The sequence below is a fragment of the Trematomus bernacchii genome, unplaced genomic scaffold (genome assembly GCF_902827165.1).
Source record: "Trematomus bernacchii unplaced genomic scaffold, fTreBer1.1, whole genome shotgun sequence".
Taxonomy (NCBI): Eukaryota; Metazoa; Chordata; class Actinopteri; order Perciformes; family Nototheniidae; genus Trematomus; species Trematomus bernacchii.
Window position 1 is genome coordinate 329,260 of NW_022987531.1, and position 115,934 is coordinate 445,193.

General features: G+C 43.0%; 1 protein-coding gene across 1 annotated transcript; it reads left to right on the forward strand.

Annotated features, from left to right (window-relative positions):
• Positions 1 to 4,146: 4,146 nt before the first annotated feature.
• Positions 4,147 to 96,413, forward strand: birc6 (baculoviral IAP repeat containing 6). The gene is given in 74 exon segments (XM_034122347.1): positions 4,147 to 4,357; positions 7,733 to 7,914; positions 8,768 to 8,905; positions 10,393 to 10,586; positions 10,776 to 10,887; positions 11,425 to 11,507; positions 13,143 to 13,368; positions 13,501 to 13,661; positions 13,867 to 13,925; positions 14,110 to 15,765; positions 17,329 to 17,478; positions 17,626 to 17,851; positions 18,004 to 18,164; positions 18,394 to 18,525; positions 18,785 to 18,916; positions 19,056 to 19,222; positions 19,394 to 19,527; positions 19,726 to 19,887; positions 19,989 to 20,120; positions 20,604 to 20,701; positions 20,774 to 20,921; positions 21,140 to 21,273; positions 21,653 to 21,799; positions 22,067 to 22,254; positions 23,291 to 23,590; positions 24,849 to 24,948; positions 25,049 to 25,263; positions 25,380 to 25,588; positions 25,896 to 26,248; positions 26,470 to 26,689; positions 27,460 to 27,596; positions 27,750 to 27,887; positions 28,241 to 28,368; positions 28,492 to 28,623; positions 29,529 to 29,744; positions 29,830 to 30,013; positions 30,881 to 31,054; positions 31,501 to 31,634; positions 32,592 to 32,745; positions 32,831 to 32,947; positions 33,101 to 33,261; positions 34,729 to 34,855; positions 34,957 to 35,067; positions 35,567 to 35,825; positions 35,940 to 36,511; positions 37,111 to 37,286; positions 37,378 to 37,474; positions 37,565 to 37,759; positions 37,877 to 37,935; positions 37,937 to 38,078; positions 38,243 to 38,522; positions 38,604 to 38,860; positions 39,561 to 39,669; positions 39,960 to 40,196; positions 41,823 to 42,702; positions 42,983 to 43,126; positions 43,254 to 43,383; positions 46,244 to 46,375; positions 46,807 to 46,968; positions 47,094 to 47,267; positions 49,758 to 49,957; positions 50,730 to 51,063; positions 52,183 to 52,400; positions 53,732 to 53,896; positions 54,217 to 54,388; positions 73,428 to 73,650; positions 74,480 to 74,625; positions 76,706 to 76,816; positions 78,877 to 79,094; positions 84,081 to 84,242; positions 86,331 to 86,408; positions 88,705 to 88,893; positions 94,085 to 94,219; positions 95,230 to 96,413. Coding segments are annotated over 74 exon segments (14,967 nt in total). The 3' UTR covers positions 95,398 to 96,413.
• The last annotated feature ends 19,521 nt before the right edge of the window (positions 96,414 to 115,934 follow it).

Genomic DNA, 115,934 nt, shown 5'->3' on the forward strand with positions numbered 1-115,934 from the left:
ATATATAATAATGAAATGAAACAAGAGAATTATGATACTGTAGAAACATAAGCAGTATCAAATTGATTCAAAGGAGTTTACACTTATTTAACCCCACCCCTTCTCCCAAAAACTAAATTAACAGTTTTCTTTTAACAAAATATACATCTAAATGTATGTCTACATACAATATACATTTACAATTATAAATAGATTATATAATTATTACTACAATATATATATATATATTTATGTTGTATGTCAAATTTGATAAGACAAATATAAAAGACTATCTTTTTACATCTGACATACAAAATACATTTGTTATTAAAAATCAAAAACATATTAACAACAACTTGTTGTTAATAATAATAATAATGTAATTTCAGTAAGAAAAACATATTTTCATGCATTTTTAGATGGTTAATAACAAGCATTACAATGTCTAAAGAGACTCGCAGTGTATGAGACTCAATACTCGCTGGTTGTACTTTTGCGGTCATCCAATCCGCTAGGTGGCGATGTTGCAAAACAACTAGGGTCCTGAGAGTGTGGTCCTGAGAGTGTGGTCCTGAGAGTGCAGCCTCCGAGGCTGCAGCTTCATACTATTGACTAGGAGGGAGGTGAACCAGCTGGCCACGCGGTGCATAGACAACAATCTCTTCCTTAACGTGGGGAAAACAAAGGAGATTGTTGTTCACTTCAGGAGAAACGACACCCAACCCACTGACCATCGGTGGTGCTGCTGTGGAGCAGGTGAGCAGTACCAAATTCCTGGGGGTGAACATCATTGAGGATCTCTCCTGGAGCATCAACACCACGTCACTCGCCAAGAAAGCCCAGCAGTGCCTCTACTTCGTCCGCAAACTGAAGAGAGCAGGAGCCCCCCCATATACCACCTCTCCCATCTGCCCTCAATTGACTTGGATTTTCCCACCACACACAAACACACAGGCACGCACGCACGCACGCACGCACGCGATAACATGTACACCATGACAACAGCTACAGTGCAGTTAATACTGTCACCCCCAACAGTCCTATTAACCCAGAGTTTAGGCTGTCTCACAAGCGGCAACACAACTACAGTCCTGTTGGGGGCTCTGTGAGGCTTGCTGCATGCTAACATGCTCACAATGACTATGCTAACATGCTAACTAAAAGGCAGCTTTGGTGTTGAACATTATAATAACATGCTAACATCAGCTCATTATTATGATTGTTTCCAAATTATTTTGGTACCTGTGTTATTAATAACGGTTGCATACTTAGCAATTTTTTTCCTCACTTTACCTGCACTATCTGCTGTTATAATAATGTACATTTTCCCGTTGCGGGATAAATAAAGGATTTCTGATTCTGATAGCCCTTAACAAAAAGAACAGCTGTGGTTGATGGGAATGTCATTAGTCAAGCAGGTATTTTGATATAAACCAATATTGTACAATATTTACTTAAAGTTGTTATATGAAAAAGTCACCAGATCATCAAAGTTATTACAATTGTTCCTGAAGAGCACATGATATTGTTTACTACATCTAATGAGATCCACTAAACACTCAAGTTATTCCCAAACAATGTCATTATCCACCAAATGATTGTTTTTAATTACCTTTATTCGTTGTAAAATGGTCTTCACAGTACAGAGCACAACTGTACAGGCTGCGGTCATAGAAAGGAGAGCTTTAGTACAATGCTTTGTATGCAAAGCATGTTCTGATTGGAGGTTCTATAAAGCTGGATTTTAGGGGTCAAAAAGTAGTGGAGTGAACTTTGGGTAACTTCCACTAAATGTGAAATCAAAATAGCATGTGTGTGTATCCTCTGACTACGATATACATGTCTGTTCTATAAATTAAATGTCCTGTGTTCTCCTTTAAAGTGGACCTATCATGCTATATTTGAATAATATAGTGTAGGACCATACCTATATAAGGCATATTTATACTTTTTTTTTTTTTTAAATACCGAACAGATCATGCATTTTAGCCATGCCTCATTTTGCTCAATTTGACATTTTTTAGCTCTTTAGTTGCAAGGGCAGATTCAGTGAGAACAGCACCATCTACAGGCCTGGCATATGTACTACAGCGTCTCCAGCGCTTTCGAACGGCAATGGCCGTGGCCAGAGATGGGGTCGTTACTACAAAAAAGTAATATATTACATATTACATATTACTTTAAAAAAAAGTAATATATTACACTACTTCGTTGCTCTCTACATAAAGTAACTTGTTACTTTACTCGTTACTTTACTCGCAGGGCCGGCCCGCCCCTCCCTACAGGCAGATCACGCAGACTGCTAAAGTTTGAAATGTTCTCTTTAGTTCAGTTTCCATTGTCGCATAAGACTGATCCAGATAGCTCTGACTATGGCTGTCCTCTGTCTCCTGCTATCTGTATTTTGCGCAGCATATCTCTGAACGATGCGATGGTGATTCCACTGTGCAAATGGGCACATTGTCCATCTCTGCTTTGGTTACCGGTAATTGTTGCTGCTTCGGAGTCGTCGGCGGCGCACTCACAACATCCTCACTCTGGGTTCGGGGGTCCTTAGCTATTAGCTTCACCTTAGCATGTGTTCTTTGCAGGTGTTTGTTGAGGTTTGACGTGGTGTTTGCAGCAGTGTATAACAGCTTCTGGCCTGGACACAGTTTGCACCTCACCGTCACATTCCTGTCTATTCTTCGGACGAACTCAAAATAATGGGCATACCTCCACCCCTCGAAAGTTATCGCTGACTCAGCCATGTTTATGCAGCACTGCACGTGGAGATGTGGACGTGCAAGTCGCGCAGATTACGTACATATAAACCTGCGGCGGAAACCCCTCTTGTCTGTCAGTGTGATTATTAAAGTAACGAAGTAACGCGTGTCGGGGCAATGTTAGTAACTGTAGTGTGATTACTGAATTATAAAAGTAACGCGTTACACTACTCCGTTACCGACAAAAGTAATATTATTACAGTAACGCGTTACTTTGTAGCGCTTTACACCCAACTCTGGCCGTGGCTGTCTCCTCTTGATTGGTGGAGTTGGCCCAATAGTCGTAGCGCCACTGTCCTGACGTCAGGACAGTGTTCAAATCTGGATCAGTTTTGATCAGATCTGTTGCAGCCCCTTTTTTAGAGATTTGGGTATGGAGGAAAATAGAGAGGGTTGTGTTTTCTGACACTTGGTGAGTTCCCTGGAACACCGGGGCGGGGACACATATTCATGTATAAAAGACGTACAAAAGTGCATTTTGCATGATAGGTCCCCTTTAAAGAAACTTCAGCACATGTATAGTATCTTTCGGTTTCATAAATGTGTGTCCTGCACCAATCAGAATATTACATCCTCCACCATTGAGTGTAGCAGGCAAAACCTATTCATTTTTATTTAAAAAATACGTTGCTGTTTAGTCTTATGGATAAATCATGGTGTTCAAAAACATAATTTATCACTTTTTCCCGGCTCTATTTTCTTATTTATATCTTTAAAATTAGTGTTTACAAGTGTAAAAGTTCCACTTTTAAAGATAGAAATAAGAAATAAAACTCGGTCTGGCTCTTATATGAAGTTTTAATTAAACTGTGTGTTAAGTAATTGTTTGTGTTCTATAATTGGACTGCATCAGTTCTGCATTTACATTAAAAGAAACATGGCTACTTGTTTTTCACGGTTGTTCACATATGTCTTAAATGATATGATGAATTGGAAATGGGGGACCCTGATGTAAACAAGACGAAAGTCTTTCTCTGGTCTGCATCCCCTTAACAATTGTATGTTTTGAGCTGTACTGTACTGTACCCAATATACAAGCTGTTAATAAACTTTTCAATCAATCAATCAATCAGTTCATTGCAGAGCTATTATTTTGATGGTCTTATTATGTATTCCAGCCGCTGTTCTCGTGTTCACTTGGTGTTATCGCGGGAAGTGGCGAAGAGATACGCTAGCTCCGTTTACCTATCGTGTAACTGACAGAAAGCCTAGCCTGGAGTTCCTCAGCGCTGATGGTGAATAGCCACTGCTGCGGTAACGGGCGGAGGAGAAGAAGCCGCAGAAGGAGTCAGCAGTGGCAGAGGAGTAATAGTACGCAGATAGTCTTATAAAATTACCAGTATTATTGTATCGTCGGATCATTACAAACGCCAGAAAGGAAGGGAAGGGGAAATAAGGAAAGATGGCGGCCGCGGCCTCGCCGGGCTCCGGCTCGTCCACCTCTTCAGACTGGATTGTACTGAGAGACGGTTGCCTGCGTTGCGACGAGGAGGGCCTGCGAAGCCTTTCCTACCACCCGGCCCTCAACGCTATCCTGGCCGTCACCAGCCGCGGCAGCATTAAAGTCATAGACGGCACTTCGGGGGCCATTCTCCAGGCTTCAGCGTTGCACGGTAAGCATCCGAGTCCTCTGTCAGCCCTGACACCAACAGTGTGAGAAACCAGCCTCTGGTTGTCAACACACACTAACGCTAAACACGACACAGGCTAGCGCTAGCTGTTCCTAGTAGTGTTCTTTGGGCCTAGTTACATTATTTGTACAGGATTCCTTTTGGTTTTGGTTTTACATCGTCTTTGGACGTTGAGTGGTTTATCTTCAAATGTACAGTAGTGTTTCTCCAGCGTCTGTGCTTGCTCCTGTTTACCACCGTTATGTCATATACCATGCAAGCTAATAGCTAGCTGGTTAACATAGCACAGCGCTAGTTAGCTGGGCAACCTTTCCTGACAGTTCCTGTCATTCTAGTGGTCAGTCACGATATGTCGTTATATTGACACTTCATGTCGAGGCACTAATGTAGCAAACCTAATGTTAGCTAGTTTAAGGTAGTAACGTTACATCATGGATATGGGAGTTACTGTGACAGCCACTAAGCTAGCAAGCGGCACTTTAGCTGCTTAACTCCACAGCCTATGGTGTTAACTGTCAGTCATTTGAAAGCATCGGTCTGATGCGGAAAGTAAGCTTTTCTTGATGTTGCAGTTTTCTGTAATAAGAGGTGGAAGAAATACTCAGATCTTATACTTAAGTAAAAGTAGAAGTACCAGAGTTTAGGAATACTCTGTTACAAGTAAAACTTCTGCAATCAAAATTGTACTCAAGTAAAAGTAGAAAAGTATTAGCATCAAAATATACTTAAAGGACCCAAAGGTAAAAGTATACATTATGCAGATCAGCCAATTTCAGAATAATTCATATCATATGTTTTGATTATAACATGAGATTATAACATGATTATATCATGAAAGTGTTATCAAAGCTGGTAAAGGTGCAGCTAGTTTGAATGACTTTGTATACTGCAGGGTAGCTTGTGAATTTACTCCAGGTGGAACTAAAGTCTGATTTAAGACTTGATTATATTTCAGATCATTCATCCAGATCTGTAAAGGTACTAAATAAATGTATTAGAGTAAAATTAAACAATTTACCTCTGATTGTAGTGGGGTAGAAGTACTAAGTAGCAAAACAATTGAAATCCTCAAATAAAGTAAGTCCCTCAAAATTCTACTTAAGTACAGTACTTGAGTAAATGTACTTGGCTACTTTACACCACTGGGTGGAATTAAGCAATATTTGCTTGCTATGCTTGTTTGGCTAATTCAGTCAAACAACCAGCCTCACACTTGTCTTGTTTGTTTTGCACATCTGTGTGCACAGTACAGTCACAATGTTACTGACATGTACATAACATTCAAAGTTTCCAAATTCCTTTCAAAAGCTGTGCTCCACACCCACCTGCTAACTGCAATGCTGATCACAGTCCTCTGCTCTGTTTACACATCATAACATGGGGCAAAGCGCTTTTCTTTTAAAAGCTTGAGAGAATTTCTTGAACACATGGTTTGGGTGTTTACAATTGTTAACATCATAAATTGTGCGAAGATGCGGATGGATGTCAGTATTTATAGAAAAGCCTTCACCCTGCCTTTATATCGTTGAACAAAATTAAGATTGTTGGTTAGTACCTTTTTCCATATGAAGTGTTTACTGTGATTAAGAACCCATAGCTCAGTCAGTATTCAAGTTGTTGTGAATGAGGCTGTTGACTGTAAACAGTATTGCCACACACAGTTTCTCACATAAATACTGCTTGATTGTAGAACTGTGATAGTTTGTACTGCCCATTGTGTTTGATGGTCGCACCTATTGGAGGATTGGGTCATATGCCTTTCGAGATGTAGCATATCTCCGTTTGACGGAGTTACTATGATAATGATGATGATGATAATAGTAATCATCATAATAATAATAATAATAATAATAATAATAATAATAAGAACATGCCTTTTCTCACTTTTCAAAACAAAGTAACAGTCTTATAAGCAACCAACTGCACCCAACCTTTTCTCTAAACATGATAGTCTGTCATGTCTGCAGTGGTTATCTGTCTGTTCTGTGTGTCAGCCCTGGGTGTAACTTCCCCCCCCCCCCCCCCCCCCTCTGACCCAATGTCAGCTGGGATACAGCCCCATGCAACCCTGTGAAAGCACAAGTCGTTACAAATGTATGACTTTTCTGCAAACAGCTAATATTGATACAAATATTGCTCCAGTGTAAGCTGTTTATATTGTACATAAAAGTGACACTGTACATGCAATACTGAGCTGTTGGATAATCAATTTACTTTAAATTGACTTGAATCTCAATATATTTACTGCACCGGCTCCTGGTTTCCAGGTCCGGACTGATGTTGCGTCTGTCACCATCAGATGTCTGTCGATCGGGGTGATAGATGGTTGATCCCAGTTGAACCCGAATGCATGGTTATGTCACTTCTAGATGTCTGGTTTCTGGTGTTGTCACATCCATTACTAGAGGATGACAAAACCAGAGATGGAATGGAAAGATCCTGACACAATGTTTGGGTGTTTCAATGCTGATTTCCATATTTGTCACATTTTACATTTTATAAGAAACAACAACATTATGATCAATGCCCCTCACTGCATTTCTGCTTACCATTATAATATTTACAAATCCTATTTTGCTTCAATTGTTTTTGACTTCTGTGAATTCACCAAGGACTGGATACTTACCTTAAGGTGCCCAGTATTTTGGCACTTAGTTGCATTACAATATTGTAAAGGTAACTCCGAGTCTTCAGTATAGCGAAGTGTGTTTTGCCTGAAAAGCTTGAAACTGACCCCTTGAATGCTTGAAAAGTGCTTACATTTTAATTTGTAAAAGGTGTAGGAAGCCTGTAGATTGTATGTGAATTATATACGCTTAGATATAAATGCCTACATTTTCAAAGATACTCTTCTCGTTGTTTAATAATAATAATGCTGTTTTTTTGTTTGTTAGGCTGCTGGTTGTTTTGTCAAGCTTTCAAACATTACCCATCCTCCAAACAACCCAACCCTCTTTGTGTCAATCACCAACCATTTCAATAGACTACACAAAAGGGAGATACCTTAAGTTGTTGTCAGGGCAATTCAATTGAAGACTAAGTACATTTCTATAAACACAACTCATATTGTGTAAAACCACAAAGCAAAGTATGGTATAATATGGTAAATAAATATCTGTTTTCAATTCCACAGTAGAAATAAGAAAATGACCATGAAAAGGTTTGGCTTTCATTTGTTTGGCTCAAGATGGTAGAGCATACATGGCGAATAACGGACGTTTCCCTGTATTATTATCTCAAAGTACAATCGACCAAAGATACATGTAACCGTATTTCAGGTAGATATTTAGCCTTAATTCCAGCCTCCCTTCCTTCACACCCCCTGACACTGTCTGATATCTTCTGTTCCTCTCACAGCTAAACCTGGTGGCCGTGTCAGGTGTCAGTACTTTCCTGCAGTGGACAAGGTGCTTTTTGTGGACGACTATGCAGTGGGATGCAGGAAGGACCTGAATGGCATCCTGCTCCTGGACACAGCTCTGCAGCCTCCTGTGGCAAAGCCGGAAGACATAGTCCAGCTGGAGCTGCCGGTCACAGAGGTGAAGGACCACTGTTCAGAGATACTGCGCCTCATATTCACACCAGTTTTGTTTGTGCCCTTTAAAGATGTGTGTCCTTAACTCTTTCATTCCTCCCTCAGTATATAAGCCCTTGGTCGCGTTAAACCGCTCATTGTTATTACTACTGCAGTGCCTGTTTGGGTCTTTCTCTGGTTTTGAAGTGAATAATTTATTGCCTCAACTAAGTCAAAGCCCCCTGAACAGTGGATGCCCCAGGTGGTGTTGTTCCTTGGAGCAAGCAGGAACATTCATTGTTTATGTTAATTGCTAACAGCTAACACAAACTATGTTGTTCTAAATAAAAGTCAAACATTTGACTATGTTGGCAGAATGTGTGTTAAACATCACACTTATTGATGTTTAAAGACCTGATGTCACAACCTGTATATTCAAATTGTTTTAGATACTACACAAGGCACATTTACACAAGCCATGTTTTGTCATTGGTGCAACATTTGGCAGGGAATAAACTCTGGTGCTGATGCTTACAGAGGCCTTGCATAGGCCATTTAAGGATGTGTTGCCACAATTGCTGGTGGAAAAATACCATCTGCTGAAACACAGGAGCACTCATCTGCTATTATATCTTACTATTCAACTGCATCTCAACAGCTGTACCTAAACAATTTAATTATTTAAGGTACAAATGATCTGACACTTTTCTGTGGGGCCACTTGTTAGGTTAATTGGTTCTGAATGTGTCTACAGTGACATGTGACTGAAATCATATAATCATGCAATAAATGTCTCAACAACCCATGAAATCCTTTATTTGTTATGAAGATGGTACCAATACCTGACTCTGACTGTGTGTGTGTTTGTCTGTTTTTAGGCCCAGCAGATGCTGTCAGCCTGTCAGGAAAAGATTGACGTGTCTAACACAGAGGGCTATGAACTCTTTATCACCCTGCTCAAAGAAGGCCTGAAGAATACCTCACACGAGACGGCAGCCAATCACAAAGTGGCCAAGGTAAGTCTGAAACCTTTCAAAAGGTGACATTTTTTTTACATCTTGTATAAATAGATGCTTACTTTCCATGCTAATATCAACACATTAGGGTTATGTCATTTAGCTGTTAGTGACACCTTAAAGTCACGCACGTGTTTCAGTATGGGATGTTTTAGAAGATCATGTGAGAGGAGTCAGTGAAGGAAGACTAATGATCCTCCCACTCAGGCCACTCAGCGTACTGCAGAGTAATTCATTCCACTTGTTCCACTGCCTCTGCTTTCTGGGTCCCTATTGCTCTTACTTCTCTTACTGCCTTTGGGCAATAGAAGAGCTGCATTCATTGTAGGTTAGGTTCCTTAGGGTGGACACAATAACATGAACACTTGTATAATGTATTGCCATCCAATGCAATAGCCTTAAATGAATATGTGCTCTGTAAAGCTAACATTTAATTATTGTTAACACTGAGCTGTTGATTAAACCGATATTATGTTATGGTGTTGGATTACATTATCTTTGACCGATTCCTTGCTTTTAGATTTAAGTATATAGGTAAAAGTACAAAATACCTGTAAGTACGTTCTAGGATACAAATGGAATTCACACAATTTCTTTCAAACCGAGGTGTAATTGTTTTTTCTCACAGCCAGTTTAAACACAGCCGTGTTGGCACAGCTAGTTTTCTCTCCCACATATTGATAGAATAACAAGCTATGACTAGGGCCAGAATCTTGCTAAAGCTAAGTATTAAGTCATGTCAGGACTCTCTGACTGGGGGTCCCTCTTTAATTGTGTAGATTACCTTATCAAACAAAACCATGCTACATGCTAAAGTCAAATTGAAGCAAACCAATCTAATAAAGTTAGCAGTGAATACATGGCCTTCTCTAGTCACAGTTGGCTACTGGGATGTAAACACCAGCACATCAAGGTAGCACTTTAAACCTATTGGTTTCAATAATAGTCTAATGTTCTGAAGGAGAGATAACACATTAAACTTACAAAATACAAAATGTAGTGGCAGTTTATTTCTATGTCGTGTTACCAGATCAATATTATTTGTCTTCCTTGTGTATCCAGTACAGTGTGTGTACATGTCTAGCCTGGTGGAGCCCAAACACGGGCTGTGTGTGTTTTGGTACAGCAAAGGACAATGTGACTTGGCTTGTGCAAAATAAGGAGGAAATAACCATATTTACAAAGATAACCTTATTCAATTGTTTTCTGGACCTGATTTTCTATTAACACAATTCAATGTAAACAGCAACATCCTTTCTCAAGTGTCATTGCTTACGTGACTGTTTCCTAAAGAACTTAAGAATGTGTTTACTTCTTTGAGCTCTAATGGTAACACTAGTCATCATGTACTCAAATATACCTGCACCAGTGTCTGCTTGACTGTAAATTCACACCATGATGATATAGCTAGCTCCTAGTGATCTGCTTTTTCTTTTACTGGCATTAAATCCATCTCTCCTCTCTCTGATGTTTGGCTTCTCTTTCAGTGGGCGACAGTGACCCTCCAGCTTCCCCACCACGTGCTGAAGCTGGTGGCCAGTGCCATTGTCAATGAGCTCAAGAAGATAAACCAGAACGTAGCTGCCTTGTCTGTGGCCTCATCCATCATGGACAGGCTCTCCTACCTCTTATCAAGCGCCAGGCCTGAGCTTGGTGTGGGCCCCGGGCGCTCTGTAGATAGGTGAGCAAGCAGGAAATAGTGATTTTTCTTCCTCCAAAAATCAAACAACTTTTGTAGCATCACTCTGTAATCTATGATACACAACACGCATATGACTGATTGTAAACAGTCCACTACAAAACAGGAACTGTGATACATTCCACACCTACACACGTAATACTGAACGTGTTCCTGATGTGTTCTCTGCAGGTCTTTGATGTACAGTGAGGCCAACAGGAGGGAGACTTTTACATCGTGGCCCCATGCTGGGTACAGGTGGGCTCAGCCTGATCCAATGGCACAAGCAGGGTTTTACCACCAGGTAGGTTCTGACAGAGGAGCACAGCAGTCTGTAGCTTTACATCGGTTCACTCATATGCACATTCAAATCATTTGCATGCAGTCGAGGGGATTTTTGACAGCTTTTGAATGCTGTACACAACAATAGATGTGAACTCTTGGTAGATAGCTCATCTCATGGTCCCTTTCAAAGTAAGCATTGTATGTATTATAACAGTCTCTGTGCACCAAGTCTTCCTTACTTAAAAGCACACTGCTCCACCTCTGAACATCTACATGGTGTGTAAGGGCCTTTACCGGAGTTTTCTGCTGTTTTATCCGCCAGGAGGATGTACTGTTAGCACTGTTAGCTTAATAGCAAACTGTTGAGCAATTTTTTCCTAAAAATCAGGATGTTGCAGCCTTGCATTGTGCATGCTTCACCAAATTGGTCCAGTGCAGACATTTATTAATCATTACTATTTCTTGTAATATCAGTGCTGTTTATGCTTGCTGTGTATTTAAACCTGTCGTTGAAATGCGGCTGTGTAAGTGTTTGTCCCACCCTGTCTTTCCATAGCCTGCCTCAACAGGAGATGACAGAGCCATGTGTTTCACCTGCAGTGTGTGTCTGGTCTGTTGGGAACCTACAGATGAGCCCTGGTGAGTTAACTTGAATACAAATGCATTTATTTACAGGGTTCCCGCGGGGTCTTAAAAAGTCTTAAAAAGTCTTAAATTTGATAATCTGAATTTAAGGCCTTAAAAAGGTCTTAAATATGACAAAAAAAATAAGAAAGGTCTTAAATATGATTTAGAAGGTCTTAAAAATGATGGGATTTGAAAGGTACTTCTGTGTTGCGATCGCGTCTAAAATGTGTTTTGGGGGACTTGTCCGGGCTGCAAAGTAACCAGTACGGTAAGAGCCTTTCAGTTCCCCCCAACAATTTGTATTGAAATAAATCAACATGGAACCAGTAATCACTAACTTTGTTTCCCCCGGCCCCTTAACGGAGAACACCCAGCTAGTAACCTAGCAACCAAGCTTCAGCTAGCGGCAGTCAGAAACTCATGTCTCTTCGAATCTACTTACAAATAAATTTGGGGAAGTGTAAGTTCAACCGTATTTGGTTGGAAAACATCGAATTTAGTGCTTGGTTGAAACCAGTGGAGGGGAACGTGTTTGAAGCCCGCTGCACCTTTTGCAAAAGAAATTGGCGTTTGTTTGGCTAATATAGCGTTAGCTAGTGCAGCGTTAGCTAGTGCAGCAGCTCCCGCAACAACACCGTTGGACCTCCGGGCGACGTTTGGGTCTTCGACGTCAACCCTAAAAGCGGAGATGCTGTAGTGTGTGTATACGCTAAATACCGTAGCTAAACACCAATCATACAACAGCAACGATGAAAGATTGTAGCCAAGGCAGCAGAGCTCTGAATATAGCTCTTGTTACTCTCTCTCTCACACACACACACACACACACACACACACACACACACACACACACGCTGCTCGATTATGGCAAAAATCATAATCACGATTATTGTGGTCAATAATTGATATCACGATTATTAAATAAGATTATTCATTGACTTTGAAAACATCCATTTATTGAACTTTAAAACAAATAATAATTTGAACAGTATCTTTTTAACTGTTGATTACCCTGAACGTATAATTCAACTGAAAAACCAATACAAAAATAAATTAAATAAATGATATATTTAAATAAATAATATCAAAATAATAAATACCAATAAACAAGATCAACAAATATTTTGGAGCGCACTTCCACAAGCTACTAAACATATATAAATATGATAAATAAAAATAAATTAGACTAAAATTAATTAGATCAAATATGTTGTAGTGCACTGACACAACCTAGCAAAGCTAAATAATAGTTTTTTTCGATTATGTTGTTTTTGTAATTGTGGCAGGCCACGATTAAGGCGATTCAAATACGATTAATTGCACAGCCCTAACACACACACAAGCACACACATACACACTTTTTGGCTAACACAGTTCTGTACTGTTATGCTGTTATGTTCAGTCATTGTTCTTATGTTGAACATGAATACATTTGATTTGTAAGTAATTATGGGACGTATTTCTTCTTTCATAGCCATTTTCCTTCATACTTTCTTGCCGTGAAATAGGTCTTAAATTCTATTCGAAGTGGTCTTAAAAAGGTCTTAAAAAGTCTTAAATTTGAGTTGGCGAAACCTGCAGGAACCCTGTATTTAGCTACGAGCTATAACATATGAATGAAGACCAACATTTCTCTGCTATCCCCAGGTCTGAACACGAGCGACATTCTCCCAATTGTCCCTTTGTGAAGGGCGAGCACACACAGAATGTGCCACTGTCAGTGACACTGGCCACCAGCCCTGCCCAATTTCCCAACAGCCCCGACAGTTCGGACAAGATCGCCTGCTATGGCTTCGGCAGCTGTCCACAGTTTCTGGCTGCTGCCACCAAGAGGGGCAAGATCTGCATCTGGGACGTCTCTAAAATGATGAGGGTCAGAACATCTAAATGTTAAAGCATCAAACTGTCTCATATGCGTTGTGTTTCACTTTCAATGATATCGGTGGCAGCCTGTAAATGTTGGTATGGGCCCAGAATCAAGAGTGTGTCTTTGTGGGCTGAACAGGTGCACTTGAAGTTTGACATCAATCCATACGACCCAGCCATCCTGAGGCAGCTGATTCTGTGCGGGGGGGCGGAGCAACAAAGCGAGTCTCGCAGACCAACCCTGGCCTGGCTGGAGGAGTCCTCCACCTACTCAGACCTGCCCAAGCTAGAGGGAGACAGGTAAAGACAGATTTCCAGCTAGATCATTTAGGATAATACCACCTTGTACAGAGTTGAAGTACTATCCTCAAAACAAACAACAACAACAACAGAAGTGTGGATGACTGAAAAGACTCAAGCACTCAGTTCTTGTTTCTTTGATGGAATCTTGTGTTTGTGTTTTATCATGTTAGTCATGTATTTGTAATCACTTCTTAATTTGCAGTGATGACCAGTTGGAGGATTCAGACAGCGATGAGCATTCCCGATCAGAGTCATTAACCGGTATGAAGACATGAATTACCACTTTTTCTAAGTGCTGGTGGTGTTTCAGAAATTAGGATGCACAATATCAAAAGCAATGTAGATACTGGATGTCAACTTTATTTCAATATTTTTGTTTAAAAAACAAATGTATCCAACCTATTATCAGGAACATGACAGACCTCTCCTCTTGTTTTTATTCCAGGCCAGCAGTCCCAGTGGGAGAGCATGGATGTGAGCCTGGGGGTGACGTCGCTGAGTGTGCTGCAGCAGCCGGAGAAGCTCCAGTGGGAGGTGGTGGCCAGTGTGCTGGAGGACACGGTTAAGGACCTGGAGGAATTGGGTGCCAACCCCTCACTAAACCAAGCCAAGGCCCACAGCCAGGCCAAAGCAAAGGACAAGGTGGCTGACTACCACAACATTCCCTTCCCCTGCCTGCTGGCCGGAGGCCTGCTCAGCTACCGGCCAGCATCCTGCACCCCCATGGCTGGACCCCCGCCCACAGCCCCAGCTTCAACTCGCAGGACCACAGATGGTCCGCTAAGGACTCACGGCCCTGAGCCCTTTCACCCTGGGCCTCTCCAGGACCCTATGGAGATAGAGACCTGTAACCCCCAGATTGCGGCCCAGGAGCAGGGCTTCTCTAACCTCGTAGGTTCCCAACCCCCCAGCCCCTCGTCTCTGCCGGCTGTTCGCAGGACTATACCTGTGCTGCTGCTGTACAGCATCAGAGAGGTGGATGACAAGTCCTCAGGGCAGGTGTTTGCTCAAATGAACAATCTAATGAGCAAGGGGCTCCACGAGGAGGGCTTCACTGTGCCACAGATTATAGAGATGGAGTTTGACACACACGAGCAGCTTCTTCTTCAGGATCCTCCTATCACTTACATTCAGCAGTTTGCTGATGCAGCAACTAATCTGGCAGGGTTGGATGGTCACATGGACAAATGGAGCACGCTGGCTGCAGCTACGGCCTCCGCCCCCCCTCGGCCAGGAGCACTTGTGCAGTGCTTGAGGCTTCCCAAACAGCTGGAAGAGGAGAACCTTTATGTGGACTCGATCACGCCCTGCTGGGACGGTGTGCACCTCCTGGTGGGCCTGCAGCCATGTGGCACAGAGTCTCTGAGTGCTACAAACCAGGTGGAGGCTCTCAACAACCTGAACCGCCTGCACTCTGCACTCTGCAGCCAGCGCAAAGGAGACAGTCTACACTCAGTGGCCAATGGGGTGGAAGGCCACCACTCAGGGGGCTCACCGCCTCAGACCCCCCTCATTCTCCCCCCAGGAGACCAGCCGCAGCAGCAACAGAGGTCCCCAAGTAGTGGGAACGGCGGCTATCTTGCACTCTACAAGCTCAACTACTCCACCCGTATCGTCACCTTGGATGAGGAACCGGTGAAGGTGCAGCAGATCTGGGACCCTTGTGATGCCATCACCTCCCTCATACTGCTGCCTCCTGATGTGCTCGACAGCAGGGAGGACGACAATGAAGAGGCTCCTGAGGAGGCTCTGGCCTCAGGGTCCAAAAAGGGCTCCTCTGGGTTTGGAATGGCCCCTGCAGGCTCTGGTGGCTCTGCTGGTACTGGGACTGCATGTGGTGCAGCAACAACCAGCAGCACTGTCACCGGCCCCTCCACCTCTGGCATGAGCCACAAAGAGTGCAAGCGGGTGGAGGTGGCGGGCCTGGGCCACCTGGTGGTGACCACACGGGCTGGATATATAATGATACTGGACCTGTCTACGTTGGAGGTCCTGGCCAAGGTTGAGCCGCCTAAGAAGGAGGGGTCTGCAGAGGAGACGGACCCCTTTGTCTCAGTGACCTATTGCTCGGGGACTGACCGCCTTTGTGCCTGCACCAAAGGTTAGTGTTTCATTCCTGAGCCTGTTTCTCTGTCGACTGCAGTTCTGCTGACTGCTGGGACAGATGGGCTGCGATTGGGTTTAATGAATTGGGTTTTCAAAGTAGGTCTTACTTTTTTTCAGCAGCATATTATTGAAGATGTGTGGCTCTAGTGAGGTATTCTGAGAGCCTGATGTGTTGGTTGGATTGAGTCAAATTGAACTAAAGTGTGCATGCTCTGTGGTAATGATGGAACATCTCATCCAGTGCAACAGTGTGGTTCATTGAAGTATTTTTCATACTTTTTGATCAAAAGTGAAGCTATGTGGCACACGGGAAGAATATATACAAAGCATTGATACACAATACTTGTTAGTTTTTTAGGGTGTTTTTCTCATTCAAATGAACTATAACTTTTATATTAGCTGCAACATGATACACAATTGAGGTGCCTTAAAGCCTTAGATGTGTTTTCAAATTGATTATTTTAGTCCATGAGAGCATAGTGATATATATATACCTCACTGGTGTATATTTAAGCAATAGCTCACGACAGGCCGTGGTATATGCTCATTATATCACAGCTAAGGGGCGTGGTTCGGCCCGACGCGAATATATATAATATATATATATAATATATATATATATATATATATATATATATATATATTATATATTAGTAGGAGTGACTAACAATTTTGCCAAGGTTTACTTCATATACTGTAATAGTAGCATAATGCAGACTAGGGCAGCCTATCCCGCGTGTGGCGTGCATGTGTAGAGCGAGCAAGAGAGACGTTTTTGGAAGTTAACGGGAGTAGCAGCAGTACAACAAAGTAACAACTATAAACAACAGCCTCCCAAGAACATTGAATGCTGGATTTCATTTAGCGATCCTGCAGACAGCCGATACACAGGGCGGAAGTCCTGCAGCATGCGCCCCCCCTGCAGCAGCAGCTCCTCACAAAGGAGAGGGCAGCCCCCCCCCCCCACCACAGTCACAGTTCTAATCCTTCAAAAATGATGCCCGGACTTCAGATCTTTTCCGTCAGATTTAAAAACAACGATGCTAACGAGACTTCTCCCAGTCACCGCGAAAAACATAAACATCGGAGCATTTCACCTTGTTTACCGATCTGCCGATGGTGGTAAACAGGGTTAGCATCGGCCGATGTCTCATCGATGTATCGGTGCAACCCTAATATACAGTATATATTTATAGTATACTCAGCTGTAAACTCATCTTCCCAGTTAACGTCTCTGTCAGAAATATCAAACATTTAAAAAAGAAAATTCAGAAAACCTTTTCAATAATGTTTTTATGTTCTGAGTTTTGTGAACTCAGCAAGCGCATTGTTCCTGTTCTGTGAATTTGTCCTAAAAACTATTCTTCTACTTTCATCAGCAAGTTTAATGTCCAGCCTGGCTTTATATATGTTTTCTCAACACTTTTGTTAACTCAAGAGGTTTAGCACCTGCAGGTGATTCCTTTGTATACTGTCAAGATCAATACACTGAAGTAAGAGTTAAAAGTGCAGTGAAGTCATTTGTAGGTTTTCATTTTGTTTCGTATCTCGTTTGAAGGTGGAGAACTTCATTTCCTTCAAATTGGAGGTGTGTGTGACGATCTAGATGATGGAGACATGTTTATTGATGGCCCCCTTTCTAAAGGGGCTGAACTGCTGCTTGAGGGGGCCAAGCCCTCCTCCAACCCCTCTAGCCCTGGAATAACAGGTGAACCACACACACACACACACACACACACACACACAGTAGCTGTCCACTTCAGAGTTCAGGGCCTGATTGTCAATTACAAACATTTCACTGGTAAATTCTTTGCCCTTCTGTGATGCTGTAACTGCTGAACTGTCCTATTTGAAGGAGTGGACCTCCTTGTTGACCAGCCGCTGTCCACGGAGAGCCTGATGTCACTGGTGGAGCTGACACGCTTCGAGACGTTGATCCCCCGCTTCTCAGCCACTGTGCCGCCATGTTGGTCGGAGGTGCAGCAAGAGCAGCAGCAGCGGCGCCACCCCCAGCACCTCCACCAGCAGCACCACGGAGATGCAGCCCAACACACACGCACCTGGAAGCTTCAGAGCGACAGGTAGCGTCAACTTTTTTTAAACTGTATGACTGCAGTCACTTTAATAAGTGTCCCAGTTAAATGGCTAAGGGCTCCTCCTCTAATAAGTCATCTTCAGTGCTTAAGTTGAATATCTGAGCAGTCGCAGTCGGTGACCTGTGTTGTCTTTGCAGCTCCAGCTGGGACGAGCATGTGTTTGAGCTGGTGCTGCCCAAGGCCTGCATGGTGGGTCACGTGGACTTCAAGTTTCTCCTGAATGCCAACATCATCAACATTCCTCAGATCCAGGTCACCTTACTGAAGAACAAAGCACCCGGGCTGGGCAAAGTCAGCGGTAAGGACACTGCCTTGAGATGGTATCTTTTTTGTCAAGTATTTAGTACAGTGACGATACTGAATGCATACCTGCAGGTTGGTAGATTGTTCTTTGCAACTGTTTTGATCCAGGTGCTTAAAGATGTTTTGTGTTGTTTTTCATTACAATATCCGCTAAAAGGAATTGTGGCCTATTGAATATGGATCCTCTCTTTGTGTCTGATTCTCGCCTCTGATGTCTGTAACAGAGACGGCGGTGGACAGACAGATCTCCTTCCCCCTCTCCAGCGTCCTCCACGCTAACGGCGAGAGGAACGGACAGCCTCTGCTGCATGACTTCACAGAGGACATCCAGTTCATGGACATTGAGGAGACATCAGGTAAAAAATAACACCATTTTTGCTTTATTTCAGATTCAGAAATGTTGCTGTCTCTAATTTTCTAAAAAGACGGTAACAAACATGAGTATAAAGGTTGGCATTTAGTGTTTAAGCGCTTTGAGTGGTTGGTCAACTGGAAAGGCACTATTCCAAAATAAATAAAAGTCTTTTTAGGGCTGAAGGTTGTTGTTTAACATTGTGAAAGTCTTAATGTGTGTATTACCCGCCCTAAATATAGCGGTTCATGTGTTTGCTGCAGGTTCCATGCTGTGTCCATTCCTGGAGGACCACAAGGAGGACATCCTGTGTGGTCCAGTGTGGCTGGCCAGTGGGCTGGACCTCTCTGGCCATGCAGGCATGCTCAGTCTCACCAGCCCCAAGCTGGTCAAAGGTAACTACACTCACAAGTACACGTTCTGTGAGGGCATCATGACCTGATCACAGCCTGACCCTCAGGGGTTTTCTGCTCGGGAAGATGCTATTCAGTTGTTAGTGCGTCCGTGTTTTCTAAGCTGTATTGTTCTCTGAAGGCATGGCGGGAGGCAAGTACCGCTCCTTCCTGGTTCACATTAAAGCGGTGAGTGACCGGGGCATGGAGGAGAGCCCCCGACCCGTGGTGAGGATGCCCTGTGCCAAGCCCCAGGGCACCAAAGCGCACTCACTGTCCACCCTGCTGCAGCGGGCTCAGGCCTCCAAGGTACACATCACTGCTTCCAGTTTTCTCAGGATAGGTTCATATTTGGATTACTCCCATGCAAATATAAATGTAAATAATGTTTTTATTGATGTAGTAGTTTCTCATATCCTTACCTTTCCGAAAAAGTTAACACACTCACATTAATGTATTTGTTTGTGTGTGTGATTGTAGGAGAAGGTGTCTGCAGTGAAAAGCGAGAGCTCAGCGCCCTCGAAGAAAGTGGAAAACATGCGAGGCTGTGACCTGCTGCAGGAGGTCTCAGTCACAATCAGAAAGTTTAAAAAGACGTCAATGCCCAAAGAAAGGTCAGATCACTGTGAAACATTATGTTCTGTTAGCACTGTCAAAATGTTGTTGTAATAAATATCTAACATTGCAGAAGTAAATTGAACAGTAAGTGTACTAACACACATTCCATCAGATGACAGTGACTTCTTGGTATACCTGTTTCTGCTGTTCCTGTTGCAGAAGTAAACTTATGTTTGTCCTTCTCTGCTCCTCAGGGTCCAACGCTGTGCTATGCTGCAGTTCCCAGACTTCCACGAGAAGCTGCTGGACGCGCTGTGTAGACGCACAGAAGTCAGCCCAGCCAATGAGCACGCTCAGAGCCTCATCCTCGACATCCTGTGCTGGCTGGCTGGGGTGTTCTCTAACGGACCTTGCAGGTAGGACTAAAATAACACCACATTCATCTATGACATCTCGTTCACACGTTACCTCCACTTTGACATTTTACAGACAATAATAATATATTCTTTGGCTTCAGTTTAAGGGAAGGAAAAGAGGGCCTGCTGGCAAAATCCCGGACGCGGCTAACAGATATTGTACGGATGTGTTTCTTCGAAGCTGGCCGGAGCATAGCGCACAAATGTGCCCGCTTTCTTGCGCTTTGTATAAGGTAAGACGCATGGATGATTTCAGTGGCCATCTGAACTGCCCAGTGAAACTGAGGGGATTATATACATTCAATATAACACTTACTCACTCAAAACACATTGTCTACAGATCAATTGCATAACAGGAAAGCACACGTACTGAATATTCATAAGCAGAACACGTATCCCTGGGGAATATTTGTTTTGTTTGCTGTGTTGCGAAATAAATGTTGAATTCACCCCGAGAGCACCTGAACCTGGATTTATGAAGTGAGCAGTGACGTAATATAGGTTCAGGAACTTTTCATCAAATGATCTGGGGGGGGGGGGCACTGGAAAGAAAAGCATAACACATTATTATGGCTATCCCTTCTGCTTTATGTCAACGTTTATCTGGTTCCTATAGTGGAAAATGCCAATATGATGGAGTATTTGTACTCTATTTATGTTTTTGGGTTTATACGGACATAATAATAAACATGCTGTTTTATTTTTCCCTGCTGTAGCAATGGGAAAGGTGACCAAAGTCAGCAGGGTTTTGGAGTCAGTCTTCTGAATGCAATGCTAGACAATATGCCTTATCTGCCTGCATCAGCTACTGGTGGTAAGTAACTGAACAACAACTCCGATCATCATCCCCCAGCATTCAGTGCCTGACCCCTCTGTCCTGTCTCAGGATCCGTGTTCTGGTACTTCGTGCTGCTGAACTACGTGAAGGAGGAGGACCTGGCAGGCTGCAGCACCGCCTGCGCCTCTCTGCTCACCACCATCTCTCGACAGCTGCAGGACCGCCTCACCCCCCTGGAGGCTCTGCTGCAGACCAGGTACTGCAACTACTCCAAGAGTTTCTTACAGCCTCTGCAGGCTTGTGAGGCACAAATACCATTCTATTACTTAACTTATTTATGTAATAATAGGAAGATACAAGTATTTCCAACTACTGCTGAAGTGAAGCCACTGTCTCATCCGCTTTGTTCTTAATTCCTCGATGTATCTACCCATCACAAGCGTCACTCTCCCCCCTCCTGTCCTCCTCCTGCAGGTACGGCCTGTACAGCTCTCCCTTCGACCCGGTGCTGTTTGACCTGGAGGTCAGCGGCTCCTCCTGTAGGAACGCCTTCAACAGCAGCATCGGAGTCCAGTCAGATGAGATCGACCTCTCTGACATCCTGTCAGGTATCAGCTTTTCACACGGTATTCTGACTAACGATGAAGTTACATCAGACGGTAAACAATGTATATGAAATAAGATTACTTTAAATAGATTGAAATTCTCCAATACATTTTGTTTAATAGAAGGGGATCATGTGTAAAGATGGCTCCAGTCTTTGTTATTCTGATAAGGATGTATACACCCTTTAATTGAAACTTTAAGTCATTTAAATGGTATACTGACTCTTTCTGTATCTCACAACATTTCTCCTTTAAATTCTTAGGGTCTTGATTCATTAAAAAATCATTCCAAAATTGAGGAAAACTGGATAGAGTTGAATTTGAGTTTTCTCCTGAAGCTCGGTGTGTTCCTGAATGTTTGGTTTGGTGTTGTGTTGTGCAGGGAATGGAAAGGTGAGCAGCTGTTCAGCAGCAGAAGGCAGCTTCACAGCACTAACAGGACTCCTGGAGGTGGAGCCTTTGCACTTTAGTTGTATCTCTACTAGTGACGGCACACGGGTGGAGCGAGACGACGCCAGCCTGTTCACCGGTAAATAGATGTCTTTGGCCCCTGATCACAGAGCTCACACAGTTGAAAAAGTTTCTTCAATGCCTAATATTAACTGTTATTTTTAAGGGCTAGGAATATGCTGGAATTAGAATAAACTCTTAGAAAAGCTCCCTTTAACACAATCTTGTGTATACTCAATTACTTGTGGTTTTAAATGTTGTATTATTTTTTTAAATAATTGTCCACTTGATAAGCTGTTGGAACACTTAAGTGGTCATCTCCTGATCTCTTACTCTTTACCCCCAGTGAGTACGTTTGGCGTGACGCCTGCGGTGGGAGGCCTGTCGTCAGGAACGGTTGGAGAAGCTTCTACAGCGCTGAGCTCTGCAGCACAGGTGGCGCTACAGTCACTGTCCCACGCCATGGTGTCAGCGGAGCAGCAGCTGCAGGTGCTGCAGGAGAAACAGCAGCAGCTGCTCAAGCTGCAGCAGCAGGTACACACCCACACGCACGCACACGCGCATGTACGCACAAACGCACATCATTTCACTTAGCAGCATAGCATAGGTGGTACAGTAAAACTGGAACAAATATTTAGACATAGCAGTACTATGTTACTTTTAACAGCATTTTTTCTAACTGCAGGCACCTAATGACAACACATTTAATGTCATTTTCAGGAATTTTGATTTTCTTGAATTGTTTTAATTTCTTTTTAGTAATTCTGCTGTTACGATACCAGCTACTAGTTAGTTATGGCACATTTCCACTGCAGGGCCTCGCACGGCTTAGTACGGTATAGTTAGGCCTTGGTAGGCCCGGCTCACTTTATGCTGCGTTTCCATTACAGTTTAGGAACTGGGGCAGTAACTATAGTAACGCAGTGTAGGCGGAGCCGTGACGTCATCTTCAATGCGAAACACAAAACCAACATCAGCCGTTAGCACTCAGAGCTCACAGCTCCTCCTATATGTTCAGAAACTAGACAAAAGTTAAACAAGTACAAACCACAGACTGCCTGTGTCATGGTGAATACAGTCGCTGCTTTATTTATGTCTGTATAGGCCGTTGTTGTGAGTGTGGACGGTCGGAGCATATACTGCGTTAGCTTAGCCAATCTCCATTTAGAAAACACGCATTTTAAAAGGTTTTTCGCCTGCCGTCTGTCTGCAGACTTGTCAAAGCATTAATTCATGGTTTTTACTAACCGGTATCAGTATGTTGTTACTTCGGCATCATTTTGAAATTACAATTAAATCACGGTCAAATATGTTCATCTTGTTGTAGTTGTAGCCCCCTTGCCAGCGATTCTCTCTCTAGTCTAGCATACTCAGCCCAATTGTTGGCCCGGAAAGAACCTCGATTTTGGAGAGCCAGAAAAACTGTGAAACAGTACCCGTTAGCCGGAACTACCCCTAGTGGAAACGCAACAAAAAACGGGCCGAGTTTGGCACGGCGCACTTAAACCGTGGTATGCGCTGCAGTGGAAATGCGCCATTAGTAACCCCTCTGTGTCTGTGCTGCGAACAGAAGGCCAAGCTGGAGGCCAAGCTGCATCAGACCACCTCTGCAGCCGCCTCTGCCTCCGGCGTGGGGTTCATCCACATCCCTAACCCTTCTAACCCTCCTCTGCCCCCGGGCTTCTTCATCAACCCCTGCCCGCCCACACCAAAAACGACGCCCCTCTTCATGACCCCTCCTCTCACGCCGCCCAACGAGGCGGTGTCAGCGGCCTTCAGCGCTGAACTGGCTCACCTGTTCCCCGGTTCCATGATGGACCCCGGGCCCGTCAACCTGGCCGCGCACAAGAACACACAGAAAGCCAAGCCGGTTAGTTCATGCAGCTTCATGCTGCTTAGTTAGTGACAGCTGCCTTTCATACAGGGCTGCCTCATAAGCCTCAGTTCTTTTTTAGCAGCAACTAAAAACTACCCAGTACACAAATGCCTTCTCAGTTTCATTCTCCTTTTCACTAGACACACAAGGAAGCCAAATAAATTATTAAATAACCCGTTAAACAATAATATTTGAGGGAGATTTACAGTACAATGTATAATAATTAATCATTCCCTTTATTCATCCAGGCGTCCAAATATACTCTCATAGGTTTGCAGACAGATACACAGTGATGAAATGGGTTCCAAAACTTCTAATTCATTCCTAAATGTATTTTTGTTGCTGATCATATCAGCTAGGGATGCTCCGATCGATCGGCCGTCGATCATTATCGACCAATATTCACTCTCGGCCGATCGATAGGTGCTCTCTATAAAGGCCGATCGTGAGAGCCGATCACATGACGTAAAATACATGACACTTTTCTCTGTGCGCGGCAAAACAAGCTCGCCAAAATGGCTTCACCAGTCTGGCAGTATTTTAAGGTGTCCGAAAAAGACAATAAAATAGGTGAGCGGAGCAAAACACACACTAAGAGTTAGACCTAACACACTTAGCTATTTGATCTACCTCTGGAACAAGCTAAACTAGTTATAAATATGTTTATTCTTCACTGTCGGGTCACTCATTACTGGATCAGTGAGCTACATGAGACGATACTGACAGGCTGTCAGAAGAGAGGGAGAGAGGGAGAGGGAGAGAGAGCGCTTCCGCTTCCAATGTAAACTTGAAAAATGTACTTCATTTGAATGTAATAATTATGTTGGTTGTTTGTGGAAGCCATCATGTATTGAAAAATCAATCTGAACTGTTCGATCCGTTACGATTATAAACTGAAGCAATATAAAAATGAGCCCCATTAACTGAGTTTTAAACATCACTTTAAATGGAAGATCCCCATAGCCCCCACCCACCCGATGATCGGATCGGCTATCGGCCGATACTGATTCCGGCGATCGCCCCCAAAATTCCCGATCGGAGCCTCCCTAATATCAGCTATTCGTTCCATACTAAACATATAAAAAGATTCATAGTTCAACATGTGTAAATATATATAATGCTTTTTTGAATGTATGCCTGAATTAAAACTGACACTTTTGTCAAACCCATAATCTAGCAATCAGATAACAGGGCATCGAGAGAGATTTATCTTCTTTTTCTTTTGTTAAATACGGTTTTGTTTTTGCCGCAGAGCCCCATGGGAAGTGGTCTAGCTCTGGCCATCTCCCAGGCGTCTCACTTCCTGCAGCCTCCTCCACACCAGTCCATCATCATAGAGAGGATGCACTCTGGTATGTCGTGGATAAGTGGTGTGTTGGAATCAAACGTATACAATCTTTAAACCCTCAGTACAATTATTCCAAAGTTAACTTCCGGTGTCCTTTCTCCTAGGAGCTCGTCGCTTTGTGACGCTGGACTTTGGTCGTCCGGTGCTGTTGACTGACGCTCTGATCCCGACCTGCGCCGACCTGGCCTCTCTGTCCATCGACATCTGGACGCTGGGGGAGGAGGTGGACGGGCGCAGACTGGTGGTGGCCACCGACATCAGCACCCACTCGCTCATTCTGCACGACCTGCTGCCCCCACCTGTCTGCAGGTTCATGAAGGTGTGTATTTTGCTTTGGATTGACACATGATGGCTAACTTTAATGTTGTTAGTTTTTCTTGCTTTTGTTTGTTTACCATAAGTATGCCTTCTCCTTGTTTGCTTTCTAAACTCCAGATCACTGTGATCGGGCGCTACGGCAGCACCAATGCTCGGGCTAAGATCCCGCTGGGCTTTTACTATGGACACACGTACATCCTGCCCTGGGAGAGTGAGCTGAAGTTGATGCACGATCCTCTGCGGGGAGAGAGCGAGGCCGTCTGTCAGCCAGATGTTGATCAGCATCTGGCCATGATGGTGGCGCTGCAGGAGGACATCCAGTGCAGGTAAGCATGGGAGTAAAGTATTTTACTTTTTTATTATCAAATCACACCTAAGGAGCAAACCAACAATGTTATAATCCTCATTACTTTCTGACTCCTACTACTGTCCATGACCTTTGACTCCAAGCCCATTGGTTAATACTGAAGCTAAAAAACAGCTCACTCGTATAACCTAGAATAAGTTTATTTTTTTTAAACAGCTGGACTGCAATTTTTTGCAAATATTAGTCACACAGGAAGATATTTGCAGAGGTTGGGGACAATTTTTTGAGATGAATTAATTCACATTCAATTAACAACTGTTTTCCAGATACAACCTAGCTTGCCATCGGCTGGAGACGCTTCTGCAGAACATCGACCTGCCGCCTCTCAACAGTGCTAACAATGCTCAGTACTTCTTACGGAAGCCAGACAAGGTGGTGGAGGAGGACCAGCGTGTGTTCTCCGCCTACCAGGACTGCATCCAGCTGCAGCTGCAGCTCAACCTGGCTCACCACGCAGTGCAGCGGCTGCGCGTCTCCCTGGGGGCCAGCCGCAGGTCGCTCCCCACAGCCGGGGCCCCAGAGGTCCAGGAGCTGGTCCACAACTCCTCCACAGAGCAGCTGAGGACCATCATCCGCTACCTGCTGGACACACTGCTCAGCCTGCTGCACTCCAACAACGGTGAACAAGCGTGATCAAAACAAATCTTATTTGTTTCTTTATATTTACTTGTATATACAGTAGACCAATGACACACACATCCCAGACAGGGGCACAAATGCTTGCATTTTTTCCTCCCAGACTTTTACCAGTAGAATATGGACATTTATGTATGGATACATGTATGGACAGCATCATACTTGTATTCACACCTGATTGATTCGTGCCTCTGTATATTCCAGGCCACTCTGTGCCCTCAGTGCTGCAGAGTACCTTCCATGCCCAGGCCTGTGAGGAGCTCTTCAAACACCTCTGCATCAGTGGGACGCCTAAGATCCGTCTCCACGCTGGCCTGCTGCTGGTTCAGCTGTGTGGAGGAGAGCGCTGGTGGGGCCAGTTCCTCTCCAACGTCCTGCAGGAGCTCTACAACTCTGAGCAGCTGCTCATCTTCCCTCAGGACAGGTGGGGACATCAGATTGCTTCCATCAACCACAAATCCTGAACTGATTCTTCCCCCAGTGCTTTTTAACTTCATCACATTGAGGATTATCATTCTCAGTGTAAAAGTCAAAAAAGCTGGCAAGCATGTCGGACTATTGTTTTTTTTTATGTATTTGTGAGAAAAAAGCTTGAACTTTAAAGCGCAGTTTATAGGAGCCTGAGCCATTGTTGCTAACTTCAGAACTAACCTGATCATCTCTCTCTTTCTCTGGGTGTGTCTCTTTCTATCTCTCTCTTTAAATGAATATTGAAACAATTGAGACTTTTCATGCTGTACCTGTAGCTCTATAGCTCGAGCTGCTGGCATCTCTTTTAATCCCATCAACAATCAGAATAAAAACACTTTCAGTTTATTTCAATCTCAATGAAACGCTTTGTTAGTGAGGAAACAGCTCTGTCAACCTGGAAACAATCTCTTCCACTGTACATCCGTCTGTCTGTACTGCCTCTGCCTTATCCTCTTGCTTATCTTCTTGCTACGTATTATGTACGTTTCTTTTTTGTATTACTTTTGTATTAGCATTTCCAGTATTGTATGCCTCTATGTAGCATGTTTTTACTGATTGTATTTACTTAAAAATAGCCTCTTGGCTTACTCTAGCATTTACAGAAATACACTAATTAACTACAAATAAATCAACCAATAGAACTTGTTCTCCTAAATACATGTCTCAAATGACCCTGTTTGAAGTTCACCAATGCAGTATTTTCCTTGTCTTGTTTGACCCCAGGGTGTTCATGCTGCTGTCCTGCATTGGCCAAAGATCCCTGAGTAACAGTGGAGTGTTGGAGGGGCTCCTGAACCTGCTGGACAGCCTGCTGTCTCCCCTGCAGCAGCCACAGGCCTCCGCCCAGCGCAGGACCGAGGGTACAGCCAGCCTCACTGTGGCACCGTTACACATTTATGTTTGATGGAGCAAAAATGACACATAGAGTTTAATGTCATTTTGAATGTTTACACATTTCAGCAGATTCTATATTGGAAAGTGTGACAAAGAGTGTGTGTTTGTGTGTGTTTCAGGTGTTTTGGATATCCCCATGATCAGCTGGGTAGTGATGTTGGTCTCCAGACTGCTGGACTATGTAGCCAGTATAGAAGATGAGGCTGCAGGGGGTAAGAAGCACCTTGGAGGGAAAGAACGAGAGAGATCTTTTACAGGTATAGAAACTACACAATTTTCCCTCACTTTTTTTTCTAACCTATGATTATATATTTTATTTCACTAAAGGACTTCACTATTTAAAGTCAAGAATCTAAATAAAAAATGTAATAGGCATTTTTGACAAATATCTATTAAATATGGACACTTCACAAATGAACCACACGCATTATGATCTGTTAAAGTGGAACATTCAACATGGATCTCTGAATGATCTTTTTACTAACAGGAAAGAAAGCTTGTTAGACTTTCATAGAATACACTAAATCTCTTTTCTGCCCTCTTAAAAACATTTGATTGAAATCTGTCCCAACCCCAGTGATCTGATGAGTGCTGTTGCTCTGTCCTCCAGGTATTCAGTGGAGCTTCATCAACAACAGCCTTCAGTCTCAGAACTCCGGCAGGGCAGCTAAAGGCAACAGCAGCCTGGACCGACTTTACTCACGCAAGATCCGCAAACAGCTCGTCCACCACAAGCAGGTAAATGTGTCTCATCTTCACCATCAAATATGCTCTTTAAAAAGTCAGTGTGATAAATGAATATGTGCTTACGACTCGAATAGGTTTACAATGCTCCTATTTATCATGCCCTTTTTATTGCAGCAGTTAAATCTATTGAAAGCAAAACAGAAGGCTTTGGTGGAGCAGATTGAGAAGGAGAAGATCCAGAGCAACAAAGGCTCCTCCTACAAACTGCTGGTGGAACAGGCCAAGCTCAAACAGGCCACATCCAAGGTGAGCAGCTCAGCTTCTGCATGTGCAGTAAGCAGCACCAGCACTGTGTGGGGTCAGAGGGTACCTCTAAAGAGGATCCACGTTGTGTAATAAGTTGTCTCCATGTTTGAATGGTATGAAGACATTTGTATAAATTATAATATTAAAGATTGTTGTTTTGTGAGATGAAGATAATGCACAGACCTGTCAGCGGTATTAACTACAGAGCTACAGATGAAGTCTTCCACTTATTATGCTAAGATAAATACATTTACTGAGGGAACATCACGATGTAGCTCCTCTAACACAGTACATGTCTAATAATTGGATGTTTGCCCTGCCTCTCTCTTCCTTTTAAATGTATTTGATCTTAACATCGGCAGTATTACAGAACATGACATATTTGACAGGTGAAATAGATGACAACATCAACAATGTACAGACGTAGTGCATAATGAAAGTATTAATAGCGTAATCAAAATAATAAAACATCTATTGTCCCCACAGAGTCCTGATGTTGTTTTCTGTAAGCAATCAGCTCCTTCATAGGCTGTAAAGGGAATCCATACTTAAAGACACGGCTCCTCTCTTAAATATAGAGAGCTTCAAGGGGCATACACCACTTATCCACATGTCACAGTGGGGGGTTCCTCCAACACCCACTTTAATAAAATGAACCTCATGGCACAGAAGAGGAAGATTTGAATTGAGTTTGAGTAATACTTGGGGGATTATCTATGCCTAAAATGCACAATACAGTTGTTTACTGTCCTACCAATTCTGTCATTGATTTCTTTTAGACCCTCTTTCTAGAGTGTTATGATATACACACATTCTGATAAACAGTGAAGATATGAGCCTTATGTTATTTTGCATTGTTACAAAACTGATGAATCTGGGTTCATTTTATTGCGTCTCTCTTCCAGCACTTTAAAGACCTGATCCGTCTGCGGCGGACGGCCGAGTGGCCCCGCTCCACGTTGGACACGGAGTCCAGCACAGCCAAAGAAGCCCCAGAAGTAGAGCCCCTGCCCTTCACCCTGTCCCATGAGCGCTGCATCTCTGTGGTGCAGAAGCTGGCCCTCTTCCTCCTCTCCATGGACTTCACCTGCCACGCCGACCTGCTGCTGTTTGTCTGCAAGGTATCCATCGGACCCTCATGCATGGACTTGTTCAATTCCATAATCTGTATATACACATAAATAAGTACTTTTCTTACCCCCTCAGGTCCTTGCTCGAATAGCCAATGCCACAAGACCCACGATCCACCTGTGTGAGGTGGTGTCTGAGCAGCAGCTGGAGCGCCTGCTGCTCCTGCTTGTGGGAACAGACTTCAACCGGGGGGACATCTCCTGGGGGGGCGCCTGGGCGCAGTATTCCCTCACATGCATGCTACAGGACATCCTAGCAGGTGTGTTTGGGTTGCTTTAAGTCTGGTGTGACATATTTAGTGACTTGATTAATGAAAGAGTGTAAGATAAAACATGTCTCCTTCATCCTGTCTCCTGTACAATGGGATATTTAGGGAGTAAGGCCACTTTACCTGATCCTTTACATTTAGTTTGTTGAATTGGTGTTTTAATGTGAATATTTATCATTTGGTTTAGTAATTTTACACATTTTGTTTCGATTTTTATTAGCCATGCTAGTTCTAAGGATATGTTCTGTCGCTCTGTAATTTAAAAAAGAAATATCTGAACTGATGGGATGCATTTCCATCAAAGTATTAAACATAGTCGAGTCCCCTTGAGCATACTTTTGAATCCTTTTGAATCCTTAGACTATTATTATAGCACCATGATCAAGTGAAATAGTTCAGCAAATACTAAATAAATTACACCAAATGTTTAACCTACACACAAAATACCTCGGTAACAACTTTTAGATTGTTTTCCCTAGACTGCTGTGAATACATTTGAATAACTTTGGATGGCTAAGCTTTTCATCTAGAGGCATCAACGAGTCAAAATGATCATTTTTCATCCTTTGGTTTTTGACCAAATACCTGCAAAACTAAATACAGTCCTGTAAGCTTTACTTTTCCTGTTTAGTGCCGATTAGTTAGCATGCTAACACACTAAACTCGGGTGGGAAACATGGTAAACATTCAGTGATAACATTGTCATTTTTAGAATGTTAGCATTTCAATGTTAGCATTTAGCTTAAAGCACGGTACAACCCAGCATGGTGCTTTGATTCTCACCCAAAAACAATATCCCTAATCTTGTGCGTTTTCCTCAGAGCTGTGTGTCATTAAGTGTACACGTTGTTGTCCCAGGTGAGTTGCTGTCTCCGGGCTCTCTGGATGGCATGGATGATGGTGCATGCGGCGAAGAGGCCGGGGCTTCTTCCTCCTCAGCGGGGGTGGATTCGGACGACTGCCTCCCCCAGCCGGCCCCCATCCCCCTGGTAGAGAGCATTGATGAGGCCCTGGTGCCTGATATCATTGCAGGTACTACAGGGGCATCCTCAATATTCCAAAGTGCGTGGGTAGACCCGTCCACACTAAACACGCACACACACACACACACACACGCACGTACGCGCACACGCACACATAAATGTTGATACCAACACTTTGTATCATCACAATATAAAGTATTTATTTGTTAAATATTTTTTATAATTGCATTTCACAGTTTTTTTTACAGTATCGTTCAATGTGTTTTAATTATTGTAGTTCTGTCTTTTGGAATGGGAGTCAAACATGTAGTCAGCCATTTTGGCCAATTTGTCATTAAAGTTATTATGACCAGTGTTATTTCAGAGGAGTAGAGGAGATGATGGCTCGATCGGCATTAAAATTGCCCAGTAACGTGCTCAAGAAAGTTTCTCTTGCCTGTTTGTTTTCCTAGTGTGCTTGCTTGGCAATATTAAGGCTGTTTTTATTATCCAAAGGTGCTCCACCTCTGTCCTCTTTGGAAAAAGATAAAGACATAGACTTTGACTTGCTACAAGACCTGATGGATGTTGATATTGATCCTTTAGATATTGATTTGGAAAAAGATCCACTCGCGGCCAAGGTGTTTAAGGTATGTGTGACTTCCTATTCTTCCCTTTTTTCTCTCGCTGTTTACTTGTTTATCACTTGGTATTGGCTTGTGTATTGATGTTATTACGTTTACAGTTAGTAAATGCCAGTTAGTATTATTGCAGCATTTACAGTTCCACCTAGCTAATGCAGTGTTGGAGAAACTGAGAGTGCAGATGTTAAGACTAAGTCCTTGCTTAATATGAAAGAGTAAAAATAGAATATTGCAATATTGTCTCATGAGTACAGGAAACAGTTTTGCAACACGTTAAGAATGAAGTTGTTAATGATCAGAATGTATCAGGGAAAAAAGATAAATGCATAATTAGACCAGCAATGCCCCTAGATTTAGAGTTAATTGTGAATAGTTCAACTTAAGTTAGGTTAACTTTTTTAGAAGATTTAGCTTGATATTATGTGATTTTCACAAGTAAATGTGTATTATTAGAACAGTTTCAATATCATGAAATGTTCATTTAAATACATTAGTGTTAAAAGGTGCAACGAATCGGAATGAAAGGTGTTTGTTCAGTCAGTTTTTTGTCAGGACATTTGTTATCAGCCTAAATTGTTTTATACATTTGTTAACTAAAAGATTGAAACATTTGACAGTGGTGAGTTCTACGTTTGACTATTTATCAGACAAAAATCATAGATAGATAAACATTTGAGTATGCTTGATGATGGCCCCTAATGTTACTGTCCAAATTCAACAAGTTGAATGAGCAGTTTGTTAGTTAAGTAAACTGAAGGATCAGTGAATATAAACGTTGTGAGGGTGTTCTTGAAAAGATAAAGGGAAGTGATTTATTTGTTTTCAAGCTGCACATTTAGAATGAATTGAACCAAGTGTAGCATAACATATTTTACTTTCAGTAACTAAATGTGCATTTTGTGATTTGAATGTTAATGTAGAAGACTTTTTTTATTTTGCCCTCGTCCTCACATCTGTCCTCAGCCTATAAGCAGCACCTGGTATGACTACTGGGGCGCTGACTATGGCACGTACGGGTACAACCCGTACATCGGTGGGGTTGGTATCCCAGTGTCCAAGCCTCCAGTCGCTGTTGAGAAGCCGGGGTCACAGAGTCTGTCAGTGTCCGTGTCGCAGGGTGAGTAGAGGCTCATTTCAGCACTAGTCTTGTCCTCTCTAAATCCACTTTGTGATGTGTTTGACCTTTGGCCCCTGTGTCACAGCACTGGATGCCCGGCTAGAGGTGGGCCTAGAGCAGCAGGCTGAACTGATGCTCAAAATGATGGCAACCCTACAGGCCGACTCTATTCTACAGGCCCTCTCCTCCAGCTCCTCCACAGGTAACCTCACAACATCACAAACAGAAGCCCATTTTATTTAAATAACAATTGCTGTTCAATAGTTGAACATAAGTGCTCAACAACCCACAACAGTTTTTTGTAGCAGTCTGTGTATCGCTGCTATAAGATTAACTTGTGTGTGTGTTTTTTCAGTGAGCCAGGCCTCCAATGGGACTGATGACTCCCTGCTGAGGGCCCTGCATGGGGGGGGCTCTCCTCCAGCCAGCAGCCTGATGATCCAGCCCTCGTCCATCCCCATGTTGAGCGGCTGCTTCAACAAGCTCTTCTCCATGCTGCAGGTCCACCATGTACAGGTCAGCACTAGGGATGGGTGCCGAGCCCCGGTATTAAAGGGGCCCCGGGGCTGAATTATTAAAGACCGTGGTACCGTTAAGCTCCTACGTTATCGGTCTTTTTATCGGTACTGGAGACATTTAAAAGATATGTCATATGTATTATTGCTACACAAACATTATATTGCAATTTTAGTTTCGCCAACTCCGTTTCTAATATGCAAAAAGACTGCAAAATGAGTCTGATGTATTTTCGATCTCTCTCCCCCGCCTGCTTGCGAGGGGGCGGGGCAGTTTACACACACGCGGCTGCTACACACACACACACACACACACACACACACACACACACACACACACACACACACACACACGGCAGAGAGAACTAAGCGCTAAGGTGTGGTAAACTTTACCCGTCTCGATGTGGACAATGCTCGTTGCCAAAAGTGCAATAAGAGTTTACCATGTCAGGGCGGTAACACGAGCAATTTGTCTAAACATCTTGCAAAAGTGCACCACGTTCAGACGGAGAAATGCACCGGGTTCGACTGTCTTTCTAGTAGCTCTGTAGCCCCATCCACGAGTAACGTTTCCACGTCAGGTGTTATGTATCCTTAATCTTCCTCCAGAAGAACCGTTAGGCCTTTTGTAGCATACCTGTATGCCCCACCTGTGTTGCTCTGTACCGCTGTATTTATGCAGTAAATACTTGTTTTTTTACAGTTCTATAAGTTCACATTATTTACAATTAATTTACCTTTTCTTTTCTTCAAAAGAACCGATAAGAGTACCGTTAAAGGACCGGATCGATAAGCGGCATCGATAACAGTAGTAGGCCATACCCATCCCTAGTCAGCACACACAACAGATGGGAAACAGATTCCCTGACTGATATCAGTCTTCAGTGTGGAAACCTTTAGTCGACATGGTTAGGTATTTCTCATTTTATTTTTAATCAGTTCCATGGGGACTCGGCAACTCCAGAACTTTAACTCCAGAGCTATGCCGTGTAGTTTTGGCTTTGTGTCCTGTTGCTGTCTTACGACAAAGGCTTTGTTTCCCAAGTAACGTCTGTCTTGCAGACGGCAGCAGGTCCAGGTAACAACAGAACTAACTTTAGTATCTGATAATCTGGGTTTGAAGCAGAAGTTAACGAGGCGCCAGTTGGCATCTAACGTATAGACCGGTGCAATAACACTGTTTTTTCATGTAAAGTATTCAGCTTTTTAGCTCAATGTCGTTATGAGGTTTTACTGCAAATCAGTAAAACCTCATCACGCTGTGCTGTCGTCCGCTCCCCAACAATCATCCTCAGTTTTGGAAGAATATGAAAATTCACAAGCTTCTCTCAGCTTAGTGAGGATTTGATGAAGATAACATTGCACAGTCGGTCTAAAAACACTGGATATGTTTCCTGGATACATACATGTTAGTTTCCCCAAATTCTGGGTCATTTTTTAAATAAATAATTGCTTTCTTCTCTCTCAGCTGGAGTCCCTGCTGCAGCTGTGGTTAACACTCAGTCTCAACACATGTTCCACTGGCACTGAAGAGAGCGGATCAGACATCTTCATGTTCAACGCCAGCCGAGTGCCCACCATCCCACTCAACCAGGGTCAGGACTCCTTCTAAACCCCTGAGAGGGAATTAAGTCCCTTTTTTACATTCACTATTTGTTTTATTCTTATTTCATAAATGTTTTTTGTGCGTTTCCAGCATCCATTAGCAGTTTCCTGACAGTGCTGGCGTGGTACCCCAACACCTCCCTGAGAACGTGGTGTCTGGTGCTGCACTCTCTCACCCTGATGACTAACATGCCAGCCTGCGGTCAGTACTCCACTCTCACTGAATCTTCTCAGAGCTCAGATAGTCACACTTTCATTCTTTCTCTCAAAGAGTGATGCATATTGAATTATGCTACACCAAAAGCAAAGGTCTCCTAAAGCAAGGACGACACATTTATCTAAGTCAATATTATTATTATGCCCCAAGTTTGTGTCATTCTTTTTCAAACAGCTGGCTGTTCTTGTTGGTTGTTTCCTTTTTTAAATGTTAAACAGTTTTCGACATTCACATTTTGAATGTAAGAGCATCCTTGAATCTACCATCAGGGTCATTGGATGATGCCCTCAACAAACTCAAAAAGGACCACAATGTTTATTCCTTAATAAAATCATTCGAAATCACCAGCTGTTTGAGTGATAAGAACTTAATTTACCTGTGAAACATGCTCAGCAGTACACAACTTCTTTCACTTACAATTTGAATTATTATTAACAGTATTGTCAGTGGTCTGGTGTTAAATAAGTTCTGTTTGGACTTCCAGGCTCCAGCAGTGGGATGAGCTCTCAGGAAAGCACCGCCCAGCAGATGGTGTCTGACCCCACCCTGGTTCATGTCCTTGTGCGCTTCCTGTCTGGCAGCAGCACCAACGGGACGAGCCAGCACAGCTCTCAGGTGGGACCCACCGCCACCCAGGCCATGCATGAGTTCCTGAGCCGCCTGCAGGTCCACCTGTCCTCCACCAGCCCGCAGATGTTCAGCGAGTTCCTGCTCAAACTCATGCACATCCTGTCTACAGAGAGGTATGCTTTCCCTAACAATAATGATTGCAATTATTGAATGTTACAGCACAGTCAGTTTCAGCACATGCTTTATGAATGGTCTTTGTGAACTAATGGCTCCTCCCGACCCTGCAGGGGTCCGTTCCAGTCCGGCCAGGGTCCACTGGACGCCCAGGTGAAGCTGCTGGAGTTTACTCTCGAACAAAACTTTGAGGTGGTGTCAGTGGCTACAATCTCCTCCGTCATTGAGTCCATCACATTCCTGGTACACCACTACATCACCTGCGCAGACAAACTGGTGTCCCGCAGCGGCTCCGACAGCTCTGTGGGGGCTCGGGCTTGTTTTGGTGGTTTGTTTGCCAACATCATCCGGCCAGGAGACGCCAAGGCTGTGTGCGGAGAGACGACACGAGACCAGCTGATGTTCGACCTCCTCAAGCTGGTCAACGTGCTGGTGCAGCTGCCTCTGTCCGGGGACAGAGAGTTCAGCGGACGACTGCCGCCGGCCGGCAGCGAGGCGGCTGACAGCAGCGTGTCGGACGAGGAGAAGGTCTGTGGCAGCAAAGAGAGCGTGGCTGGTGGCTCAGCGTTCAGCCAGGGGCCCCCTGCAGGGGTGGCCGACCTGGTGCTAGCCAATCAGCAGATCATGAGCCAGATCCTGTCCGCACTGGGCCAGTGCAACAGCAGCGCCATGGCCATGATCATAGGTGAGACCCATCACAGGCACTTCCTGTGCTCTACCAACAGTTTCAGTAACAAGTTTCACCTTGTTATTTTTATTTTACTCCTCGTTTTTTTTTTCATTTACAGCTTTTAGCAGCCTGAGACAGATTTTTTAAATCTGAGTTGGTAGAGAGTGAATATTAGATTTGCATCAGGTGGACTTGACTAAAATATGACTGTTTCCAAAAAAAGAAATTGCTGCAAAAATTGAAATGTGCCTCAAATTGAATGAGGAGAAGGTATTTAGCCTATTCAACATTTGACAAACATTTAAGGGATACTGATAAATAGTCAACAAACTGACTCAGCAATGCCAGTCATACATAAGTACTTGTGAAGTAAAACATTTACCACCATATATAAGCTACTGGTCAGAGCAGAGTTGTAGCGTTTATTGAATTAAACAGTACTGTTTTTAATTGCTTTGGAATTCAACGAAATCATTTGTTATTGATAATAACATTTCACTTGTGAGTGAATTGTTCCCCTAACCAACCAGAGAACAAGAGAAAAACGTGTATATCAGGAGGGTATATATATCTACTGCTACTACAAGCTGACACTTTCTGTCTCTGTTCCTCAGGAGCCAGCGGCCTCCACCTGACCAAACATGAGAACTTTCACGGTGGCCTCGACGCTATCTCTGTGGGTGACGGCCTCTTCACCATCCTCACCACCCTCAGCAAGAGGGCCACCTCAGTGCAGGTCATGTTGCAGCCCATCCTCACTTACATGGCCTGTGGATACATGGGCAGACAGGTGAGCAGCAGCCTGTTTGGACTCTGATTACTTGATATTAAAACACGTCTTGGAAACCAATGCCAACGTTTTTTTTTTCTACATTTTGTAGGGGTCTCTCTCCACCTGTCAGCTGTCGGAACCTCTCTTGTGGTTCATCCTCCGAGTGTTGGATACCAGCGAGGCTCTCAAGGCCTTCCATGACATGGGTTTGTACACACCACTTCTAAACCAGCCTTTTACTCAAAGTTTGGAAAAACCGATTGAACATGAAGTGTTACTTTCTTGTGTTTTATCAGGTGGTGTGCAGTTGATCTGTAACAACATGGTGACCAGCACCCGGGCCATTGTGAACACAGCACGCAGCATGGTGTCCACCATCATGAAGTTCTTAGACTCAGGTCCTGGGAAGTCAGCGGACGGCAACCTCAAAGCCAGAGTGATGACATCAGAGCCGGACAACGCTGAGGGACTCCACAACTTTGCTCCCTTGGGTGCTTTGACATCCTCCTCAATCTCTTACATTCAGTGGGACAGTATTTTACAGTAAAATACCCTAAAACCTTGCCAACATTTTTCTAATTTTCTATGATCCCTTTGTCCCTGCCCAGGCACCATCACATCCAGCAGCCCCACAGCGCAGCCAGCAGAGGTCCTCCTCCAAGCCACGCCCCCCCCACCGGCGAGCCCGCTCGGCAGCCTGGTCCTACATCTTCCTGCCGGAGGAGGCTTGGTGTGACCTCACCATCCACCTTCCTGCTGCTGTGCTGCTGAAAGAGCTCCACATCCAGCCACACCTTGCCTCTCTGGCCAGTGAGTAGCACCCAGTTTAACAGTGACAGTACATTTGAAAAAACGTAATGTGGAGTTTTTGGGATCATTTGTTTTAATCACTATTTTTGCAACCATCATTCACTTTTCCATCTCACTTAAATTCTAACTCAAATGTCATGTTCTGCTGTGTTCCCTTCAACCAGCCTGCCCGTCATCCGTCTCCGTGGAGATCAGTGCTGATGGGGTCAACATGTTGCCGCTCTCCACGCCAGTGATCACCAGCGGCCTGACCTACATAAAGATCCAGCTGGTGAAGGCGGAGGTTGCGTCGGCGGTTTGCCTGAGGCTGCACCGGCCTCGTGATGCCAGCACGCTGGGTCTGTCTCAGATCAAACTGCTGGGCCTGACGGCGTTCGGCAACACCTCCTCTGCAACCGTCAACAACCCCTTCCTTCCTTCTGAGGACCAGGTGTCTAAAACCAGGTACCAAAAACTGATTCTGGACTGAGAGTAGATTCATGTGTATTAGATGTAGGTGTTGTAACCTTTATTTTCTTCCTACAGCATCGGGTGGCTGCGTCTTCTCCACCACTGCCTGACCCACGTCAGTGACCTGGAGGCCATGATGGCCAGTGCTGCAGCCCCCACCGCCAACCTGCTGCAGACCTGCGCCGCGCTGCTCATGTCGCCTTACTGCGGCATGCACTCTCCCAACATCGAGGCTGTGCTGGTCAAGATCGGCCTGCAGTCCACACGCATTGGACTGAAGCTCATCGACATCATGCTGAGGAACTGTGCCGCCTCCGGCACCGACCATGCCAGTGAGTCCCACACAGCTGCAACAGCTTTAACTATAGGACGCAGAACCACAAGAGCCTCCAAAACTCAAAGTTCAAATACTGAAACTCAGTCCATTTCATTTGTTTTAAAATGCTTTGGCATATTTTAGATTGCCTCACCAGGTGTTAAAAGTTTGTTGTTCTGCAAGGTCTCCTTTGAATTTGAATATCTGGTCATGCTTCATAATATCTCATTCATTTCTCAGAATTATGTAATTTGTAATAAGAGAGTTGGTGTGTTTTTGGTGCACAAATGTGAGTCCCTAACCAATCACTGGCCACACTTTAATTATTGTGTAGCTACTTGCAACAAATGACATCAAAAAATACATTTTGTATAGCCTTAGCTGCCCAAACCTGAACCTAGGTCCAACAAAAGCTTCAGGCTCTGGTAACATTTAATTGTATGCATCATTGTTTCAACTACCACCCCAAACAAACCTGTAAGCACTTCTATTGTGGCAAAGCATCTGCCAAATGAATGTAATGTATGGAGGTGAGTTAGGAAGCTGTACCATGCATATCTACAGAAAAAATGTCCACAAATGATAAAAGACCTACCATAATACTGTGCACATATTTCCTGTTGAAGGTAGCTCACAGGGGTTCAAAACTCATCTTAAAAAACCTAATCATCAGGCGATAACAACCCTTTTTTAAGTCTATGCTTCTATCGTTTCAGATTTAAACAGTCCCCTGCTGTTTGGGCGACTGAATGGCCTCTCGTCAGATTCCACCATTGACATTCTCTACCAGCTGGGCACCACACAGGACTCTGGAACCAAAGACAGGTATATCCACACCCCAATTTTACCCCAACTGTCCTTTAGACCCCCCCTGTAAGAATAACAACCAATGAGTAACACTTTTTGTCAAGGTGATATTCCAGACAGACTCACGAGGCAATAGTTAAAAGTGTCCTTACGTCCTCTTTGTCATCTTTTACTGTCACATGGTTGTGTTGGTTGAATATAAATTCCAAGATGACTCACCTCACACTGAGGGTAGGAGATGAATTGAAGATTTTAAAACCACATGAGGAGTTATTTATCCAATATAACTCTGAATCTCCACCCTTCAGGATCCAGGCTCTTCTGCAGTGGGTCCATGACTCTTCTCGGGTGGCGGCCCACAAGATGAGTAGCCCAATGGGATACACTGGCGCCGCTGCGGTCCCTTCCTCTTCTTCATCCAGAGAGTATGGTCTCCTCATGCCGTCGCCCTCCCACCTGCACTGTGTGGCAGCCATCCTGTGGCACAGCTACGAGCTGCCCGTTGACTACGACCTGCCTGCACTGCTCAACAGAGAGCTCTTTGAGTCAGTCAACACTCTTTCCCTTATCATCAACACCGCACTTTAGTCTATTTGCCAACTCATTGAGATCTATTGTGAACCCAGGAAATGTTGAGTACCCCAAAGTTTTATGTTAGAAATGAATAATACGGGTCCCCAGCACATAGAAATGCTGGATTTTAACTAGCATATGTTGGGCAATTAGCACAAGTTGCATTAATTAGCTTTAATAAGCATATGCAAACACTAGCTAAAAAATGGCTTGGACAATTTTGGTGTCGTTTTGGAGGCATAGTTAGGATGTAGAATCCATTTCTAATATTTCAGGATCTAAAATGGCAGTTTTGGGTCCCCTTAAGTTAACTTTATAATCGACCAACAATTCATAAAAACCAGCCCACCAGGAGTATGAATAGCCACTTTCTGGTTGAAATGCCATATATGCTCATTTGAAAAAGGAGCCACATCTTACGCCATTAACTTTATGTTAAAGGTCCCATGTCATGCTTTTCCGGTTATTACCCGTCCCCTTGTGTGTTATGAAGGTTTTTCGAACACAGAAAAGACGTGTCTATGCTGCCCCAGAACGCCTCGTTGGAGATTTTTCTTTTTCCATTTTTTTCTTCCTGGGTACAGTGACGTGCCCATACCCAAATGGACCAATCCGCGGAACCGTTACGTTACATCCGCGGAACACACACACACACACACACACACACACACACACACACACACACACACACACACACTCAATCTTTTCTCAGCTGCAGCTCCGCGGATTTCTCAGCCTGAGACGGCGGGACGCGGCGAGGCTGTGAGTCTGTGTGAGCACACACACAGACTCACAGCCAGGCTGCGGGTGTGTGTGTGTGTGAGCACACACACAGACTCACAGCCAGGCTGCGGGTGTGTGTGTGTGCTAGGGCTGGTTTCGGGCTGGGTTTCGCTGTGTCTCGCTGTCTCGCCGACCCCACACCAGTAATCCAGCTCACACTGTCCGCTCCTCGCAGCAGCGAGCCTCGCAACGTCCCGCCAACACGGCACCCAGACCCCACGCAGCATTCTCATCTGTTTGTCATTACTGGTGTCATTTTCTGGTTGCTAACGCCGTTGTAAATTATAATCATTGATGTTCCGCTGTAACGGTGTGGTGGACTCATCAGAACAGAGTGGGCGAGCTGACCAATCAGAGCACAGTGGGCTCACAGGGAGGGGGGGGCAGGAGCTCCAACAAGCCGTTTAGGGCAGAGAGTGAATACACATACTATACAGAGATGCTGTATGAGAAACCAATGTGATTTTGGAACATTGAACAATATAAATCTATTCTAGTAGACCTCAACAATGGAATTATGATCAGTAGAATTGGCCATGTCATGGGACCTTTAAGGACATTTTACATGTTGTTCTCATGTCAGAAAAAGCATAATTTATGAAAAATACATAGTGCTAATCTTTTTCACGTTTGTCCTAGTAACATATTTTTAACACTTCAAACATTATTCAAATATTATTCATCCTTATAAATAAATAATTTTACTTTCACATAGTATTCATACACTCTGGTACTTCTACTTTTTACAACATCTGAGTACGTCTTCCCCTTCTGATAACCATGGATTAATGACTGATGATTTCCTCTTCCTCCAGGCTGCTGTTTAACTGGTCCATGTCGTTGCCGTGCAACATCGTGCTTAAGAAGGCAGTGGACAGCCTGCTGTGCTCCATGTGTCACATCCACCCCAGCTACTTCTCCCTGCTCATGTCCTGGATGGGGATCGTCCCGGTGCCCAGCGCCAGTCACTCTCAGGCCCAGCGCCACCGCCTCTCCATGACCGACGACGGCAAGAAGCAGCACGACGCCAACACCAGCTCTGCAAGCCTTACCGACGACTCCAAGCATGCAAGACCCCCGGTCAATCTGTCGGAGTCCCAGCTCACCACGCTGGCCGCTGCCTCCCAGTCTCCGGGAGCCATAGAGCAGCTACTGGACTCGGGCTTACCGTCGCTGCTGGTCCGCAGCCTGGCCCAGTTCTGTGTGGGTCTCCTGGCCAGCGCCGACCTGCCTCTACCCGCTGCTCAGGCCGAAAGACGACACCACCATCACCACTACCACTCATCCTCCTCATCCTCCTCATCCTCCTCATCCTCACACAGTCGACCCCCTCTGGCTGCAGAACTGGTCGCTCCAGTGCTACGTTTCCTGACTGAAGTGGGCAACAGTCACGCCATGAAAGACTGGTTAGGAGGACCTGAGGTGAACCCGCTGTGGACGGCTCTTCTCTTCCTGCTGTGCCACTCCAGTGCCAGTGCCGGTGCCCACGCAGGCTGTCAGCCTCTGGGCTCTGCAGCTGCGGCCGGCGCCTCTGCATCCCAGCCCCAGGCCTCAGGCTCACGGTACTCCCTGGCGTCTTCTATGCAGGCAGGAGGGCTGACCACACAGCAGAGGACCGCTCTGGAGAACACCACCGTGGCCTTCTTTCTGCAGTGCATCTCCTGCCACCCCAACAACCAGCGGCTCATGGCTCAGGTCTGCTTTTATATTCCTCTCTGTTAAGACTAAAGATTTCACTTTGATTGACTTTTCAATTTCACACATAGATGAACTGTTGTTGCTGTAGTCAATATTTTGAGGAATTGCTTTTCAACCTAACAAAACCATAGAGCTGACTTTTAATACAAATGATAGTATTAACTATATTTTTAGAACATTCATTTCTTGTTCCTTTGTGGTTTGAATGTCAAACTGTTTTCATTTGGATATATTATTTTGTCTCTGTATTGATTTCAATCATTTTTCCTGTCTTTAGGTTCTCTGTGAGCTCTTCCAGTCTGCACCCCAGCGAGGCAACGTGCCGATCTCTGGAAACATCTCAGGCTTCATTCGAAGGCTTTTCCTGCAGCTCATGCTGGAGGACGAGAAGGTCACAGTCTTCCTACAGTCACCTTGTCCGGTGGGTAACTCACTCTGTTGTTGAAACCTAGAGAAGAATGTCTGCTATATCAGTTCTGGCTACATACAGCCTGAAAATATAATTATAACATTCAGACACAAAACCAGTCCCCTTTTTTTTTCATCAGTTATACAAAGGACGCATCAATGCCACCAGCCACATGATCCAGCATCCCATGTACGGGGCAGGACACAAGTACCGCACCCTCCATCTGCCCATCTCCACCACGCTGGCTGAGGTCCTGGACCGGGTGTCTGGTATGTTTCAACACACAACACTTACACTAGAAATCTGCCTGACAAACAAAACTCAGAACAAGATGAGTGCACTGAGCTGTGGGGATTTGTAAGCCTTGCTGCCAAAAAAATAAAAGTGTTACTGCAGGAATAAGTGGTGCGATATAGTACAACATATCAAAAGTCATGTCATACCTATCTGTTGTAACAGAAATACTGTTGTCATTCCTTCATATTTTATAAAGATATCTGATTGATTGCTGTTAAGTGTGCAAGAAACTCATAACTGCATAGATGTTCAAACTAAAAGCCTTCTGTTCAAACAGCATAATCCCTCCCTTTACTGGAGGGTTTTTATTTTAATGGCAATATAATATAGTTAAAAGCGTAACATGTCAAGTGTCATGGAAAGCAGCTGAGAATAGTACCAGAAAGATTTTGGCTCAGTGAATAAAGAGTGTGTGGAGGAGCAAGAGAGTGGATTCACTCAGAGAAGCAGAGAAGAAGTGAGCAGTTGGGTGTGAGGTGGCAGTGAATGGACAGTGTAGGTTTCAGTCCATTAACCCTGACATCCCTTGGACAATTGGCCACAATTTAGCACATTGACCATCCACAGTCCGAGACAGAGATGGAGTACTCGAGTGCCGATTTTCGGGACTCGCGACTCGACTTGGACTCGCGCACTGATTGACGCGGACACGACTCTGACTCGTGAATTCTCGCGCACAATGACTCTGACTCGTGAATTTTTAGCCCACGATGACTCTGACTCGACTCGAGCAAGTTTTGTCTCGAGTCAGATGTACTCTGTCCTGGCGTGTGCACCTGCGAGGTGAGTTCACGTACTGGGCCCCGCTATTCCAGTCTAAAGATGTCTAGAGACACACCCCGCATCGTGCTGCATGCTTTCACACATTCTGCTTCCACATTGGAAAAGAGCAGCGCAAAATGCTCTATGTGGAAACAATATTGAAGAGAAGGCTCCGTAACACATTACTCTAAGGATCGAGTTCAGACATATAGGCTGTCTTGAACACGATCATCAGAGTAACGTGATCTAATCAATAAATAAAAATTCAGCCGATAACTCGGAAGCACATGGCTACTTAACATGCAGCATGTCATTTAAACATTCACTATAATAATTGTAGCGTCCCCGGCTGAATGATGGTCAGACTCTCCAACTGATGGTATCCGTTTATTGCACACCCTTGCTTGTATACAATCATTACCAACGTAAGAGCTTGTGCCCTTATCAGCCAGGTGCTAAAAACCCAATGCAACTATTTAGTATATGTTCATTTATTCGTCATCTATCCGTCATTATACATGTGTGTTTACACTGCTCCGTTGTCCATTGACTTCCGGTAAAAGTTCCTTCAAAATAAGAGTCCCGATCTTATTACTATCAAAATAAAAGTGCAAAACGAAAACTTTACCATCAGAAAATATTGGCATACAAATATAATCACTTCTCTAAAAGGTAACTCATTTTAAACATAGTTAGACATATTAAAGGTCATTTACAATAATACAAATAATAATAATATTAATATTAGTAATAAGCTTTATATTTGTATAGCACCTATTACAAGAATTGTAGCCAAACTGGCTTCACAGCAGTTCAATAGACAGATTAGTATAACATGACAGGATAAAAGCAATGTAGAGGAGCAGCTACATTTCAACACATGTATCCACGAAGATTAATACATGAAGACTTGTGACTCGGACTTGACTTGGACTCTTCTTAGGTGACTCGGACTTGGACTCGGACTCGAACACAGGTGATGATGACTCTGACTCGACTCGGACACTCCTTGGGTGACTCGGACTTGGACTCTGACACAGCTAATGATGACTCGGACACTCCTTGGGTGACTCGGACTTGGACTCTGACACAGCTAATGATGACTCGGACACTCCTTGGGTGACTCGGACTTGGACTCTGACACAGCTAATGATGACTCGGACACTCCTTGGGTGACTCGGACTTGGACTCTGACACAGCTAATGATGACTCGGACACTCCTTGGGTGACTCGGACTTGGACTCTGACACAGCTAATGATGACTCGGACACTCCTTGGGTGACTCGGACTTGGACTCTGACACAGCTAATGATGACTCGGACACTCCTTGGGTGACTCGGACTTGGACTTAGACTCGACTCCGACTCTCCCTAGGTGACTCGGACTTGGACTTGGACTCGACTCCGACTCTCCCTAGGTGACTCGGACTTGGACTTGGACTCGACTCCGACTCTCCCTAGGTGACTCGGACTTGGACTTAGACTCGACTCCGACTCTCCCTAGGTGACTCGGACTTGGACTCGAAAAGTGGGGACTCGAGAGTGACTTGGACCCGTGAATTGGTGACTTGCCTACAACACTGGTCCGAGATATATGAGGCTTCCTGCTGCTCCATTTGTCTCTGTCATGGGAAGAGAAGAAAGGTCTGGACACATCTCTCTGTGGTTCAGCCTCAGTCAAATGGCCCTGCTGCGACATGTTTGTCATTTCATTTGATCCCAGACTCTGAGGACTGCTTTTTACTAAAGTCTTCTTTAATTAAATGCCACTTTTGATTTGTATATTTTTTATGAATATGTTTTCAGATTTGGGATTCAGCTTGTTTAACCTTCAGAAATAATTTCAATACAAATATACGTAGTTGTAACCATCTAACATCAGACAATTTGTCAACAAAACACCGCAATAGCCACATCTACTGCCTCTAAGCCACATTTTCATTGAATATTTCTTCACTGTTTTAAGCGTAACAAAATGTATTTTGTTACAATAACTAAATAAATAAAGCCCCAGTAGGACTATTTTATTAAACTAATTTGATATCATTCTATCTTCTATTTATCCAAACAGACACACCAAGCATTACAGCCAAGCTGATCAATGAGCAGAAGGAGGACAAGGAGAAGAAGAACCATGAGGAGAAGGAGAAGATGAAAGCAGACAGCGGCTTCCAGGACAACTACAGTGTGGTCGTGGCCTCAGGTACTGTTGTGTGTTTCAAATACACTCCTCTGACAACAGACCACCTCTGAGTCTTACCCCGCAGACAACATCAACATTAGATTAATAAAGGGAAATGTGTATATTATTCACCCACAAATAGAAAGCACCGAATAGATGGATGAATAGTAGAGCGTCTGCAACAATGGAAAAATATCTACGATAAGATAGGATGGTCACAGTGTGTGTCTGTGTGTGTGTGTGTGTGTGTGTGTTTTATCTGTCCTATGATCAGTTTCAGAGTCTAATAAGCACATGGCAGAGTTTTGACATGCATAATACTGGCATAATAGATAAGTTATTGGTTGCTTTAAACTTCTGTATTTTGATCAAAAATAAATATTAACGTGTATATTCGATGAAAACAAGACTCACAGTCCAGTCCTGTCTCTGTTCTCTGTGTCCGTATTCAGGCTTGAAGTCCCAGTCCAAGCGAGCTCTTTCAACCCCCCCCAGACCTCCATCCAGGAGGGGTCGCGTGATGAGTGACAAGTTGACTGCTTCGTCTGGAGTGGACCCCTCAGCCAAAACCATCAGTGTGCCCGTCTTCCACCTCTACCACAAGCTGCTTCCAGGTACTGCAAACAGGGCAGGGTTCACATGCGCACTCACATCTGATGACATTCAAGCGTTTGAGTCTGAAACTGATCATCTCATGTATTAACGACGAGTGTTTGCCTTTTCCCTGTGCTCCCCTCAGGTCAGCCCCTCCCATCTGAGATGACTCTGGCCCAGCTCCTGACTCTCCTGTACGACCGCAAACTTCCACAGGGCTACCAGTCCATCAACCTGACCGTCAAACTGGGCTCCAAGGTCATCTCCGACCCGGGCCTCTCAAAAACAGACTCCTTCAAGAGGCTGCGCACGGAGAAAGGTACCAACAACAGCTCTAATGTTTATTCAACATTCATTTATATTATTTCTGTTTCCTACCAACATTTTGCCAATCCCATGTGGGAATTCAAGGCCACACTATACAACAAATTTACTTTTGTTACTGCAATACCGATAATGTGAATAGAAAGAGGTCTAGGGGCTTACAACGCAGTCACATTCTCAACGCGTTGTGCTGCAATGAGAATCCCGTCCAGTGGCTCTCCTCCTTCATCTATACCGGATGAGTTCTATATTGTCAGGCTGCTTTAAGTCTTTGCATGTTGCTTTTTAAAAAAAATGTTTTATTAATGCAGATTTCATGTACTTAAAATGGCATTTAGAAAGATTGTGTTATACAAGGGATACTGTTCCTAGTATTTAAGCATTAGGGAATCATTTGTATAGAATTATTTGCAGCCTTTAACTCTGATTACCCTTGCTTATCAAATGAAACTGATAATAAAGGAAGGACATTTAGTGAGGAGGACAGGTTGATGCTGGGATCAAACTGCTGACCTTCCTTTAGCCAGAAGGCCACACTGCCGATCCATGGATGTGATGCCTTTAGCACTGCTTATATTTAGCCATCCAAATCTGCAGGCTCCAGGGTCAGCACGAGGTCGGATTCATTTATGACATCAAGGTCTTTTTTGATGATCTCAGCACCGGTGAATCTGCAGATCTGCTCAGGCACCTTTTGTCTGTTCACCATGTCCTGCCCACTCTCCATAGTTCACATTATGGTCTGTTTGTGATGGATGGTTGTGTAATTCAGTACCATAGATGTTCTAATTTGAAGGACAAAATGGTATGTTTTGTAAGTGTGTTTCTTTCCCCCCTCGAATGCACATGTGGAAGTCACGACGGCTCTTATGTACTGTTAAGTGTCCCATTAAGCCACACATTATGCCAGCAACCAAGAGAAATCCTTTCATTTTCTCTTCTGTTTTTTGTCATTCTTATCATATCGCCATGACTTTCAAAACTTGTAAAAAGAAAATGCATCTAAATGGAAATCCAGACCCTATCTGTGATTAAGGGATTACTCTCAACATCTGAACTGGCGGCTAGCAGCTAACAGTGCAGACAGCGCAAAAGATCAGAGCTTACAGCTAACATTTGAGAGATAACAGAGGTCACATGAGGGGAGCTGGACTGTGGGTGTTGGCTCTCAGCCATTTGAGCCCAGTTCAGTGTGGTGACCATCAGCTATGGAGTGAGACTCACATGCAAATACAGCATGGCTGGCTACCTTAGGTATCAATTCATAATGTTCAGATTCTTTCTTGATTTTACATTTCATATTCTTGTTAACATTTTTTATTATTTGCATTTTAAAACCTCTCCCGCCTTGTTAAATGTGCTTTGGCACGACTGCCTTTTAATGTAGTCATGCCAATAAAGCTTTTTTGAATTTGAGTGGGTGAGAGAGGTCCAGCAAAGTGTAGGGTAGAAAAACACATCTAGAAAGTTGTGCAGAGCGATGAGTCATCTGCCAGATTTCTCCTCTGTAAGAGATTATGAGTGGCTTTTAAGGGATGACCTATCAATAGACCAGAGTTTTATGTTATCATAAAACGGCTGTGCTTCTACAATAAACTGGTAGAGGGTAAGCATTAGTAGAGGGGGGGTGTGGTGTGTCTTGCTTTTCACCCTTTGTTTCATTTTGAGCGTCTGACTTTGTCTTCACATTATAAGTGTAAACAAGTGCATTAGGATGGTGTTTCATCTTCTGTCTTTGAATCAGCACATAGCTGATAGTCCCCCCCCCACTGCAGACATTAAGACCTGCTGATGAATGAGAGCCAGTGTTCCTCCTGCTCTCTGCTACGCTGTTGGAGCAATGGGAGTGATAGACTGATCATGTGCTTCACCACACAGCTCAACACTGAAGTCTAGAACGATTGAAATAACATATTGCAACCAGGGAAAACATTATTAAACAGACACACATTCAAACACACATACTTTATACAAAACAACAGAATAGAATAAAAGTGAAATCCCCCAAAAATGTGATAATTAAGGAAACTAGGATGATAAATGAGAGCCACTTCGAGTGAGGAAACAAAAACAAATCAGTAATTCTAATTATACATTTTTTTAAAGGATAGGCTTCAGACCAACAATACCACCATGCTAGTAAAAATGTGCACACACGTTTAAGCATATGTAAGGCTAAACCCCACTTAATGCCCTCTTTATTTTTAAGGACCATGCAATAATCGTGAAAAAAAGGAAATCCACACTTGCTTATAGCATTTAAAGGAAAACGAAATGTTTAAGTTCAACATTAAAGTTGTGTTTTATATGTAACACGTGTGAACAAATCTGACACCTTTTTCTCTTGTGTCCATACACACACATATACATCCCAGTTGTAGATATTATATATTTCATTTAGAGTAGGTTCTACATTTAATAAAGTGTCCAAAATGTGAGACAGTGCGTGAACACACAACAGGTCCTCTGTTTGCTCTCCTTGCAGTGGACCACTGTGACATGCTGAACAGCTGTCCTGAGGATGAGCCCATGACGCCAGGGGACGAAGCTCTGGACGCCGCAACGGACGAGTCTCTGCTGGAGACCAACCCCATCCAGTCCCCGCTGCAGGTCTTTGCAGGCATGGGGGGGCTGGCCCTCATCGCAGAGAGGCTGCCCATGCTCTACCCTGATGTCATTCAGCAGGTACCCTCACACAGAAATATGCTAAACAATAAAAGAACCAAGACAGTCAAGGAGGGCTTAATCTTGAACCAGTAGAGTGCGGCAGTGATGACTACCCTAGCGTAGCATCGCACGTGGTCCTTTGACACATTTTGAATTTTCTTTCGATATTTGGAATATTGTAGGAAAGAAGGTAAATGCACATTTATGATACATAAACAAGCACCTTTATGATTGTTGATGTGAAAAAGCAATCGACCAAATGAAAAGCTAACATAAGGCCATAAAGAATCTACAGTATGGTCACATGAATGCACGTCACCACCGCTAAGCTAAAGGAGGCTAATGTTAGTGTGGTGATGTTTAGTAGTCTTATTTATTCACTTATTGGCAACTGCCGTTTTTAAGAAACATAGAAGCTTCAGACATTCATGAGTGGGGTAGTTTCTGACCTATTTTTATTTCGAGAACATAACATTTAAAATATTTTAAGCTTGATTTAAATACAGATCTTCCTTTAGAGATCCAACCAAAAGAACGTTTAAAAATGAATAGACTTCAGGGCTCAATCCTGCACCACTCTATTGAAGCATGTTAAGAATAAACGCTTGAATTGTAATTTCATGAGATGAGTTTCATATTTTGTATTCACAGTATGTAGAGGGGACAGCCTCGTCTCCCTCAGCTTGAATTGGCTACATCATGACACTGCAAAGTGCTCGCCCTCCTCATTCTGCTGTCGGCATTGTCTCCCATAGCTCTCACCTTTGCTAACGTTCCACTCTGTCCCCAGGTGAGTGCCCCCGTGGTGCCCTCCGCTATGCAGGAGAAGCCCAAGGACAGCGACCAATTTGAGTGGGTGACCATCGAGCAGTCGGGCGAGCTGGTGTACGAGGCCCCCGAGTCCATCGCCGCCGAGCCCCCGCCAATCAACAAGCAGCAGACTCAGTCATCTTCCTCATCCTCAGCCTCAGTGCAGACCATGTCTCCCATCCCGGCCCACTCTCTGGCAGCGTTCGGCCTCTTCCTGCGCCTGCCAGGGTACGCAGAGGTGCTGCTGAAGGAGAGGAAGCATGCCCAGTGCCTGCTGCGCCTGGTGCTGGGGGTCACAGACGACGGAGAGGGAAGTAAGTCTGACCAATCAGCTGCCAGTACCATCAGAGTGTGCCTCACAAACAAATGGAGGTTTTCATGTCTGATTTGATTCTTACTTCTCTAGTCAGTTTAATATTCATCTCAAGATTCAAATGTTTTATTGTGATATACAAAATCTTAAGTCCCAGACTCCTCCAACAATGCAACATAATATATATAAGACATAAAACAAATAAAACAAAAATACAAATATTGCAAGAAATAACAAAATAGAAATAAAGTAGTGCAAGACTAATGCGCAAGTAATGCAGAAGAAGTGAAATATATACCTGTAAAATACAATAAGCTTCATTTAGCAGAGAATGCTTCAAGTAAATGCAGGAGTCTATTTACATGTAAACATCATAAGATAAATAAGAACAGAATGTACAAAGACGTTGATGGGTTATTGATGTCAGAGTATCTTTTCCATCTTGTTTGGTGAGAGGTCACACAGCAGTGTCAGATTTGAATCTGAATTGTACATGTTCAAAGGTTTTCTTGGCATTTCCACAGTAGCTATAGTGTAGTTATGAAAAATGTAAATTCTCCTTCAACAATGCAATATAAATAAACATAAAACAATACAAATATTGCAAAAAAGATACAGAATTAAATGAAATAGTTGAAGAGAATGTTGCAAGTGACCAATATGGAAGCAATTCAGGAAAGGTAGACTATATACATGTCAAATAGAATAAAAAACAGAATGTAAAATGTAATACTTTACAGGAATACAATAATGCTTATTGTACTACTAATAAATAAATGTGTAAAATCCAAACCGATGGATGCTTAATGTTATGAAGGCACATCACAGAGCTCAGGAGTTTAACAGTCTTATGGCCTGTGGGATAAAACTGGGTTTTTCTTTCTCACCGACGTAGTTTTCCACTCGGAAAAATACTCGATAACTATCAACGTCTTTCATTTAAACTATCTTGTTTGGTGAGACATCAGGCCGCAGCTAGACAGACACAAACAGAATATCAATAGTGTCATTATTCAGCGGAAAGACATAGGTCATTACAAATACCAAAACAATTTCATAGCAGCATCACATTGTCTTCAGATGACAAGTAAATCAATGTTCTGCTTTGGCTTCCTCTCAGGTCACATCCTCCAGTCTCCGTCCGCCAACGTGCTGCCCACGCTGCCGTTCCACGTGCTGCGGGCGCTGTTCAGCACCACCCCTCTGACCACTGATGACGGAGTCCTGCTGCGCCGCATGGCTCTGGAGATCGGAGCAATCCACCTCATCCTGGCCTGTCTGTCAGCCCTCAGCCACCACGCCCCCCGCAACCCCAACGCCAACAGCAGCGTGTCCGAGGTACGGTCACTGTTCAAAAATAATACATCTTTTCCTAGTGCTCAAAGACCCTTATGGGGGGGGGGGGGGGGGGGGGGGGGGGGGGGGGCTGCAGCGAACTCCCTGTCGCCCCAGGTCCGGAGCTCAGTCCTGATGGGCTGCAGGGGGGGGGCAGGGCCAAGGTTGTTGATGGCTTTGGATGTATTGAGTGATATCATGAAGTCAATCTGGTGTTTGAAGGGTAGCCAGTGGGGGTCGTGGAGGATAGGGGTGATGTGGACGCAGTGTCGGGTGATGTGGACGCAGTGTCGGGTGGAAGCAGACACCAGAGTTATTCACACATACCAAGCAGCAGAGTTATTCACACACAAGCCCACATACACAGACTTGAATAGGGCCAGCCATGTTCTGGAACCTGTGTAAAGAGGGTAGCAGCATGCCTAGTGTTTGTTGTTGTTTTGGTGACACCCCTCTGTGTGACAAGCCAGAGACCTGTCGCTGTGGCCGTCCCTCAGTCCCCCCAGTCCAAGAGCTTCAATAAGAGCACAAAATAAGAACATCAACTCAGAAACAAAAAATATGTTTTTCATCCATGTTGGCTCCTATATACTATATATTATTCATATAAAGCTAGAAAAACATAAGCATGCTGTGATAGCTTGTCGGGAAGAAATGTTAATCTCCTTATTTAGGTTCCTTGACGTATTACCTTTAGATATCTGAATGAAAATGTTTTCTAAGCTATCCAAGAGTCTTTCCTTTAAAGACATTCCTACATTTTTCTAATATGAGGCTGTATAGGGAAACAAACATGAAGTTGTTTGCTTGATGTACAAATGTTTTATTTTCATTATTCCATAGTGGTGTATTTGAATGTATCTGAATACACCTTTTCAGACATGTATGTCAGAAAAGGTGAGAGCCTTTTGGATTAAATGAGCCCAATTTTAGTTATGTGGGATAGTTCCTATAGTAGACATTTCTTTGTATTCCTTGAGAGCATTTTTTAAACTTGACATTGCTGTATAATTAGTCTCATGAAACTTTACAACCAAAAATGACAGACAGAGGTCAATCAAAGCGTGTATGTCTCACCCAGATGTATTGACAATAAGCGAGTGTCTGGACAGTGTCTTCTATGTGGCTAATACTGTTGACACACCCCTGAAACTAATGAGTGTTATTCAGGGGCCAGAGAATATAAACCATTTCTATTTTCCACTCCAACAATACACTGGCAAGCATTGTCCTTAAAAACAAGGGGAATGTAATACATTCTCAGAATGAGTGTTCTTAAATCCCCAACCCAGAGCCATCCGTCTAACTCTAAACATTATTGTGTGTGTTGGCAGCCACAGATGTCCAGTTGTCACGGTGGTAGCACCAGTGAGGAGCAGCAGCTGTACTGGGCTAAAGGGACTGGTTTTGGAACTGGATCCACAGCCTCAGGCTGGGACGTGGAGCAGGCCCTCACCAAACAGCGGCTAGAAGAGGAACACGTCACCTGTCTGCTGCAGGTGAGTCCACTCAATGTCAAATCATTTCAAAGCCACTTTTGAAAATAATTTGGATGGAGCCTAAACTTCTTTCAGAATTCCAACATTGTCCCAGCAATGGGGAAATGTACATTAGTACAACAGCAGAAGTATAGTGCTGATAAAGTGAAGAGAATAGACTTGCATATAAAAATAACTTAGTATGCACATATTATCAATATTTAAAAAAACAAATACCAGATACATGTAAAGTGTGAACTTAAATGTGTCAATTAAGACAAAGTGGACAGGGTTTTTTGGTAATTGGTCTAACAGTGTGTCTACATTGTTTTTCTCACCAGGTGTTAGCAAGCTACATCAACCCAGCCGGCTCCAGCAGCTGCCAAAGTGCGGAGGCGTGCTCCGCAGAGAGCCGAGCCTCCAACAGCTCTGCGCTGCCCGCCGTGCTGCAGGAGCTGCTCTGCCAGTCCTGCCTCATCCCCGCCATGTCCTCCTACCTGCGCAACGACTCAGGTAGGCTCCATGATTTTACTAATGAAGGCCAAGACACCCAAAGCAAGAGGGAGTATTTTGACACCAGGTAGTAATAACTGTCTTTGGCTGTGATTAACACTGATGAGTGTGGCTAAGAGAAAGAGCAACACACACAGACAGAGAGATTTAGAGGGAGTTTGTGTGCGATTGCGAGTTATAATTAAGATTGAATTAACTTGCTAATATGCCACCAACACCCACAAATCATCTTTGTTAAGCTCATTCGTTTTAGGAAGCATGTGTGTGAAATGAGCACAATTTGTGTGTGGTTTAATTATCTTTGATTTGAAATGCTACACCTCCTGAAAACCAACACCTGATAAAGGTGAAGGGGGTCTAACTGTTCTGGGGTAAACCCTGAAATTAGGACGGTGGTAGCACTTCAACATCCTAACAAATCACCACTAACAGCAGCTATATGATGGACTAGCATCGCTACTTTGCTTTCTATGATCCATTCGGTCTGAAAAATACAGCTCATGATTAGCAAACACGGCCAAGCTTCTCCTTCATTTTATACAGTCACAGCATTGCTTTTCTGAAAACGTTCAACAAGTGCTCAGTGCAACCAGAAAGGTAAAGCCATGCGACCACACACCACCTCGCTCTTCCTTTAGGACAACTGATAAAGGGGGATCAGAAAAAAAACTTGATATGGACATTCAGCCTAAGATGGCTGTAAAGTGAATCAGTTAGTCCTGTTAAGTAACAGGACAGCAGCATGCCCACTCTTTTGTGCAACATTTCACGGGGTCCTATTTTTATATTTGTTCAGATGAGTTCTTATTCTTGGGTTGTTCAGTCAAATATTTTGACCCACTGATTTCTGGTCATGATGTGAAGGGCTGCCGGCCTTTAAGGCTGAGAGAGTGGACAGATTTTCTGGTCTTCTCTTTTAGTGATTACTGCAGGCTAGACTTCCTGCACTGCACTCTAGCTCTGGATGACTGTAGAGAAAGGTATGTATGTTCCTGTGTGTTTGTGGAAGAGATGGAGGATTTTTGCAACATGAAACAGCAGATGGAGCTACAGCATCTTAGACTGAAACTGAGGCTGTGCTTGCCTTGGTTTTAAATCACACTGAAGTAAGTCCCAGTACCATACATGTAATGAGTCCAGGCTTATAGGACACACTGTCCTATCAGAACTTTTATATTTAAACTCAAGAATAAAAGGCGTGTCTTTCCACTGTGATTATGTTTTGTTATGTCATAGTTTGTTATTTAATGTGAGCAAATTGTATTGTAATGTTTCTAGCAAGAAGCGGGAGCATGGCTGTAGATTGTGTGCTGCAGCTTAGACCCCATGCTCAGGTCATCTCTTATACTCTCAGTCAGTTAGACCTCTGGTTGAAAAATGAGCTTCCAGCAGAGCTCTCAGTACTCAGTGGGCTTCAGCAGTGTGGAGGTCAGGTCAGCCCATTGCTTATACCCTGCCTGGCCTCTGCAGGGAGCAGCTGGTTATTAGTGCTGCGCTGACCTTCTGAGTCCGGCTGCAGTGGGGCTTTACACTGTTCTCTTCACTTGTGGGCCATGTGGCAAAAAGAAATCTATGCTTTTATAACAATTGTATTTTTATTTCCGGCAGTTCATGTACAAATATAATAAGTCAAATAATTGACTATTCTGCTTTTTCTGAAGCATTCAACCTTAGTAGAAATAATCAAATAAGTGATTGAAAGCTTTTCAAAAAAGTACACTGAACTTGAGTCGAGACAAATTACTTTTGCCAATGTCAATAATGTACTTATTTTTTTGACAAAATGTTCTTATTTTAAGATTAGGTGAAATCAACCTTTAATGTTTTGCCTAACATTACTTCCAGCTATTAAGAAGAACAGTTGTGTAAACTGCACCATACAACAGCAACAAATTCATGCCCCAGTTTAAAATAAAATCACTGTTTTTCAGGAAAACTATTGATTGCATTTCCCATTAGGATGTTGGTGTAAAAGTGAGTCAATGCAAACGTTTGCGGTACAGTCTGCGCATTGTAAGGACAAAAGCTTCCATCAAAATGTTATGGCCAAAAAAAGTCAAAGCCTCATTTAATGTGTGCCCCAGATTTCATGATCACTTTGGAATTAAATCAAAGTAATAATTTCTTCATTTTAGTGGCATGTTTTTTGTGTGAAGGAAAACAGAGACATGCCATGCTGGTTGTTAGGGAAATGGCTGTGCTGTAATGTGAAGCCCATTTGCCTTTTTACAGTTCAGTGTAGGGTCTGATGAGTGCAGTAACAAAATAACCGTAACAAAATGAAAACGGTATGAAGTGATTCGTAAATAGGAATACAGATTTGACTTAATGTTTTCATAAATATATTTTTCTCCCAGGGAAATTGGCATGGGACTTATTTTCACCCTCTCAAAGAACCGGAATCGAGAACCGAAAAGAACCGGAACCGAAAAGAACCGGAATCGAAAAGCATAACCGGAATCGTTAAAATCCAAATGATACCCAACCATGGATGCATAATAAGAACCCAACCCTATGTGTGATGCAGTAAAATCTTACCGCTCACTTACTGTACGTTAGCAGTGTAGTAAAACCGTGGGAAAAGGTAAAATACGATGGCGAAGAAGAAGATTCCAGTGGCCCCAGATTGGACAAGTGAAAAATGTATTCGGACAAGTAAATTGCCAAACTCACTTGTCCATGGACAAGTACTCTCTAAAAACGTTTTCTTACACTGCCGGTATTTTACTTTTATTTAAAATTTTATTTGTTCTGTTATTTATTCCACTTTAGTGCCAGGAAAACAAAATGTTTTATTAAAAATATGAACATTTATTTTCAGCCCTACATAATATACTAGCTTTGAATGAGCACAAAATCCTAGCAAATACTTTGCTGTACTATTACCTAATGATTAAGGGCCTTTTAAGTTCCAATAGACAGCTATTGATTCTTGTTTACTGAGGATGTGGAGATATTATAATAATAATAATACGAACTCAGATACAAAACACAGAGACATCATTATTATTAGTATGATGATGAAATATATTGTAGATATGCTGCTGCAGTTAGCGACATACAGATTTAAGCATCACTGTCCCCCCCCCACCTACAAATGACCATTGTATGTGTGTCAGCTCTGAGCCCGTTCCAGCTGAATGTGTGCCACCTCTCTGTGCCTGACGGTGCTGGGATGTTTCACTTTGCATTAGTATCTCTGTGTGAGCATGTTGGTGTGTGCTAATGCAGCCCGGGTCTCATAAATAAATAACAGCTGATAAAAAGCATCCTGAGTGTTGTAATTGCTCCTCATTATCTGGTAAATTCTTCACACACTTACATGCGTGCGTGTCCTCCAGAGACCCACCCATTCATTTTTGTCCTCTGTGGTGCACATCGGTTTTTGGTCCATTACTTTGAGGTTATACATGCCACAGCATTAAGTCCAATTGTACTCCACAGAGGACATCCTGGGCTTTTCAGACATGTGACATATGTGGGGGTGTGGCTTTGAAAAAGATCATTTCATTGTATTTCAAAATGACGTCCATCAACACAAGCACTATTTATAGAAAGTAATTTTGTAATTACCAGTGTTGTGAGTTCAATATTTTTAACTAATGATAGTAAGGGAACATCTTAGGAGTTAGTGTAGTGAGTTTTCAGAGCAGTGTAATACTTATTTGACCTAAAACTAAATGTTTTTATGAATGTCCTCTGAGGGGATTTGCTAACTTTTTATTTCCCCCAACACAAATGGAGGCAGCTCACTAACCAAGGCAGAGAGAATTTTGAACAGAATCATTGAGGGAGACTCAGACATAGACCTGTCAGATGATGAGGATCCACAGGCAGTGATTGAGGAAGAGGAAGAGGTTGATAACTCAGAGGAGGAGGCATTGACTTAGGAAGAGCAGGAGACAGTTACAGAAAAAAGGCCCGTCGCCCACTATGGGCCAAAACTAACACGTAGGGTTCATGGCAGACGGATGCAGTGGGAACACATATCAAGTGCCTCAAGTGTCAGATGTATCTCTGCATTACTACAAATGAGGGCTCAGTATTTGTTGCATTGAGTTGCTCTAATGTTGTCTAAATGTACTTGTATGTTAATGTTGTTTGTATACTATGCTTCACATAACTAACACCCAATGTCCTCTACAAAGGATACACAATAAAACAAAAATTAAAATATATTTTTTTAGTTTGTGTTAGTCATTATGTTAATACCACCCTAAAGACTTGTGTGATCAAAAAAAAAAAAAAGGAAATTTGAAACCTTTTTCTTTCTGGGTGAAGACATGAGGTCTTTATTAAGGTTATGTTTATTTCAGTGTATGTACAAGTTATCATGTACAGCATCATAAGATAATCTCCATTTCTTCTCAGTTGACTGACTCACTGCGTTTCTTTTTATGCTCACATAAGCTATGAGCCACACATGCAATATATGGGGGGGTGCTTACTAGTGTTCATTTTGTCAGCTATTTTTTTATTTAGTCTTACCCCTAGATTCCACCGGGTCCGTCTGCACCGCGTCACGGCTGCACCGCGGTTTTGGTCCGGCCTCCTCCGGCGTCATACCCTACCAGGCGCGTTTCAGAAGCATTTCAGAAGCGGAGCGTCTTGCCTGCCGGCTCGCAGTTTTTGTTGATTTGGGCATATTTCCTGGACAGGCTACTTTGTACAGACAAAGTTAATAATAACTGTAATATTCCAGTTATAAACGACATGAATCAAAGATGTGTTGCTGTATTTTAGTGGTAAAAAAATGCATTCATCATCATAATTATTGTGTCAAATGTCCTTGTTAGTTTTAGTCATATTTAGTCACCTTCATCCTGTTTTTATTTAGTTACGTTTTAGTCGACTAAAAGTCTGAGCATTTTAGTCTTATTTTAGTAAAGAAAACTAACTATTTTAGTCTACTTTTTGTCAATGAAAACTGTTGACATTTTAGTCTTTTTTAGTCATCAGATTATATTGAACATTTTAGTCAAACTAGTCTAGCTAAAACCAATAATTTGTAATTTTAGTCGAACTTATTCACAATAAGATTATGTCTTATCCTTATTTGATGAAAAACACAGCTTGAATGATTAAGAATGCAGCTTTGCAGAGAGTATCCGTTCTAGTGGTTTGATGGTATCTAAGGAATACATCCAGACATGGAACATGTTCTGATTTGCATATTTATTTTGAACCAACACGATTCAACAATACAGGGTACTGTAGTGTACACACATACTAATTGCAAAATAAATTAAATAGATGAGGTCTGTTTTAACAAGAAAAGGAAAAAATAGTGCCTCATGAACTGCTGTCTAACAAGCTAGTTCACATGGCATATTGATGCCATTAAAAATGTTTAATAAATTAAAGTTTAAACAAGGCACGGTTTGCTAGAATAGCAACCATAATAAGGAAAGGTGCAAATAAAAAGTATGCCCGGCTCAGCTGGGGGGGTGGGGCTACAAACCTGTGGGGGCATTGTCCATGCGGTTAAGTCAGCCACCAGCACACACACTCGGGAGAGCGCTAACATGTTAGCAAGGACAAATATCACCTCGTTTCTTTTTCCCAAGCCCTGTTGTTGCCATTTTCCTTTCTGTTAAATAAGGTTTGTTAGATCCGAGTCTTCCTGACAGTTCAGTGTGCCGCTGCCCGGTGTAATTCAAATGTACCGCACGCAGCACAGACACACAACTGCTGCGCAGCCGCAGCACCGGAAATGGAACTGCTGGGAACAAAACTGACTATCAGAGATGTAACGTTATCTTTGATAATATTTCGTCTCCTCCTTTTTCGTCAACGAAAGTAAAGAGAGATTTTGGCATAGTTTTTATTTAGTAAACTACATTTTCATCTCGTCACAGTTATTGTTTACTGACGTCAGTGCCGTCTCGTCTTAGTCATGGAAAAAAAGATTGTTGACGAACATATTTCGTCATGGTTTTAGTCAACGAAATTAACACTAGTGCTTACTTAACTTTAAATATTAAGCTGTAGTTCCAGGAGAAGTACATATTTGGAAGGAGATTCAAACCTGTGACAACTGTATAATAATAAAGAGAGACTATCTAACCCTCACTTAATTCCGCTTAAACAATATTAGTTTGGATGTCTTTTTCATCTCCCTAACCTCAAAACCTTTTTGGATATGTTGTTGCGCTGTCAGAGGATAGTTCTCTGCATAGTAGTGACTGATAAGACCCAAAAGAAAACGTTCAGTATGAGCTGCTGATTACAACGCAGATTGACTGATGTTATGACAGCACGTCTTAACATTCTCGACTCGAGCTTCCAGTATAGGCTTTTTAGGTGGTGTAAGATCAGACCTTGTTATAATCTCTACACCTCTAAAGCAGCACACAGAGCTGGTAACATTCTGGAACAGAGTTTATACAGATACTCTGTTACCACTGAAAACAACAAAACATGAAAATGAACAGTGGGCCTTACCACTGCCGTAGGTGGGGGGGATCAAACCCTTGTTTTCTTAGTTGTATTTAATCAACTGCAACCTCAAAATACCCAGAGAAATAAATCCCCTCCAAACGGAGCCTCATTTCTTTACTACCCCCAACTCTTTATTTTCCTCTTACTCGAACCCACTAGCACGCAGGCTTTCATTTTCAAGCTGCTTTATCCCCCCCCGCCCCACAGCTCCTCAGCCCCAACAGCATAGGGCGCTGCTGCACATTAATCATTGGTGTCTTGGCAAAGCCTTTTGGGATGCATTACAGTTTCTCACCGTCTCCTGGCACTCCATCATATGAACTAAGCCATTAGTGAGAGGTAATACCTTTACATTTCAGCACAATACTAATGTATCTCAATTGAAGAATTAATTCCTTGCACATTGTGGTTGACACTAATTGTCTTCCAGATCTGATATGCGATGTTTATATGTCTGTGCTGTATTCAGACTAAACATCTCTACTGTTCTAAACCTTGATTTTCCTTTGTGCTCATCCAAGACAAATAAGAATGTAAAGTTATCTAAGCTGCAGCAGACGACACCGGTTAGGTAGTGTCTATTCTGGTCCATCATTCATGTTAAGTGGGCGTCCGCATGATGTTGGAGGGTAATCTGAACATGACTGGGCTGTTGGAGGGTGTTTGGTAATGATTCTTCACTCCATATACCGTAGAGACCATGTGGAACAGAAGGCAATTGACACAGGCGAGTGTGTTTGTGTTTACAGAGCTTCCCCACCATTGAATACGTGTGTGAACGGTGGTGTTTATTAGCACAGGCTTCACATTGTTTGGTACGTTTTTATTTTTTATATTTTATATTTTCTCAGCAAATAGTGGTTTTGACCAGGCCACCACTAGTGATCATTTTAATTACAGAAGCCATGGGGCTTCTTCTCCCTAGCTAATGTTCTCTAGCATGCTGGATGGATTGAAGAAGTGTCCCACTCTGTTGTACTTTTCACTTGCTTTTCCATTTGGGTTTTTAGTCAAGATTAGTCTTTAACATGTATAGCTCATGCTAGCAGGACAATACCCTTTTCTATACTGTCAGTTGTGATGTAGCATGCATCAGCAAGCAGAGGGAGATTACATTTTATGAGAGTATGAACATGCAACCATAAAGATGCCCTTCAATTCCCAATTGGGTTCTTATGTCTTCCTATCCCAGTCACATGAAAGCAATAATCTTTCTCCTGCATACGTCATTAAATAACTCCTGTGATGATCCTCAGACTCTGTCACACACACTCCTTTGGGCTTTCTCACAGAAATGGATGGAGGCTATCCTTTTTTTATATGTTCAGATTTTATTTTTCAGATGTCCCCTATTGCATGTTACCTCTAGACTTCATTCAAATGTGTATACACAGGAAAAAGATTGCTGACACAAACCTGAAATCAACATGAACAAATATATGAGAATTCAATTCAATTCAAAACCTTTATTTATCCAGGTGAAATGCCATTGAGATCATTCCAACCCCCTCCCAAACACCAACTTCAAATTGTGGAAATAGATGCAGAAAAAGCAAGAAGATAGACCCAGTTTACATGTATATAGGCTACATGGTTTATTGACACGTTTATCGTTTTCTCACATTTCTTGATAATGAAACATTTTTTTAATAAAAAGATATCTCCCTTTTGGGGTAACATCTCTACAAATTCCTCATCTGCACGATGTAAACCTTTTTGCACATATTTCTTCCTGAATAAAAATGTGTTTACATTTACGGTTGTTTCTGGTTGGTTGAGGGCATTTTAGAAATGGCAGATATTTTTGGAGATGAAAGTACAGCAGAACTAAGAGCCACATTTCTGGGTAAACTCTGGGGAAGCTACAGTATATGTGGCCCTGAAGGCTGATGCGATATGGTGGCAAATAGTGTCTCCATAGAAGCTTCAAAAGTTCTACTTGTAATCAGGTTGTTAAAAGCCCAAGAGCAATGAGCAAAAGAGCAATGATGTCTTATCAACATCAAATTAAAATGAAAGTCCATAAGACTTTCAAAGAGTCCAGAAGTCCAGGAAAATGAGTTGAAGTAGAGGTTTGTATATCATATCAGGCCACTGGGTGGCTTAGTCATGTCCACCTGGCTCTGCCCACACTGGGACCCACACAGCCCGCTTTCTGCCATGTCTCCCAGCCCTCTGTTATCTCCCCGGCTCATGGCTATGGCTTGGCATCATGGCTTCGCCATCTTCAACCTCTTCCAGTGTGTCCAGTTTCCTCCACCTCTTTCTGGGAAAGATGTTCATGTCAGTTTTCTTTTCCCAACTCTTTCTAATCCTCCTTCCTGCCTGCTCACTTCCTCCTTTATCGTAGAAGTGTTTTCTGACGGAAGGTTTAAAGAATCCTTTATGTTTTGATTTCACAGTGTGGTGTAAATATAAACAAAGACGACTACAAAAAGGTTAAGGAATGTGCAAATTATGCCCAAAAATGCCAAGATAGACTCCTCCTGCTCCTCCTTGACCTCTAGTGCCTTGAAGTCCTCGAGGGTGATGGCTGTGGTGCCCATGATCCTGATGCTCAGCTAACCAGGCAGGGGAACACTTATCTGGAATAAAAGGAAATCATGGAGAGCATGTCAGAAGGTTCACACGCGCATAAAAAGCAACAAAAATATCTTGTCTGAATGACCAAGCGATTAAAGGCTAAACATGGCTTCATTTGTGTTCGTCCTCTTACTAATCTACGGTAACAAACAGTCCCACACTGATCTGGGTTTTGCAGCCCCGCCAACGTTATCCTCCCACCAGAAAGAAAGAAATCATTAATGGAACATAACAATGGCCAGTCAGGGCGGAGGGGAGATTAGAGTGTAAACAGCGGTGTTTACGAGCTGCCACAGCTTGGAGCAGAGCGCCTTCACAGCAGCGTGTCCGTCAGCGCCAATCAGCCTCTGCCGTGGATCATCTGCAATCAAACTGTTCAACTGACATCACTAAAGCACAATGGTGTTACTTCATTTAAAAAATAAGCATGATTTAATGCTTTCATTAAGAGCCCCCTCACGCCCGCCCAACTCTTTTCTCTTGCCGTTAATGATTAACCACTCCCCACCCCCAGGTCCTTGTTAGTAGTTATTTTAAGCATAGTTCCCACCTTCCCTATGAAGGACTATGGAGATGGTGTGAACACAAACATTAACAGGAGCATTCTTGGCTTTGGTTTATATGTGAATGGAACTACAATCATCCTCATCCCCTTCAACCCTTGCAGTATATATGTCACCTTATTCACTGAAATGCCTGATATTACAAAATACGAAATTACACACAAATAAAAATGATGGTATAAAGAATAAGTGGCTTACCCTAAGGCGTCTAAAGTGTATGACAACAACATCCGGCATGCTTTTTGGATCCTCACTGGTAATCCATGGCTTCAAAGACATTCTAGATGTGGAGGATGGGGGGAGAGAAGAGATGTGTAGCTTCAGACAGTGACAGACGGAGCGATAGAAGGTAGTAGTGGCACGATGCCTTCGCTGTGCTCACAGGCTTTCCAGTAAAAAAGCCTGATGTGTCACTTCTCCACTCACCCAGTCTGTAGCGCCACCTGTCAGGTTAAAAACCCTCCACCCCCCAACTTCCCTTTTGATTACGTTTCCCCCTCCCAATCGCAACCGTCTCTTATCAGCAGGTTTTCATTGCTGCTAAAGCGCTAGTAGCTTCTTCTGAGGGAGATACCCTCTCCCCATTTACCCCCTCCTGCCTCCCCACTGTTCCTCCCATCTTTTCTGTCTGCTGTCTCTTGAGTTCCCTTTCACTGCTTTGCCTAAACACAACTCATCCACCTCCCTGCCCGGCTTATCAGTAAATCCAACACCTCCTTTTTCAGTTCTATCCCTTCTGATGGCTTACTACTCTTCAGTGGAACAGTACAATTTCAAAAAAGCCTCTTGCCTGTCACTGTAGCCCCCATGCCAGTCATTACAAAACTGTCTTTAGGATCAGTTGATGGGGACACCCATCCTCCGTTGAGCCAAGTAGGAATGGTTTACGTCCCGGAATTAGTGGAGTCTGGCAGATGATATTCCAAAAGTGGAAAAGCTGTAAAATCCCATGGAGCAGACGTCTGAAGAGAGGCGATAGCAGCCGGAGCGCCAGACTGTTGTTATGGCAATATGGATCTGCATCTGCTGCCAGTGACAGCAGTGTTACGGCAGGTCTCCAACACCAGCTATTCCGTGGGAGGAATGTGCATTGCATAACCAAGCAGAACGATGTCAAGAGAGGGAGGATTCTGATGGCGGTGGCAATGAAGGAGAAGGAGCATGAGAATGAAAGGGAGGGAGGGAGGGGGAAGTGCCATTGCTCGCACTTGCTGTTGTCTCCTCCCCTCCCACTGAAGTGGGGGCTGGTTGAGCTCACACCCATACAGCTACCACCTAGACGGCACACAATAACAAAAAGAGAAAGGAGGTGAATCCAGCCGGCGCTGCCACGCTCCGCTCTGAGTTTAGCCCATCCTCAGCTGCTGGTACTCAGACAGACCTGTGGAGAGAGGAGTGGAAGAGGAGGAGGCAACAAAAGGAGGCAACAAAAGGAGGCTGGGAAATAAAGGATGGTTGGGTGGAAAACAAAGAGGGCAGTGCAAAGATGTAGGGGTCTTTTGGCGCATTTCCACTGCAGGGCCTCGCACGGCTTAGTACGGTATAGTTAGGCCTTGGTAGGCCAGGCTCACTTTATGCTGCGTTTCCATTACAGTTTAGTAGCTGGGGCAGTAACTATAGTAACGCAGTGTAGGCGGAGCCGTGACGTCATCTTCAATGCGAACCACAGAAAACCAACACAGCCGTTAGCTGTTAGCACTCAGAGCTAACAGCTCTTCATATCTGTTCAGAAACTAGACAAAAGTTAAACAAGTACACACCACAGACTGTCTGTGTCATGGCCAAAGAACCTGGATTTTGGAGGGCCAGAAAAACTGTGAAACAGTGCCCGTTAGCCGGTGTAGGTCATGGATGTATAATAAGAACTGGATACAGCGTGGGAGGCGGGGCCTCGTTCATTCCTATGAGAGTTGCTCATTGGCGCATGAAGACAAAATGGCCCAACTTTTGAGAGAGCGAAACGTCACGAAAGTATTCATATAATCCGTTCTTATTGTGCATCCATGGGTAAAGGTAAAACTCATGTAGGACTGAACACGTCACATGAACGTTGACAGGAAGTTGTTGTTGCTATCTGATATCTTCTACATATAAAGACGGAGAAAGTAAAGAATAAAGTTTATGTTTAAATGTTAGCACCCCCCGAAGAGGCACAAGCTCTTACGTTGAGTCTGGAGCTTCAATCAATTCTAAATCATCAGTAAAGTCTACGACCATATTTCGGAGGGATATGCTACATATTAACTTTCTATTTTATGCATTTCAGTTCTTCATTAACATTCCTTAATTAACACTTCACTTTCCTGACACAGTTCCACTAACATACATTCACTGTCGATTGTTATTTTTTAATATTCTTTGCGGAATTTGGCCGTGTAAAATGTCCTCTTGGTTTGCCGTACAGCCAATGCGTTACGTCATTGGTAAGCGTAACGGACCCCAGGCTGATCTGGTAGGCCGTGCACATATGGTACCTACACCGGAACTACCCCTAGTGGAAACGCAACAAAAAACGGGCCGGGTTTGGCACGGCACGCTTAAACCGTGCTACGCGCTGCAGTGGAAATGCGCCATTTGTGTGGTTAGATATTTATCTCTGAAAGAGGATTCTGGAAGTCTGTGCTAATACCCTCTGCTTGTTGATCTGTACATGTATTCACCTGTGATGAGTTCCAGCTCCATGCTGAATTGTTTAAGTACTTAGGTCAGTGCAGTTGGACAGCAGTTCTTAATGCATGTCAACAGGCTTCTGATCCAGTTGGCTCATTTGTCTTAGCATTATGACTCACTCTCCCTCCTCCTCTCTCCCTCCCTGTTTTATTTCTCTTCAGGTGGGCTTTAATATGCTCCTTCAGCCAAAGAACGTGATCATTCCTTGTATGTACAAGATAACATGGCAATGCCATTTTCCTCAAAGATGCCAACAACAAAGGAAACACTGCATTTGTATTAAAAATAAATGTTCTGTCTGTCGATTGTATATGAATACATACAGGAGTAGATCAATCAGCTTGTTCATATATTGTTAGCAACATGGATAGCGCTAGCTGCATTGCTAATGTCGAAAGCAAGAAACAAAAATAAGAATCCCAACAAACTAGAAACCCCCACCTCATTGCTACTATATAGGCACCAGGAGGTAGTGGTAAGGATTGATATAACATCACTTTATTCATTCTGGAAGGAAATTAGGCTTCTTGATAGAAACCAGAATATTCCTCAAAATGTACAGTGAAAGCAAGTTTTGTTTATAACTGATTTACCTGAGTAGAAAAAAACAAAAGACTTAAATAATTGACATGTTTCTTGAATAGATATATTTTTACACATTGAGGAAAATGTCCGAAATATGCCACAGTACCATTTAATATAATATATAATGGCAGAACAACCAACCTTTACTACGCTCTTTTGTCTCAGTGGGCAAATAGTTTTATTTGTATTTGTTTTTTGTATTGTCCGTTTTTGAGAACCAGACTGCACAATATGGTTACCAACAGCCCTAATCCATCAAGCCCCAGAGTAAATAGTGTGTATTTGAATGCTTCATTGAACTGTGACTGCTGTCAGTGCAGTAATCCCCTTTGTTTTTGCAATAGTATCTTATGTCAGCCCTGGTGTATCTTGCATTTCAATGAGTTTGGCACATGACCGCTACAAGGCTGCTTTAAATCTCAGAAATGTGTAAACTTGAGCTTTTTAGGACAGTGCTTTTTGATAACAGTTCTGCCTGAATACAGTAGATTAAAGGTAGTAACCACCATGGATTAATAGGAAATGTATTGAATAACTATTACTTTGGAGTAGTAATCATTTTTAATTTAATATTGTTTTTTGAATGCAACCATTAACTGCCATAAATGGTCAAGTGCTGCAACAAACGCATCGTGATAACCTTAAGTGTGACAAGGAAGCCAGTTTCTATATCGAATTACAGACCAAAGTAGATTTGTTCAATGAAATGTTGCTGCAACACAGCTAAAAACATGGAGAAAGAAATGAAACTAAGATCATGTTTCTCATTCAATTGTCAGTGCAACTTATCAAAGAGACCACCTTACTGCACGATGCCAAAACATTGGTTTGCTGTCAATTAAGTAGCATTTCCCTCAGTTAAATGCAAATCCATTTTTATCTTTTATATAATGTCAATTTCTAGATTTTCTTTTTGATATTCTTACACTCACTGTTAAAATAAACCTACCATTAAAATGACAGACTGTTCATTTCTTTGTAAGTGGGCAAACTTACAAAATCAGCAAGGGATCAAATAATGATATATATATATATATATATACACATACATATACATATACATAGACTGTATGTATATTGCACATAAGTAATATTGTACATCAGAGGTGTTAAAAATAAATAAATGAAAGTCTTAAAATGCAGTAAAAGCTCTGCTCCTTCTGTCCTTTTGAAATGGCACAGAGCTCCAGGCCACCTTTTCTCTGGCGGTTCCACATAGTTAAGCTTTGGTGCACATTATCCACGGTGTGTACTGAGGCACACTGTTGGCGGAGACATGTCACAGTCCTACTGTTTGGGCTCCGTCTCTCTGTTCTGTTGCCCTTGAGGGGCAGGCAGACCTGACACTGTCGAGCCAAGAGCTTGAGTCAGACTGCTGGCCACCCACTCAGTGTGAGCGCATGCTTAACGCCTCCCTCCCTTTGGGAAGCCATCGTACACCCATCCTGCAGCAGCTACCAGCCCCCCACCGCTCTGCTGCTCACCCAGGAGACCCAGTGTTAACCTGCTAAATGGTTTTCTATCACTGTTTTGATCAGAATCACAATTATTTTATTAGTCCTGCAGCGGGGACGTTTACAACGTTACAGCAAAAGTGACATGGCAGATAAAAGGCGAGCAATAATTGAGTAGCTAGCATGTTAAAAATAGAGAAAAAGCACACATTGGAAATCAAAATAATAATCAATAATTACTCATCCATGGTTAAATGGGTAGCAGCTTGTAGCTAAATGTACATTTGAGATGGGTTTGAGATACCTAAAGAATTATGTTTTTCACATGAAAATGATTACAATAGTGCACAGTACAATTGCCAAAAACAGTGCATATACTGTATTGCACATTACAGGTTTAGAGCCCAATATTTCAACTGTCTGTATTGTGTGTATGTTATTGACCATTACCCTGTAAACAAATAATTATGTTGAGCATGTGGCTTTTATGAAGATCAATGACTGTCATAAGCTTTTGTCTCAGTGGGTTGCCATGGAAGCAGTAGGTTGGATATATTACTACCAACACATTAACATGCCTCTACAGTTACGTTACGATAATACTTAATTGTGAAGTCTGACATTTTTCTTGCATCACAGCAGCTCCATTTGCATGATCAAAAAAGACACATATTTAAGGAATCAGACATTTACCATAACATTACAATCACTCCAGACAATATGTTCAAGACCCTCCAATGTACATTTGATCTGGGATTTAACTCTGTATTTTATTTGAGTATTGACTGGTGCACAAAGGAGTGCTTGAGTTGTCTCAACAAAAGCACTATTGTTAATTTAATAATGAATATATATGTGGATGGTGGGCAATTTTATTTTGAGAAGAAGAAAAACAAGCTGACAAACCCACAGCCCTGACACATCCTTATAAACATATAATGCCTATTACACATCTAGCAGACACAGAGCAACATTAGAATTGATTTGGTTTCATGTTTATGGCCAGCTACTATTGACTTTGTTAGCAATTGCGTTGCCTCTAAAATTCTCTTTGCCTTCTGTCTGACCACAAAGCAATGACATAATGCAGTGTATTAGGAAAAGTTGACATACTTAAAGAACACTTTTTTTATCAGTCTCATGCACATTTGCAGCACCAGCCAAGAAGGGCAATTATCCAGTATGCTCATTCTAGAGAAGCACATCTCTGCATCTCAGCTAGCTTCATTAAAAATGGACCATGGTCCCAAGAGGTAAATTATGAGCTGCTCTCAAATGATAAGTGGTGTTCCACATGGTGGATCCAAAAGCTGAGGTATTTTACAAATGGTATCCAGGGAATCACATCGCCTGGATGGGCTTTTGGAATGTTTTTGGTAGCAGCCATGTACAAATACATGTACAATGCATATACTGTACAATGCAGTGATTGTCTCTCAAATATGGGAATGGATACTTATTTTTCCTCACCCTGCTGTGGCACTATCTGCAGTAATTAACATCACAGAGGTGTCCATTTCTAAACAAGTTCATTTTTTTTCACCCCCAGTAAAATACCAACCATCAATCTGTCAGCTATAATTAAAGGAATCTTTGCATCTTCACTGGGGACTGCGGGCAGAAAAGGCACTAGACTGGAGTTGTCAGTGGGCAACAGGGTTTGGGTGTTAATTAGAATATCTGTGTTTGGCATTTGATGCCAGGGATTTTTCGGTGGTTGATTATCAGTTCCATTTCCAGGGTTTTGAACGACCATGTATAGAAATCAATGATTGTGTGTATTTCTGGAGGATTCATAACCTGATTTTCAAATACAACTTCCTGAAACCATCAAGCCATTGATTTGACACGAGGTGGGGCTACAGGGAGGGATTAAAGTCCAACAGTAGAGCTTTTATTACAAGAAGCCCTTTCATATGCCATGCTAACTCATGGCAGGCACTCCTATTCAGGTCTACTGGCCTCCATTAACTTTTACTCAGCCTGAACATCCAACATGGCTCCTGGCAGCACCCATCTCTGTACGGCCCCCAGAAGGCCCTAAATCACAGAGAGAAGGCCCAGATGAAGGCTGGCTGTTGGAAGTACTGCGATGACTGCAGGTCGGCACCACCAAGACGCTCATAGCTGTGATGGATGTCCCGCCTCCTTGGGTTTCCACTTTTCATGTGTCTCAGAGGAGAACAGCCTCTTTACTCTTTGCTCTGAATCACTGTTCAGGCTCCAAATTGGTGTTTCTTTGATTTCATGGAAATATGACTATATTTACAGAGGCAGGAAATGAGAAGCCAGTGCATATGACTTTTTTTTGTAGTGTTGTACCAGGCGGTTGTTGGAAAAAGATAGTAAACCATTACCAATCATTTGTATCATAAGGTTAATAACAACAATTCATGGCGGTTTGTTGGTATAGTTTTGTGATATCTTTTAGAAACTATATATGTGTATCCCCTTGGAAGCCTTGCAAATAGTTCATTGTTTTATCATTTGTAAATAAGATGAAGAGACTTTGATAAATGTTTATATTCGGGGGTAAAGTACTATCATTTACATCTAAATGATGGATTAGACTCCAGGGACCATGAACAGTTGAATGACCAATGTAACCATTGCTAAAACACACTGCATGCATGGCTAAAGAACAAAACATGAGCCAAATATATACAAATATCTTTGTCCTTTCTTTTTATTATTTTCTCTTTCATTAGTGACATTTATTCCCCAAAGTGTAGAACAAAACTGTGACATTGAAACAGAGCGGGAGGAGGAATTCTGATGAGTTGCACACAAACAGAGTAATTACATAGAGGTAACTAAAAGGGACTAGGATTCCATGCTAGGTGTCATCCAAAGACACCGGTGTAAGGATCTGAGATCAGGTTGAAGCTCTGGGAGGTCAGTGTTGTGCAGATGCTGAGTGACGACAGTGGATAGCGGGGAATTTCAATATAAATGTAAAACAGTCTGCAAGCGCCGAACAAGAGCTGTTTATTTAGAGGCTGACACTTCAAGGCAAGCACATGGACACACAAGTACCTCCACACACACCAGATAGCCCCTCAGAAGATGATCCGGCTAACATGGTCACTCTGTAGATGCCTACTTCACACTGCCTCAACAGATGTGACTGGCCTTTGGTCAAGTGCTGCTGGATGCCAAACGAAAACAAAGGCTCAAATGACCCAAGCACAGAGGCTGAGATTAGTCTGAGTGTGCTGTGACAGATCGTCAGGTGTGCTGAGGGTAATTGTCCATTTGCACTTAATCGGTTAAAAATAAAATAATTTGCTATTAAATATTCTTCCATGCCAGTGGGAGGCAGTAGGTAGCGCATTAAGGGCCTTGTTCATTTAAGCCTGTAGAGTGAAGTGATGCGTGGGAGAGGTTGCTGTGACAACATGAACAGCGATGGATAAATATTTTAAACATGCAGAATCTGAACTGGGTCCTTGACAAAATTCTAACCCAGATGAAGAGCCTAATATGAGTGTTGACCAAAATAAAGAAAATCAGGGGGCTTGAGGCAATACAGCGAAAGATGTCATCGTTTTGATTGACTTTCCTCAGGGATCAGACTGCACAGACTCAGTTATGCTTGGTGTGTGGAGAAAAGCTATCCAACAATGCCATGGTCCAAAGCAAGCTTAAACGTCATCTCAAAACAAAACACCCTTCAGAAACAGATCACTTTAATGAGAAAAAACACAAAGGTGTCAGAGAGCTTAAATTGTCGCCAAATTGAAAGACTTGTCATTCAATTGTCATTATACACGCTGTATTGGAATACAATGTGCCGTTTTGTAGCTTTTTTGGTCGTTGATGTGCCGCAGGTTGTTTTTCGCAGCTCAAAAAAGAATGAAAAACACTGTCTTAGTATGCCCAACAGTTTTTCCCTGTTTTGGTTGAGAATTGATACAAGCCAACCTCTTATCTAACACTTTTAATTCCTTGCTTCTTCACATAGTATATTCAAACTTTAAAAGGATAACTCAAGGGATGCCCATTTATTACATAATGACAGATTGTTATCTACAATAGTGGCAAGGTTCTAGGAATGCCATTATTGATGGCCCTGGAATCTTTGACAAATGTCATCGTTATCAGGAAATGATCGTATAGGGCGTAGACACGGAGCCGTTTGCCCCCCCCAGAGTGTTTCGTCCGCAGATCTACCCACCTTGGGACCCGTTATCGTTTTCTGCGTTTCCATGTCGGCCTCGTGTGGCCGAACCGTCTATATGATAGAGAACTGTAGAGGATTCGACCGTTGAACAGGTGTACCTAATAAAGTGACCAGTGAGTTTGTGTATATATAAATATATTTATTTATTTATAGCTCTCTCTGTTTCTGTCTCTAGCTATTCAATATTTGTTTAGACATGTTATTGTAGTATGAGAGCTGGCCACCGGTGGCAGCACTGATCTTTATTGCTATAGATGAGTCAGTCTTTTTTGTTGCTTTGAATTCACCAAAAGTAATCTTTCCCCCCCTCTGTATATTTTGGGGTCACAAAGGATATTACCTGCCCTCCGGCACGTTTTCATTTTTATTATTGTTTTTGAGCTACTGTGACTAAGATGTTTGATTATGAAGGTCCTGGATCATGACAATGTTTGCTTACCAATACTATCACTGTTGCAATAGAGATCTGTTTATTGGGAAATATAGAAAGTCAGTTCATTTGTTGCCCTATTCTTGGAGCATCTAACACTCACACACTGTATCCTGTGGTCTCGCTGCAGTCCTGGATATGGCTCGTCATGTGCCTCTCTATCGGGCGCTGCTGGAGCTGCTGAGGGCCACCTCCACCTGCACCACCCTGGTCCCTCTGCTGCTGCCTCTCTCAGGAGACCCCGGGCAGGACGAGGAGGACGAGGATGAAGAGCACTCAGAGGGACAGACCTCTGTAGGGATGCTGCTGGCCAAGATGAAGACATGCGTGGACACATACACCAATCGTCTCAGGTGAGATGGTCACACAGCACACAGGTCTATACCTACACATAAATATATATATAAACCAAGCTCATGTAAGCTTGGTTTATACGTATTGAACCAGGTTTACATGCATATACTCTGCATAAATACATACCAATAGTACCTGAGTATGAATGGCTCCATTCCTCATAAGTCAGAGAGACAGCAGAGAATGATGAAGCTGTCCTAGGGTCCATTTTACATCTCTGTATACAACTTGTACATGATTAGCTGTTTTTAGCTTCAAGTCATACATTATCTTAGTTGTGTCAAAATAATTCAATCTGCCTCATTCAAAAGACTAGTTCTATAAACAGGCTAAAGAATGGCTAGTAAATGATGTATAGACAGGCCTTTATCTTTTCAAAGATAAGGATACAAGTAACAGGAATAAGAACACTTCCCTAATATTTGGGATAATGTAGTATATTTTCTGGTAAATCAACACAATGACGTTTTTTTCCATTGAGTTAATTAAATACCTGACAAATAATCACCATTCTGGTTTTCCCTGCATATATATCAGTGACCGATTTTATTATGTAAAATTGTATTTCCAGATACAGTCTGTGATGTTTACCCACAGTAGCAACTGTACATATAACGAGTCAAAGAGGAGAAACATTTTTCATATCAGTGAACCTAAAAACTCTCAGCAGCATTATACCAAGAAATGTGTATCAAATCTATGTCTTTTGAAATCTAAAGGAAAAACTACCAACCTTTTTATTAATGCATACAAAATGACATGCAAGTTATCAAACAGCAGCCAATATTACATTATGACTGAATGTACATATGTGTGTGTGTGTTTCAGGTCAAAGAAAGATAAGGGTAAAGGTGTGGTGAAGACGGACACCTCAGACCCAGAGCCCGAGGGTCTCACTCTGCTGGTGCCTGACATCCAGAGGACTGCTGAGATTGTGTACACTGCCACCACCAGCCTGCGGCAGGCCAACCAAGGTACCCAGAAAACACACTCATGGGGATTTATTGCAAAGTTAGATTTAAATCACAGTCTGCAAACACTTCAGTAACATATTTACAACCATACATTTAACCTGAGGCCAAAACAAACCCAGATGTGCTTTATGTTTGGGACTTTAAATCATTTCCCAGATCTCTCCTATCTCCATATTTCTATTTGTGTCTCTCTTACTCGTCTGTAGTCTGTGTCCTGTCCTCTGGTGCAAGGACACCAACATCATTTATCTAACCAAAATGTCTGAAGATTTAATTTAATTTTTATCAAGGATGCTTTTCGGCTGTTTTTTTTAAAGCTTGACTTGACCAAATACTCTTACAGGTCAAACCCACCCTAATGTGCCACCTGTGGCTCTAAGGTATACATCAGTGGAGCCACACACTGCAACAGGCAGAACAAAGTGTCTTCATCTTAACAAGACGAGCAAAGCCCCTGCAGCCTTTGCTAATGGCTTTAAAATATAACAAAAAGATATCTTCACGCATGAACTGAACATTTTTACTGATCATGTTGATAAAGGAAAGGGAAACTCCTTCATGTTCATTTGTTAGACTGCTCTACCAATCATATACTCAGATGATTGTGCATCAAACCTAATAAATATATTGAATTATTTTTGGACGAAAGGAATTCAAATGTACCTTTTCTGTTAGCTTTCTGAAACCAAGGAACATTACTTCATATCTTTGCAGAACATATCTGTGTCTTGAGGACGGTTGGTAGTCAGCTTTAAGGGCTTCTGAATATTTAATCATTGTAATTAATTAAATCACGTTCTCTCATAGGTTAACAGGTAGGAGAGCATGTGTTCAAATTGAAAGGGGTGGGACCAGGAAGTGATTGATTACTGAAGGAAGGATCCCACCTTAATAAAGCTACTGCATCAATCAAATGTTGCCGCCTCACACCTCCCACATCACCAGGCTGCTAAGCAGAGCACAAAACAGATGACCCCCCCCCCCCCCCCACCACACGCCCATTACAGAGGGTTTTATGTTAGATCCACGTTAACAGCCATCATGCTGATCACTTGGGGGGGGGGGGGGTTGCCATTAGATGAAGTTGAAGTGTGCATGTGGGGGAACAGAAAGAGTTGAGTGTCGGGTCAGTTCACATGAAGAAATCGATGAGGGTCTTGACAGATGTATAATAATTTAATTATTACAGAGGCTCTAAGACAAATGTCAGGAAGACGCCATGATCAGCAAGAGCAGGACGGTATTGACTGAGGAGAGGAAGTATTCCTCTGGAGCTTCACTGAATCTGTGCTCACTCAACACGCTGAATAAATGGCCGCTGCACTCTGGGTGCACCTCCAGGGTTGGATTGTAGCTCGGAAATATGAATGTATAGGAAATATATACAAGTTAATTCTTAACCCTAGAAAGTAGTTATGATGAAATGATCTTAACTCAAGGTCAATGGAAAACATTTAGCAATAGATTATAACCAGGTGTGCATCCTCTCTTGAACTGCATCCACATTTCACTCATATGTGTCTTATTCCCTTCCATCCAGCTGTTGAACAAACACACATGAATGCCCTGCATTCTGTTTTTATAATGTGTACTGTGGACCCATGTCTACTGGCAGAACCAATTAAAACATTGGATTTATTATTTGCATTTGTATTTTTTACATTTGTATTGAATTGTACATTTCATGTCTTTTGAACTCTTTATTTGGCTAAATGTTTCAGGAACATTTTAAAACAACATAATTAAAATCAAACCGGATGCTCAGGCAGGCATGAGACTGAATGGAAACGACAATTATTAAAGTTGTCGACGTAAAACTTTTTTCTTGCTGACAGACAGACGCTGTCTGAATTTAATTGTATCCAATAAAAGTTAATGGGAGGAAAAACCGATCATAAAAAAGAAAATCCTTCTCATAAATACATTTGGTTATTCAGATCTGCATCAAACATATTATTTTCTAGGTGGTTGATCAGAAGAAAACAGGAAAGATGTTCCAAAGCTCATGCCACTGTGCCACTTTTGGAATGCATCCTTGCTCTGTTTCACTCTTGCCTTTGTGATTCTTGTTTCCTCACAGAGAGGAAGCTGGTGGAGTGTTCGAGGAAGGTGTCCAGTCGACCCAAGCCTCTGTACGTTCTGCGCTCTGTAGAGGAGAAATACGTGGCTGCCATGAAGAAGCTGCAGTTTGGTGAGTCCTGAGTTTGTGTGATGCACGTTTATATGTACATTTGTATATTCACAGATTTGCATATTAGTTTTATTTATTTACAACATGCAACAACCAATATTTGTTGAACATCATTGACCACATTACGTCCTCCTTTACCCACACACACACACACACACACACACACACACACACACACACACACACGTGTCATGACCTATTACACCAGTTTAGAAATGCATTTAGTAAGCAGCTTGATATGTCAGGTGACTGTAAACATTAGGCGCGTTCACACCAGAGTACTTTTACCCGTACTTTTCCCGTTTAGTTCAGATAGTGCCTGGAATTTTGCGTTCACACCAAAAAGAGAACTTAGTTCCGATAACTTTTACCCCCATTTGTAGTGCCTGCTAGAGAGGAGGTACTATCCTGGGGAGAAAAAAGTACCAATTTCTATTGGCTGGCTGATTTGCAAACCACGCCCCTTAATACTCTGAAAAGTTTTTTGAAGCAGCCATTGTATTTGCTGGCATTAGCATTATTAGCATTAGCATTAGCCCCGTGCACCAACGGAGAGAGACTAACTTATGGCAACACAAAAGAAAACATGGGAGCGGTGGAGATGAGGAGAAGTCGGCGTTCTGGCGATTTACTCGGAAGGCTTCAGTAGAAGCTGCTGGGACTCCCAGCAGCTTCTACTGAAGCCAGTCCCCAACTCCGGGGACCTCCGGCCGGGAACTTCGGGTGGCAGTATACGCCGTGAAGTGGTTTGCGGCCTGCCAGTAAACCCAAAGCAGAAGAAGTGACGTCAGCGGCTTCATTTGCGTAATCTTCCCTCAGGGAACTTATTCCGGTGTGAACGCGATCTGTACTTAGTTCCATGGGGGTACTAAGTGCTGGGCACTAAGTACGGCAAAGTACTTGGTGTGAAAGCGGCTACTGTTGTTCCAGTGAGCTGGCAGAATAGAAACAGACAAGTCATGACAGACTGAAGGCTGGACTGTAACTCCTTCTAGCAAGACTTCTGATTATATCATTGAATTTCACACTATGTGGCATATAAGAGTGTGTTTCTGTTGAGGGGATAATAAGAGTCTGATGAAATGGTTTGCAACTTTTTGACTGAAGTTGTATTCATGGTTTGAATGCCCCTTTAGTAAAGCCAATAGAAGTAACATTTGTATACAGTCAGGGGCGGATCTAGAAAAATATTCATGGGGTGGCAAGAGGGTGGCAGGAGATTTTGAGGGGTGGCATCCCCTGGCAGAAGTATATGCTGATTTAATCCCAGTCATATCAATCAATGTTAACTTCTTTCAAAACAAAGATGCCAACTGGGGTGGCAGCTGGGGTGGCAAGGCTATTTTTTAGGGTGGCAGTTGCCACCCCATGCCACCCCGGTAGATCCGCCCCTGTATACAGTATATTTGTACTGGAAGACCAGTTGTTCTAAGGGCAAGAAACAGCATAGCTTCTTAGCTCTTAAAGTTTATAACAGAAGAATGACAATGTTAGAGCAAGAGCTAACAGAACCGACTAGCTAGCATGCTGTCCATCTAGTGATGCCAGTAAAACAGCCTTTTCCCTTTTTTGTAGCAAATGCAAGCAAAATGTTGTTCAGCTTTAAAAGGTATTCAGCAATATTACATTATTTTAGCAAGATAACTAGCTAACCCCAGCATGCTACGTGTCCTTTCGTCCCTCCATTACTACTGAAAGAAAGAAGAACTTCTAATAAGTGGTCCTAACAATTCATTTAAACACTTTTAATGGTGAGGAAAGACTTTTTGAAGCTTATGTTTCTCAGTTTTTAAGTCACCTTAAATTGAAAAATTGATCAAACTCTAAAATCAGGACTTAATAGTTTCATTCGCCCTTTCTGTTTTGCTATACTACCCTAATTGAATTGCATTGACATTTGGTATCCATTTAAACATGGCTAAAAATATAAATGTATATTTTGAAGTTGTTATTTGAAGTGTTTACAGGCAGTACTGATGTTTTTAGGTTTAGTTGAGAGGAGAATAGTACATTCCTGCAGCAGTGAGAGCTTCCTCACTCTGGCCTCTCTCTCTCTTCAGACACCTTTGAGATGGTCTCGGAGGACGACGATGGGAAGGTGATGTTCAAGGTGAACTACCACTACATGTCTCAGGTGAAGAACGCTAGCGACACCAACAGCGCCGCCCGATCCCGCCGCCTGGCCCAGGAGGCCGTCACCCTGTCCACCTCCCTGCCCCTCTCCTCCTCCTCCAGCGTCTTTGTCCGCTGTGATGAAGAAAGGCTGGACATCATGAAGGTAAAATACCACTTCAAATTGTCATAAAGTCATGGATATGTCATCGTTTTGCTGGTGTGTACAGGGTTTTGTACTGAGATTCATTGAGATCACTAGTTTAAGAACTAGAGGGTTTGCATTGCTCTAGTGGACTGTGTTACTGCGTCGGGTGTTTCCACTTACAACTGGCCATGACATACTCATTCCCCCACTGACATTTCATTAATGGCTCTCAACCCACAAGTTGATTAATGGCAAAGTCTCTCCTGCTTAATGTCAAAATCCTCATCTCTTAGCTCCGTTTCGCCAAAAGAACACTTTAAGGAAAGGCAGCAGCATACCAACAACAAAGGAAGAAACGTAAAAGAAAAGCATTATCATGGCATTAAAAGAACATCATTTAAAAAAAAACTGTACTATTTTTGTAAGAGTGTTGGGATCTGTCGGAGAGGTAGGACTGGAGCCACCTAAGGTACTGCACTCAGGTGGCTCCAGTCCTACCTCTCCGACAGATCCCACTTCATCTCCCTCAACAACCACTCCTCTGCCACAGCTTCAGTCACCCAAGGTGTTCCCCAAGGTTCAGTACTCGGCCCCCTCCTATTCATCATCTACATCCTCCCCCTTGGTCAGATTCTCCGCCACTACAACCTGGAATTTCACTGTTACGCTGACGACACACAGATTTACCTCAGCACCAAATCCCCCCACAACCCCCCCCTCAACCACATCGAATCCTGTCTGACTGCAATAAAATCCTGGATGGCACACAACTTCCTCGAACTCAACAGCAATAAAACTGAACTCCTCCTCATCGGCTCCAAATCCACCCTCAGCAAAACCCCCAACCTGACACTCACCATCGATGGCACCCCTGTTTCCCCATCCACCCAGGCACGCAACCTTGGCGTTATATTTGACCCCACCCTCTCCCTCGAGCCCCACATCCGCCAAGTTGTAAAAACCTCATTTTTCCACCTCCGCAATATTGCCAAACTCCGTCCCTCTCTCACCCGCCCCGCAGCCGAACGACTCATTCACGCCTTCATCTCCTCCCGCCTGGACTATTGCAACTCACCCCTCTACGGCATCAGCACTACATCCCTCAATAGACTTCAGCGTGTCCAGAACGCAGCCGCCAGACTCCTCACCCACACCAAATCATGGCATCATATCACCCCGGTCCTCAAAGAACTCCACTGGCTCCCCGTTTCACACCGCATCCAATACAAACTCCTGGTCCTCACCTACAAAGCCCTCCACCACCTGGTCCCCCCCTACCTCACTGACCTCCTCATCCTCTACCAACCACCCCGGTCAGATCCACCTCAGCCGGTTTGCTTTCCATCCCCAAGGCCAAACTCCGGAGCTTTGGGGACAGAGCCTTCTCTGTGGCAGCCCCGAAGCTCTGGAACTCCCTCCCCCAAGACCTCCGTGAGTCTGAGTCCCTCACCCTGTTCCAGTCCCGCCTCAAAACCCATCTCTTCAACTCTGTATATCCATAAGCCCCCCCCCTCTCAACCAACTGCTTTTCTGTTTTGTTTTTTTGTTTTTCTGTTTTGTTTTTGTTTTGCTGTTGTTTTATTGCCTGTCCTTGTTTGTCTACCCTTCCCCAAATGTAAAGCGTCTTTGGGTTCGAGAAAAGCGCTATATAAATACAATCTATTATTATTATTATTGCACAAAGAATAAAAGTAACTGTATTTGTAGGAACAAATATACATGAAAGTCCTCAAAGTCCTCAAAGCAGAATGAGGCATTCCACACTGCCCGTCCAAAAGAGAAGTTGCCCACTAATATTTCGTTGGACCGCCTTCAGCTTTGAGTGCGGCAGGCCGTCGCCGTGGCATCATTTCGATAAGCTTCTGCAATGTCACAAAATGTATTTCTGTCCAGAGTTGCATTCATTTTCTGCCAAGATCTTTTATTGATGATGGGAGAGTCGCACCGCTGCGCAAAGTCTTCTCCAGCACATCCCAAAGATTCTCCACAGGGCTGAGGTGTGGACTCTGTGGGGGCCAGTCCATGTGAGGAAGGGAGGGCTCCTGCTCCCTGAACCCCTCATTCACTATGTGAGCCCCCCTGGCATTGTCCTCTTGGAATATGCCCGTGCCATCAGGGAGGAAGAACTCCATTGATGCTAGACCTGGTCATTCAGTATATTGAGGAAGTCAGCTGACCTCATTCTTTGGGAACATAACGTTGCTAAACCTAGACCTGACCAACTGCAGCACCCCCAGATCATAGCCTGCCCCCACAGTACGGTAGGCACTAGGCATGATGGGCACATCACTTCATCCGCCTCTCTTCTTACCCTGATGCACTCATCACTCTGGAACAGGATGAATCTGGATCCATTGATTTGGTTTTAAATAATGCGTTGGACAGTTGTTTCCCTGATTTTAGTAGTTTCACCAATCTCCTTAGTTGTTTTCTTTGCTTGATGCAGGCCAATCATTTGATCTTTTTGTAACCGATTAATGTCCTTGTCTTCCGACATGGATGTTTAAGAAATGAGAAGCTAAACACCACATCAGCTAAATAACTTGTTGCCAGCTGAAACATATGAATCTCTGCAGTAATTATCCAATGGAAGGCTCTTCCAGATTGGCTCACAGGCAGTGTATATATATGTTATACTTGCTGTGAGCACCAAGCTGGTATAAAAGGAAGGATCTTAGTCCATAGCCAAGAGTCCTGTCACAGCGGTGCACTGTTTCCTTCTGCAAATACGTTCATACACACCAACTAAAACTCACTTTCTCCATGAGTGTAGCATGGCCTGAGGAGCAGCATCAGCACAAAGGAACAGTAGCTGATGAGGTGGAAATCTCCTGATTTGTGAGGGTCAGCGCATCCCCCCCCCCCCCTGCATCCTTACGCCAGGACAAAACAGCTTTGTAGCAGCTGCTTTAAAAGGAATTTAAAAGGAATTCTCTCAATACCCATTTAATACTACTGAAAACAAATCGAATCCCAATTAATTCTACATAACCTCACTTACTCTGTTTGAATACTGTTTCTTTAGGAAGTTTAACAAGTAATAATTCACCTTTCTAACATCTATTTTATATTGCCATGAAAATATATTCTTCAGACAACTGTAAAAAAACATGTTTCTCAGTAAAAAAAACTCATTTTAAAAGATTACATTTTAACACATCATAATAATGTTTAACTCTACATTCACAATACACATTTTTACTAAATAGAGCCTGAATACACCTCGGATGCTGGCAGCTAACATTAACAAGGAGAAAATAGGGTGTTTCCCCTGCACGCATCGTAGGGAGTTTAATGAATACATTTTGACAAAAGGTCAACTGATGTGTGGGCGGTGGGTGTTTGGGTAACAAGAAAGACAGATGTGGATGTGCCAGCAAACAGCTGTTAGGTAGAGGAGAGAAGAAAACTCCAGGGCGCGCAGACAGACTCTCTCGCTTTAGGAACTAACAAGATGAATTGAAATTGAATGATTTTATGTGTCAATAAGACGCCATTAGTCTCAAGCCACTGCCTGTAGTACTAAAGTTAAGGTTGTCTTGGAAAAAGTTGTTTGTATAATACAAAGGTATAATATATTGCATTTAAACTGTGGTCCAGTACTTTTCTGTTCAGGCATATGACAAGTAGGGTCTCATGTTCTGTTTCATATGGGTGTTGAAAGATGTATCCATAGATCTCCTAATGTTGCTCTCAAAGTGCACCAGATTGATGCTTTTAACTTCAACATTTAAAAAATAATCTTCCCGGGGGAGCATGCCCCCGGACCCCCCTAGAGGAGGTTAGGTCCACCCCACACTTAAATGATGTCCACATGGATAGGAAACTAAATACATTTGCACACATCTTGTGTCCATATCTTTCTGTGTTGGTGGTCATGCCACACCGTGCACGTGAATGCATGCACGAGTCATGGTAAGATATCTGGATTAAGAGGTTGCTTTTCTTTGCACAGAATGAAAGAAAGGCCAAATGAATGGGCTGTGATTTTAGTATTTTTAACCAGAAGTTGAGTTCAATAATTTGTACGGCCCTCGGAGGATGGTGTAAAAATGTAAATGTCCCTTGAGAGGAAAAAGGTTCCCCACCCCTGCTGTAAATAATAAAACCCCTTAATTTATAACTTAACATCTCTGTCTCTATTGATCTGAGTATATTATAAAGAATAGTCAGTTAATTGAAGCATTATAGCACAGGCCTTTGTCACATGGTATATTATGCTGTTTTCTTTCTGCTTCGAATAGTTCTCTCTTTTTTCACCATACGTGTGTTTGCATCCCTGAGTTATATTATCTTGTAACGTTTGTTTGATAAAGAAGAGATATCGAAAGATAATTGAATCAATTATTAAAATAATAATATATACAGTTTTAAAGATGTAATATAGTTAATAAATTGTTGTATTGATTGAGTTATAAAAAAAAAACAATTGTTTAATAAGTTGTTAGAATAATTGACTAATCGAAATAACATCTTTTGTGGTGCACCCCCAGCTGCTTCACAGACCGAGCAACACTTCATACTGCAGCTATAACAAAGCCTTACAGTTCGATTTGTTTCTTTTAAAGGCTTGTTTACTATTTCTCCTTAAGGTTCAATCATTAGATATAATAATATACTGGGGTTTGAGCTTATTTGATCATATTAACATATGCATTTATGTCCTTATGACACGTTTTAAGTGTGTTTGTTTTGTTTGATTAATGAGCTTATCTCATTTGTTCATGAAACAAATAGTTGTTGCTACACATGCGAGGAGAGGTGTAGATGGAGCCGGTCTGCTGATTTCACCCTTTAGCCTGTTGTTAATCACATTGTTGTGGCCGTGAATACGCCTGAGAGAGTCGCAACTAATTCACCTTGATATATTGCCATTTGCACTTAATTTAATTTGTTCTTCCTGTTATCAGTGTGTCCACCTTTCTTTGATGAAGCCCCTCTCCATGAGTGTGATTAATAACCTTCTCAGTGCTTCCTCTTCATCACCTCTCCTCTGTGTTTCAGGTTCTCATCACAGGCCCAGCCGACACACCGTACGCCAACGGCTGCTTTGAGTTTGATGTGTATTTCCCCCAAGACTACCCCAACTCCCCCCCTCTGGTCAACCTGGAGACCACCGGGGGACACAGTGTGCGCTTTAACCCTAACCTCTACAATGATGGCAAAGTGAGTGGAAACCAGCTCAGAGTCTGTTAGTGTGTGTCATCATCAAGAACACTTAAACAAAATGGAGGATTTGTTTTTATTAACCCTTTCATCATTTTTGAATCATCAATCACAAACGGAAATGTAGTCTTCCATTTAGATTTGAATTATCTAAGGTAACATTTATGATAATGACAAAAATGATTTCTTCATTTTCATATTTGAAACTCAAACTCACTTACATTTAACCTGAGATGAAAATACAGGAAAAACATATACAACAAATTCAAAATGTAGTATAAAACATCTAGGAACAAAGTCCTTTACATGAAGTAGAATCCTACATGATGTCATTTCCGTGTAGCGTCATCTCTTCTCAAATAAAGAATAAAACCTGCAATACTAAGACATGTAGTGACTGCAAAGAAAATGACATTTCTGAAATAAATGAGTTTTCCGTGTTTAGTGAGATGGCTAAAAAAGATAGTTGTCCATCAAGAACCCAACAAGGCGTAGAAGTGTCAAACTCACCCAGCACATCTGAAGAGCGTCCCTGTCAGGTGTCCAGTTTTAAATTACAGCTGACATTTGGACGACATCCCTCCAGAGTTCTTTTTTTGCGACGTTAGAACATATTTAGCTCTCCCTCTCTGGTCCTGGCTTTCTTCCATTGAGTAGTTGGGGTCAAAGTTCCCCCCCACATCTGTGGCTCATCAGGCAGCCGCTGACACTCCGCACATATTTCAATAATGAGCCCAGACAGCTGCTATAAAAAATAACTTGGGCTGGGATAAAACTAAAGGAAGCAAGCCATCATTCACCACGCTGATGAGGGATGAAAAGAGGAAAGAGAAAATAGCTGCACCAGAATTTCAGCTGGAGCTCTTGTCGTCTTGTCCAGCTGTGAGCCATGCAACAGGTTCAACAGTGGAGCACTAATGGCGCATTTCCACTACAGCGCAGTTTAAGCGTGCCGTGCCAAGCCCGGCCCGTTTTTGGTTGCGTTTCCACTAGGGGTAGTTCCGGCTAGCGGGTACTTTTTCACAGTTTTTCTGGCTCGACAAAATCGAGGCTCTTTCCGGGCCAACAACCGGGCTGAGTATGCTAAACTAGTGAGAGAATCGCTGGCAAGGGGGCTACAACTACAACAAGATGAACATATTTGACCGTGACTTAATTGTAATACACGTTTCAAAATGATGCCGAAGTAACAACATACTGATACCGGTTAGTAAAAACCATGAATTAATGCTTTGTCAAGTCTGCAGACAGACGGCAGGCGAAAAACCTTTTAAAATGCGTGTTTTCTGAATGAAGATCGGCTAAGCTAACGCAGTATATGCCCCGACCGTCCACACTCACAACAACGGCCTATACAGACATAAATAAAGCAGCGACTGTATTCACCATGACACAGACAGTCTGTGGTTTGTACTTGTTTAACTTTTGTCTAGTTTCTGAACAGATATGAGGAGCTGTGAGCTCTGTGTGCTAACAGCTAACGGCTGATGTTGTTTTTCTGTGGTACGCATTAAAGATGACGTCTTCACTGCGTTACTATAGTTACTGCCCCAGCTACTAAACTGTAATGGAAACGCAGCATAAAGTGAGCCTGGCCTACCAAGGCCTAACTATACCGTACTAAGCCGAGCGAGGCCCTGCAGTGGAAATGCGCCATAATTGGCGTCAAAGCTTAATATTGAGTCCAATCAAGATGGATAGATAGATCCTTTATTCATCCCAAATTGGGAAGTTATTTTGTCACAGCAGCAGTGTTGTCATTACGAGTTAAACATATTTATAGTTTACAAATATAATACAAATTAACAATAGCAGCAAGTATATACAAATTCACAAAAGAAAAGACGTATATCAATAGCTTATCTAATTAGTACACAATATTTAAAAAAAGAATCTACTGAATACATTTGAATACTCTACAAAATACAATTTCACTACGCTTTAGAAATATACCACAGACACATATTGGCATTGATCATATGTACATTTAAATTGTAATCAAACAATTGATGGAGCTGTTCCCCTTAGATATGTCATGTTGAACAAAAAAAACGTATAACTAAAATGAATTTCTTTTTTTTTAACCAGGTATGTTTAAGTATCCTCAACACATGGCATGGGAGACCAGAGGAGAAGTGGAACCCTCAGACCTCAAGCTTCTTACAGGTGAGCCTCAGATCCATCAGGCCTGCTGTCAGGGGGGTCAGCAGGCTGTTAGTCTTTGTGTCCCAGGCTGCACTTCATCTCTGGCTGTCACTACAGTGCTGCAGGCTCTGTATTAATGGGCCTGGTGGATCAACAGCTGACATGAAGGATCCCTTTTAAAGCCGGGTTATCACTCTGCTTTGGCCACAGTGTGTGGGTGTTAATCAAAGCAAACACAAGCCACTATCATTTGAACCTGGGAGCCATGCCCGCTCACACACACATCACTCATCTTGGACTCGGGATCAGAAGGATTCAATTGCATGTTCAGCCAAGACTCCTCGTTTTCAGCTTTGATTCTGCAGACTGTTTTCACATTTCATCCTGAACATGCTAAGCAGTATGGAGGATACATAGCTGTGAAGATAACCAAGACCCATTGTAGCTAAACTGCCAAATTTTACATTTTCCTAATGTTTTTTATTTTGTAAAAAGACTAGTTAATCTGTGTTTACAAAATATAAAGCCAGTGGTACCAAGTAACTAAGTAATTGTACTTAATTACAATTTTGACAGTAGTTTACTTGAGTATTTACATTTTCTGCTACGTTGTACTTCTACTCCACTACAATTCAGAGGTAAATGGTGTACTTCTACTCCACTACATGTATACCTTTAGTTACTTTACAGATGTGGATGAATGATGTGAAATCTAATCAAGTGTTAAATCAGACTTTAGTTCCACCTGGAGTAAATTCACAAGCTACCCTGCAGTATACAAAGTCATTCAAACTAGCTGCACCTTTACCAGCTTTGAGAACACTTTAATGATCAATCATTATAAAACATATCATATATATTATTCTGAAATGGACCAATCTGCACAATGACTACTTTTACTTTTGGTACTATAGTATAGTATATTATTTTTATGCTAATACTTTTCTATTTTTATTTAAGTAACATTTTTATTGCAGGACTTTTACTTGTAACAGAATATTCCTACTTCTACTTTTACTCAAGAACAAGACCTGAGTACTTCTACTTTGATCTCAAGGACAAGATCTCAGTACTTGTCCCACCTCTGTCTAAAGCCTTAGATAATGTAAAGCATTGAGCAACGACTGGTTATCTTTAGTGGTGCACTGAGGTATGGATGAACACAAACTCTTGAACGCAGCACGATGACATTCACACACAGCGTTGTTTGGTTTATGCACACACTTGCATTAAAGCGAGCAGGGCCCTTGGAAATTGATCCCTCCTTTTTTTTATAAATCCCTCATTTGCAGGGTTCGAAAGTGCATAGAGATGTCTTCATTGATTATCATTTCATGTAGTATGCTAGGGATCAATAATGGAAAATAAGGGGGTTTGAATAGGAGACAGGGGAGTAGGCTTGGAGCAGGCAGTCATCAACAAGGGTGGATATTGCCTCTGATATCTGGCAACCCAGTTTAAGACAGACGGCTCACCACAGTTGAAGGTCACTGGTATCTTCCTGATGGAGCATTATCAGGAGCACAGCAACCAGCTCCAGAAGGCTGGTCGGCCTTCACTGCCAGGTCCTCTTTGTTTGTGATGTAGTGGGCGGCGTCCTTATTCTCCTTGAGACAGACATTAATCGTGCTGTTAATACAGATATGTTCAGGGATATATCTTTCTGCTTCCAAAAAATGTCTTGCTTTTGTCAGTCCACCCCTGCCAAGAATATTGAAGAGGCGGCTTTAGATGTGGAAGACACTCTGAGTGTCCGTGTAATTACCAAAGGATCAGGGTTACACCAAACCATTGGGACACATTCATGAATTACAATGTGGTTTCACACCAGCTCTCTGGAAACCAGACCAAGCTGCATTTCATATCATTGCAGTGTGTAGGGTTCTATAGGCAATAGGCAATCATCATTTCTTCAATCAGAATACTTTGTTTTTCTTGGGGAAAAGTAGGTTTTGTAATAGTTGCTACATAAGAAATTATAATTATAAAATAGAGATTTTTATAAACATGCTTCAGGTCAGCTGATTGAAATGAAATACATCAATAATATATCAACATTAGAGGTAAAAATGTGCACTATATATTGCATGTGCATTACAATAAATACAGTGATGTATTCTGAATAAGATGTAGATAATGATAGATAGGATAATGCACAGTATAAGGGTTTGGCGGCTGATGGTGAAGTTAGTCCTGGTGTCAGTGTATTGAGGGGGGAGTTAAACGGAATGACTTCCTGTTCTGCTGTTTGAACTTTTTAACCCTGAAGCTTTCCAATACATCATTTATTTCCCCTCCCTGTTTTTAAATTGTGTAGGTTCTGGTGTCGGTGCAGTCCCTCATCCTGGTGGCTGAGCCCTACTTCAACGAGCCGGGGTATGAGCGCTCCCGCGGGACCCCCAGTGGCACCCAGAGCTCCCGGGAGTATGACGGCAACATCCGGCAGGCCTCGGTCAAATGGGCCATGTTGGAGCAGATGCGCAACCCCTCACCATGTTTCAAAGAGGTAGGGGTCTCTATCCTGCTCAGTTTCTGTGATGTTTCCTTCAACATGCCGTTCGGTGTATGATCATGTCATTCCTGGAACAACTTGAACTCAGGGCTCTCCCCTTTTTAACTGCACCTACAAAGGAATCATGGTCATTTTTACAATATAAACTTGGTATTTGTTGAAGAAGAGGGGTTCAAGATAAAGCAAGAAAATAACACCTTCTTCAGAATGCATTCCATGTGTCATTGTCATTTTAATAATCAAAGGGAATGTTTTAAAGAAAACTGAAATGTTTTAATAATGGTAGAAAGATTTAAGGCCTGATCTGAACCTGAAGTGGCCGGGACTTGGGCTGAGACTTTCAGACTTCTGTCAAATGTACTGATTTGATTCTTTGCAGAGGCAGTCATTTATTTGTCTTTTCTTTTCACTTCCACTCTCAATACACATTCCTAATAGGATACAGAAATGTTTACATAATGCATTAGCTTCACACCTTTTGCCCTTCTTGACATTTTCCATCAACTGAAGAGGAATGAAAAGCAGCTTCCCCCCCTCGTATAAATCCCTTGGTAGATGACATTGTCTGGAAGTTGGCCAATTCCTCCTCCCCCCTCTCTTCCTCACAGTTTCTTGATACATTGTAATCCTTTAAATGGTCCGTGTTCAGACTGATGTGCAGGGGAAGATAACAATCTTTCAACCTGCTCATCCAGAGCAGCTTCATTCGGAAATGTCAGGAAACAAGAGGAAGTGAGGAAGAGGAGCGCTCTGCTGAGAGAAACGAGAGGGCTGACTGGGGGGAAAGAACCAGATGTAATCCCATCACTTTGAAAGGATTACATGATCAAAACATTTCTAATAGAAACACATACAGAGTGATTTCATGAATAGGTTTCAAAAGGGTCATTTGATATATTGGATTTGACTCTTTTGACTTCATTCAATAAGAATTGAGCTGAAGGACTTTGAGGAACACATTTATTGGTTATTCTTCTGACCAATATTCAAATGTCTCCAGATGAATTCATCTCCACACCTATGTTGGTGGTCTACATGGTATACATCTATACAAAGCTTAATCACAATCATGTTTCTGTTGGAGCTGGGCCATGCCTCCATATCCACATGGCAACTATATTGTAAGGCTGACTGTTCATGCTTTCACTAAATATTTACACAATAACGTTTTTGATCAAGGTCTTTTTATTGGTTTTAAGAACACATAAGATACAATGATCAGTACAGTATTACATTCCAAATGACACAACACCCCACCCGCTCCAACAGAGCCCCACCCCTATTATGGTATTACTGTACCGATTAGTAATGACATTAACAATTACATGTATAAATATATTCAACGTGACCGGTTCAATGACATGAAAACAAAGAAATACAATAACGTTTTTGCAACGTGGATATAAATACTAAGTGGTGTAAGGCAACATTTAGAATAAATTCAGAATATAATTTCACTTTACTGTAATTCAGCCTTTCACACCAGGAAAGATACTAATGCTATATTACCGTCAGTTTTATTTTGTAGTTTGGACAGTTAAGTAATAATTGCTGCTGGGCAAAAGTAAACGCTTTTTATAATAAATAAATAATTTAGCCATGATATGGGCTCCATTACATATGTTTGTGTTAACTACAAAACGGGTTCATTGACTCTAAATCCCAGAGGACTGTTAATGCTTTGTATTTTAAAGGAAGATAGTGTTCTAGATTTTTGAATGTCTTTCTCCACCTTTTTAGTAATGCTCTTATATCCCCCTTCACTGGGATTTGTTGGAAGTATGCTCTGAAATCCATCACGCAGCAATGAAGTCACTGAGACTTGGATTCACCACATGTTTGGAATGAAGCAGAACCTCAGTCTTTTAGGATTGAGTTCAGAGCGGGAGTAAAGTGTTCTGAGGTAAACCATTCTCTGATTGTATCCACAGACAGTGCTGCTAGTATTTCAGTGTGATCTGAAGGTGTTCTAGTATTCATCTATCTGGCCTTTGCACAGTTGGATGGGATCAAATGGGGAAGCAAAGAGTGTATGACATCACCCAGCCAGTGTGTGAAACGGAGCGTTGTAGCGAGAGATCTTGAGGGGACTGGGGAGGACGGGGCCAGCCGGCTGAGACATCTCACACACACACACTCTCAGAAATTCAATTAGGCTTGCTAAGAATCTCCCATGTGCTTTTCTCTGGCCTTTTAGCACCTTAAAGTCTCCAGCTGAGACACATCCACTGAGAGAGGTAGACTACCAGCCAGGAGCAGTGGCTTTAGTGTTGCCTTCTTCCACATAAACATATAGACATTAGGAACTCTTATATTGAATACAGGTCAAGCATGTGGCTCATATCTACAGAGTGAGGTGCATATCTGCAAGGGCCACAGCTTGGTCTCCTTTATAATAATAGAATAGTTATAATATGAAATGACTGGTTAGGTTCCTGGAAAGTTGCCCCCCATTTTAACATCTGTGTTGCTGTATTTGGAATGCTAAGTGCTTCATTGAAATGTCATTTGACTTGTCTCATTCACACTGAAAGAATGTGTTCATGTTAGCTGATATCTTTTTGGGAGGTAATGATCTTTTTTATTTGTTTTGCCATAACTATCATTAAAAAATAAGATCATGAAGACCAGATTATATTTTTTCACAGCAATCAAAGCTTCATCATTTTTGCGAGTGTTTTTTTATTGGTTAAGTGGTCCTTGGTATGAAAAAGTTTGAGAAACACTGCGCTAGGCTTTTGGAGGCTGACTGAAAATCAGTACTCAGCCTGTCCTAAAACAAGCCCCCCATATGAACCAGGTGGCTTCTTGTAGGATGTCTAGGTTTGCTGTGCATTTTCAGAAGCCTCCGTTTCTACTTTTGCCGTTTCAGCTGGTCTCTCACTTCTGGTGAATGACAGCAGACACTATTATCTGTCAGTCCATGCATTTACTCATCATGTTGACCTCATTTTGAACAGTGATTGTTCCCTATGACAGAACCTACAGTATCTCATAAAGCTCTGATGACCTTATGAGCTCAACATAGGATTCAGTTGTAGTGAAGGCTAATGTTGAAGCCATAGCCAAAACACGCTACTAGGATTCTATAATCTAACACTTTGTCAGGATGTCTAATATACAATCTTTTGACCATTTGGAAAATGGAACAAACTCTTTTCAATGTCAGGTGGGTGCAGAGAAACAGAGCAGGCAATCCACTCCAAACAAGTACAGTCAGTGAACGTAAAGGAGCAGAAGACTTTAAAGGGGACTTCTGTTTTACTTCCTAGTATTCAGTCCGTGAGAGAGGGGGCCGATGGGTGCCCTTGCTGTTATGTGATTTGTATTGAGTGTAATGGAGAGACCTCTCTTGAGTAAGTCATGTTTCTTGTTGTTAATTTTCATCTAACTGACGGCCTGTGTTCCCACTGAGTCCCACATTTTAGATTTTCTTCCATTCGTGAGTTCAAATCTTTATCCTTGTTTCTATAACAGTTTAGTTATGAACTGCTCATGGTCTCTGCTGGTTTAGACCACACTTTATCATTTCCATTTCAGCCCTACTAACACGGGGCCAAAAGGTGAGTCAGTCAGTGCTTCCATTGGGGCATCCTTTTTTAGCTATGGTTCTGCTCCCTGTGAAAATAGTCTCACTGGTTTCCTTCAACCTTGTGCCCTCAATAGCCTGTGTTCATCTCGTAACAGCAGAATAAGCTCAATGTGTAGAAAGTCCTTTTTATCATCAAGGCTCACATGAACCCACATCAGGTTCCATGGGAGCATGCTGAAGACACTGCTACTGTTTCTCTCTCTTATGAGCATTGGATGAGTGGAATCACCAAGATTTGTATTTTTGTGTATGTGAGAATCCAGTGTTGCCACACGGTGTTTTAGAGAGAGCTCCAGAGGAGTACAGGCTTGAATTATGCAGCAGCAGAATGTCATGTGGAATTAAGGACAATGAGTGTTAAAAGATGGATCCTGGTGTGCTTGTGTTTGTGTGAGAGCAAGTATACACTTGTTAATGTGCATGTTGGAGGTAGCTGTGGAACTCGGTGTGTGGTGATAGCTAGATCTGTGTATATGTGTCATATTCACATCTTTAGGAGTCACCGACAGGTTTATCCCCCCCCCCCCAAAAGCACATGGCTGAACATGTCTGTGCATAAGGTCAGGATGTGCTGCCGTCTTTATGTTTCTTAGCATGGCTTGTATGCACACTCCATGTCTGTTCAACTGTTCACCACACAACTGTGACCTTGAAGCATCCCTCTCACTGGGGCCCCCCGCCCACATCACTGATTGTAACTTAAGGAGTACAGGGAGGGGGGGGGTTGGGTGGGAGGAACATTGACAGAGGAGGAGATGGGAAGCCGCCCCAGAGTGGGATGAAGATGAAGAGAGAGGAGGGAGATGTAGAGAGAGGAGATATAGAGAGAGGAGGGGGATTAAAGCTCCACAGACCCTCTCTGCCTCCCCCCTGGTAACCAGTAAATCAGCAGTCGCCATAATAACTGATCCATCCCTCCCTCACCCAGAGCAGCAGACACATCCAGCACTCACTGCATACTGATGGCCCTGGAGACGGTTGTTAGGGAGGCCAGATGGGGGGCAGGGGGGCGGGGGGGCTAGATGTTGACATCAGTGTTCCAGAAGAGGGTCCTACACATGATGTCAGAGAGACCCTCCATAATAAACGACTCCTCAGTAAGAGAGAGATCAGTGTCAAGCGTGTAGGACAGCTTGAGATACATGACTTGTGTGACGAATGTTTGTTCAGGCTGCTTTTAACACTGCAAGTAATACTAAAGAACTGTCAGTGGTGTTTCATCATGGCTGAAACACTGATCCTGAAACGTGTTCTCTCTGAAGAGCTGACACGTGTTGGAGCTGGGAAATGTTTCTCTGATGTAGCCGGATGATTGACAGGTGTCCTGACGCCTGGTGCTGTCAGGGCTCTGATCGTTTAGAGAGCAGACACTCAGTGTGCCAGTCTGGACTCCTGACGGGGGGGCATGTAGTTAATAAACATACATTGGAACATCCATTTGCTAGCAGGCATTCAATTATTTCATCGTTTTTCAAAATAAATGTGTTATTTTTACAGCTTTTATTATTATTTGATATATACACAGACACTTGTTATTGGAAAGCCTTCTTTGTGCTGGCTGTAGTTGATCAGTTCCCCGTCGTGTCTCTGCAGGTGATCCACAAACACTTCTACCTGAAGCGGGTGGAGATCATGTCTCAGTGTGAGGAGTGGATCGCTGACATCCAGCAGTACAGCAGCGACAAGAGGGTGGGCCGCACCATGTCCCACCATGCTGCTGCACTCAAGGTAATAATACATTTGATTTATAAAGGCGCAGTTCAAGGCTCTCAAGGTTGCCGTACACAAAACACTGGTAACGCACTGAAATGACATTACATGTCCCCTGTTAGACGCTTTTATCCAAAGTGACGTACATACATTCAGTACTGTGGGCCCCACAGGAGCAATGTTGGGCGAAGTGTCTTGCCCAGGGAACCAATGAAATCTGCTCAATGTGTTGAAAATGCACAGTCGGTATTACGGGGTCTTAAGGGGCTTTTCCACTTCCTGTGTGAATATCTTCCACATAAAGTCTACTCTGAAAGAGCCCAGTTTGTGTCCTGCTAGTGAACAGCTGCAGGGGGCATGGGCTCTCTGCAGACCACCCTGGGTCACTCAGTAGCTCATAACACACAGATACACACAAACTGTGTGTCTGCCTGGTGCTACATAAGCACGTTTATCCTCACTGGACAATCCAGATGTCCCACAGCTGCAGGACACTGAACACAACACTTTATACTCCTCTAATTGAGTTACCATATTTCAAAGTCAAGTATAAGATCTGATGGACCTTTATTGATCCCCGTAGGGACATTACGGTGTCATGGCATCAACAGAATAAGGCAGAAACACATGGAATAATAAGGATAGAAATAATAAGAATACATATGTATTAACACAATGAATAGAAAGAATGACATGAGTTAAACATTGAACAAGTGAATGTACATGTATACAAATATGTAGGTTAAATATATATATACTATACTCTGTCTAACTTAATTATTAGGTAAGTACGTATTTTGACCATGTCATAATTGTATGCATATTTTCTAACTGCAAGCTGCATTGGGGGGAGGGGGAGGCTGAACAGCCTCCTCATCTTCAAATATTGTTGCCTCCCCCCTTTCCTGTATTTACCTCATGCTTTGTTATTCTGTCACAGCATGTATCATGAGAGAGCTGTGCTTAATGTTTGCTGTAACATTAACCCCCGTGCCCCCCCCCCCCCCCCCCCCCCCCCCCCCCCACAGAGGCACACGGCTCAGCTCAGAGAGGAGCTCCTGAAGCTGCCCTGCCCCGACGGCCTGGAGCCCGAGGGAGACAACTTCCCTGAACGCAGCACGGGCCTCAAAGAGCTGCCAGGCCCCCCCGACGCAGAGAAGCCGGGGGGCAGCCAGGACAGCGAGGGCCTGCTATGAGTCCACACCCCCCCCCATCCATTCCCAGCATCACGTCCCCCCCTCCTCCCTCCTCATGATGATTATTACTCTCCAAAAGACTTGATGGCTTCAGAGCACAAGCCACCACTTTGTCAATATTTGTATGTAAAGATCTAATAGCAGATAGCGGGGGGGATGTGGGAACCGTGAGACGAACTATGAAGTATGCTACGCCCTTATGAAAACAGTCGAAAAACTTTTATTTACCTGTAAAAGAGTGTAAACATTTTGTGCTTTTTCCAATTGTGAAATAACCACTGATTGGTATGTTATTAAACTTGTTTATGTATACATAATGGCAGAGAAGACATGACAGATTATATAAGGGAATGACCTTTTAGAGAAGAATGTTTACTGAATGTTAATTTCCTTTTTTCTTTTTGACTGTTAGAGCAAGATCAGTTGTAACTAAGGGTTTGGGTCATTCTTTAAGCAAACTATTTAAACATGAGAGAAAAGAATGTGATAAAACGCCCCGCCGGTCATCATTGCTTCTTCTGATTTCTCCAGGATCATACCGCTTTAATATCGGCTGATGGACACATTTTAATGCTATGTTATCCCTTTTACAGGCTCCAAATTAAAAAGCACCATTCTCTGGATAAACGTTTTGTTGCCTCTCAGAAATCTCCATGAGCGTTTTGCATCAACATGACTGTAGATCGTAAGACTGTCAGAGCATCATGGGAAATGTCTTCTGAAGGCTTGTGCATGTGTATGTGTGTTTTCTGTGCGTGTGCAACAATCCCCAGTGAGATACAAAGCTGTGATGTGCCTTTGATCTACACCATACCACCAAATACTCCAACAGAGTACCTTTACTGATTTCTTTGCTATTTCTACAAAATTAACGATTCTGCTCCGTCTGACAAACTGCTTTGATCTTTTTTTATTATGTCAAACTTCAGTGAAAAAAAATGCACTTTCTATTTTACTCACTCCTTAGAACAGTCACATTCTCCTTTTGCTAGGACATTAAATGGAGCTTGAAAGTACGGATTGATTGTGCGAATGATTCTTTCTGCGTGTCAACAAACATCAGATCTGTCGTCTCGACGACAGAGAGACAGGAAGTCCTGAGAGACATGGAACATCTGAGCTATATGTGGCCAGTTTAATGACTTAAAAAGTGGATCGTACAAGGTTGAAAGAAAATACACGACATCCATTTGCATTCAAATTTGTTATGAATGTTGTGGGATCGATCAGAATCAGAATTCCTTTATTGGTCCCACAGCAGGGACAATCACAGTGTGACAGCAAAGCAGGTCAAAAGGGCAAGCAATAATAAAGACAAATAAGTACACAAATATGGCTAAAAATTCATAGCAGCAATTAAAAACAAATAAATAATAAAACTAAGTGACAGTTACATATTACAGTGTTGGGACATTTATACCAAAACAAAGTATGTATTTCACATAATTGCACAAAAAGTGAATATTTGCTGGTAATGAAATCTGGGCTTCCTTTACCGAGAGGATTCTGTGCTTCATGTTAAGGGTGGAAGACTAACAAGTTCATATCTAGAAAGTGTTGAGAAATGCACTTCTAAGATGTAGCTGTATTGAAAAGGCTCTAAAACAAAGCTGCAGAATGTTTGAGTCTCTGGTGACTCAGCAGGCTTCAGCTCCGTTCTCTTTCTGCGGCCCTTCGTCCTGCGCACAGAGACCGTCATAGGGGTGAGTAATGGACAATGTAACCGCTGTATAGTCGTCCAAAGGAGAAATTGTCCAAAGCTGTTTTAGTACCAGACTCAAACATGTGTTCTCTCCACTGGCCGCTCAGGGAGCTGCAGCTCTTCTGCACCACAGGGGTCCTGGTTCAGGCCCCCATTGGTCCTAGAATGAGAATTGATTGAGATCATATGTGAGTAGGGCTTTATAGTGCAAGTGGATACAATTATACTTTTTATTGCCTTTTTTAGATAAAGAAAATAAAGGATCCCAAATCAAATGTACACAGCTTGTATCTTTGCTCAAATGTTTGCAATTACATTCTGTAGACAAAAGCTTTAATGGCCATAGAAGAGTTCCATTACTGAAACTATATTTCTACTCTGTGAATACTTGTTATTTATCCCGGATTGCACTTGAATCAAGTTGGAATATATCAAGGGAATATATACCTTCATGCATTTCAGCTACAGAGGAGTAATACATGACTTCTGCAGCAGAGGAATCAGGCAGCTGTAAACTTAGTGCCAACATATTCCCTTTCCCTGGAGCTTTCTACAGCATCTCACACTTCTGAATGGTGTCGTGTTTGTTACGGGCTCTTAATATGAAGTTGACTCCCCTGGTGTCAAATCAAAATACTGTTATATATGTCAAAGAATACCTGTAATTCATATGTGACAAAAATAAGTCATGAGTAGGCAACGCATCATGACAAGAAAAAGCTCAGAAGAGTCCTGTGGAATGTTTTAAAATGTGATAGGAAAACAATATTTGCCCAAATACTTTAACATTCCTGACTGGCATGCAGAGCGGAGACAACCCACCTGTTTCATAAAAAAAACATGAGTTTTACAAATCCTTGATGGTGCAGACTCCCTTAAACTAGGACGTTTTTATTTTGTCTCTTCTTTTTTCACCCTTAATCTGAAGCACATAAGAGGGCGCTGGTGGCGAAGTCCATAGGGACTTGACTTGGCAACTGGAAGGTCACCAGTTCAAGTCCCGGCAAGACTAAGTGCTACCGAGGTGTCCCTGAGCAAGGCACTGTTCCCTACACTGCTCCCCGGGCGCCGTTCATAATGGCAGCCCACTGCTCCTAACACTAGGATGGGTCAAATGCAGAGGAACCATTTTGTTACATAGTACCTGTAGCCTACTGTGTAATGACAATAAAAGTGAAGGAAAAAAAATCCCACATGGTAAAAGGAGCCCAGAGATCTCTTTATATATCTGATGCAGAGCAGGAGGAAAGTGTAGGAGAGTGGGACGGTACATCTATGAGGTGCAGCCCCCTTCAGACATTACTGCAGCAACCTCTGCCCCCTTGGTGGTGCAGCCTGATGGCTACGTACACATACAGCAGAGGGACCAAACAGCAGCAAAAGCAGTGCAACCCTTAAAAACTAAACAAAGCTACATCATGTGCTGAACATATTTCCGTTTTTTGGTCTCAAGTCAAGACTAAACCTATGTTAAGCCGACAAAAGGCTCAGCAGTTCAGCCGTTAGATTCTGCAGATAACCGTAATAGTTGGTCTTTTCAATATTTCATCTTACAATAATTTGTCCTCCAAAATACTGACAGGGCTGATGGTGTTTTGGGGACAAAGTATCCCCTGCTTGTGTTTGTGGCCGTGCTGAAGCTGTGACACGTTCAGGGACCTGTGGGAGAGAGGAGCTATTTGTGTCTAACAGGCTAAAGCTCAGGGTGTTGTTATATCCTGACAGATCGATACATTTTCTCTCCCTTCATCCACTCTTTCATTGATAATAGGGGATATATGGTCATGGCTGTAGCCCAGGAAATGAAATTGAAGAGCTTACTCTGGATCAGATTTGAAGCAGCTCACGCAGAAAGCCTCCAGCTGTCAGGGTTCATACTTTAGAGATTCTCCTCGACACTCTTCCAGGTGTAGCTTTGAGTGAAATATGTCTCAAGTGTGAACGTTTCTAGTGTGTTCTTCTTCCTAATCAGAATCGTTTTGTATTACCATGTCATTTTACACATAGGAGGAAGACAAAGAAAGATGACAAATATTATATTCAAAGTGGAGAGGCGTGCAGAGAGGCGTGGAGCAGAGATGTGCAACGTGCAGGATTCAGATTGTTAAAAGATATTGTTCGTGCATATTGTGCATGAATGTATAATTCTCCCCCGTCCCCATGAAGTATTTCACAGCATACAGATTACAGCCCCCTCTGCTCCGTCTGTTAGAGCACTTTCACACATTCAGCCACGAGGCTGATCTCAGTTCATTTCTAAGAATCAATACAAATCTTATTGACTTGTAGGATCAATGACAATGATCTCTGGCTCATGATGTCATTATCTGGCACTGATCAACACAAGTCCTTTAATGTTGGAGATGATTTGTTCATATTTCCCCAGTGAGCAGCAGAGAGTAACAGCATTGACTTTATTTAAATGGCTGACATGATATTAGAGGGGGTCTAGAGAAATCTGGTATTTCATATCCTGTATACATGATAACAGGGTGGGGGGGGGCTTTACAACTTAAACCTACAGCAGGAGAGATTTGACACCACATAACTACTGCCCTCTCTTGGAACGCCTTTATTCTTTATGCTATTCATTTCTTTTCAGCCAAGCAGCTTCCATCGTCCAGCAGGGGTCCCTGAAGAACCTGACGGAACGTTATCATGGACTGTATCTGATCACGTATCAAACATTTTGTATATTGAGCTCTAAGTGCTTCTCCGTAAAACAACAAGATGTTTATTATTTTTGATACAAACTATGTTGACCTCAATGTTAACTAGTATTTACAGCGTTTCATCGCACAACACAATCATCAGTATCATGTATCAGAGGAACAGAGTGGTTCGTTGGCAGGAGTCTGCAGTGTTCCACATGTAACGGAGAGAGCCTGCTGCTTCTTTAGTGGTTTGTCAGAAACAGGTTCAAATGGCTTTGTTCCTTTGACATTTTTACATACTGGGCACAATATAACAGTAAAGCCCTGAAATGTAACCCTCTCATCAGAGCAACACCTCTGGGTGCTCAGGAATGCACTGTTGAATCGTGTTAAACCTGATCCTCCACGGCTCAGCAGCCTGCAGCTCCTTCACACTGGGAAACAGACTTGATGATGAACAGGAGAACTTAGGTAGCTTTCACTAGCAGAATCATGACTCGGTGACCCGCAGAATCATGACTCGGTGACCCGCAGAATCATGACTCGGTGACCCGCAGAATCATGACTCGGTGACCCGCAGAATCATGACTCGGTGACCCGCAGAATCATGACTCGGTGACCTGCAGAATCATGACTCGGTGACCCGCAGAATCATGACTCGGTGACCCGCAGAATCATGACTCGGTGACCCGCAGAATCATGACTCGGTGACCCGCAGAATCATGACTCGGTGACCCGCAGAATCATGACTCGGTGACCCGCAGAATCATGACTCGGTGACCCGCAGAATCATGACTCGGTGACCTGCAGAATCATGACTCGGTGACCCGCAGAATCATGACTCGGTGACCCGCAGAATCATGACTCGGTGACCCGCAGAATCATGACTCGGTGACCCGCAGAATCATGACTCGGTGACCTGCAGCACTGAGCTCTCTCCTCCCATCTGATGTGTGATAGTAATTTCTACACCAGCTTTGCATGTGAACCATGATGTGAACAGGTTACAGAGAAGGATCACGTGATCATGTGAGCCAGGAGGATGGTTTGAGCATCAGACTATACAGCTATAGGGTTTTCAAAAGTACATCTCAAAGTTTTGAAACTAGTATAAACTCAAACTAAGTTAAAGTGGAGTGTGTTTCTGAGTTTCTAATACCATCATGATTCATGGGAACTATGACCAGTCAGACCAGAATTAGGACTGTTATGTTGGTTCATTTAGGGGCAATTAGACTACAATTGAAAATAGATTGGATGGTGGTGATTAGCCTCTCAGCCAATCACATCACTGGTCTCATTACTCTGAACAGCTGAGTGACAAGAAATGACAACATGTCTACAGTCAAACTAGTGGCTGATTTATTAAAAGAGACAATAATAATAACAAACAATAACAATTCATAACAAGCTAGAAACAGCTGTTTTTTGGGGCCATTTGTATGTGACCTATTCAAATACCTATTTTTTATACAACTCTTGTTTAAGTTAAAAAGTGAAAAGAAAGCTATGATGAGTGACTGGGACAGTACACTTCTGTAAGGCAAACGTTTTGACACACATCAATGTTTTAAACCTCGGGGAGAGCAACGGAGGGGGATCCCTCTCCCAGGACAGATAGACTTAGATGTTGTGTGTATAGATAACACATATATAATAAAAGTATAACATAGACAGTCCAAGTGATAAAAATGGTAATGTAAATGTATAAAAAGATGGATACAGGTGGATTTCTAAGATCTTGCCCCAAAAAAACAACGTGCTCCTGGTCTTGCTGTCCCACAGTCCCGATCAATCTTGGTGTAACAGATGGTCTCAGCTCCAGCGGCCACCTCCCCTGACTGGCCTCACTAGGGGTCCACCCTAGGGTCCAGACATCACCTCCACCTGCTATGGACCAGGAAGTGAAAAGACTGACGACACTGATCCAGAGGTCGGGACTGAAACAAGGCTGATGGCTGTTCACAGCAACTCCACTCCAGATTATACTCATCCTTAACAAACATCAGTAGTTCATGGTCGACTGAGTCTTGTAGCTGTAGCTCCCGTCCGCCTGCACAGACCCTCCACCTGGACCACCATCCTCACACAGTCAGAAGACCGGGACGCTGCAGGATGATTGGAACGGTTCATACTGCAGTAACTCGGTAACAACAACTCTATTTTACCCGTGAGTCTGAAGACATTTATCATCAGTAAGTTAAAAGTAACGCAAACTGGCTCATATTCTGCGTGCATAAACCAAAAATACATCCCGGTTTTCACATGACCCGTGTCAGACCAGTACGTAAAAAAAGGTTTTCGTTAGCCACTGACAATGAACTGCTTTTCAATCCTTCAGATATTAATTAGCTTGAAGCTTTTGAAGGCCCAGAGTCCATCCCTCTCCTCCGACCTGTTCCCTGACGCTCTCGGCTCCATTCCTCCAACGTCGGCCCACTACAGGGTCTCTGTGTTTTAGAACAATCCCATTCTGTACATATTCTCCTAAAGGCTTCACAAACATCCTGAGCATCCTTCCATCCCAGCATAATTTCCTTTTTGTCCAGCTTCTGCCTTCCTATGCTAACTCCTTTAGCCACCTCAGCTCTTCCCATATCGATACTAGCTATCACAACTGCTAAGACTGATTCCAGCGTTCCATGATGTTACCATCCCATGGTTTCCTTCAGTTCTTCTTAACCCTGCCCCTCACATATACCCTGTGTAACTACCCTGTATGACCCTTGTCTCTCATACTCAGGCAACAGAATAATTATGCTGGTGACATTGTTGACCTTGCTCCACTATGCATCCAGTCCACACCAACACACTCTCACTCCCTAAACGTCGAGGAGCGACGCTTGGTCAGGGTCCAGTGGCGTGCAGTTGGGACGCGCCGAGGCTCCTTCAGCTTCATAAACGGACGCAAAGAGCTTTCAACTGATTGCAATGTATTCCCATCTGCGGCGGTATTTGACGCTCATGGAAGCACCGCATCCGTTTATGTCGTTGGCTGTTTAAAGGCAATGTGAGCGTCCATTCCCATTGGATAACGGAGGATTTTACACCCGGAAGTAACTATTACTTTACTGTCGATTGATTTTACAGTGATATCTGCACTACTCATCAACTCAAAAACACCAGATTATCCTTGTTAATTACACAACATTGATTGGTTTAAATTGTGTGCAATGCTTTTGTATTTTCCCCCTTCGATTCGGAGAAACTAAATTTTTTCGGAGTTTAGGATGGCAGAAGACACTACACTACCCAGAATCCTCAGCTATCGTTTAGGATTACACCATGTGCTTTGTTTGACAAACCCCGTGATTAGTTCTCAAGCTCTGTGATTGGTTGACCTCCAACTGCATTCCATATGAAAAAAAACGTTTCGTAAAAGATAAAATCATACTTTATTCAGCAGTGCTTGCTTTACTCTTTGAAAGTCATCACATGAATGCATTGTAATGAATGGTTCGGCTGCATTAAAAATTACACATCTGTCGTAGTTCTTTATTTATCTACAGAGATCGGGCCTCAGAATAGACCGGAAACTATTCTTTTACCGTTCTGTTTTAATTTCACAATAAAGTTAGTAGTAATATTTTGTTTTTAAATTATTGTTTTTTATTAACCAGTGATGTGTCGGTCGCGAACGAGCCGATTCTTTTGAACGGCTCTTTGGTACGAACGAGGGGAACCGAGTCGTACTTGGTGAGAGCCGTTCTTCTTATCGTTCAATCAAAGTTGGTCCGCACTCACTGCCTGCCAAAATTCACTCGCCTTTTAAAAAGCTTGATTTTGTTCCCCAAACGTATTCTGTGAAGACCCGCCCCTACTCTGATTGGTAGGTTTCAGCACGAGGAGTTAGGTGGGGTGGGTCTTAACGGAATACGCGAGAGAGAAGTCATAACAAGTGGTACTGGACAGATAGACGACGTGTTTTTCGGATGGAAAATGAGCCAAACGCGAAAACGCAGCAGCATTTGGATGCACTTCAACCAAAACCCAGGCAGTGATAAAGCGCACCATTTGTAAAGGCAAAATATCCTTTAAAGCAGGGTCAACAAATAATCTCCATCGCCACTTAAAAACACAGTATCTAATATTAAGAGTTGCATGAATTTCATTCAAGGCAAGGCAACTTTATTTACTTAACACATGCAGAGGGTAAATTCAAAGTACATTCACTGACATGAATGACATGGATATGGCGCCACCTTGTGTCATGTTTACAATGCAGATTATTGACATTAGGTCTGGCAATACAGTCAATCATTATCCTGGTGATTATTTCGCAGATAAACCTAGTAACCCCGCCCCCTTTTTAAAAAAACGGCTCTTTTGAACGGCTCTTTTGAACGGCTCTTTGAAAGGAACGGAGCCATAAGATCCGGCTCCCTTCAAAGAGCCATAATTCCCATCACTATTATTAACTACTAGACCGCTGGGTCATGGGTAGGCCACGTTCGAGTCTTGATTTGGATAGTGTGCCGTCGATGGGTTTCATTCCATTTCAAAGTGCTGTTTGTCGTGGTGTAAACTTCGCTGCCACTCCAACAACATCCAATCACAGAGCTTGAGAACTAATCACGGGGTTTGTCAAACAAAGCACATGGTGTAGTCCCAAACGATAGCTGAGGATTCTGGGTAGTGTAGTGTCATCCTAAACTCCTAAAAAATATTTGTTTCTCCGAATCGAAGGGGAAAAACACAAAAGCATTGCACACAATTTAAACCAATCAATGTTGTGTAATTAACAAGGATAATCTGGTGTTTTTGAGTTGATGAGTAGTGCAGATATCACTGTAAAATCAATCGACAGTAAGGAGAATAGTTACTTCCGGGTGTAAAATCCTCCGTTATCCAATGGGAATGGACGCTCACATTGCCTTTAAATGCCGCCGACATGAACCGATGCGGTGCTTCCATGAGCGTCAAATACCGCCGCCGATGGGAATACATTGCAATTAGTTGAAAGCTCTTTGCGTCCGTTTATGAAGCTGAAGGAGCCTCGGCGCGTCCCAACTGCACGCCACTGGACCCTGACCAAGCGTCGCTCCTGGACGTTTAGGGAGTGAGAGTGTGTTGTCCACACACATGTTACCCTTTCCCTAGGGCAGGGGTGTCCAAACTTTTTTCACCGAGGGCCACATACAGAAAAATATACGAAGGGCTGGGCCACTTACTAGAGGTGAAGTATAATGCCTCACAAGTTAATTTATAAGTTAGCAAAATCAATCAAATGTAGGTAAATTATGCTTGTTACTTGAATATGCTTTAAGAAAAAACAGCCTCCATCACAGCTCTCCAGAGGGTTTCATTTATTAGTGCGAATGAACTATAGTGCGAATGCTGTGGCACAGCATTCGCACTATAGTTCTTTGATTCTTTATTCTTCCCCTTATTATTATTAGTGCGAATGCTGTTTACAGCATTCCACTATAGTTCTTCGAATCTTTAATCCCCTTATTAGTGCGAATGCTGTGCCACAGCATTCCACTATAGTACTTCAAATCTTTAATCCCCTTATTATTTCAGCCAATACTTTGGCTCTCCATAACTTCAGCTTATTTTCAGCTACAGAAACCATTCAAATATTAAACCATTCAGCCTTTTCAGGAATCGATGGGAAACCTTCAACTTTTTAAAAATATGTTATACTTTTTGAAATATTCAGCTTTTTAAACTCTTTTTTTAACATTGAAGTCAATGGGAGGAGCCTTCAAATCCTCTTTTCCTACACCTTGCGCCAAATGCTACTCCTTCCACATAATTTCAGCTAGACACTTCATTCCAACTTTAAAATGATCACAAGACCTTCAGCTATTCAAACTTGATTTTTATTTTTGATATCTTTTACACTTTTTGAGATATTTAACTTAGTTTGGAGCTTGGTAGAGAGGCCTTTTTCAGATTTTAACATTAGTGTGGATGGAGCAGCTCGTTAAGTCTAGAGTGCTCTGATCTCAAAACAGAGTGCAGCAGTGCTTCAAATTCTCCCCAAATTTTTTTTTAAACTTGCCATAATTCCCAAACCCTACACTCCTCAGACATATTTTTTCATGAAAAACGTAGGAAAACCTCTCCTAGGTTGGAAAATTAAAAAAAATTACGAAGAAATATTAAACAAAATGCCTCTTGAGGGCATGAAGAGACAAAAAGTCCACCTAGTTCCCAATTGATTCCCATGTTAAATCTTTCCGGAACTTTCTTCAGAACAGAGAGAAGTACACTTGACAAACTGCTCCCATCTCCACATTTTACACACAAAAGCAAAAAAAACAACATATATCAGTTCATTGGGGTTCCCGGATGCTCACGGTCTGGTAATTTTTTTATAGGAGCCATAGTTTTTGAACAGGTGGCAAAATTGTCAGATATAATCCTCAATGCATTCTTAATGGGACTCAGTGCTGCAGTTGGTAAATCGTCATAAGTCGTCACCATGGTAACCTTTGATCTCTGGGTTTACACACACAGGTGTTTGTAAACATTCATTCACTACTACTTACATTTAATATCTTTATTTAACTCCTTCAGCCTAATTTCAGCTGCAGGAACCATTCAAATATCAAACTATTCAGCCTTTTCAGCACATGATGGGAAACTTTCAACTTTTTCAAAATATGTTATACTTTTTAAAACATTCAGCTTTTTAAAGTATTTTTTTAACATGGAAGTCATTGCAATGCATTTGAGCTGTAACAATTAACACATACACACACTCTCTCACACACAGACACACACCCACACACACACTCTCTCTCACACACAGACACACACACACACACACACACACACACACACACACACACACACTCACACTCACACTCACACACACACACACACTCTCTCTCTCTCACACAGACACACACCGATGATGATGAATGATCAAGAGAAGAGAGAGAGGGCGATCAAGAGAAGAGAGAGAGGGCGATCAAGAGAAGAGAGAGAGGGCAATCAAGTGAAGAGAGAGAGGGTGATAGAAGAGTGAGAGGGTGATCAAGAGAAGAGAGAGAGGGCGATCAAGAGGAGAGAGAGAGGGCGATCAAGAGAAGAGAGAGAGGGCGATCAAGAGAAGAGAGAGAGGGTGATAGAAGAGTGAGAGGGTGATCAAGAGAAGAGAGAGAGGGAGGGCGATCAAGAGAAGAGAGAGAGGGCGATCAAGAGAAGAGAGAGAGGGCGATCAAGAGAAGAGAGAGGGCGATATTTTTAAAAAATATATATTTTTTTAATATTATTTTTGTTATATTTTTCATTAGTTTTACCGAAAAAAAACTTGATTCAATAAAATAACATTTCCAAATAAATAAATCCTTCGAATCTGCCTGTTCAGTCTCTGTTTGACTGTGAAGGGTTTACATGAAAGAAGCTCGTCTGGCCCTCTCTGCGATTCACAGAGGGCACGCTATAGTAACTCAACGAGAGAGTAATGTCAAATGACAGTACAATTGACCAATCATATCTTCCCTCTAAATGGGTGGGTTTTATAATCGCGGACTTTATGACAAGTTCCGCCCGCTGTGAAACTGTTCTTGTTTCCATAGCAACAACAACTTCCTGTCAACAGCGTGAACTCGCCTTCAAAATAAAAGCATGCCGAATTACACTTAAGACATACAACTGCAACGAAAGTAACAAACACAATGCAATATCATTTTCAATGTCAAAGAACACAAATTGGGTTCACAGGTGTTGTTTTGTGTGGTAGAGGGTCGCTGTCATTGATGCGTTTTGCACCCTGGGCCGTTGTTTTGATATTCCGCTGAAGTATACGCTGTGACGTAATAACTCTTTTTTTCTTCTTTTTTTCGAGGGAAGGGGTGGGGGTCAGAGGGCCTAGGTATAAAGCTCACGGCTCGCCACTGCTCTCTATACATATAATAACTGAGGACATATGTAAACATTTCCCTTAACACCCCCACTTGTTCTCAGGTTGCTGTACTCCAAAAATGTAAACAAAATAACAAAAAGAAAATGTGGACCTCCTCACACATTTTAAACTCCAAAAACGATTCCTGCAAACTTCTTCAGTTTCAGCTTAGTTACAGGTTTTGTCATTATGTCTGCCACCATCTCTTCAGTAGGGCAGTACACCAGAGTTAGTTTCCCATCCTTTACAGTTGATCTTATGAAGTGGTACTTTATGTCCACGTGCTTACACCTCTGTCTGCTTACAGGGTTTTTGGCTAGGGCAATTGTTCCCTGGTTGTCCTCAAACACTACTGTTTGTGTATATTTGTAATCATCGATACCCTCCAGTAACTGGTCTAGATATATACACTCTTGTATAGTTGAGGCCAGAGCCATGTATTCCACCTCACAGGTGGAAAGTGCCACTGTAGGCTGCTTCTTACTCTTCCATGAGACTAAAGAGCTGTTTTTACTGAGGCTTACACAGTATCCTGTGGTACTGCGCCTGTCGGTGACATCAGCTGCCCAGTCGGCATCACTGTAGGCTAGTAAGCCTAGCTTCTCACTATTGTTTCTTCTGAAACACAACTCTTTCGCTGCCTTCACTGAAAAGATGTCCTGGGGATATGACGGTATAAACAACGCCTTTCTGCTGTCGACCAGGCAAACCTCTGCTTCTCCCTTGTGTTGAGCGACGCCGTTGCACCGGGTACCGTCTTCCAGCTCCACGCAGTGTGTCTCTGGCTTGAACGTGTCATCGAAGTTTTTGAACTTGGTGATGTCCGTGATGATGTGCGAGGTGGCTCCTGTGTCGACCATCAGGCCCTTCTCCTGGATGCCACGTGCTGGCTGCCGCTGGACCCTGGTTTCTCCGTCTTTGACCCTGAAGACGTAATCTGCGTCGTCGCCGCCGCCGCCATCTTCTTCTGAGACTTTTCTCACGCCATCTTGTCTGTTTTTACGCCTGCACGTGGCGTCTTTGTGTGTGTCACTTTTGCATTGACTACACCATGTCTTCTGCCGACACACTCTCGCTCGGTGGCCTTTTGTGCCGCACTTAAAACACACAATATCTGCATTGTCACTGTTCCTGTCATATGCACCTTGCTTGGCCGTCCGGGTCTCGCTTGAGTCTTCATCACGTTATCACTCGACTCTGTCGTGCTTAATTTCTCAGTGTCTTCAAAACTCCTTAGCTTTGTCCTGAACTCTTTTAAGACCATGATGGTCTTCCTTTCTCAGCCGCGCTGCTCCGCACCCTGCTTCACTACCGGGCGACGCCACATTCAACTACCGGCAGCTCCCCAGCCCTCTTGATGATGGGCCGTGAGCTCCAGCTCCCTTTGGATCGGTTACGGGCCCCGGCGGCCGTCACGCCAACAGCCGCACCCTGCCAGAGCGCCAGAGTCGCAGAGGCTCAACGTCGCATGAAGCAGCGGTTCGACAAGAGACGGAGGGTGAGAGCGCCTCCCTTCACAGTGGGGGATTGGGTCAGGATTCACCGTCCTAACCGGGACCACAAGCTGCTATCCTTCTGGACGGCGCCGATGAAGGTCACCGCTCAACTGGGGTCAACCACCTTTCGCCTGGCCGACGGATCACGGTGGCATGCAAGCCGGCTTTGGAAGGTGGCACCGCCCCCCATCGTGGACCCAGGGCCCAGGGAGGACGGGGACTTTGCTTTTCCTGATGAGCTGTTGCAGGGTCCAGCCGGGTTCCCACCTGAGCCGGTTGAGCCAGCAGAATAATCCACATGGCTATGCTGGTGACTGGCAGTCTACCCAGTTCATCTAGAGTAGATAGCTCAAAGTTAATTGGGTTCCTTGTGGGGGGGGGTACATGTTATGTATGTGTCACATCAGGTGTGACTGTGCCTTTAAGATGGCACCGGGAGTTTGGGGATGTGTGAACCGGATACAGTTGGTTGTTGTTGTGTTGTCATGGCAGCGTGTGCAATAACGTGTTGAATAAACGGTCAACCTAAATGTCGTAGTCCATAGTCTAAATATATACAACAAATAGGCCTACAAACATTTCCAGTTTTTTGTTGCCGACGGGCGCAGGAGCAACAGCCTTTTTTGTCAATGAACTATGGCCTGGATTAGGCAGTAAAGACAATTTCGGTTTATCGCCGAGCGGACTTTTTGTTGGGTTTTGTTTGTTTTGTTTGGCTCGAAAACTGTGAATATAATTGAATAACGTATAAAACCTGTCTTTGTTTATTTTGTGAATGTGTGCATATAGACTGTAGTAAATACACTTCCGTGGGGACTATTTTGTGGAAAGAGCAGATTGTCCGTTTATCAGCTCTTTACCTTTAATATATTATTTCATATCAAGAACCCCTTGTGCGTTTATTTAACACAGCTATTTTTGATAGTTGATCGTTACAGAGATGGTGGCCAGTATGGGGAATGAAATGTGATTTAAAAATCTGATATTATTTAAAGGGAACATTTTTGGAGATTTTGAAACTGCCAATTGAGATAGTCGCTGCGGTAATTATGTTTGTTTACTGAGACACTACAAGCATATGTGTTGAATTGTATTGATTGGATGAGAAAAGAAAAACTTGTTCTGTACTTGTGTAAAATAACCATAGTCAAGCAATGGCTTCTGAAGAAAATGTACAACAGAATATGGAAGCACACTTAGAAGAAAATGAGCCTGAAGAAGGTAATATAGTGCAGGAGACCAGTGGGCAACACCATGAAAACAGAGGTGATGCATGGATAACAAGAAGAAAATCTATTACTGATATTACCTCTTTGATCGGTTCTCTTTATATATCTGATGCAGAGCAGGAGGAAAGTGTAGGAGAGTGGGACGGTACATCTTACTTTGCATATCCTGCCCTAGCATCTTTCTCCACAAACTTGGGAATAGTTATAGAGAGAGTTAACTCCCTTGAGGTTGATTTTAGAGATTCAGTTAATAGTGCGCTAAACCGAGAAGATAGCATCAGAGGCTGCTTGGAAAAAAATGTTGAAGCACTGGAGCATCATGTGATGTCAACTTTGAAAAACTTTGAAGAAAAACTGGTGGACTGTTTACAACGACGTGATGAAAAATGGAAGGCAGAAATTCAAAGGCTGGAGCGCGCCAGCCTCCCTGCTGTCCATAGGCCCTTTGTCAGTGCTGGTGATAATTTTCAGACGTCTTATGGTTGCACCACTCCAGGTCAAACACCTCTTATTAGTGCCTCTCACACCCATGCTCCTTCTCTTGGTACTGACACTCAGGTGTCGGGTCCTCCTATTAGTAATCCCACTCCTACTCATTCAGGCCCCGGCTCCACGAGGACAAATACGGCAAAACGCATCGGAGTAACGCAAATGCAACCGCAAAAAACCTTCCGTCCCCACGCAATATACACCGGATTGTGTCAAGCTCCACGAGACGGCTCCGTTTACATCCAAACGCTGGAAAAGCTGCAGTACATATGCCGAACCTGTACGTGGCGCTGTAACTTCCTCCACAAAAGCAGCAACTTCCTCCACAAAAGCAGCGAAGAAGAATGGTTGTCATGGCTGCACTTCTGTGTATTCTCCGCGGTGGGGGCGGAGGGAACCGCGCAGAGTTTTTCGCCGGTCAGCGTGTGTTAAAGTTGAAATCTTCCGGACAAAATTATAAAAGTGCCGGTCAAAGGTCTTCATTGTTATTTATTGAGCTTTAAAACAAATGAATAACGACGATATAATGATATATAATCATCAAATAAACACGGAGCCTGTCTCTTTTTCCTCTCTTCTGACAGCGTCAGTGTCTGTCTCATGCAGCAGCTGATCCTGTAATGAGTGACCCGACAGTAAAAATGAACATATTTATAACTAGTTTAGGTAGTTTGAGAGGTAATTAAAATAGCTAAGGGTGATGATCTGACTTGAAGTGTGTGTTTTGCTCCCGCTGCATCACAGCGGCAGGAGCTGCGTGTCTCCGTCCTGTCAGATTAGACTTCACTCGCGTTTATGTCCATATCGAGATAAAGATAAATAATCTGAATTCAAGGAGGAGCTCCTGTAGATGTTGCACAAAGAACTGTAGCATGGTCAGTAGCGACTGGAGCACGATAGCAACCCTGCGGGGGAGAGGCGGGGAGAGGCGGGGCTATGAAAACGAATGACCGTATAGGCGACTCCACGGCCCCGTTGGACCCCCCAGAGCGCTCCGTTCCCAGATCTATCCACCTTTGGACCCGTTGTCGTTTGCGGGGTCTGTTTCTACGTTTCCCTTACGGCGTCGTCGAGCTTAGAGGGCTATACGCATGAGAAATATGCGGATTCAATCCGTTTTCGTCCCCGTGGAGCCGGGGCCTCAGTTCCCTCTGCTGGGGTTTCTGTCGGCCGAGCAGAGATTGCCAGAAGAGAACTTGATGCTATTGATGCTGCGCCACATGGCAGGACATCATTCATTGATCTACTTCCGCTGGGACAACCGCCAGGAGTCATTGACAATATAAACCCCATCTCACCTGTAGGAGCGGTATACCGCCATCCAACCAGTACGCCGGTGGGGTATTCAAAGCCTGTCGTTCATATGGAGTTCCCCTCTTTTGGTGGTTCCAGGGAGGTTGGAGAGGTTTTGAACTTTTTGGATCGCTGTGAAACATTCCTTGAAGTTAGGCCATTAACAGATGCAGAGCTAATATGGGCTTTATCTGGGGTTCTTAAGGGGCCAGCGCATAGTTGGTGGTGTGTAGCAAAAAGCATAGTCCACAACTGGCCAGAATTCAAAGAAGCTTTTCATACAGCTTTCCTACCTCCTGATTACCTCATGGAAGTGGAGGAGAAGTTGAGGTATATGGTGCAGTTACCCGAACAGTGTTTGAGGGATTTTGCCTATGATTACCGAGCCCTTTGTCTACGATGGAAACCCGATATCACGAGGCAGAGTTGGTGAGGAAAATACTCAACAACTGTAATCCCAGAATAGCTGGTTGCCTTCGGGGCACTGTCAGAACCGTGAACCAACTGGTGTCAAAAGGCACATTAGTGGAAAAAGATTGCACAGCTGCAAAAGAATATTGGGGAAAAGTGGATCAACAAAAAGCAAAAGAGAAATTGAACAAAAGGCCCCAGGGAAAGTGGAGCGCTAAGAAACCTGCTGATGTAGTGACCATAGTGCAGCGAGGAAAGAGAAATCCAGTAAGTCTCCTACATGTCCCCGTAGAGGTGAGAGGAATGCAGTGTAAAGCTGTTTTTGACACTGCATGTACATATTCCCTCATGCGGCACAGCCAATGGCTGGATGTAGTCCGGAAAGGAGAGCAACTGAAGCCCAGTGAGAACCAAAGCTTTGCTCTGGCTGACGGGAAGACATGCCATGGAGCCTTAGGAAAGGTACAGCTACTCTACGGCTGGCATGACATGATGTGGTCGCTAGAAACATACATCATCGATGATAACAACCTGGCATTCCCCATCATTCTAGGCTTGGATTTCCTTACCAAGACCTCAACCATTATCAACCTGGGAGACCGAACATATGGAGTAAAGGGGCCAAGGGATTACACGTTCTATTCATTCCTTTCTCAACCTGCTGAGATCCCTGGCGCTCACCCCAGTGTTAGTCTCATAATGGCACTTCCGCTATCCAAGTCATTTCCTATTCAAGAAGAGACTGCCCCAGATTTTTCAGCTCATCCACCAGAGGTTAGAGAAATATTGAAGGCAGTTTAGGAAAAACTAAGGTAGAAGAGCACAAGATATTTACTACAAACGAGGTTCCAGTGCGCTGCAAAGCATACAGGGTGTCACCCCACAAGCGTCAGATCATAATAGACCAGGTAGAGCAGATGCTTCGGGATGGCATTATTGAACCGTCACAGTCAGCCTGGGCGTCCCCAGTGGTCTTGGTTCCAAAACCTGACATGTCCCCAAGATTTTGTGTGGACTTTCGACCTCTAAATGCTAAGACTCTGCAAGATGCCTATCCTATGCCACTTATTCATGAGTTGTTGGAGTCATTGCATGGAGCCTCATTCTTCAGTACCCTTGACCTAAAATCAGGCTACTGGCAAGTGGCAATGTCAGAGGAAAGCAAGGCCAAGACAGCAGTAATCACACCGATAGGCCTCTACCAGTTCAAGTGCATGCCATTTGGGCTGAAGAACGCCGGTGCATCTTTCCAGCGATTGATGGAGAAGGTCCTGGGGGAGCTGAGGGGAAAATCTGCTTTGTGTATATCGATGATGTAATCATCTTTTCACCCTCACAAGAACAGCACCTCAACGATTTAAACGCTGTGATGAAGAGACTTCATGAGGCCAATTTAACACTCAATCTGAAGAAATGCCATTTCTTCCAGCAAGAGTTAAAGTTCCTTGGCCATATAGTGTCTGAGAAAGGGGTCCAGGTGGATCCAGAGAAAACACTGGCAGTAAAAGAATATCCTACTCCTACCAATGTCAAGTCACTGCAACGATTTCTGGGACTCGTAGGATGGTACCACAAATTAATTTCCCACTTTGCAGATATGGCGGCCCCCTTGCATCGCCTGACAAGGAAAGCGGTGGAGTGGATATGGAGCGAAGAATGCCAGCAAAGCTTTGAACACTTGATACAGGCTATGGTCAGTGCTCCCATCCTAACACAACCTGACCACTCAATTCCTTTTGAGGTGCACACAGACGCTAGTGACGCCGGTTTGGGTGCAGTCTTAGTCCAAGCTACCGATGAAGGGGAACAGGTGATAGCTTATGCTTCACGGGGATTGAGAGGGGCCGAGTGTAACTACTCCACATCAGAAAAGGAATGTCTAGCTGTTGTATGGGCTGTTGAAAAGTGGCGACATTTTCTTGAGGGAAAATAATTCACTGTATACACCGACCACGCTGCTTTGACTTGGGCTTTCAACTGTCCGAAGACCTCTTCCCGGCTGACTAGGTGGATCTTACGACTTACAATTTCAATTTAGGGTCCAATACAGAAAAGGCATGCACAACATAAGGCGCGTTCACACCAAGTACTTTTCCCACAGTAGTTCCTCAGAACTTTAGTTCATGAGAGTTCTTTTAGTTCTGACGAACTAAAGCAGATCGCGTTCACACCAAAATGAGTTCCTGGGGGTGGATTAGGCAAATGAGCCGCTGACGTCACTTCTTCTTCTTCTGCTTAGATTTTCCTGGCAGGCTGCAAACAACTTCACGGCGAGTACAGTAGGTGGCGGTATGCACCTTAAAGTTGCAATCCGCCAAAAAACCGAGAGAAGAAGAAGAAAAGCTTCCGCTTCCGCTGTATGCTTCTGTTTACCTTCCGACCTCAGACACGGTATGGAGTTGACGTCGTAACGGAGTTATTTAAGCCAATAACTCAGCCACAAATAAAAATACAGATCGACCATTCAAATGCAATAGAAATGCTGAGTCGGAGGCGAAGGCGGTTAAGAAGCCTTAACAAAAGGATTGGACCACGAAAAGCACACGCTATGGACATGTTTCGATAGCTGAGGATGATGACCGTTATCACGCCCAAAGAACAGCAATGGTACGTTCATTAAATCACATTAATACTATCTAATGTAGGATTTATGGAGTTATGTAGGGCTAATTTGTGTCTTTGTATGTATTCCAGATATGCGAATACTACGGAACGCGTCGTGTCCCGCGCTCTCTCTGGGTGAACAATAGAACCTCGGCCTGGTGTGCAGTGGATCAAAGTGGATCTTTTCAACTCCTCTGTATTCGCCTGGAAGCAACCATTGGGGAGACGCAACCTAAACAAATCGCCACGGGGCAAGACACGCGCACAGCCCTTATGAGGCATCTGAACAGCATGGAAATTGTAAATTGACAATAAAGCTGATCTTTTGTACTGTGCATTTGGTTCTCTCTTTTATTTACCACAGTCAACAGACACAATTACAATAGTGCAGACACACCTTTGTGCAAAGATTAAATGTCAGTATCAAAACAGTACTCGTACTGTATATTTGTATATTATAAGTATATTATTATGTTAAATGTGTGTTAAAGACAATGGGATGAGGTTGAAAGCTCTTTAAAAAGCTTTTGTATACCATCTTTACTGTGATAAATACATACATGTTAAGCATACACATCTGAAGAACTACGTTACACACACACACACACACAGGTTAGTCTGTGTACCGCTGCACTGCTGCTGGTTTAAACAAAGACAGTCATGATGCTAGTGCCGTGCATGTAGGTTCTCTTTTATTTATCAGAAGCAGATCAATAAGTGTCAGTAGTATCAAAACAATATAATAACAGTGGCAATATATATATATATATATATAATCACAATAATACAAAATTAACTGTC